General features: G+C 42.0%; 2 protein-coding genes across 2 annotated transcripts; one reads left to right on the top strand and one right to left on the bottom strand.

Annotated features, from left to right (window-relative positions):
* Positions 1 to 30942: 30942 nt before the first annotated feature.
* LOC311135230 (integrin alpha-11-like) lies at positions 30943 to 135197 on the top strand. The gene is made up of 30 exons (XM_084169169.1): positions 30943 to 31026; positions 50571 to 50682; positions 70433 to 70542; positions 70972 to 71063; positions 71168 to 71282; positions 71389 to 71516; positions 72532 to 72680; positions 72944 to 73088; positions 73358 to 73523; positions 73817 to 73887; positions 106457 to 106601; positions 108247 to 108395; positions 109307 to 109450; positions 112953 to 113156; positions 113301 to 113431; positions 113543 to 113706; positions 120008 to 120150; positions 120405 to 120515; positions 122869 to 122954; positions 123258 to 123462; positions 123721 to 123819; positions 125632 to 125708; positions 129346 to 129429; positions 129529 to 129619; positions 129810 to 129923; positions 130480 to 130563; positions 131591 to 131701; positions 132561 to 132656; positions 133660 to 133773; positions 134199 to 135197. The coding sequence occupies exons 1-30, from the start codon at positions 30978 to 30980 to the stop codon at positions 134277 to 134279; spliced, it is 3570 nt and encodes a 1189-aa protein (XP_084025295.1). The 5' UTR covers positions 30943 to 30977; the 3' UTR covers positions 134280 to 135197.
* Positions 135198 to 135875: 678 nt separating this feature from the next.
* Positions 135876 to 140250, bottom strand: fem1b (fem-1 homolog b). The gene is made up of 2 exons (XM_084169170.1): positions 139510 to 140250; positions 135876 to 139352 (listed from the first exon to the last, which is right to left on the bottom strand). Exons 1-2 carry the CDS (start codon positions 139755 to 139757, stop codon positions 137717 to 137719), a joined length of 1884 nt encoding a protein of 627 aa, XP_084025296.1. The 5' UTR covers positions 139758 to 140250; the 3' UTR covers positions 135876 to 137716.
* Positions 140251 to 144179: the final 3929 nt, after the last annotated feature.

Here is a 144179-nt window from a genome sequence, read left to right as displayed (position 1 = left end):
TTCTTACTTGCTGAGGGAGTGTGACAATTAAAAGTTTGTACTGTAACCCTACTGTAGTCCACGTGGAGGCTCTGGTATCAACAAGCTCTCACGGTCTCACTGCAGGATTAGACATTACCCACATTTCTACAAATGTCAAAGTTGCTCCAAACATCAAATCTCAAAGTGTTTTTGACACCCTGTGTTGACTCCGTTTCTCCAAACGAAGTTAAAGCAGAAATCCAAAAGTTGTGGGCGCCTATGCCACCCCACTTCTTGTGTAGTGTTTTCACTTTGAACGAAAACAAGGCAGTTGAGCCATGAGCCGACTTGGGCTGTCCTTCTGGACTAAGTGTGTCTTCACGCTAATCCCGCCTACTCGAATGACCCTGCTGCCCCTGAGCTGGAGAGGAAGTGAAAGTCACTTGCAACCTAATGTTACAGCCGCCAGAAACAAACAGAGCAGACGAAGCTAACAAGCATAATTCTCGGTTCTTGGATCTGAATCAACTCGACCCCAAAAGGGAAAAAATAAGCAAGAAAATGACTGGTCACGACCAATCCAGAAACCGGATAAACATTGGAATACATTTTGAAAGGTGGAAGAGTGACACCGAAATTGCCACCGTTCTCATGGACTGGTAACGTTAGGTAAGTGTTGGGTTGCGTTTTTAGCCTGCTAGCTATGTCAGCTGCTAACCTACAGCAATGGCTAGCTAGTATGCTAACTATTCTAGCTAACTAACTGGCTGAATAAGTTGACGACGGACTCGCTCAAGCTGTCGGGACTAACACACAACGTTAGACACGGACACGAACGATCTGCTTGGCGTGTTGACACACTGGTAGTTTGTTGTGGCCGAGTATTGGTGCTAAACCGTGTTGTTGGAGTCCGGCATGCTAGCTGGCTGTGGCGTCTTATGACTAGGTGCCCTGGACGATTTTCATGGAAGAATACTGTACCTAGTTAGCTAGCTGAATAAACTAAGTTAGTCTATTCCTAGAAAACATTGAACCGCTGTAGTTTACAACAATTATAGTTTCTGAGGTGGAAGTTGGGAGAGTTATATTTGGGTTTTGTGGTGAGGGAGGCCCCGCTCTCTCCTTTCCCAGATGTTTAGTTCATTTCATTCCGATCTCCTTTGCATTATTGTAGCCATTTTCTGCAGCCTGTCAACTATGCCTCTGCCTATCCCTGTTCTCTCCTCTCCGCACAGGCTATACAAACGCCTCACACCGCGTGGCTGCTGCCTCTCTAACCTGGTGGTCCCTGCACGCACCACCCACGTGGAGTTTCAGGTCTCAGGCAGCCTCTGGAACTGCCGTTCTGCTGCCAACAAGGCAGAGTTCATCTCAGCCTATGCTACCCTCCAGTCCCTCGACTTCTTGGCGCTGACGGAAACATGGATTACCACTGAAAACACTGCTACTCCTACTGCTCTCTCCTCGTCTGACCATGTGTTCTCGCATACCCCGAGAGCATCTGGTCAGCGGGGTGGTGGCACAGGAATCCTCATCTCTCCCAAATGGACATTCTCTATTTTTCCCCTGACCCATCTGTCTATCTCCTCATTTGAATTCCATGCTGTCACAGTCACTAGCCCATTTAAGCTTAATATCCTTGTCATCTATCGCCCTCCAGGTTCCCTTGGAGAGTTCATCAATGAGCTTGACGCCTTGATAAGTTCCTTTCCTGAGGATGGCTCACCCCTCACAGTTCTGGGGGACTTCAACCTCCCTACGTCTACCTTTGACTGATTTCTCTCTGCCTCCTTCTTTCCACTCCTCTCCTCTTTTGACCTCACCCTCTCACCATCCCCCCCCCTACTCACAAGGCAGGCAATACGCTTGACCTCATCTTTACTAGATGCTGTTCTTCTACTAATCTCACTGCAACTCCCCTCCATGTCTCCGACCACTACTTTGTATCCTTTTCTCTCTCGCTCTCCTCCAACACTACTCACTCTGCCCCTACTCAGATGGTAATGTGCCGTCGCAACCTTCGCTCTCTCTCTCCCGCTACTCTCTCCTCTTCCATCCTATTATCTCTTCCCTCTGCTCAATCCTTCTCCCTCCAATCTCCTGATTCTGCCTCCTCAACCCTCCTCTCCTCCCTTTCTGCATCCTTTGACTCTCTATGTCCCCTATCCTCCCGGCCGGCTCGGTCCTCCCCTCCAGCTCCGTGGCTCGATGATTCATTGCGAGCTCACAGAACAGGGCTCCGGGCAGCCGAGCGGAAATGGAGGAAAACTAGACTCCCTGCGGACCTGGCATCTTTTCACTCCCTCCTCTCTACATTTTCTTCATCTGTTTCTGCTGCTAAGGCCACTTTCTACCACTCTAAATTCCAAGCATCTGCCTCTAACCCTAGGAAGCTCTTTGCCACCTTCTCCTCCCTGCTGAATCCTCCTCCCCCTCCCCCCCTCCTCCCTCTCTGTGGATGACTTCGTCAACCATTTTGAAAAGAAGGTTGACGACATCCGATCCTCGTTTGTTAAGTCAAATGACACTGCTGGTCCTGCTCACACTGCCCTAACCTATGCTTTGACTTCTTTCTCCCCTCTCTCTCCAGATAAAATCTTGCAACTTCTGACGGCCGGCCGCCCAACAACCTGCCCGCTTGACCCTATCCCCTCCTCTCTTCTCCAGACCATCTCCGGTGACCTTCTCCCTTACCTCACCTCGCTGATCAACTCATCCTTGACCGCTGGCTATGTCCCTTCCATCTTCAAGAGAGTGAGAGTTGCACCCCTTCTCAAAAAACCAACACTTGATCCCTCTGATGTCAACAACTACAGACCAGTATCCCTTCTTTCTTTTCTCTCCAAAACTATTGAGCGTGCCGTCTTTAGCCAACTCTCTTGCTATCTCTCTCAGAATGACCTTCTTGATCCAAACCAGTCAGGTTTCAAGACTGGTCATTCAACTGAGACTGCTCTTCTCTGTGTCACGGAGGCTCTCCGCACTGCTAAAGCTAACTCTCTCTCCTCTGCTCTTGTCCTTCTAGACCTATCTGCTGCCTTTGATACTGTGAACCATCAGATCCTCCTCTCCACCCTCTCCGAGCTGGGCATCTCCGGCGCGGCTCACTCTTGGATTGCGTCCTACCTGACCGGTCGCTCCTACCAAGTGGCGTGGCGAGAAGCTGTCTCCGCACCACGTGCTCTCACCACTGGTGTCCCCCAGGGCTCAGTTCTAGGCCCTCTCCTATTCTCGCTATACACCAAGTCACTTGGCTCTGTCATATCCTCACATGGCCTCTCCTATCATTGCTACGCAGATGACACACAACTAATCTTCTCCTTTCCCCCTTCTGATAACCAGGTGGCGAATCGCATCTCTGCATGTCTGGCAGACATATCAGTATGGATGACGGATCACCACCTCAAGCTGAACCTTGGCAAGACGGAGCTGCTCTTCCTCCCGGGGAAGGACTGCCCGTTCCATGATCTCGCCATCACGGTTGACAACTCCGTTGTGTCCTCCTCCCAGAGTGTGAAGAGCCTTGGCGTGACCCTGGACAACACCCTGTCGTTCTCCGCTAACATCAAGGCGGTGACCCGATCCTGTAGGTTCATGCTCTACAACATTCGGAGAGTACGACCCTGCCTTACACAGGAAGCGGCACAGGTCCTAATCCAGGCACTTGTCATCTCCCGTCTGGATTACTGCAACTCGCTGTTGGCTGGGCTCCCTGCCTGTGCCATTAAACCCCTACAACTCATTCAGAATGCCGCAGCCCGTCTGGTGTTCAACCTTCCCAAGTTCTCTCACGTCACCCCGCTCCTCCGCACACTCCACTGGCTTCCAGTTGAAGCTCGCATCTGCTGCAAGACCATGGTGCTTGCCTACGGAGCTGTGAGGGGAACGGCACCTCCGTACCTTCAGGCTCTGATTAGTCCCTACACCCAAACGAGGGCATTGCGTTCATCCACCTCTGGCCTGCTGGCTCCCCTACCTCTGCTGAAGCACAGTTCCCGCTCAGCCCAGTCAAAACTGTTCGCTGCTCTGGCACCCCAATGGTGGAACAAGCTCCCTCACGACGCCAGGACAGCGGAGTCACTCACCACCTTCCGGAGACATTTGAAACCCCACCTCTTTAAGGAACACCTGGGATAGGATAAAGTAATCCTTCTACCCCCCCTTACCCCACCCCAAAGAAAGAAAGAAAGAAAAAAAACATATTGTAAAGTGGTTATTCCACTGGCTATAAGGTGAATGCACCAATTTGTAAGTCACTCTGGATAAGAGCATCTGCTAAATGACGTAAATGTAAAATGTAAATGTTCAATGTTCAAGCTAGTTAACAAGGCTACTTAGCCAGCTAGCTAGCTAGCTAACATGTTCTGTATACTGACTCTTTTGTACTTAAATTAATCTAACAATAGAATAATGTCGCTACACTGCATAAACCCCACAAGATGCCCAATGCCTTAATTTCACCTAACAAATGTTAGCTATCTAAAGCTAGATATGCAGATTGTTGACATGATTGTGTTTAGTTTGTAGATGATAATGATAACTAGCTAGGTGGTCGACAGCATTTTCGGCAAAAATGCATCAAGTTATAAAGTTCAGTACAGTAAGATAACACAAACATGTATTTCTCAGGGAGATACTGGTGGACACAGTCTGATTTTGAGGGAACCTGAACCTGTACAAGTTGTGGTTGTGTAAACCCCAACACTGAAAGAGAGGTAAGAAATGCTGTATGCATTTTCTGTAATGATTTGATTCAATATTTATTTTGTTGGCAATCGACCAAAATAGTTAGCTATGTTTGCCTGGTCAGCACATTGCCTGCCTATATACAGCATTGATTCCTACCTAGTGTGAACTACCCACCAGAACGACTGAATTAATATCCAGTGTGGTCAGTCAAGTAAACAATGGCTCATCTGCATGACATACAGTGCATTCGGAAAGTATTCAGACCCCTTGACTTTGTCCACATTTTGTTACGTTATAGCCTTATCTAAAATTGATTAAATAGTTTTTTTCCTCATCAATCTACACACAATACCCCATAATGACAAAGCAAAAACAGGTTTTTAGAAATGTTTGCAAATGTATAAAAAATTTCAAAAACTGATTTATTACATTTACATAAGTATTCAGACCCTTTACTCAGTACTTTGTTGAAGCACCTTTGGCAGCAATTACAGCCTCAAGTCTTCTTGGGTATGACGCTACGATCTTGGCACACCTGTTTTTGGGGAGTTTCTCCCATTCTTCTCTGCAGATCCTCTCAAGTTCTGTCAGGTTGGATGGGGAGCGTCCCTGCACAGCTATTTGTAGGTCTCTCCAGAGATGTTCAATCTGGTTAAAGTCTGGGCTCTGGCTGGGCCACTCAATGACATTCAGAGGCTTGTTCCGAAGCCACTCCTGTGTTGTCTTGGCTGTGTGCTTAAGGTCGTTGTCCTGTTGGAAGGTGAACCTTCGCCCCAGTCTAGGTCCTGAGCACTCTGGAGCAGGTTTTCATCAAGGATCTCTCGGTACTATGCTCCGTTCATCATTCCCTCGATCCTGACTAGTCTCCCAGTCCCTGCCGCTGAAAAACATCCCCACAGCATGATGCTGCCACCACCATGCTTCACCGTAGGGATGGTGCCAGGTTTCTCCAGACGTGATGCTTGGCATTCAGGCCAAATAGTTCAATCTTGGTTTCATCAGACCAGAGAATCTTGTTTCTCATGGTGGAGTCCTTTTGGTGCCTTTTGGCAAACTCCAAACGGGCTGTCGTGTGCCATAAAGGCCTGATTGGTGGAGTGCTGCAGAGATGGTTGTCCTTCTGGAAGGTTCTCCCATCTCCACAGAGTAACTCTGGAGCTCTGTTAGAGTGACCATTGGGCTTTTGGTCACCTCCCTGACCAAGGCTCTTCTCCCCCGATTGCTCAGTTTGGCCGGGTGGCCAGCTCTAGGAAGAGTCTTGGTGGTTCCAAACTTCTTCCATTTAAGAATGATGGAGGCCACTGTGTTCTTGGGGACATTCAATGCTGCACAATTTTTTTGGGTACCCTACCCCAGATCAGTGCCTTGACACAATCCTGTCTCAGAGCTCTATGGACAATTCCTTCGACCTCATGGCTTGGTTTCTGCTCTGACATGCACTATCAACTGTGGGACCTTTTATAGACAGGTGTGTGCCTTTTCAAATCATATCCATTCAATTGAATTTACCACAGGTGGACTACAATCAAGTTGTAGAAACATCTGAAGGATGAATAATGGAAACAGGATGCACCTGAGCTCAATTTCAAGTCTCAAAGCAAAGGGTCTTAATAATTATGCAAATAAGGTATTTCTGTTCGTACATTTTAATACATTTGTAAAAACCTGTTTTCGCTTTGTCATTATGGGGTATTGTGTGTAGATTAATGAGGATTTGTATTTATTTAATCCATTTTAGAATAAGGCTGTAACGTAACAAAATGTGGAAAAGGGAAGTGGTCTGAATACTTTCCAAATGCACTGTATTGGTGGACTATGGGCCATCAAGTCATTGGATGGTTACCTTAGCATGTTACAGCAGCCCAACACATATTCCATCCATATTATGGTATCAAAATCAACGTTTATTTGTCATATGCACAGCATACAGTGGGGTGTATACGGAAATATGACATTGCATTGTACTGTGTACTATTGAAGTAACAATTCATTTTATGTTTTCCCACACAGTGCCAACAACCCCCAAAGACTCAGACTCATCCGTCCTGTCCCACTACCAACCAAGCAAGAGTTTGTCCAGGAACATCAGTGCAAAGGGCTTGGAAGGAAACTTTTGTTCATACAGAATGGCAAACATTACGCTTGTTACAAGTATTTTGAAAATACAAATGAATATACAATTACATTGAGTTAGAATCAATACTATAAAAACTTGGTTTGGAAAGGCCATTAACACTTCTGCTAATAAGTGATTTCAATACATTTCAGTTATATAAATTTTTTCTCCCATCAGCATCAACACTGCTGGAGTAACAGAACAATGGATGACTTGGACTACTTGCTACACCCGCAATAACATCTGCTAAACACGTATGTGACAAATAAAATGTGATTTGATGAAAAGACTGACTACAAATCTCTGTTATGAAAAATCCACATAATTCACAAATAAAAACTTTACAAGGTAAAAGTGACTGTTTTCAACAAAAAAAGAGACAATTACAATGACAACTGAACACTTGTAGAAATGAAATAAAACACACATACAAGGCAGGACATATATAGCTAGCTACCAGCTCCCAGGAAAAAAAAGCCTACATGGTGCCACAGCGGATCACGGAAGGCCAGTACTCACCACACACAGCAGCTTGGAATGACGACCACGTTGCCAGGTCCCACACCTCCAGGCCACAAACTGTTATGAGCTGCTCCTGATTCCCATCTTTCACTCCCTACTAGGAGGTAATCTGAGCCGGTATGACTGCAGTGCATCCTTACAGCCCTGCTACAGAGGTTAAATGATCAATGGCTGATGCGCGTGTTCATTCTATCTTGTGAATTGAATTAATGAGAAATAGAGTTGATTTGGTTGGTTTCTGGTGTAGCATGTAGAACGTCACATTGACACTGCTGATGGTGACGCATATAGTGTAGCTGAAGGGTTAGGATGTTCGTCATGATCTATGGCTGACTGTTTCTTCCATCCAACAGGTCCAAGCTATCCTGTGCATTTAAGGTTGACATTGGGAAAACATTAAACAAATTGTTACTTCAATTGTATATGGTACAATGCATTGTCATATTCCCGTATACATCAGCCTGTATCCTATGCACATGCCAAATAAACATTGATTTTGATTTGATAACATAATATTGATGGAATGTGAGTACATTATAGTGAGAACGTACACACCGTTTATGAATTCAACCACCTCATCTTCTTCAATGCTCTCCAGAGTTGTGAATCACCATCAATGCTCTGTTGACTACAGCTTAATTGGTGGGAAAACATTACCACCAAATAAGTCAGTGTCACAACACTGTCCTTTATATCAAATCAAATCAAATTTTATTTGTCATATGCGAATACAACAGGTGTAGACCTTACAGTGAAATGCGTACTTACAAGCCCTTAACCAACAATGCAGTTTTAAGATAAAAAGATAAGTGTTAGGTAAAAAATTGATAAGTAAAAATGGAAAAATAACAAACAATTAAAGAGCAGCAGTAAAATAACTGTAGCGAGGCTATGTACAGGGGTTACTGGTACAGAGTCAATGTGCGGGGGCACAGGTTAGTCGAGATAATTGAGGTAAGACAATGCAAATAGTCCAGGTAGAACATTTGATTAGCTGTTCAGAAGTCTTATGGATTGGGAGTAGAAGCTGTTAAGAAGCCTTTTGGACCTAGACATGGTGCTCCGGTACCGCTTGCCGTGTCGTAGCAGAGAGAACAGTCTATGACTAGGGTGGCTGGAGTCTTTGGAAATGTTTAGGGCCTTCCTCTGACACCGCCTGGTATAGGTCCTGGATGGAAGGAAGCTTGGCCCAAGTGATGTACTGGGCCGTACGCACTACCCTCTGTAGTGCCTTGAGGTCGGAGGTTGAGCAGTTGCCATACCAGGCGGTGATGCAACCAGTCAGGATGCTCTCGATGGTGCAGCTGTAAAACTTTTTGAGGATCTGAGGACCCATGCCAAATCTTTTCAGTCTCCTGAGGGGGAATAGATAATGGCGCCGGAGGGGATGGCTGCCGTTTTACAGGCTCCTAACCAACTGTGCTATTTTGTTAGCTATTTCGCGTTGTTTGTAACTTATTTTTTAACTTATTGTGTACATAATGTTGCTGCTACCGTCTCTTATGACCGAAAATAACTTGTGGACATCAGAACAGTGATTACTCACCTCGCACTGGACAAAGATTTTTTCTATAACGAGTCTGACGCAAAGTATATACTGCTTTCTCCGGAACAGGCCCAAATCCCAGTCATTTGCGTGAAGAAAAGACAGAGAAAAAGAGGGCGGAGGTCAGGCTGCCTTCTGAGAATTCATAGGCGAGTGAGTAAACTTCCACTACCATCCATTCTATTGGCCAACGTGCAATCATTGGAAAACAAAATGGATGATCTACAATCAAGAATATCCTACCAACGGGACATTAAAAACTGTAATATCTTATGTTTCACTGAGTCGTGTCTGAACGACGACACTGATAATATAGAGCTGGTGGGACTTTCCATGCATCGGCAGGACAGAGAAGCTACGTCTGGTAAGACGAGGGGCAGGATTTGTGTCTATTTGTCAATAACACCTGGTGCGCGGTGTCTAATATTAAAGAAGTCTCGATAAGTCTCATGATAAGCTGTAGACCACACTATTTACCAAGACAGTTTTCATCTATATTTTCGTAGCTGTCTATTTACCACCACAAACCGATGCTGGCACTAAGACCGCACTCAACGAGCTGTATAAGGCCATAAGCAAACAAGAAAATTCTCATCCAGAAGCGGCGCCATGTCAGCCATTTGCCAAGCTGATCTAGCACCTTTGATCCTCACCAAGGAAAGAGTCATGACAGCATGCGCGGACCAACTGGCAAGTGTCTTCACTGACATTTTCAATCTCTCCCTGACCGAGTCTGTAATACCTAGGGAGAGGTTGAAACTGTCAGTGAAGACACTTGCCAGTTGGTCCGCGAATGCTTTGAGTACACGTCCTGGTAATCCGTCTGGCCCTGCGGCCTTGTGAATGTTGACCTGTTTAAAGATCTTACTCACATCCACTACAAAGAGCGTGATCACACAGTCATCCGGAACAGCTGATGCTCTCATGCATGCTTCAGTGTTGCTTGCCTCGAAGCGAGCATAGAAGTAATTTAGCTCGTCTGGTAGGCTCGTGTCACTGGGCAGCTCGCGGCTGTAATAGTTTGCAAGCCCTGCCACATTCAACGAGCGTCGGAGCCGGTGTAGTACGATTCAATCTTAGTCCTGTATTGACGCTTTGCCTGTTTGATGGTTCGTCGGAAGGCATAGCGGGATTTCTTATAAGCGCCCGGGTTAGAGTCCCGCTCCTTTAAAACGGCAGCTCTACCCTTTAGCTCAGTGCGGATGTTGCCTGTAATCCATGGCTTCTGGTTGGGGTATGTACGTACGGTCACTGTGGGGATGATGTCATCATTGCACTTATTGATGAAGCCAGTGACTGATGTGGTGTACTCCTCAATGCCATTGTAAGAATCCCGGAACATATTCTAGTCTGTGCTAGCAAAACAGTCCTGTAGCTTAGCATCTGCATCATCTGACCACTTCAGTTTTGAGCGAGTCACTGGTACTTCCTGCTTTAGTTTTTGCTTGTAAGCAGGAATCAGGAGGATAGAATTATGATCAAATGAGGGCGAGGGAGAGCTTTGTACGCGTCTCTGTGTGTGGAGTAAAGGCGGTCTAGAGTTTTTTTTCCCTCTGGTTGCACATTTAACATGCTGGTAGAAATTAGGTAAAACAGATTTAAGTTTGCCTGCATTAAGTCCCCGGCCACTAGGAGCGCCGCCTCTGGATGAGCATTTTCTTGTTTGCTTATGGCCTTATACAGCTCGTTGAGTGTGGTCTTAGTGCCAGCATCGGTTTGTGGTGGTAAATAGACAGCTACGAAAATATAGATGAAAACTCTCTTGGTAAATAGTGTGGTCTACAGCTTATCATGAGATACTCTACCTCAGGCGAGCAAAACCTAGAGACTTCCTTAATATTCGATTTTGTGCACCAGCTGTTATTTACAAATATACACAGACCGCCACCCTTTGTCTTACCGGAGGCAGCTGTTCTATCTTGCCGATGCACCGAAAACCCCGCCAGCTGTATGTTATCCATGTCGTTGTTCAGCCACGACTCGGTGAAACATAAGATACTACAGTTTTTAATGTCCTGTTGGTAGGATATTCTCATCCATTTTATTATCCAATGATTGTACATTGGCTAATAGGACTTGTTTGTGTGGCACCCCGACGTAGGTCGGGGTGCCTTGAAAGGATCGGACGGCGAGTGAGTAATCTGCCTCTACCATCAGTCCTATTAGCCAATGTACAATCATTGGATAATAAAATGGATAATACTACACAATTCTATAGTAAGCACTACACATTCGAGGGATACTACAGTGTGTTGTAGTATTTTACAGTACACTACAACATTATATAGTAAGTCCTACACATGATCGAGAATTCTATAGTAAGTAGTATAGTATTCTATAGTAAACTGTAGTATTCTTTATGTGTGCCTCTTTCTCTCTCTCTCTCTATCTCCCTCTCTCACTCTCTATTTCCTCCCAACTGTCACTTTTACTCTGCTGACCTGGAAAAAGCCCCCAGTCTCTGTGATAAAGTGCAGCACGGTATTGCACGTGGCAGCAGTTAGGAATGATCTCTTGTTAATGTGAAATCAACGAAAAAACTCCAATGTATCTGGATATTGCCTTTGCTTCTGGCTTCTCCCACAAAAATATTATATTAGTAATAAAGAGCTTTTCCTTCTGCTCTAGGCATACATATTGGCATTTAAAAAAGCCAAAACCATAGATAATTTTTTACCAGACATTGTTCTGCAGGTTTTCATAAATGTATTAATTAAACTCAGAACACATTTATATTACAATACAGATGAAAATCCTCATATTCTTTTGGTTTTCTTGGATTGACTCTCGAAAGGAAAGCATTTCCAGTATGTGCCATTGCCGATTGATTGTTTAGCACAACATCAGTGAAGACAACATCTATATCAACATCTCTCCTGCCTTGGGCCTGATATATCTGCATACGTCACACAACCTCCTCAGGCTCAGACACTAGGCCTCCTTGGTAGTATGCAAAGGCTTATTGTGAAGAAGCCCTGGAGATTCACAGAGCCCACTGAAAATTGATCCAGGAAATAGAGCCACAATAGGTGTGGTCCAAACTGGCTTACCATACAACAACCAAAAATAGGCATACATTTTAAGCTCTTGCTATAAAAACCGAATTATGATAATTTTTCATATAGCCATATTCAGATCAATGAGGAATTAAACATGATCAATATATTATTTGATATACCTATCAGTAGTCCCCCTCCCACACATACATGCCTTGTGAAAGTATTCACCCCCTTGGCATTTTTCCTATTTTGTTGACTTACAACCTGCAATTAAAATTGATTTTTGGGGGGTTTGTATCATTTGATTTACACAACATGCCTACCACTTTGAAGATGCAAAATACATTTTTTTGTGAAACGAACAAGAAATAAGACAAAAAAACTGAACTTGAGCGTGCATAACTATTCACCCCCCCCCCCCAAAGTAAATACTTTGTAGAGCCACCTTTTGCAGCAATTACAGCTGCAAGTCTTTTGGGGTATGTCTCTATAAGCTTGGCACATCTAGCCACTGGGATTTTCGCCCATTCTTCAAGGCAAAACTGCTCCAGCTCCTTCAAGTTGGATGGGTTCCGCTGGTGTACAGCAATCTTTAAGTCATACCACAGATTCTCAATTGGATTGAGGTCTGGGCTTTGACTAGGCCATTCCAAGACATTTAAATGTTTCCCCTTAAACCACTCGAGTGTTGCTTTAGCACTATGCTTAGGGTCATTGTCCTGCTGGAAGGTGAACCTCTGTCTCAGTCTCAAATCTCTGGAAGACTGAAACAGGTTTCCCTCAAGAATTTCCCTGTATTTAGTGCCATCCATCATTCCTTCAATTCTGACCATTTTCCCAGTCCCTGCCGATGAAAAACATCCCCACAGCATGATGCTGCCACCACCATGCTTCACTGTGGGGATGGTGTTCTCGGGTGATGAGAGGTGTTGGGTTTGCGCCAGACATTTTCCTTGATGGTCAAAAAGCTCAATTTTAGTCTCATCTGACCAGAGTACCTTCTTCCATATGTTTGGGGAGACTCCCACATGCCTTTTGGCGAACACCAAACGTGTTTGCTTATTATTTTCTTTAAGCAATGGCTTTTTTCTGGCCACTCTTCCGTAAAGCCCAGTTCGGTGGAGTGTACGTCTTAAAGTGGTCCTATGGACAGATACTCCAATCTCCGCTGTGGAGCTTTGCAGCTCCTTCAGGGTTATCTTTGGTCTCTTTGTTGCCTCTCTGATTAATGCCCTCCTTGTCTGGGCTGTGAGTTTTGGTGGGAGGCCCTCTCTTGGCAGGTTTGTTGTGGTGCCATATTCTTTCAATTTCTTTTATAATGGATTTAATGGTGCTCCGTGGGATGTTCAAAGTTTCTGATATTTTTTTTATAACCCAACCCTGATCTGTACTTCTCCACAACTTTGTCCCTGACCTGTTTGGAGAGCTCCGTGGTCTTCATGGTGCCGCTTGCTTGGTGGCGCCCCTTGCTTAGTGGTGTTGCAGACTCTGGGGCCTTTCAGAACAGGTGTATATATGCTGAGATCATGTGACACTTAGATTGCACACGTGGACTTTATTTGACTAATTAAGTGACTTCTGAAGGTAATTGGTTGCACCAGATCTTATTTAGGGGCTTCATAGCAAAGGGGGTGAATACATATGCACGCAACACTTTTCCGTGATTTATTTTTTAGAATTTTTTGAAACAAGTAATTTTTTTCATTTCACTTCACCAATTTGGACTATTTTGTGTATGTCCATTACATGAAATCCAAATAAAAATCAATTTAAATTACAGGTTGTAATGCAACAAAATAGGAACAACACCAAGGGGGATGAATACTTTTGCAAGGCACTGTACACATTTAAACCTCTTGATAGTGATCTTCCGTATGCATGTGTGAACCAGGAACACCATCCTCCATTATAATATTCTACCTGAGTTTAGCCCAGCCCAGTTCAGTTCAGACAAAGTCCTTTATATTGCGTAATGTAAAGAAAGACTTTGGTTCAGAATGGAGCATGTTACTCATACACATCAGGTCTGGCATCTGAGGTAGTCACACTTCTAGAGGAAGCTCTTATCAGAAGCAGCTGTGATGGAAGGATTTTTGGACTTAGGTTACTCACACTGCAGACCAATTCAAGTCCTTATGCCAGGATTAATGACTATCCGGAGTGTCTGGATTCCTATATTACTTTTAGCTCTGCGTTATACTTCTTCATTATCAATGTAAATGAGTAGGACATAGGGTTGGGGTCAGTTTAATTTGAACATTTCCCATTCATTTCTGAGGATGTTTTGATTTATGAATTTTAAAAAAAACATTCACCTGCTGAATGGACTTAGATTAAATGGAGTGTCCCATGCACTGGGAGTTAGTTTATTAAACTCTCAAATGCTCTTGTTGTATTTCAATGAGTCTCTGGAAGTGTTATGAATATGATGTCTGCTGTTAGAAAATTAGCTCTTTCTGTAGTGTAATGGGTTGAGACGAGGAGGAACTCTATTGAGTCTGCTGCTCTGTGTTCAATCTTCACCCACTCTTAGCCAAGAACAGCTGCAATCTGGTTCCTTAGAGATGAAGTTAAATGGTGTGTGATCAAATCCAGCCTTGCTACAGTCAGACCATCAATAGCTTATTAACCTATACACTGATTTTTCTTGTAGTTAGATCTTTCCCCAAGTCTTTGTTTGGGTTCTTATACAGCTTGAGGTGGCACTTTTGCAGTCAGATTCCAATCCACTCTAAGGCTAGGGGCTCGCCTACCAACCTAGCCCATCACTAGGCCAGCATATCTCCCCACTCTTAAATCATGGAGCTTCAGCAGTGATCAGGCTTTCCTGGCTAAACGTACCCAGGCCAGGACGCCAGCTGTTTGGCAGGGCATGAGACCCAGCTAGCCAGCATTACTAAATGTCCTATTTCAGAGCATTTGGTTCACGTTACCACTGCTTTTCTCTGTCCTGGGACTTTGTTTTTCAGAGGGGATAATGAATAATGCCTTATTTGGATGGCTATGATGGTCATTAAATGTATTTATAGTTTATACTTGGAATATTTGTCATGTTGTGGTGGGTACTATTATGACCTCAGCTCAATTAGCAAGATGTTACTGTCCAATGCTTTGGTTGGTTTTTGTCTTGGCTGTTATGTTTTCACCGACTCTGGGAAGTAGCTTTCCTCAAGGTGCAAAAGCTATTATGTGTCTTCTCTGACTTTTAAGTTACAGCTTGATGTACAGTAGGTCCAAAAACAATGACAGGCAAATACATCAGTGTGGCTGTCTGTTACGAAATCCAATGGTTGGAGTAAAGGACTCAATTTTTCCATGACAAGGCATCCTATTTCTAGTATTTCACCATCTTGTCAACTGGCCCTTTTTAATGACACTGTTATTCAGAAGTTTGTATGCACATGTGTGATATGCCATATGAAATGCAGCTGTTTAGTCATTTAGTGGCAGTTAGTCAGGATTCAGCCTCATCCATATGGATATTGCCTGATCTCACTCTCTCTGGCCCCAGAGCCAGGTGTCTGCGAAGGAAGACATAACTCTGTGTGTGTTCAGGCTGAGCTCATTCCTCCATTCTTCCAATACTAACTCTCACTTCCTCCCTGGGCTTTTGGCAAGGCATTACGCATGACCAATTGGCATCCCCCAAAAATAAGAAGTTGAACATTTATCACTTGATGAACCTTGTGAAATTCCATAAATAGTTAGCCTTGGCCCACTCCATCATGGGTCAGGTATGTGCCATAGAATAATTTGTTAAAGGTTGGACAGCCCTACATGAAAAAATACTATAGGTTACTACGGTATAAATACTGTAGTATTACTATATTTCTATACTATGACTTTGACTACAGCGCCTTGCAAAAGTATTCATCCCCCTTGGTGTTGTTCCTATTTTGTTGCATTACAACCTGTAATTTAAGTTGATTTTTATTTGGATTTCATGTAATGGACATACACAAAATAGTCCAAATTGGTGAAGTGAAATGAAAAAAATAACTTGTTTCAAAACATTCTAAAAAATAAATAACCGAAAAGTGGTGCGTGCATATGTATTCACCCCCTTTGCTATGAAGCCCCTAAATAAGATCTGGTGCAACCAATTACCTTAAGAAGTCACATAATTAGTTAAATAAAGTCCACCTGTGTGCAATCTAAGTGTCACATGATCTGTCACATGGTCTCAGTATATATACACACCTGTTCTGAAAGGCCCCAGAATCTGCAACCCCACTAAGCAAGGGGCACCATCAAGCAAGCGGCACCATGAAGACCAAGGAGCTCTCCAAACAGGTCAGGGACAAAGTTGTGGAGAAGTACAGATCAGGGTTGGATTATAAAAAAATATCAGAAACTTTGAACATCTCACAGAGTACCATTAAATCCATTATTTAAAAATGTAAAGAATTTGTCACCACAACAAACCTGCCAAGAGAGGGCCGCCCAGCAAAACTCATGGTCCAGGCAAGGAGGGCATTAATCAGAGGCAACAAAGAGACCAAAGATAACCCTGAAGGAGCTGCAAAGCTCCACAGCGGCGATTGGAGTATCTGTCCATAGGACCACTTTAAGCCATACACTCCACAGAGCTGGGCTTTACAGAAGAGTGGCCAGAAAAAAGCCATTGCTTAAAGAAAAAAATAAGCAAACACGTTTGGTGTTCGCCAAAAGGCATGTGGGAGACTCCCCAAACATATGGAAGAAGGTACTCTGGTCAGATGAGACTAAAATTGAGCTTTTTGGCCATCAAGGAAAACGCTATGTCTGGCGCAAACCCAACACCTCTCATCACACCGAGAACACAATCCCCACAGTGAAGCATGGTGGTGGCAGGGACTGGGAAACTGGTCAGAATTGAAGGAGTGATGGATGCCGCTAAATACAGGGAAATTCTTGAGGGAAACCTGTTTCAGTCTTCCAGAGATTCGAGACTGAGACAGAGGTTCACCTTCCAGCAGGACAATGACCCTAAGTATTCTGCTAAAGCAACACGCGAGTGGTTTAAGAGGAAACATTTAAATGTCTTGGAATGGCCTAGTCAAAGCCCAGACCTCAATCCAATTGAGAATCTGTGGTATGACTGAAAGATTGCTGTACACCAGCAGAACCCATCCAACTTGAAGGAGCTGGAGCAGTGGCTAGATGTGCCAAGCTTATAGAGACATACCCCAAGAGATTTGCAGCTGTAATTGCTGCAAAAGGTGGCTCTACAAAGTATTTACTTTGGGGGGGTGAATAGTTATGCACGCTCAAGTTTTCTGTTTTTTTGTCTTATTTCTTGTTTGTTTCACAATAAAACATATTTTGCATCTTCAAAGTGATAGGCATGTTGTGTAAATCAAATGACACAAACCCCCCAAAAATCAATTTTAATTCCAGGTTGTAAGGCAACAAAATAGGGAAAATGCCAAGGGGTTGAATACTTTCACAAGCCGCTGTACATGCTGGCAGTGAATTCAAAGCCATTCAATGGCTAGCCATACTATAAACAACATTTTACCAGGTTCTCGTGAAGCAATTGTAAGGACAGTCCACCACAATATACCAGAGAGTTTCCTGATTTGCACAGGGTTGTCTGTGTTCAATTTCATTGTGTATTTAAAACACAGTTTGAGATCATTGTGAGGGGATTTTGCCAGTGGTTTGAGGGTTGAATTGTTCTTGTCTGAGGTTGCAACAGTAACCAAGTGGGGCAATTCTCTCAATTCTTCATCTTGTGTGGAATGTTTTCACTGACTCGGTCTCTGCAATATCCACATGGTAACTGTAATCTGCATTGTAAGTATCAAGTTGATATTTTCAAATACAGATTTTAAGTGCATAGAGGTCATTTGTAAATTATATTTTGTGTTTCAGATGCAGCCTTCTAATGACTCCCATACCACAAACTGCTTTAATTTGAGGGTATTTTCATCCATATCGGGTGATCAATTTAGAAATTATAACCCTTTTTGTACATAGTCCCCAGATTTTAGGGGACCAAAGGTATTTGGACAAATTCACTTATGTGTAACAAAGTAGTCAAAATTGTAATATTTGGTCCCATATCAAATCAAATCAAATCAAATTTTATTGGTCACATGCGCCGAATACAACAGGTGCAGACATTACAGTGAAATGCTTACTTACAGCCCTTAACCAACAGTGCATTTATTTTTATCAAAAAAAGTGTTGAGAAAAAAAAGAGCAGAAGTAAAATAAAATAACAGTAGGGAGGCTATATACACAGGGGGGTACCGGTGCAGAGTCAATGTGCGGGGGCACCGGCTAGTTGAGGTAGTTGAAGTAATATGTACATGTGGGTAGAGTTAAAGTGACTATGCATAAATAATTAACAGAGTAGCAGCAGCGTAAAAAGGATGGGGTGGGGGGGCAGTGCAAATAGTCTGGGTAGCCATGATTAGCTGTTCAGGAGTCTTATGGCTTGGGGGTAGAAGCTGTTGAGAAGTCTTTTGGACCTAGACTTGGCACTCCGGTACCGCTTGCCGTGCGGTAGCAGAGAGAACAGTCTATGACTAGGGTGGCTGGAGTCTTTGACAATTTTGAGGGCCTTCCTCTGACACCGCCTGGTATAGAGGTCCTGGATGGCAGGAAGCTTGGCCCCAGTGATGTACTGGGCCGTACGCACTACCCTCTGTAGTGCCTTGCGGTCGGAGGCCAAGCAGTTGCCATACCAGGCGGTGATGCAACCAGTCAGGATGCTCTCGATGGTGCAGCTGTATAATTTTTTGAGGATCTGAGGACCCATGCCAAATCTTTTCAGTCTCCTGAGGGGGAATAGGCTTTGTCGTGCCCTCTTCACGACTGTATTGGTGTGTTTGGACCATGATAGTTCGTTGGTGATGTGGACACCAAGGAACTTGAAGCTCTCAACCTGTTCCACTACAGCCCCGTCGATGAGAATGGGGGCGTGCTCAGTCCTCTTTTTTTTCCTGTAGTCCACAATCATCTCCTTTGTCTTGGTCACGTTGAGGGAGAGGTTGTTGTCCTGGCACCACACGGCCAGGTCTCTGTCCTCCTCCCTATAGGCTGTCTCATCGTTGTCGGTGATCAGGCCTACCACTATTGTGTCGTCGGCAAACTTAATGATGGTGTTGGAGTCGTGCCTGGCCATGCAGTCATGGGTGAACAGAGAGTACAGGAGGGGACTGAGCACGCACCCCTGAGGGGCCCCCGTGTTGAGGATCAGTGTGGCAGATGTGTTGTTACCTACCCTTACCACCTGGGGGCGGCCCGTCAGGAAGTCCAGGATCCAGTTGCAGAGGGAGGTGTTTAGTCCCAGGATCCTTAGCTTAGTGATGAGCTTAGAGGGCACTATGGTGTTGAATGCTGAGCTGTAGTCAATGAATAGCATTCTCACGTAGGTGTTCCTCTTGTCCAGGTGGGAAAGGGCAGTGTGGAGTGCAATAGAGATTGCATCATCTGTGGATCTGTTGGGGCGGTATGCAAATTGGAGTGGGTCTAGGGTTTCTGGGATAATGCTGTTGATGTGAGCCATGACCAGCCTTTCAAAGCACTTCATGGCTACAGACGTCAGTGCTACGGGGCGGTAGTCATTTAGGCAGGTTATCTTAGAGTCCTTGGGCACGGGGACTATGGTGGTCTGCTTGAAACATGTTGGTATTGCAGACTCAGTCAGGGACATGTTGAAAATGTCAGTGAAGACACTTGCCAGTTGGTCAGCACATGCTCAGAGTACACGTCCTGGTAATCCGTCTGGCCCTGCGGCCTTGTGAATATTGACCTGCTTAAAAGTCTTACTCACATCGGCTACGGAGAGCGTGATCACATAGTCATCCGGAGCAGCTGGTGCTCTCATGCATGCTTCAGTGTTGCTTGCCTCGAAGCGAGCATAGAAGTGGTTTAGCTCGTCTGGTAGGCTTGTGTCACTGGGCAGCTCGCGGCTGTGCTTCCCTTTGTAGTCTGTAATAGTTGTCAAGCCCTGCCACATCCGACGAGCGTCAGAGCCAGTGTAGTATGATTCAATCTTAGTCCTGTATTGACTCTTTGCCTGTTTGATGGTTCGTCGGAGGGCATAGCGGAATTTCTTATAAGCGTCCGTGTTAGAGTCCCGTTCCTTGAAAGCGGCAGCTCTACCCTTTAGCTCAGTGCGGATGTTTCCTGTAATCCATGGCTTCTGGTTGGGGTATGTACGTACGGTCACTGTGGGGACGACATCATCGATGCACTTATTGATAAAGCCAGTGACTGATGTGGTGTACTCCTCAATGCTGTCTGAAGAATCCCGGAACATGTTCCAGTCTGTGCTAGCAAAACAGTCCTGTAGCTTAGCATCTGCGTCATCTGACCACTTTTTTATTAACCGAGTCACTGGTGCTTCCTGCTTTAGTTTTTGCTTATAAGCAGGAATCAGGAGGATAGAGTTATGGTCAGATTTGCCAAATGGAGGGCGAGGGAGAGCTTTGTACGCGTCTCTGTGTGTGGAGTAAAGGTGGTCTAGAGTTTTTTTTCCTCTGGTTGCACATTTAACATGCTGGTAGAAATGAGGTAGAACGGATTTAAGTTTCCCTGCATTAAAGTCCCCGGCCACTAGGAGCGCTGCATCTCGATGAGCATTTTCCTGTTGATTTATGGCCTTGTACAACTCATTCAGTGCAATCTTAATGCCAGCATTGGTTTGTGGTGGTAAATAGACAGCTATGAAAAATATAGATGAAAACTCTCTTGGTAAATAGTGTGGTCTACAGCTTATCATAAGATCCTATATTGCTAGTACGCAATGATTACATCAAGCTTGTGATCTACAAACTTGGTGGATGCATTTGCTGATTGTTTTGATTGTGTTTCAGATGATTTTGTGCCCAATAGAAATTAATGGTAAATAATGTATTGTGTAATTTTGGAGTCACTTTTATTGTTAATAAGAATAGAATATGTTTCTAAACACTTCTACATTAATGATGTGGACGCTACCATGATTACAGATAGTCCTGAATGAATCGTGAATAATGATGAGTGAGAAAGTTACAGTCGCACAAATATCATACCCCCAAAAATGCTAACCTCTCACAATTACAATAACAGGGGAGACCAGCATTGTTGGGGGGGGGGGGGGGTATAATATTTATGCCTCTGTAACTTTCTCACTCATCATTATTCACGATTGATTCAGGATTATCCGTAATCATGGTAGCGTCCACATCATTAATGTATAAGTGTTTAGAAACATATTCTTAAACACAACCAAAATAAACAGAAAATGCATCCAACAAGTCACAAGCTTGATGTAGTCATTGTGTGCTATGAATATGGGACCAATAACTTTTTACTACTTTAATACACATAGAAGTGAATTTGTCCCAATACTTTTGGTCCCCTAAAATGTGGGGACTATGTACATAAAGTGCTTTAATTTCTAAACCCGATATGGATTAAAATACACTCAAATTAAAGCTGACAGTCTGCACTTTAACCTCATAGTCATTGTATTATTTAAAATCCGAAGTGCTGGAGTAAAGAGCCAAAAATAAAAATAGAATTGTCACTGTCCCAATACCTTTGGAGCTCAATGTATGTTCACATAAGGCTTAAACATACTGTATATGTAGATACATGTACACACATGTTAAAATATATGTCAATATACAATTTTTCCATATGGGTTGACTGTATTGTTTATGCAGACTTTCCTGTGTGGCATATAGCCTACTGGTTAAGAGCTTTGGGCCACTAACCGAAAGGTTGCTGGTTCGACTCCCCGAGCCGACAAGGTGGAAAATCTGTTGGTGCCTTTGAGCAAGGCACTTAACCCCAATTGCTCTGGATAAGAGTGTCGACTAAAATGTAGTGTTTTTGTGCATAGATACTATAGTGTTTACTGTAGTGTTTTTGCAGACATTACTGTAGTATACTGTAGTATTTACTGTAGTGTTTTGGTTTTATTATCTTTGTCATAGAAGTGGGGGCTTTGGGCTTCCCTTGAAAATGTTGTCCAAGGTTGCAACAGTAACCAAGAGGGGCAGGGCTTAGCGAAGGGTCAATTCTTCATGCTGTGTGGAATGTTTTCACTGACTCCGTCTCTGCATTATCCATAGGGTAACTGTCAACTTGTGAGTCTGAAAATGGACACTGGAGGTGAAGGAATCTGCATTGTAAGTATCAATTTTATATTCAAATACATTATTTTCAAATACAGATTTTAAATGCACAGAGGTAATTTGTACATTATATTGAGGAAACCTACTGAACAAATACTAATTCCATAAACTGTAAGTAGGTAGGACTGGGGGCTGAACGGATAGGTTCAGTGCTTATACTGTTTTCTATAACCTGTAGGTAACACAATATATACTCTATAATTGGCATTTAGGTTTCTCACTCCTGGGTGGCACAAATTATGATATGGTGGAGGGGAATGGGTGGGTATATGCAGATTAAATATTAGCATATCAATACAGTGTGTAGTATAGTATTCTACAGTATACTACAGTTTACTTCAGTGTAGTACATAATTATATAATAAGTACTGTAGTGTTCTATAGTAAAGTATAGTATTATTTCATGTGGGTATGAGGGTGTTAACCATGATTTATTTTCATAAATAAAATGATCTTATTCATGGGAATGATTGCCAACTTTCCACCATGATACCTCAGATCTTTTCAGTGGCTACATATTTACATTACAACACATTGTGTACATGATTGTCATTGCACAGTAGAGTAATATTAATAAATAAATGGTATTATTTACAACGTTATCATAGTAAACATACATTTATTTCTAGGCCTACCATAGTATGCACCACGGTATACTACGGTAAACTATAGTACATACTATTGGTAACACTTTACATTAAGCTGCCCCTATTACTATGTAACTAACACAATAATAACTGTTAACAAGATCGTAGTTACATAGGTTTTTACAATGTAATTACATGGTAATAGGGTTGTTATTACACAATTTGAAAGAGGAATGTGCAATTACACATTCACCTGCTGAAGGTTATTCCACATGTGTAATTACTGATGTTATTACACATGTTCTTGTTCCACCATGTAACTAATGTTTTGTAATTACACGTTTGAAAGTCACCTATGAATTACCATGTTAATAACTCCAACCAAAACCTGACCTTGTTACACGTAACTACAAGGTTCCACTACTATCGAATCGACATGTAATACCAGGGTTGATAAATAGGCTAGGACCTGGTAACAATAATTGTAACAAGACACACATTGTCATTAACTACTGGTTATTTTCAATTAGTTTATTTCTATATTATGGCCTGGCTCAAAGGCTATACCGAATCAAGTGTAATGTAAGAACAATGTACAAAGGATAAACTTGTAATTATCATGTACCTACCCAGGAGGAGGCAACTTATTGTGAAGTGAAACCCAGTAGGGTATAATCTTTATTATTACTATGTAGTTACAATGTAGCAACCTTTGCAGACAATAGGCTAACCAGGAGAACATTAGGAGACAGGACAACATTAGGTTGAACCTTTTTAGTTGCATTGTACTTACAATGTAACAATCTTTAACAACCAAATCTGTTTTAGAACACCTACTCATTCAAGGGTTTTTCTTAATTCTTTTTACTATTTTCTACATTGTAGAATAATAGTGAAGACATCAAAACTATGAAATAACACATGGAATCATGTAGTAACCAAAAAAGTGTTAAACAATCAAAATATATTTGAGATTCTTCAAATAGCCACCCTTCGCCTTGATGACAGCTTTGCACACTATTGGCATTCTCTCAACCAGATTCATGAGGTAGTCACCTGGAATGCATTTCAATGAACAGGTGTGCCTTCTTAAAAGTTAATTCGTGGAATTTCTTTCCTTCTTAATGCGTTTGAGCCAATCAGTTGTGTTGTGACAAGGTAGGGGGAGGGGTATACAGAAGATAGCCCTATTTGGTAAAAGACCAAGTCCATATTATGGCAAGAACAGCTCAAATAAGCAAAGAGAAACGACAGTCCATCATTACTTTAAGACATGAAGGTCAGTCAATCTGGAACATTTCAAGAACTTTGAAAGTTTCTTCAAGTGCAGTCGTAAAAACCATCAAGCGCTATGATGAAACTGGCTCTCATTAGGACCGCCACAGGAATGGAAGACCCAGAGTTACCTCTGCTGCAGAGGATAAGTTCATTAGAGTTACCAGCCTCCGAAATTGCAGCCCAAATAAATGCTTCACAGAGTTCAAGTAACAGACACATCTCAACATCAACTGTTCAGAGGAGACTGTGTGAATCAGGCCTTCATGGTCGAATTGCTGCAAAGAAACCACCACTAAAGGACACCAATAATAAGAAGAGACTTGCTTGGGCCAAGAAACACGAGCAATAGACATTAGACCGGTAGAAATGTGTCCTTTGGTCTGGAGTCCAAATTTGAGATTTTTGGTTCCAACCACCGTGTCTTTGTGAGACGCGGTGTGGGTGAACGGATGATCTCCGCATGTGTAGTTCCCACCGTAAAGCATGGAGGAGGTGGTGTTATGGTGTGGGGGTGCTTTGCTGGTGACACTGTCTGTGATTTATTTAGAATTCAAGGCACACTTAACCAGCATGGCTACCACAGCATTCTGCAGCGATACGCCATCCCATCTGGTTTAGACTTAGTGGGACTATCATTTGTTTTTCAACAGGACAATGACCCAACACACCTCCAGGCTGTGTAAGGGCTATTTGACCAAGAAGGAGAGTGATGGAGTGCTGCATCAGATGACCTGGCCTCCACAATCACCCGACCTCAACCCAATTGAGATGGTTTGGGATGAGTTGGACCTCAGATTGAAGGAAAAGAAGCCAACAAGTGCTCAGCATATGTGGGAACTCCTTCAAGACTGTTGGAAAAGCATTTCAGGTGAAGCTGGTTGAGAGAATGCCAAGAGTGTGCAAAGCTGTCATCCCCTCTGGCGCCATTGTGGTTTTAATTGGGTTGACGTAGTTCATTATTTTCCATAGAACGCTTAGCCCCTCGTTGATTGTCCCTTTATGTAGTTATATAGTAATATGGGCAACTGAATGTAAAGTGTTATCCCAAATTCTATAGTAAGTGCTATTATGTAATGACTGAAACGTGCTACATATAGTCAGTACTACATGACCGAGGGATACTACAGTGTGGAGTATAGTATTCTACAGTATACTACAAAATTCTGTAGTAAGCACTACACAATCGAGGGATACTACAGTGTGTAGTAGGGGTGTGCCCATCTCGTCCTACTCATATTCATATCCGTTTTATCAAACTTGATACTTGTAATCGACTATGCTTGTGATCGGAAAACCCAGAAGTGTGCTTTAAATGCTGGTAAAGCCTCTACCTCAAGTATGCATTACTGCGCTATCACTCAGAGCACATCTCAGAGCGCATCGTTATATTCCTTCACTCATTCACACACATTGTTCAATGGTAAATTACCCTGACAGATGAAAATGCTCATTATTTACTTACTTAGTCCTATTCAATTATCAACTAAATAGGCTAATAAGTAGTATAATGCATGGCTGACTAATACTGCCTGCATTTATTCCAGACACAGACTTAGATGAAGGTAGGCAACTTCGCTTGCCACGTATATTTTGTTTCACTTTCGAGAGGAGTAAAACGTTTCTCTCCTGACACTTATGCCACAACATTTGTACAATCAAAATAAATAATCTACATTTGTCATTTTATTTTCTAATTATCTGTTGCTCTGTAAACATGCCTGGGCAAGAATAAATAATAATAGATAGCAAGCATGGGCTTGGATCACGACGTAACGACAGTCTGCAAAGGAATAATTAAATGGACAGACAAAGTAGCCTACTAAACAACGCCAAGTAGACAGACAAAAACAAACATATGGCCTCAGCATAGTCGACAGGAAATAACTAGATTCAACAACAATGATTAGCTACAGATGTAGGATCTTAATTTGAGTCAGTTTGCAGCAACAGGAAATGTGAATTATTATGTGGATTATAATTAATGGACATTTTTTTTGTAGGGGTTGATAAATCTTTTGTTAGGGCAAATCAAGTCTGATATTTTAAAGTAGAAATTACAAACTTTAGAAGCTTTTTTAAACCTCGAATATACTATAAGTTTGCATTTCCTGCTGTGCAGGAAGATTCACAGCAACAAAATAGTGATCAAATTAAGATCCTACATCTGTACGGATTCTGATTCATACACAATGTTTGGAGAAGGGGAGACTAGCTAGTCCTTGTTGTTCAATCTAGTTATTTCCAGTGAGTGAAACAGAACCGCGCGTGTGTCTGTCTGGGGAAATGAGAGTAGAGGGAGAGCGGCTTGTACAGACAATGTGGAAGGTATTAATAATTCCACCAGACAGACAGATAGATAGATAGTAGTTGGGACACATCTAGCTGAAAACCAAGGTAATTCTAGAGAGACAGAGTTAAGTTACGTTAATATCGGGTAAAGATGAGTGTATTGTGATTAGTTTGACCTTTCGGTCAATTTAAAGACTATGTTATTGTCTGTCATAGCCCACATGTTTCAGTTTAATCATATTTTGTGGTATGCTCCACTCCCATTTGGCATGTAGATTTGCATTTCCACTGGTATTTCCAAGAGAACGACACCGTTTCCACTGTTTTCATTTTCTAAATCAGACGAGTTGTGAAATGGACCTTTTGTCTGAGCAGTAAGATGATTTCAAGCCAGATCATGTTGTCATAATTTGTAGATGTTGATGATAGCACTCAAATGACATCATTACGAATCAGGCATGAGATAGCCCTGGTTTCTATCTGTAAAACCAGTTCAGTGTTGCTGGCCTGCTTTCAACACTGAGGTTAGCTAGGACAACACTCAGAGCATATTGAATATAACTTAGAAGCTAATTCCCCATTTGTCCATGAAGTAGAATATATGACTTGTCTATTAGTGAATAGTGTGCATTTCTTATTTAGATCTGTTTTTCAAGATGGAGAATATTATGTGGTCCCACGAATCAGTGTTCTGAAAGTCAGTCAGAATGAAAAGTGACAATAATTTGAGTTGTGCTGTGTCTGAGACCAATCCATTTACACTATACGGCTTCCCCCAAAAAGATGCCCAGTGACAACTAGAGATGTCATGTCTGACAAGCAGGTCAGTAGGCCTATCTAAAAACGCATCTCTAAAGACTGTGTTCTGTATAAGCGTGACATTCTCTCTCCCTAGAAATAGAATTACTAGACAGACATTCCCATCCAAGTCAACATTCTGTGATTGGTGGGCCTGGGCCATAGAAATATAATTGAGTCATTCTACTTCTAAGGTTCTCCCCCCTCCCAACATGGCCCTGGTCCTCTGCCATCACACAGAGGAACCAAGACCTGGGTTAATAATCAACCTTTCTTTGATTTACTCCAGCGTGTAGTGCGATAAGTCATCAAACCTCCTCCTGCCTCTATTCAAATTTGTGCTCTTTTTTCCCCCAAGCAGTTTAATGCCAGAGACACGGCATTGGTGATAATAGGTCTGTTTGTGATGAGCGATGTCAGCTCATGTTTTGGTAATGTGGGTTGGTGTTTTGAAGTCATACTTGTAGACTAGACGTCTATGAATCCGACGAATCAGAGAAGATTACTTAGCAGAATGTCTTTCAGTCAGTGTGGAGAATATTTACAGCTTTGTCACAACAAATTGCCAGTCTAGTTGTTTGCACCAAAGAACCATAAACATCTCAATTTTGCCATCATTTATGTGACTGGTCCCCTTTATTAGCCTACATTTAAATGGATTCTGGTCCACAAAGTCTCACAGTGTTTCTGATGGTCTCAATTTCCACTGTGGATTTTGGAGAGCTTTTGTAATGAATGTGATTTTTTTTCCAATAGCCCTTGAAGGTCTCGTTATTAATGCTGGTAAGACGGACCAACATTTTTGAAAAATCTTGCTTTTATCAGTGCTGGTCTCCCTCTGGCAGAAAACAGCGCTAGCTTCAATACTTCTTTCCTGGATGGTGCTGTATCGTAAATACCTAAACTTCAGAGCATTGGACAGTAGAGTGCTACTTCCCCCCAACATCTGGACTGTATTAACCGGCATTTAATTCAGTCCAGTTTGAGGTCACGGAAACAGAGGGAGGAATTCACACCAGGACCAACCCTATGACGGTGCATCCGCATTAATGGTAGTAAAAGAACAAAGGTGCCACGGTGCCATAAAATCTCCTTTAAGACCACAGACCTCTGTCTTCATTTGGCACCTATTGTCTGAGCTATTTTTAAAGGATGGTGTCGTAGAATGTGTACACATGCAGTGTGTGTGTCTCAGTGCATATCTTTCTGTGTGAGTGACCTGTGTCCCAGTCTGTGTAACTTATGTTTGTATACAGTAAGAGTGTGTATGAGTCTGTATGTACACTACCGGTCAAAAGTTTTAGAACACCTACTCATTCAAGGGTTTTTCTTTATTTTTACAATATAGAAAATAGTAAAAATAAAGAAAAACCCTTGAATGAGTAGGTGTTGTCAAACTTTTGACCTGTAGTGTATCTGAGAGTGAATGTGTGTGTGTGTGTGCGTGTGTGCGTGCATGTTGATTACAGTTTTTCTGAATTGCTAAAACACTAAACCCCATTCTCTGAACCAAATGCTCAGTGGCCTAAACCCATTTGTCGAATCAATCACTCTTTTTGCAAAACTCTATACACATTCTCACTCACTAAAACACATTTCGCACTGTGATGCATGTTAAACACGGGCGGTAAAAGTTAAACATAACTACAACACAGTTGTCATCGTTTACACACAACGACTCCAAATTGTTCACACTTGTTTCTAATGATGTGATCAAACCAATTGTACAGAATATAAGCCAGTTCAGAGTGCACAGGTGGCACAGGTGCGTTGAATGTTGATACCAACAATGGATGGAAACAATCTGAGAGGCAGAGGAGGAAGAGTACGTGTAAGAGGTGGTGGACAAGGAGGAAGAGGACGAGGATGAGGAAGAGCAAGAGCAAGAACAGTAATTTCAGAAGAAATTCGAGCAACTGTGATAGACCATGTTGTTGTTCATGGAATGACAATGAGGGAAGCAGGACAAAGAGTACAACCCAATTTGAGCAGATTCTCTGTGGCCACCATAATCAGGACATTCAGAGAAGAGAACAGGTCATTGTTTCTTTTTATTTTGGTCATTGAAAGTTTACTGTATACATTTGATTCAGTACATCACTTTGTCAATAGAAAGGGGACTGGGGGAAAAAATTATAATATTCTTACCATACAATATTTTACGTATAGAAGTAATGTCCATTACTATTTTTACTGTATGTATACGTTTGTAAGTGCATTTTCCCTTTTTGTAGAATTGCAAGACTACCACATGAGGGTGGAATGCCTGCTATGTTCTCCCAACAGCAAGAGGCTCTCATTGTTGATATGGTCCTTCAAAGCAATGCCATCCGACTGTGTGACATACAGCAAAGAGTTGTTGAACACAATGTCAACTTTGAAAGAATCAACAGTGTCAGCCTTTCTACCATTGACCGTGTCCTCCAGCGCAACAGGGTACACATGAAGCAAGTGTACAGAGTACCCTTTGAGCGCAACTCAGAAAGGGTCAAAGATCTACGATTTCAGTATGTGCAAGTAAGTGTACACTCAGACACTTTCAGCGCTGATGCTTACAGTACAATGCTATGCTACTAGCCCAATGTTGCTGTAAACTGCACTATATGTATGTAAATCAGGAGTGCATACAAATGCACTATTGCAGAAGTCTGTCTTTCTGTATCACTTACTAAACTACTTATTTATCTATTTTTATATAGAGAGAGTGTTTGAATTGGATTCCATAGAAAGGACCCATGAATACATTTTTGTAGATGAAGCAGGGTTCAATCTGGCGAAGAGGAGAAGGAGAGGCAGGAACATAATTGGTCAACGTGCCATTGTGGAAGTCCCTGGCCAGCGTGGTGGCAATGTCACCCTTTGTGCAGCCATAAGTAATCGTGGGTTTCTCCACCATCATGCAACCCTGGGGCCATATAACACTGAACATCTTCTTACATTTCTGGGTGGTCTTCGGGATGTTTTGTTTGAGCGTGAGCAGCAGGATCATCAGCAGGCAGTGCATCCTGTCTATGTCGTGGTTTGGGACAATGTCAGCTTTCTCCATGGTGTCCGGATACGTGAGTGGTTCAACATCAACCAGCAATTCATTAATGTTTGCCTTCCACCATACAGCCCTTTCCTCAACCCAATAGAATAGTTTTTCTCTGCGTGGCGGTGGAAGGTCTATGACCGAAACTCATATACCAGGGAAAATCTCTTACAGGCAATGGAATTGGCCTGTGGTGACATAGGTGTGGAGTGTTGTCAAGGCTGGATCCGGCACACCAGAGGGTTTTTCCCCCGTTGCCTGGCAAGGGACAACGTTGCCTGTGATGTGGACGAAGTCCTCTGGCCAGAACCAGCACAAAGACATGATGCTGAGGCAGAATGAATCTCTCATTGACTTTGATTTCGCAGTTGCACAACATTTTTGAGTGTACTGTAATGTGCTTTTCATTTAGAGTTTTCTTTGTTCTTTGGGCTTTTGCAGTTGGACCACTGTATTTTTATGCAAGTGCTGAATATACAGACATTCAATACTGTATTACTTGCAGTACTTACAGTATACAATATATTCACTGTACTAAGTTGTGATTACTATATACAATAAAACAAAACATCTGTAACTACATGCCCTGGACGCTGTGTTCTCCATTTTTTGATGTAGTGTCTAATGAACGCTCTGTAGTGTTTATATATTGACTGGCTGTGTGTATGATCTGAAAGCATTGTTTGATTTTGAGCACAGATTAAATGGTTTTGAGGCGATTGTTTGATTTTGCCAGAAGAGTCAGTGGTTTTGTGAATGTAGTTTGAAGACTTGGTTTTGTGTTTAAAGTTTTGAGAAAATGGGTGAAGGTTTCAAGAAATGTGTCTTAGCAATCGAGAAAAACTGTAATGAGTAAGCGTCGAGTCCTGACTGTATATGCACTGTATGTGCACCTCTCAGCTGTGCCTCAGTCAACCAGAGCCAGCCCCCTCCTACCTCCCTCAGATATAGTGAGGCTGAATTGCAGTGGAGTCAATAAGAGCAGGAGCCTTGAAACGAGAGCACGGGATCAGCCCCCCAAACATACACACCCTTTCACACAAATGGAATACTACTGCATCCTGCTGCTGTGGACCTGTGCCCTCCTGCCAGGTTAGTGTGTGAGTGTGTGAGTGAGTAAAGTGAGTGACTGAGTGAGAGTATAAGTGAGTGACTGAGTGAGTGTGTGAGTGTGTAAGTGAGTGACTGAGTGAGTGTGTGAGTGAAAGGTGAAAATAAGGGATCGATGGAAAGTTTGTGTGTGTTACAGAATGACAACAAATGTGAGAGAGTTCGTTTTTATTCTGATTGGGACTGTAAGAGTTTCGAGCATGTTTGTACGAGTGTGTGTGAATTCTGGAGTCAGGATAAGAGAGAGGAGCATGTGGAAGTGGTGTGTGCGTGCAATGTGATTTTTTATTTCAGTGAGCGAAGGTGAGATGAATGTCTCTGGACTAGTTTAAGTCGATCCTTTTATTAGACAGACGAGCAGAGTTGGCATGAGTTTCTCATTATTTTGTATCCATTTGGAAAGTTAATGACTAGTACAGCTAGAGGCAATAAAGAAGAGTGTGTGAGGAGGTGTGTCCACCTGCTCCTCGTCTCTAGAGGCACAGAGAGTGTGAGATGAGCCAACAGCATGATGCACGAATCTGGCATGGCCTCATACTTTGTCCAAACTGTTGCTCTTCTGAGACCCTCTGTGTGTCGGCCTCCTCTTTAAGCCTCCCTCTGGGATGATGCAAGGAGGAATGATGCTATCTGCTCTCAGTGCAGCTCTCAGAGTTTCCACTCGTTGTAAATATCTGATTAGCCTGATTGGGGGTCAGTCAGTACTGTAGCTCAACTGCAACTCAACCTAGGCTACATTTGAGTCATTAGTGAGCCTTTACATTTCCAAAACATTTGTGTTTTTTGATTGCTTATGATTGCTTATGGGTACCTTCATGTGTGTGTAAAATATGACTGTTTTCAGATTTTCGGCTCCTGTATATTTGACTATGATATGTGGTTGTCTCACCTTTGACGCACCCGCGCGTCACACGGTGACGTCATTTTGAATATTGAATAGCTCCCCGTGTTTAGTAGGATCCCCATTAGCTTCTGCACATGCAGCAGCTACTCTTCTTCGTGTCCACATAAAAGGTTCAAAGGCTAGAGACTTACCATTTCTTCCTCAATACCCTCTTTCCGCCTAAATAAAGCTTGCGCCTATTCCATAAAATGGGGCTTGTGAAAGCAGTGGTTTTCTACACATGAGAGGATCTGGAAAATAACATTGTCAAGATGAGACTCGTCCGGGAAAAGTGAAACAGATACAGATGGCTAAAGTCAGAGTAGGAAAGGGTGTTACGTATGCAGAGGCAGTGAGAAGGGTGGAGGGTAGAGAAGGGACAATGTTCTCATTTCAGCGTGTTGACCCCAGAAACTGTGTGTTGAAAAATCCAGGTTCTTGGCCTTCATCACGATTGTTGTGAATTGTGCTGCGCAAGTAGAACACAGATCACAGAAAATGGGCATTGTTGTGTAAGCGGCTGAACGTTTTCTGGGAGTTCGAGAAATATCTGCCGAGGATCTACAGAAAATATTGGAATAAGTGCTGCCCTCCCAGGCCCGTGGGCCGAAGAGGGACTAATATAGATCTTATGGGTAGTGGGACAGGGATGGGTATTGTAGTATATGTACAGTTGAAGTCAGAAGTTTACATACACTTAGGTTGGAGTCATTAAAACTCGTTTTTCAACCTCTCCACAAATGTATTGTTAACAAACTATAGTTTTGGCAAGTCGGTTAGGACATCTACTTTGTGCATGACACAAGTAATCTTTTCAACAATTGTTTACAGACAGATTACTATTACTATTAATCACTTATAATTCACTGTATCACAATTCCAGTGGGTCAGAAGTTTACATACACTAAGTTGACGGTGCCTTTAAACAGCTTGGAAAATTCCAGAAAATGATGTCATGGCTTTAGAAGCTTCTGATAGGCTAATTGACATCATTTGAGTCAATTGGTGGTGTACCGGTGGATGTATTTAAAGGCCTACCTTCAAACTCAGTGCCTCTTTGCTTGACATCACGTGAAAATCAAAAGAAATCAGCCAAGACCTCAGAAAAAAAATGGTATACCTCCACAAGTCTGGTTCATCCTTGTGGGCAATTTCCAAATACCTGAAGGTACCACGTTCATCTATACAAACAATAGTACGCAAGTATAAACACCATGGAACCACGCAGCCGTCATACCGCTCAGGAAGGAGATGCGTTCTGTCTCCTAGAGATGAACGTACTTTGGTGCGAAAAGTGCAAATCAATCCCAGAACAACAGAAAAGGACCTTGTGAAGATGCTGGAGGAAACAGGTACAAAAGTATCTATATCCACAGTAAAACAAGTCCTATATATCGACATAACCTGAAAGGCCACTCAGCAAGGAAGAAGCCACTGCTCCAAAACCACCATAAAAAAGCCAGACTACGGTTTGCAACTGCACATGGGGACAAAGATCATACTTTTTGGAGAAATATCCTCTGGTCTGATGAAACAAAAATAGAACTGTTTGGCCATAATAACCATCGTTATGTTTGCAAGCCGAAGAACACCATCCCAACCATGAACCACGGGGGGGGGGGGGGGGGGGGGGGCAGCATCATGCTGTGGGGGTGCTTTGCTGCAGGAGGGACTGGTGCACTTCACAAAATAGATGGCATCATGAGGAAGGAAAATTATGTGGATATATTGAAGCAGCATCTCAAGACATCAGTCAGGAAGTTAAAGCTTGGTCGCAAATGGGTGTTCCAAATGGACAATGACCCCAAGCATACTTCCAAAGTTGTGGCAAAATGGCCTAAGGACAACAAAGTCAAGGTATTGGATTGGCCATCACAAAGCCCTGACCTCAATCCTATTTGTGGGCAGAACTGAAAAAGCGTGTGCGAGCAAGGAGGGCTACAAACCTGACTCAGTTACACCAGCTCTGTCAGGAGGAATAGACCAAAATTCACCCAACTTATTGTGGGAAGCTTGTGGAAGGCTACCCGAAACGTTTGACCCAAGTTAAACAATGTATAGGCAATGCTACCAAATACTAATTGAGTGTATGTAAACTTCTGACCCACTGGGAATGTGATGAAAGAAATAAAAGCTGAAATAAATCATTCTCTCTACTATTATTCTGACATTTCACATTCTTAAAATAAAGTGGTGATTCTAACTGACCTAAGACAGGGAATTTTTACTAGGATTAAATGTCAGGAATTGTGAAAAACTGAGTTTAAATGTATTTGGCTAAGGTGTATGTAAACTTCCGACTTCAACTGTACGTTTCTGCCCGTCCTGCCACACCCTGGTCAGTAGATCATAATAATAATAATATTCCATTTAGCAGATGCTTTTTATCCAAAGCGACTTACAGTCATGCGTGCATACATTTTTGTGTATGGGTGGTCCCGGGGATCGAACCCACTACCTTGGCGTTACAAGCGCCATGCTCTACCAGCTGAGCTACAGAGGACCACATGGATTGGTTATTATTATCTGCCAAGAGCATACAGAAGAGAGTACGATAAGCGCTGCCAATAAGTGTTGTCTGATCCATTTAGAAAGGCTGATCAATCCCCCTCTGAACCCACTCCTGCTAGAAGGTAATGCACCTGCATGACTGAAGAATACACCTGTTTTAGAAACTGTTTCCAATAGTGGTGTAAAGTACTTAAGTAAAAATACTTTGAAGTACAACTTAAGTCATTTGTTGTGGTATCTGTACTTTACTTTACTGTTTTTTTTTTTTGACAACTTACTTTTACTTCACTACATTCCTAAAGAAAAGTATGTACTTTTTACTGCATTCATTTTCCCTGACACCCAAAAGTACACGTTACATTTTGAATGCTTAGCAGGACAGGAAAATAGTCTAATTCACACACTTATCAACAGAACATCCCTGGTCATCCCTACTGCCTCTGATCTGGCGGACTCACTAAACACATGCTTCGTTTGTAAATTATGTCTGAGTGTTGGATTGAGCCCCTGGCTATCTGTAAATAAAATAAAAAACTAGAAAATGTGTCCATCTGCTTTGCTTAATATAAGGAATTTTAAATGATTTAAATGTGTACTTTTACTTTTGATACTTAAGTATATTTTAGCAATTACATTTACTTTTGATACTTAAGTATATTTAAATCCAAATACTTTTAGACTTTTACTCAAGTAGTATTTACTGGGTGAATTACACTTTTACTTGAGTCATTTTTTATTTAGGTATCTTTACTTTTACTTAAGTAGGACAATTGGGTACTTTTTCCACCACTGGCTCTTTACAGCTATGAATTCTGTATGCTACTGAGGTGTAAGCCCAGCTACTGCACTCCCTCTATTGGTAGGAATTAGATTTTCCTTGGTCTTTATCACAATGGTGCCCATGATTCCAAACCCTGCTTATACTGTACTAAGGACGCCAGATTTGGCTTGTGTATCAGAAAGAAATATGAAGAAAAAGTAACTTCACAGAAAGGGCATAGCCTGATTCAGATTAAACAAACCCCCAGACTTTGTCTTTCCTTGAGTCTGTGTCAATAGAGCTCTGAAACCCATGTGCATTCTCAGGGTCAGTGACTGCCAGTCCCCTTTCCCCCAGTAGTGAACCCCATTCATGAGACCAGGGCCCAGTTTTCAAAACGTTTTATCTGGATCAGAATGATCCGGATTCTGTAATCCTCTTTTTTACTATCCAGGATCAATCGATGTGGCTGATTTTGAGCCGGTTTTTCCGAAAATGATAATATGCCATTTAGCAGACGCTTTTATCCAAAGCGACTTACAGTCGTGCGTGCATACATTTTTGTGTATGGGTGGTCCCGGGGATCAAACCCACTACCTTGGCGTTACAAGCGCCGTGCACTACCAGCTGAGCTACAGAGGACCATGATCTGATGGGATCATTGTGATCCAGATGCCACAATATCAAGATCACAGGGCTTTGAACAGGTCTACACCTTGCCATCTACTGAACATGTTGTGGTACTACTTCTACACTGTCATAGGAAAACAGAGATGAGTAAACTACATGAATAAAGGTACCGTGATTAAAAATAACTAAACCTGCATATCACTTATAAGTAAGTAGATGCATTTCTCAATATAACAACTGACCACATACCTATACTCCGGTAAATGTATTATAATGAACCTTTGTTTTTCAGATGTAGGAAAGTTTTTAAATTATATTTCTTGGTTGTAGTGTCTTTCACCTTTCTAAATCCACCCTGAATCCACACTTCCAGTGGGATCAAGATAATCCTGATTTTCGACATCAAAACTATCCTAATCACTACCTTTTCAGTTTTGAAAAACGCAAAAACTACGTACAATCCTGATTTAAAGGTCAGATTAGGGCTGTGGCTTTCATGACATTTTGTCAGCCAGCAACTGTCATGCAATTGACTGCCGGTTTCATGGTAATTAACATAAACACGATTAGCATCTCCGGGCTTCCACGCATACAAGTTGCTGATGCACACCTTTGGAACATCTATGCCTACATTTTAAGAAGTCAAACAGAGCAGCTATATTGAGTTGTTATTTGTAGGCTAACTGTAGGACGATGAGAAGCGCAGTAGTGTTATGGCTAGCCTCAATTAGCCTAGTTAGCTACACTATATATACAAAAGTCTGTGGACACCCCTTCAAATTAGTGGATTCGGCTATTTCAGCCACACCCGTTGCTGACAGGTGTATAAAATCCAGCACACAGCCATGCAATCTCCATAGACAAACATTGGCAGTAGGATGGCCTTACTGAGGAGCTCAGTGATAGGATGCCACCTTTGCAACAAGTCGGTTCATCAAATTTCTGCCCTGCTAGAGCTGCCCCGGTGAAGTGGAAACGTCTAGTAGCAACAATGGCTCAGCCACGAAGTGGTAGGCCACACAAGCTCACAGAATGGGACCGCCTAGTGCTGAAGCGCGTAGTAAAATCATCTGTCCTCAGTTGCAACACTCACTACCGAGTTCCAAACTGCCTCTGGAAGCAACGTCAGCACAATAACTCTTTGTCTGAAGCTTAATGAAATGGGTTTCCATGGCCGAGCAGCCACACACAAGCCTAATATCACCATGCGCAATGCCAAGCGTTGGCTGGAGTGGTGTAAAGGTTGCCACCATTGGACTCTGAATCACGCTTCACCATCTGACAGTCCGACGGACGAATCTGGGTTTGGCGGATGCCAGGAGAACACTACCTGCCCCAATGCATAGTGACAACCTTAAAGTTTGGTGGAGGAGGAATAATGTCCTGGGGCTGTTTTTCATGGTTCGGGCTAGGCCCCTTAGTTCCAGTGAAGGGAAATCTTAATGCTACAGCATACAATTACATTCTAGGCGATTCTGTGCTTCCAACTTTGTGGCAACAGTTTGGGGAAGGCCCTTTCCTGTTTCAGCATGAAAATGCCCCCATGCACAAAGCGAGGTCCATACAGAAATGGTTTATCAAGATCGGTGTGGAAGAACTTGCCTGGCCTGCACAGAGCCCTGACCTCAACCCCATCGAACACTTTTGGGATGAATTGGAACGCTGACTGCGAGCCAGGACTAATCGCCCACATTAGTGCCTGACCTCACTAATGCTCTTGTGGCTGAATGGAAGCAAGTCCCCGCAGCAATGTTCCAACATCTAGTGGAAAGCCTTCCCAGAAGAGTGGAGGAATCAAATGTTTCAGTTTTGAAAAACCCAATTCTAACATTTAATCCTATCCGATTGCCAAAATCCGATCAGATAACTTTGCAAAAGGAGACCGGCATCTAAAGAATTCCTTTGTGCAGTGCACACCTTCTGTCCTGATGGTGACGACCATATCTAATTGATAACTGCAGTTAGTTTACCGGTTGTTGGAATGAGTGGTGGTGCGCAAAAAAATATATCCTGTGATTAATTACATCCATTTGGCTGCTAGGCATTTTAGGGCACCCCTGTCTGCGGGAACACATGCAGGAAAATCGATTCTGAATGGGAGGAAAAGGACATTGTTCTGGACGAAGCGCAGTCAGCCTTTTGGAGTGTCTATAGTACACTAATTGAGTAATTTCAACCATTTTGGTGTAAATCAGATGTCAGGCATCAACCTTAGCCGCCTTCAACACACTACAATCTGCATGTGAGTAAATAAAAATGTAATCAATGTATTACTGCCAATTATAAACTGGGTGGTTCGAGCCCTGAATGCTGATTGGCTGTCAGCCGTGGTATACCACGGGTATGACAAAACATGTATATTTACTGCTTTAATTACGTTGGTAACCAGTTTATAATACCAATAAGGCACCTCTGGGTTTGTGGTATATGGCCAATATACCACGGTTAAGGGCAGGCAGTCTGCGTTATGTCGTGCATAAGAAAAGCCCTTAGCCGTGGTATATTGGTGATATACCACACCTCCTCATGCCTTATTGCTTAAGCATAACACCCCCTGCCCAGTGCCTGATTACACATGTACAGTTGAAGTCGGAAGTTTACATACACTTAGGTTGGAGTCATTAAAACTTGTTTTTCAACCACTCCACAAATATCTTGTTAACAAACTATAGTTTTGGCAAGTCGGTTAGGACATCTACTTTGTGTATGACACAAGTCATTTTTCCAACAATTGTTTACAGACAGATTATTTCACTTCACTGTATCACAATTCCAGTGGGTCAGAAGTTTACATACACTAAGTTGACTGTGCCTTTAAACAGCTTGGAAAATTCCAGAAAATGATGTCATGGCTTTAGAAGCTTTTGATAGGCTAATTGACATCATTTGAGTCAATTGGAGGTGTAACTGTGGATGTATTTCAAGGCCTACCTTCAAACTCAGTGCCTCTTTGCTTGTCATCATGGGAAAATCAAAAGAAATCAGCCAAGACCTCAGAAAAAAATGGTATACCTACACAAGTCTGGTTCATCCTTGGGAGCAATTTCCAAATGCCTGAAGGTACCACGTTCATCTGTACAAACAATAGTACGCAAGTATAAACACCATGGAACCACGCAGCCGTCATACCGCTCAGGAAGGAGACTCATTCTGTCTCCTAGAGATTAACATACTTTGGTGCGAAAAGTGCAAATCAATCCCAGAACAACAGTAAAGGACCTTGTGAAGATGCTGGAGGAAACAGGTCCAAAAGTATCTATAGCCACAGTAAAACGAGTCCTATATCGAAATAACCTGAAAGGCTGCTCAGCAAAACCACCATAAAAAGGCCAGACTACGGTTTGCAACTGCACATGGGGACAAAGATTGTACTTTTTGGAGAAATGTCCTCTGGTCTGATGAAACAAAAATAGAACTGTTTGGCCATAATGACCATCGTTATGTTTGGAGAAAAAAGGGGGATGTTTGCAAGCCGAAGAACACCATCCCAACCGTGAACCACGTGGGTGGTAGCATCATGCTGTGGTGGTGCTTTGCTGCAGGAGGGACTGGTGCACTTCACAAAATAGATGGCATCATGAGGAAGGAAAATTATATTATATATTGAAGCAACATCTCAAGACATGGAAGTTAAAGCTTGGTCGGAAATGGGTCTTCCAAATGGACATGACCCCAAGCATACTTCCAAAGTTGTGGCAAAATGGCTTAAGGACAACAAAGTCAAGGTATTGGAGTGGCCATCACAAAGCCCTGACCTCAATCCTATAAAAAATGTGTGGGCAGAACTGAAAAAGCGTGTGCGAGCAAGGAGGCTTACAAACCTGACTCAGTTACACAAGCTCTGTCAGGAGGTATGGGCCAAAATTCACCCAACTTATTGTGGGAAGCTTGTTGAAGGCTTCCCGAAACGTTTAACTCAAGTTCAACAATTTAAAGGCAATGCTACCAAATACTGATTGAGTGTATGTAAACTTCTGACCCACTAGGAATGTGATTAAATAAATAGAAGCTGAAATAAATCCTTCTCTCTACTATTATTCTGACATTTCACATTCTTAAAATAAAGTGGTGATCCTAACTGACCTAAGACTGGGAATTTTTACTAGGATTAAATGTCAGGAATTGTGAAAAACAGAGTTTAAATGTATTTGGCTAAGGTGTATGTAAACTGGTTTATTTATGTGGGCAGGATTGTGGGATCACTTTCTGTCTTCTGATATTACTGAGAGGAATATTAAGAATATGCCCCATCATTCTTTCTCTCTCTCTCTGCCAACCATTGATATACTATTTGTCATGAAACAAAACAACTGGGAACAGATGTCAGTTCAATGTCTAGTTTTGATTTACATTTGGTTGAGTTGTCAACTAACGTGAATTCAACAGGTAATCCAGCAAAAATGTCACCCTGTCATTGGATTTAGGCTACAAGTTGGGTAAAAAAAAAAATGAAATTAAGTTGATGACTTGTTGCAAATCCAATCAGTTTTCCAAGTTGATTGAACGTCATCACATTGATTTTTGGGGGTTGAAATTACGTAGAAGCAACGTTGATTCAACCAGTTTTTGCCCAGTGAGATGTGTCTTGTGAAAATACTACTGAAAAATAATGATTTCCTTCCACCCGGGGCTGTATAATATTCCATATTACAAAAGTAATATTACAAAGCACACCTGCCATTCAAATGTCTTCAAATCATTGCATCACATTGTGGCACTGAAGAACAACTAGAAAAGTATGGAATTATCAGAATGAAAAATGACAGACAATTTCAAAGATGGCCTCTGAAAAATTCTTTAAAATGTATAAACACTTCTCAGAGCCAGAGAGGATCATCCAAGTGTCTGACTGTTAAAATAAGTAGAAACACTGCCTTGCTTTGAAAAGTGTGGGAGTCGAGCCATGACTTTGAGACTTTCTCAGGTCCAATGTCTGGTCTGGTCTGGATCTTACTGAGGTTTCCCCACTGTGCCAAGTCCCAGAGACAGCTCAGATAAATCTAGTTCCTTCACAAACAGAAGCAAATTCCACTTAGCCGTTACCAAACTAATAGAACCTCAGGGCACGGACTAACTACAAATCATCTTGTTTTCCCCAATGTTTATTTTCCCAGGCAGCCAAACTGATCAGAACTTCCTTTGTTGGCACCCATGCAAGGCAGTCTCACAGCTCACTGTGTTTTTAAACACACTGGTCATTTGTACAGCTGGGTGGGTAGAGTGAGGAATCTCACTATATACTATATCAGGGGGCAGATGTCTGTATCTCTTCTCGTTTTAAGGGACCCATATCTCACAAGTAAATGTTCCTAGCTGAACTTGGCTACAGCCCCTCTGCTGCCAACCATTCATACCAGGGGCAAGAAAACTTCCGATCTGTCCCTCTGCATACTAATTTCTTATGCTTGTTATTGCATACTACATTATTCTAATTACTTGTTGTTCTTGATTGATCTTTAACTATCATTGATCTTGATATTTGAACTGCATTAGTAAGGGAGCTTTAGTTTAAGTTAGCATTTTGTTGCATCGTTTACACCTGTTGTAACTGGTGTACGCGATTAATAAACTTTGATTGGATTTGTGTGCTAAAGGCTCACTTCCGAGAAATCTTCACGTTCCCATTTTAGGTGTTGAAATGCTCAGCTGTCACACTGTGAAGCAACGAGGGCCAAAAGGTGATATGTTCCTCTAAGCTTGATGAATTCAGCACAACACCCTGAGTTCTGAATATGCAAAATATATTTTTCATGTTGATCCTGACAGAGGAGAAGGAGCTCTGCGTCTGATTAAGCATGATGACATTTAAAGCTATTTTTCTCTCTCCCTCCCTCCCTCTCTTTCTCTCCCTCCTTTTAGAGTTCCCTACAGCCCTCAATTTCTGTCACTCCACTGAGTGATCGTTTTTTTCCTTCTATAAATTCAGACAGCAAGAGGACAACATTGCCCAACTCAGTGCCACGTGCCTTTTCAGCAATTACTGTTGTTTGTACATTCTATTATGTGCTCTCGTTATGAACCTACTCTGTTTTATATAGATTTCCAAGTGTTGCCAATTACTCTGGTCCAAGTAGTCTCACTGGACCAGTCCTCAACACCGTATTCTCGTTCGTGCAATAAGGAGATCCACGTAAGGAGTGAAGTTGGAGAGGGGGATTTAAAGGAAGTCAGATTAATTTGACCCCCTTTCTGTTTCCTCCAAGAGGACGTTCTTCTCATCTGCTACATCTATTTCTACTGTTCACCATTTCCTGCAGTAGAAACTAAACTTAAAAGACCATGTCACGTCATTTAAATACTTTTTAGATGGACTTGGCATGTTTGGCTACATCAAGAAAAAGCGTTTCCCTCCCGTTTCTCTCTTTCAAGTAACCTTTCCTGATAAACATTTAAATTGAAACCAGAGGGAGCTGCTCCTGTCCCAATTTGTGGTGTGTGCTTGTCCAGAGCTGAGAGAGAACATAGTGGATGGAGGAGAGGAGGAGAAGCAATCTCTCCACTGAAGGGTCTGTTCTTTGATCAACTTTCACAGGGGTTTTGTCCTCCAGTGTATTCTCTCCCACTCTCTTTAATGACTATGGGTATGCGTGCCTCTTGGCTGATCATTACATTTACATTTACATTTTAGTCATTTAGCAGACACTCTTATCCAGAGTGACTTACAGTTAGTGAGTGCATACATTTTTTATACTGGCCCCCCGTGGGAAACGAACCCACAACCCTGGCGTTGCAAGCGCCATGCTCTGGCATGCCCTGGCATTACCACATGTTAATCGGGAGTCCACTGATTACCAGAGGTCAGGTCTAATCCTGTCACAAATACACAAATCTAAAGTATAACATACAGGATGTTACATGTACTACAAGGTGCCTCTACCATCGAATCCACATGTCATACCAGGGTTGATAAATAGGCTGAGACCAGGCACACCCTTGTCATTAAACACCAGTCATTTTCAATTAGTTTATTTCTATGTTATGACCTGGCTCAAAGGCTATACCGAATCAAGTATAATAAATAAGTACAATGTAGTTACATAGGATATACTTGGAATTATCATGTAACTACCCAGGAGCAAGCAACTTAATGTAAAGTGAAATCCAGCTGGGTGTAACCTTTATAATTACTTTGTAGTTACAATGTAACAACCTTTGCAGACAATAGACTAACCAGGAGAAATTAGAAGACAGGAGACCATTAGGCTGAACCATTTTAGTTGCATTATATTTGCCATCTTAGAGCAACAGCAATGAGAAAACAGTCGGTGGTTGCAGAGCCGCCGGAAAACGTACAGCATTTGCTCCAGTACTTTTCAAACTGTTGTGGGGCCGCCAGGACACAGGGCCGAGTTTGGGAAATCCTGGCCTAGCTAGATAGCTATCTAACATTATCTAGATAGGTTTATGCAGTCATGCAGCCAACAAATAACGTTAATAATTTAGACTCACTGAATAAATGTGTTTGGCACTGGATAAAGAAGATGAAACGATCTGCTGCTGCTACCCAAGGCCAAGGGATAGGTTAGTCAGCAAGTTTGTTAGTCCAGTAATGTTGCCATGTTATTTTATTTCCACTGCTGTTGATTATTCACAAATGTTTGTGGCGCAAATTTCACTGTCATTAAAGTAAAAAACCTACAAATTCCACCACAGAGCAGTCTACACAGACAATATGTTTGTCCAACCATAGCAAATGGATGGCTAATGCAGAAAGAGCAAATTGGTGGATTCTAGCATCACCATAACTTTCACAAATACAGAGACAGTCAGCCATCATGGCATCAGTATTTTTTGACTAGCTAGTGCATAGTGACACCTACTGATATGAACTGGTAATGTAGGTTTGATTAGAATAGAGTGCAATAGAATGAGTGACACTCAATCAAATCTACTTAATGAAAAGGGGGATATTATTATTAATGAAAATCTTGAAAGTAGTTGTTTTAATTATTGAATATATATGGCATTCAGTTCCTACAGTGGGCGCCAGGGAACCAACCTCTGATGGGCCAGATGGAGACCAGGACAACAACACAAGGTTAGTGGTTTTATGAATTACACATAAAAACAACTTTGTTTCAAAGTCTACTGTGTATACTTTAGTGTCAAATGTAATCCTGCCTTGTTACAAATTCTACTGTGTATAGTGTTAAATGTAACCATGCCTTACATAAAGGTTACAGAATGAATAATTGCAGAAGATCACTGTAATCAGATGAAAAAAGAATAGGTTTTATGATATACAATTAAAATAATTTTCCACATTGAAAATGTGTCTTTTTAATTTTTCAAATTCCACTGCTTAACATTGTGTGTATAGAGTGAAATTAATGTTTAAAGACATTAACCAATCTTTGCATAACGCTCAGCCCTGCTATAGTAATTCACTGAACTACAGAGTATGTTGTCCATTGAAGTTGTTGTCTCTGGCTCTTTTGATACCAGATTCAGAATGAATAATAACAAGGTTTGTGGTAGTTTGAAAGGGTTTGAACCAGGAGTGTTTCCAATTCACATAACCCGAAAAACAGAAAAAAAAACAGCCCTATAGTCATAGCACAGATGAAAAGGGAAGCTATCTATAATTATAATATTTTGTCATAGCCTATGAATAGGACCCAGAGTTTTACCCGACCAGGTCGTGAGATCAGGAAAAACTCCAGGTCCCAGAAAAGACACGTATGAAATTTGCCACACCACTTTTGAACCTGTGATGCAACCTCTGAATTCATGGGATGTTTGCAAAGAGTTATGGGATATTAGAATCCTGTTGTCTTAGGTTGTGTTCCCCTGCTGAGACGTTGCATGCATCAACCAATGGTTGCATGCATTGACTGTGTCATCATATAACAAATGATGTGGTGAGCTGATACGTAAAATACCTATCCAGGGGTTGTAAGATCTGGCAGGCATCAGCAATGCACAGCAATGCACGGGCAGAGGAACTTTGCCCTTAAAATTCCCTTAAAACTACTTTCAACATTTTCATTGAAAATTATATTTGAGTCATTTAGCAGATGCTCTTATCCAGAGCGACTTAAAGGAGCAATTAGGGTTAAGTGCCTTGATCAAGGGCACATTGACAGATTTTTCACCTAGTTGACTCTGAGATTCAATCCAGCAACTTTTCAGTTACTGGCACAATGCTCTTAACTGCTAGGCTACCTGCCGCCCCCACCAAAATTGATAGACTTCAAATTGACCACAAGAAGCCCAAACAGATATAACATTTTACTAAAACATAATAATGTCAAACCTTTCTTACATTTTGCATACAATCACATATATCTCTCTATTATGCGTGGGAATACTTTGGAACAGATTTCCAAACTTAAAATCACATGGAGCTGATTTACTGTTGTTTTTACAGTCTTTTATATCCAAAAATGTTTGCTCAGAAAACTTGAGGAGCCAAATAAAATCACTGGTCCGCATGCCGCCAGTTGGGGAACCCTGCTCTATTCTAACCAAACCTGCATTACCAGTTCATATCAGTAGGTGTCACAATGCACTAGCTAGTCGAAAAAGTCTGATGCCATGATGACTGCCTGTCTCTGTGTTTGTGAAAGTTATGGTGGTGCTAGAATCCATAAATTCTCTCTTGATGCATTAGCCATCTATCTGTTATGGTTGGCCAAATGTGTTCATATTGTCTGTGTAGACTGCTCTGTGGCAGACATTTCTGTTTTTTTACTTTAAAGACTGAAATTTGTGCCACAAACATTTGTGAATAATCACCAGCAGTGGAAATAAAATAATATGCCAACATTACTGGACTAACAAACTGGGTGACTAACCTTTTCAGGAATTTCAGTATCCCTTGGCCTTAGGTAGCAGCAGCAGATCATTTATTTAGTGAGTCTAAATTATTAGCGTTAGGTGCTAGCAGCATGATTGCATCAACCTAGCTCGCTAAGGTTAGTTAGCTAGTTTTCTAGCTAGGCTACTAAAGCTAATGTTAGCAGTTTCATTAGCTAGCTAAGATTGGATCAAAGATGCTGTCAAGAGGTCAATGGAACTCGACCAAAACAATGGAAATGCCATGGAAACACGTGGGGGAAAGATTCTGAAATGTGGTCCTCTGTAGCTCAGCTGGTAGAGCACGGCGCTTGTAACGCCAAGGTAGTGGGTTCGATCCCCGGGACCACCCATACACAAAAATGTATGCACGCACGACTGTAAGTCGCTTTGGATAAAAGCGTCTGCTAAATGGCATATTATTATATTATTACTATTCCACGGGGGAAATATCCCGAATCATCTCATTGCACCCCCGCAAAATTAGCCTACGTTTAGGCTATTGTTTATATGTGTATTTCACTCTATGCGAAAACAGCCAAATACAGTATATCCAAATCGGACTTCAGTAACCACATTTTGGGCCTGTTACAATACATCAACCATGATGGATTTGACGAATATCCACTTTGTTAGATCAGATTTGTTGAATGTGCGCCAATCCGGCATCCTTCTTCCATCCCCCACGGTCTGTGTTCCATGGACCTCTTTACTGCATCTATTAATCTAGCTAGTTTTAGAGGACGACTAAACAGCTTTTATTAATTGCTTTTATTAACAAATACCTTGTTTCCATGAAAATGTATGTTCGCTCTCTCGTGAGGCATGCAACCAGGTAGGCAGGAGAAGAGGATGATCGAAGAAAGAAACCAAGTGCAGAATCAAACAATGAGGTCCTGGTGCAACCAAACGTAGTTGTTGAGAGGTGTGGTTGATGAGGGTCTGTAGACTGTAGCTAGTAGACCACTGTGACTGACAAGTGAATCCAGGGACAGGGTGCCCTTGAAATGCCAGGGACAGGATTGTATTCACTACACAAAACAAAGGCAAACAGGCTGAAATTGGGTGAGGTACTATATCAATTTTTCCAATAAGAAACGGCTGCTTTTTTTCAGTTGCAAAACTTTTTTCAATGTTTTTCTATAACATTAACTAATGAATATGTCTAGAAAACGCATTCAGTGCTGCTTTTTTGAAAGATTGAAAAGTACGGGGGCAAGTGCTGTCTCGCCACACGTTTTCCTGCGGCTCTGCATGAATTTGTTTATTTTCAAACAGTGCTGCACGGAATCATTACATTGTCTTAAACTGTATTTTTTCGACCTAGTCTGCAGCCAAAATGGAAGCCACATGCTATTGTTGTCTCAATTTGATGTATTTATAAAGGTTTGTTATGTGCAAAAGTGCAATGTAAGTCTCAAAATAGTGAAATAACATTGTTAACTAAATGTTTCATATGTTTTATGATGATATTTTAATGTTTATTGACCGAGTTGAAAAACATGTTGACATTGCCAGTGCTTAGCTAGCTGCTAGCTACTGTAGCTAGCTAGCCTTACCACCCTGTGTTAGTACATTTTACTAACTTAAATAGATATTGCTTTGAGTCAGAAATGGGGAATTGAATTAAATGTTTGAATCAGGGCTGTGACATTTTTAATGCGCAGACCCTTTTAAGTGCAACACACAACACGCTCTGAGCCCGTGCCATGTGCAGTCAGTGTGCACTCGATCTTGGTAGCGCTGTTTGTCTCTATTGTGGTGCGTTATGCGCACAGCTTTGAGCAACACTTTTTAAAGAAAACTTACAGAAAGTTAAACCATAAACACATTCCCAGGCGTTTGTTTTTGTTAACAGCAAAAACATAATTTGTATAGAAGTAGCTAGTTATGCTAACATGGCTGAATGCCTCTGGATTCAACTAACTGATTTTAATCAGAACATGACATCCATTGCATTTAGCTAGCTACTGTTTTTGTTGTACTTCTCAGGTCAAACGTTTTAAGCAAAAGATCCCAATGGTAGTAGTAGCAGCTTGCAACTAGTTCATGTTGAAGTACATGGATAAGTAGCCTAGGCTAGATGTAACAGCGGTATTATATTTTACATGAACTCAGACCTGGCTGATCTGTTGTTATTGTCTTCTGTGGAATTCAGAACATTGTTGGACAAGTTTAAAAGCGCTTTGTTCTTTGTATCCATAGAGACAGTTATTTTTTCCTATAGTCAACCCTCCAATCAGAAATTGGGAGAACACTAGATTAGAATGCCTGAAGATTTAACATTACGTGTGTATACAGTGGGGAAAAAAAGTATTTAGTCAGCCACCAATTGTGCAAGTTCTCCCGCTTAAAAAGATGAAAGAGGCCTGTAATTTTCATCATTGGTACACGTCAACTATGACAGACAAAATGAGAAAAAAAATTCCAGAAAATCACATTGTAGGATTTTTAATGAATTTTTTGGCAAATTATGGTGGAAAATAAGTATTTGGTCAATAACAAAAGTTTCTCAATACTTTGTTATATACCCTTTGTTGGCAATGACACAGGTCAAACGTTTTCTGTAAGTCTTCACAAGGTTTTCACACACTGTTGCTCGTATTTTGGCCCATTCCTCCATGCAGATCTCCTCTAGAGCAGTGATGTTTTGGGGCTGTCGCTGGGCAACACGGACTTTCAACTCCCTCCAAAGATTTTCTATGGGGTTGAGATCTGGAGACTGGCTAGGCCACTCCAGGAGCTTGAAATGCTTCTTACGAAGCCACTCCTTCGTTGCCCGGGCGGTGTGTTTGGGATCATTGTCATGCTGAAAGACCCAGCCACGTTTCATCATCAATGCCCTTGCTGATAGAAGGAGGTTTTCACTCAAAATCTCACGATACATGGCCCCATTCATTTTTTCCTTTACACGGATCAGTCGTCCTGGTCCCTTTGCAGAAAAACAGCCCCAAAGCATGATGTTTCCACCCCTATGCTTCACAGTAGGTATGGTGTTCTTTGGATGCAACTCAGCATTCTTTGTCCTCCAAACACGACGAGTTGAGTTTTTACCAAAAAGTTATATTTTGGTTTCATCTGACCATATGACATTATCCCAATCCTCTTCTGAATCATCCAAATGCACTCTAGCAAACTTCAGACGGGCCTGGACATGTACTGGCTTAAGCAGGAGGACACGTCTTGTACTGCATGATTTGAGTCCCTTGCGGCGTAGTGTGTTACTGATGGTAGGCTTTGTTACTTTGGTCCCAGCTCTCTGCAGGTCATTCACTAGGTCCCCCCGTGTGGTTCTGGGATTTTTGCTCACCGTTCTTGTGATCATTTTGACCCCACGGGGTGAGATCTTGCGTGGAGCCCCAGATCGAGGGAGATTGTCAGTGGTCTTGTATGTCTTCCATTTCCTAATAATTGCTCCCATAGTTGATTTCTTCAAACCAAGCTGCTTACCTATTGCAGATTCAGTCTTCCCAGCCTGGTGCAGATCTACAATTTTGTTTCTGGTGTCCTTTGACAGCTCTTTGGTCTTGGCCATAGTGGAGTTTGGAGTGTGACTGTTTGAGGTTGTGGACAGGTGTCTTTTATACTGATAACAAGTTCAAATAGGTGCCATTAATACAGGTAACGAGTGGAGGACAGAGGAGCCTCTTAAAGAAGAAGTTACAGGTCTGTGAGAACCAGAAATCTTGCTTGTTTGTAGGTGACCAAATACTTATTTTCCACCATAATTTGCAAATAAATTCATTACAAATCCTACAATGTGATTTTCTGGATATTTTTTTCTCAATTTGTCTGTCATAGTTGACGTGTACCTATGATGAAAATTACAGGCCTCTCTCATCTTTTTAAGTGGGAGAACTTGCACAATTGGTGGCTGACTAAATACTTTTTTCCCCACTGTATGTGTGTGTTTATGCGTGCGCACAATTGTTAAACTTCAAGAACATAATAGCTGTATGTTAGTGACTTTTGTGTTGTTTATGGTGAAAATGCCATTAAAAACATTCTGATACAGATTATTTTGTGTTTTCCCCCCATGATTATCAAAACATAATATTGCTATAACTCAGTACACTGCTTTGTAAATGGAAAATGGTTTATTTAGGGTCAAATTTTTACAAATTCTAAATTTGCGATTAACTAATGCCATTAAATCGATTAATTATTTTAATCGTTTGACAACCGTAGTTTGAATATGAATCTTTGTCAAATCCATTAAAGAAAAGTCAAACTGAAGGATTTTCTTGTCTCCTTATTTCTCCTGGTTAGCCTATTGTCTGCAAAGGTTGTTACATTTCAACTACATAATAATTATAAAGGTTATACCCTACTGGGTTTCACTTTACATTAAGTTGGGTAGGTACATGATAATTACAAGTATATCCTTTGTAACTACATTGTTCTTACATTACACTTGATTCAGTATAGCCTTTGAGCCAGGCCATAATATAGAAATAAACGAATTGAAATAACCAGTAGTTAATGACAATGTGTGCCTTGATTCAATTATTGTTACCAGGTCCTAGCCTATTTATCAACCCTGGTATTACATGTCGATTCGATAGTAGTGGCACCTTGTAGTTACGTGTAACAAGGTCAGAATTTGGTTGGAGTTATTAACATGGTAATTCACAGGTGACTTTCAAGCGTGTAATTACAAAACATTAGTTAAATGGTGGAAGAAGAAAATGTTTCATAACATCAGTAGTTACACATGTGGACTAACCTTCAGCAAGTGGATGTGTAATTACTAATGTCTTGTTCCAATTGTTTAATAACTGATAGCTGCACAACCTTATTACCGTGTAATTACATGGTAACATCTATGTAACTACCATGGTAAGCCCGTTGAGTGTGAGATGCAGCACAATAGTGGTGCAATTACACTAATTCAGTGTACTTAATCTTTTCAATGCTTATACAATGTTCTGTGTGTTTTTCTAGGCCTTCGGCACTGCTTCAATTTCGACACAAAGAAGTACAAGATCATTGAAGGCTCCAAGGAGGCCCAGTTTGGGTACACAGTGCAGCAGCATGAGGCAGGAGGACAGAAGTGGTAAGACACACTCTTTCTCTTTTCTCTCTCTCACATTTCCACTCTAAATCACTATCACTTCCTCCCCACTTAGTCTTCCAATCATTGTAAAAAAAGAAGAAAATGTTGATTTTCATCTCACCCAAAGCTTTGGACAAGTTCGGAAACCATTTCTGTGAGGCTTTCAACAACGTTATTACTCTTCCCAGCAAGCAAAATGAAGTTGAAAGGATGTCTACAAGATTTATTTTCCAGGCGTTGAAGTTATGTTCATTTTAGGTTCTGAATGAAAGGTGAAAATATGTATTTTCCTGATGTTTAAAATACGTATTTTGAGGTCCGCCCCAAACAAGAAAAAAAGTGAACCAGACCACATCTTCAACAGCACAGTACAGCACAGTTCAGTTCAGCACAGTAGAGTACAGTACAGAGTTTTATTCAGTAGAGTACCGTTAAGTACAGTAGAGTACGGTACAATACAGTAAAGTTTAATTCAGAAGAGTACAGTAGTTTAATTCAGTAGAGTAGACTACATCAGAGTAAACAATACTTTACTTTTCGTTACTGTAATGTACTGTACTCTGCTGTTCTCCACCGTACTGTACATTTTAGTCATTTAGCAGACACTCTTATCCAGAGCGAGTTAGTGAGTGCATACATTTTTCATACTGGCCCCCCCGTGGTAATCGAACCCACAACCCTGACGTTGCAAGCGCCGTGCTCTACCAACTGAGCTACAGGAGGCCTGTAAAGTGCTGTACTGTGATGTTCAAACTTGTGAAACATAGACGTCTATGATTGGTTCAGATTTGGTCATGTTACGGTCGTTGAGAGACGGGTCAGACCAAGGTGCAGCGTGGTATGCGTACATGTTTATTAAGACGAATAAACACTTGACAAAATAACAAAACAACAAAAACGTGAAGTCCTATGGGCTATACACACAACAAGCCTAACAGGAACACAAACATGATCCCACAACTAAGGTAGGCAACATGGCTTCCTAAGTATGATCCCCAATCAGAGACAACGAGCGACAGCTGCCTCTGATTGGGAATCACACCAGGCCAAACATAGAAATATAAAACTAGATCTAAACATAGATATTTAATCACATAGATCTCAACAGAAACTCACACCCTGACCCAACCAACAAAAGACAACCGGCCTCTCAAGGCCAGGGCGTGACAGGTCAGGACAGGACCAAATCTGAACCTATCACAGACGTCTATGTTTGCGCCAAAACAAGGCCGGACAGGACCAAATCTGAACCAAATATCGACGTTGAAATCAAGGCCGGTCCAGACTGCAGCAAAAAAAGTCTGTCTTTGCCTAGTGCTTTCATACCTCTTCCAGGAAACATAGTGCTGTCCTCTCAATGCGTGTCAACGAATTAGAAAGTATTCATACCCCTTGACTTATTCCACATGTTGTTGTGTTACAGCCTGAATTCAAAATGGATTAAATATGTTTTTCTCTCACCCATCTACAGTACCCCATAATTACAATGTGAAAACAGGTTTTTTATTGAAAAGGAAATACAGAACATCTCATTTACATAAGTATTCACAACCCTGAGTCAATACATGTTAGAATCACCTTTGACAGTGATTGCTGCTGTGAGTCTTTCTGGGTAAGTCTCTAAGAGCTTTGCACACCTGGATTGTACAATATTTGCACATTTATTCTTTTTAGAATTCTTCAAGCTCTGTCAAGTTGTTGATCATTGCTAGACAGCCATTTTCAAGACTTGCCATAAAATTTGAAGCCGATTTGAGTCAAAACTTTAACTAGGCCACTCAGGAACATTCAATGTTGTCTTGGTAAACAACTCCAGTCTATATTTGGCCTTGTGTTTTAGGTTATTATCCTGCTGAAAGGTGAATTTATCCCCCCAGTGTCTGTTGGAAAGCAGACTGAACCAGGTTTTCCTCTAGGGAATTTAGCCTGTGCTTAGCTCTATTCTGTTTCTGTTCATCCTAAAAAAAACTCCCTAGTCCTTGCCGATAACAAGCATATCCTAACATGATGTAGCCACCTCCATGCTTGAAAATATAAAGAGTGGTATTCAGTGATGTGTTGTGTTAGATTTACCCCATATTTTCTGCAGTTTTATTTTAGTTCCTTATTGTACAGGCTTCCTTCTTTTTACTCTGTCATATAGGTTAGTATTGTGGAGTAACTACAATGTTGTTGATCCACCCTCAGTTTTCTCCACAGCCATTAAACTCTGCAACTGTTTTAAAGTCACCATTGGCCTCATGTTGAAATCCCTGAGCGGTTTACTTCCTCTCTGGCAACTGAGTTAGGAAGGACGCCTGTATCTTTGTAGTGACTGGGTGTATTGATACACCATCCAAAGTGTAATTAATAACTTCACCATGCTCAAAGGGATATTCAATGTCTGATTTGTATTTTTTATTTTTACCCATCTACCAATAAGTGCCCTTCTTTGCGAGGCATTGGCAAACCTCTCTGGCGTTTGTGGTTGAATCTGTGTTTGAAATTCACTGCTTGACTGAGGGACCTTACAGATGATTGTATGTGTGGGGAAACGAGATGAGTTCATCATTCAAAAATCATGTTAAATACTATTATTGCACCCAGAGTAAGTACCTGCAACGTATTATGTGACTTGTTAAGCAAATTTGCCATAACAAAAGGGGTTGAATACTTATTGAGTGAAAACATTTAAGCTTTTCATTTTTAATTAATTTAAAAAAAATGTCTAAAAACATAATTCCACTTTGACAGTATGTGCTATTGTGTGTAGGCCAGTGAAACAAAATCTCAATTTAATCCATTTCAAATTCAGGCTGTAACACAAAATGTGGAAAAAGTCAAGGGGTGTGAATACTTTCTGAAAGTACTGTATTTGGATGAAAGAAGAGTACCCCTGGACATCAACAGGGTGTGCAAATGCAAATTAATTACTTAAAAATCATACAATGTGATTTTCTGGATTTTTGTTTTAGATTCCGTCTCTCACAGTTGAAGTGTACCTATGATAAAAATTACAGACCTCTACATGCTTTGTAAGTAGGAAAACCTGCAAAATCGGCACTGTATCAAATACTTGTTCTCCCCACTGTATCTGTCAGATAGGATAATTTCTGATGGTGTCAAGTCTAGTTTCCTGGATATTACAAAAGGTGTACCGCAGGGGTTGGTACTGGGACCTGTTCTCTTTACTATTTATATAAATAATATTGGTCTATCTGTTAAAATTTGCCCCAACTGTTGACCAGGCTATGTTACAGTTGCAATGTGACTTTGTTGTCTTACAGAAAGCCCAGGAATTTTAGAAAAATTTGACTTAATGTGGGCAAGACTAAATATATGTCGTTCTCTAATTCACGCAAAAACAATTCAGATGAGCTACATATTTATTAATTGGATGGTTCTCCCATCGATCGGGTTCACGCCTATAAATATATGAGCATTTGGATTGACAAAGACATAATGTTTAAAAAACATATGGATGACCTAGTTAAAAATCTAAGATTTAAAGTGGGCTTCTTTTTTAGAAATAGATCTTGCCTCTCCCTAAATATCAGGAAGCAGATTCTACAGTCAACTTTCCTGCCAGTTCTTGACTATGGTGACACCATTTACCAGATTGCAGCAGCAACTACTCTTAAACCTTTGGATGCCTTCTACCATAGTGCCCTTTTTCTTTATCACAGGTGACAGTTTTAATACTTACCACTGCATCCTGTATCAAAAGGTTGGCTGGTCCTCGTTAAAGTCCCGTAGATCACTTCATTATTGCCTTTTTGTTTACAAAGCTCTACTACACAAGCTTCCAAGTTACCTAACTTCGTTGCTAACGTATAAAAGAATGAGCTACCAATCCGGCTCGCAGGATTGGTTAACTCTTGAGGTCCCTCTGGTCTCGACCAATTTAGGTAAATCCTCCTTTAGTTTTAGTAACCCCCATTGTTGGAATAACCTACAAAATCCCTTGCATCTTCCCTGGTGTCGCTAGGGCAGTTTAGGACTATAATTTTGAATACATTTATTGAGGATTAAAGTGGTTTCGATTGATTGTAGTGGTTTATTTGTTGAAATTGTGGTGTTGAGGTTGTGCCTTGTGGTTATTTTTCTTCTTCTTGTTTTATTTGTAATGTAATTTTTTTCTTCCTGTTTGTTAGAAAATGTTTGTACTCAGGGGACCATTGGGAATGAGACCCTGGTCTCAATTGGACTACCCTGAATAAATAAAAGTTTAAAAATAAAACAAATAAAAAATCGTAAGTGTAACATCTCTCCCGTACATTGGAGATTATTTATGGTCATCTTTCGTAAAAATTATATTTTCATATTGTAAAACTGGAAATGTGCAATCCATATGCCTCTAGCTAGCTTTTCCGTGCTTCATCATACACAATGTGCACGTGCACATGTATGGAGGCACACACACACGCACACGCACATCCACCCACCCACACACACCATCAATGGGTCTCTATGGCACAGGGTGTTTTGCCAACCTGGACACAAGGAAAAGATGTCACATATTTTTTATTATTATTTATTTATTTTCCTTTCTGAGGGTAGATCAACTTTAATATTGCAGATAGATTATAACTTCTATCAATGTAATGGTCTGCATCATTTCCAATCCCCCATATGTATTTTTTTCTCGCATATATATATATATATATATATATATATATATATATATATATATATATATATATATATATATATATATATATATATATATATATATACACATACATAGATGTCACATAGTTAAAGTAAATCTGTCTCCCTCTATTTAGTATGATACGTTACGTTTTGAATGGTATATACAGTGCCTTCGGAAAGTATTCAGACCCCTTGACTTTTTTCACATTTTGTTACGTTACAGCCTTATTCTTAAATTGATTAAATTGTTTTTTTCCCCTCTTTAATCTACACACAAAACCCCATAATGACAAAGCAAAAACAGGTTTTTTGAAATATCACAAAGCAAAAACGGAAATATCACATTTACAAAATACCCTTTACTCAGTACTTTGTTGAAGCACCTTTGGCAGCGATTACAGCATTGAGTCTTCTTTGGTATGACGCTACAAACTTGGCACACCTGTATTTGGGGAGTTTCTCCCATTCTTCTCTGCAGATCCTCTCAAGCTCTGTCAGGTTGGATGGGGAGCATCACAGCACAGCTATTTTCAGGTCTCTCCAGAGATGTTAGATCGGGTTCAAGTCCGGGCTCTGGCTGGGCCACTCAAGGACATTCAGAGACTTGTCCCGAAGCCACTCCTGCGTTGTCTTGGCTGTGTGCTTAGGGTCGTTGTCCTGTTAGATGGTGAACATGTGCTCCAGTCTGAGGTCCTGAGCGCTCCGGAGCAGGTTTTCATCAAGGATCTCTCTGTACTTTGCTCCGTTCATCTTTCCCTCGATACTGACTAGTCTCCCTGTCCCTGCCGCTGAAAAACATCCCCACAGCATGATGCTGCCACCACCATGCTTCACCGTAGGGATGGTGCCAGGTTTCCTCCAGACGTGACGCTTGGCATTCAGACAAAAGAGTTCAATCTTGGTTTCATCAGACCAGAGAACCTTGTTTCTCAAGGTCTGAGAGTCTTTAGGTACCTTTTGGCAAACTACAAGCTGGCTGTCATGTACCTTTTACTGAGGAGTGGCTTTCGTCTGGCCACTCTACCATAAAGGCCTGATTGGTGGCGTGTTGCAGAGATGGTTGTCCTTCTGGAAGGTTCTCGCATCTCCACAGAGGAACTCTGGAGCTCTGTCAGAGTGACAATAGGGTTCTTGGTCACCTCCCTGACCAAGGCCCTTCTCCCCTGATTGCTCAGTTTGGCCGGGTGGCCAGCTCTGGAAAGAGTCTTGGTGGTTACAAACTTCTTCCATTTAAGAATGCCACTGTGTTCTTGGGGACCTTCAATGCTGCAGAAATGTTTTGTCTCAGAGCTCTATGGACAATTCCTTTGACCTCAAGGCTTGGTTTTTACTCTGACATGCACTGTCAACTGTGGGACCTTATATAGACAGGTGTGGGCCTTTCCAAATCATATCCAATCAATTGAATTTACCACAGGTGAACTCCAATCAAGTTGTAGAAACATCAAGGATGATCAATGGAAACAGAATGCACCTGAGCTCAATTTCGAGTCTCATAGCATACTTATGTATTTCTGTTTTTATTTTATTTTTATAAAAAAGCCAGAGCCCTGACTTTAATCTCTGGAGAGACCTGAAAATAGCTGTGCCGCAACGCTCCCCATCCAACCTGACAGAGCTTGAGAGGATCTGCAGAGGAGAATGGGATAAACTCCCCAAATACAGGTGTGCCAAAATTCTAGCCTCATACCCAAGAAGACTTGAGGCTGTAATCGCTGCCGAAGCTGCTTCAACAAAGTACTGAGTAAAGGGTCTGAATACTTATGTAAATGTTATAAATGACGATGCCGCAGGTGAAGACGCCGGATGTGGAGGTCGTGGGCTGGCGTGGTTACACGTGGTCTGCAGTTTTGAGGCCAGTTGGACGTACTACCAAATTCTCTAATTAACATTATTTAATTAACATTATATTCTCTGGCAACAGCTCTGGTGGACATTTCTGCAGTCAGCATGTCAAAGGCACGCTCCCTCAAAACTTGAGGCATCTGTACCATTGTGTTGTGTGACAAAACTGCACATTGTAGAGTGTATTTTTATTGTCCCCAGCACAAGGTGCACCTGTGTAATGATCATGCTGTTTAAACAGCTTCTTGATATGCCACACCTGTCAGGTGGATGGATTATCTTGGCAATTGAAAAAATTTCCCTAACAGGGCTGTAAACAATTTTGTCCTCAAAATGAAATAAGTAAGCTTTTTGTGTGTATTGGAAATCTCAGGGATCTTTTATTTCAGCTCATGAAATATGTGACCAACACTTTACATGTTGTGTTTCTATTTTTGTTCAGTGTATGTTACGTCTTTGAGGCCAGGCTGAATTTCCTTTTAGTATGGGTCCTTGGCACCTCTTGATGTCTGCTGTCAGGGAGTTACGGCCCAGTACATCACTGGGGCAAAGCTTCCTGCCATCCAGGACCTCTATACCAGGCGGTGTCAGAGGAAGGCCCTCAAAATTGTCAAAGACTCCAGCCACCCTAGTCATAGACTGTTCTCTCTGCTACCGCACGGCAAGCGGTACCGGAGTGCCAAGTCTAGGTCCAAAAGACTTCTCAACAGCTTCTACCCCCAAGCCATAAGACTCCTGAACAGCTAATCATGGCTATCCGGACTATTTGCACTGCCCCCCCACCCCATCCTTTTTACGCTGCTGCTACTCTATTAAGTATTTATGCATAGTCACTTTAACTCTACCCACATGTACATATTACCTCAACTACCTCAACTAGCCGGTGCCCCCGCACATTGACTATGCAACGGTACCCCCCTGTATATATAGCCTCCCTACTATCACTTTATTTTACTTCTGCTCTTTTTTTCTCAACACTTTTTTTGTTGTTGTTTTATTCTTACTTTTTTTGTTTAAAATAAATGCACTGTTGGTTAAGGGCTGTACGTAAGCATTTCGCTGTAACGTCTGCACCTGTTGTATTCGGCGCATGTGACCAATACAATTTGATTTGATTTGATTTGATTTATAAGTCTAGCCTGACAACATATCACATCTCTCATCTTTATGGCTCTCAACTGCAGCTACTCTCCATGGGAATGGACCTCATGTCCTTTACCGAAGATAAGTGAGCTTTTGGAAAGGAGCATGATTTAAAACCATCTCCAGCTGGTTGTTTTTGTTCAACTATTATTGTGATCAATTGTCATTTGTAAACCTAACAGTTTAAAAGCTGCGTTTTGTCAGGGGTCTTGGATGAGAGGCTTTGATCGTCAAGACGGCCGAGATTGAGTAATGTTCCAGGTCCTCTTCCTGTTTTCAGACTGGAAGTCTTTCAGCCATGAGGAATATCTTGCGGTTCTTCCAGGATTGTAAAATATGTTGCCCTATGAAGTCAGAGGTAAATAAGTGGAAAGTATTTGTGTTTGTCTACCAACCTGTTTGGAAGCATCCCCAGGCTTTTGATGACTCTGGAAAGCATGTGTTGTGGTCGTTTATTCCCAAGCCCCCTTCTGTGCATCCCATCACTGGCCGATTAGTAGGGAGAGAAAAACAAACTACTCAGTGATACGGGAAGGGGTTGCTACTTCACAACCAGAGCCTGGGATGTATTTATTAGTCGGACTCCGTTGCAGAACGTTTCGTCTGTTGCAAAACGTTTTGCAACAGAAACCGTTTACTCCAAACGGAAAACGTTTTGCAATGAAAACAAGAGTTTCTATTGGACAAATTCCAGTAGGTCCCTCCCTGTTTTGTTTCGCTTGATCTATTTGCTTCCGTTTGGTTCCTAGATGACATGTTTTGCAAAACGTTTTGCAACAGACAAATGTTTTGCAACGGAATCCGACTAATGAATACACCCCACGCTCTGGTTGTGAAATAACAACCCCTTCCCGTATCACTGATCAGTAAACGGTAAACGTTTTCGTTGCAAAATGTTTTGCAACAAACTAAATGTTTTGCAACTGAATCTGACTAATGAATACACCCATGGTTTTCAATTGGAGCCTGGGGACATTGTATAGGCACTTCGTGACATGCAAAAAGTATGTGGAGTCAACTAGTGCATATTTCTCTTAGACAGGCATGACATTTATGTTTAATGCTTTGAAATGTATTTGGCCCTCGATAAACGGCCCAGGGGAACATATGCAAACTTGTTTCCTCAATATTTACCTATGGTGAATTTACACCAAGCATCACATTAAAAGTTAATGGCCTCTCTGGCTTTTATATATGAATAGTTGCCATTCAAATGTGAGGGTGTTGTATATCACAGCCAAATACCATTAGCTAAATAACGCTCTCCTGGTAATCTGCGTATCCTGCTGACTGACATTTGGGCTGTCAGCTCTCACATTCTCTGCTACCTCAGACGAGAAGCCAAAGGCAGCAGAGCGTTGTGTGATGGGGTCAGACGCCTTTGACCTTTGAGTCAAAGGGAAGGTCACGCTGAGAGGTGGCAGATGTTTGCAGCGCTGCGTGAATCTGTTTGTTTAATCTGTTTGTTCCTTTGATCTCTGTGTTTGATTTTGGTGTGTGGTTTAGTGGGTGGATTGCAAACTACGGGCAGAACTTAATGCGTAGCTACGCGTTAGCTCTGGATTTCTTTAAACTGTGCCAATGGGAGATCGCATGTACCGGCGTGTTAAAACAAACTTGTTTGCAACCAAAACCTCACAAGAATAAACCAGCAGAGGGGTATACTACAAAGCAAGATCAACAGCTTGCCTGAATATTCTGAAATAACTTTAGAATTTTTAGAAAGAAACTTGAAATGGGCATGGTCTAATTTACTCAACAACCAAACACATATACAGTGCATTAAGAAAGTATTCAGGCCCCTTGACATTTTCCACATTTTGTTACATTACAGCCTTATTCGAAAATTGACTAAATATTTTTTTCTCACTCATCAATCTACACACAATACCCCATAATGACAAAGTGAATACAGCTTTTTAGAAATACCTTACTTACATAAGAATTCAGACCCTTCGCTATGAGACTCAAAATTGAGCTCAGGTGCATCCTGTTTCCATTGATCATCCTTGAGATGTTTCTACAACTTGATTGGAGTCCACCTGTGGTAAATTCAATTGATTAGACAAGATTTGGAAAGGCACACACCTGTCTATATAAGGTCCCACAGTTGACAGTGAATGTCAGAGCAAAAACTAAGCCATGAGGTCGAAGGAATTGTCTGTAGAGCTCCGAGACAGGATTGTGTCGAGGCACAGATCTGGGTAAGGGTACCAAAAAATGTCTGCAGCATTGAAGGTCCCCAAGAACACAGTGGCCTCCATCATTCTTAAATGGAAGAAGTTTGGAACCACCAAGACTCTTCCTAGAGCTGGCCACCCGGCCAAACCGAGCAATCGGGGAAGAAGGGCCTTGGTCAGTGGCGCAGTGGTCTAAGGCGCCGCATCGCAGTGCTAACTGTGCCACTAGAGATCCTGGTTCGAATCCAGGCTCTGTCGCAGCCGGCCGCGACCGGGAGACTCATGGGCGGCGCACAATTGGCACAGCGTCGTCCAGGGTAGGGGAGGGAATGGCCGGCAGGGATGTAGCTCAGTTGATAGAGCATGGCGTTTGCAATGCCAGGGATGTGGGTTCGATTCCCACGGGGGGCCAGTATAAAATAAAAAATTAAATAAAATAAAAATATGTATTCACTAAACTGTAAGTCGCTCTGGATAAGAGCGTCTGCTAAATAACTAAAATGTAATGTAAATGTCAGGGAGGTGATCAAGAACACGATGGTCACTCTGACAGAGCTCCAGAGTTCCTCTGTGGAAGTGGGAGAACCTTCCAGAAGGACAACCATCTCTGCAGCACTCCATCAATCAGGCCTTTTTGGTAGAGTGGCCAGACGGAAGCCACTCCTCATAAAAGGCACATGACAGCCCGCTTGTAGTTTGCCAAAAGGCACCTAAAGACACTCAGACCATGAGAAACAAGATTATCTAGTCTGATGAAACCAAGATTGAACTCTTTGGCCTGATTGCCAAACGTCACGTCTGGAGGAAACCTGGCACCATCCCTATGGTGAAGCATGGTGGTGGCATTATCATGCTGTGGGGATGTTTTTCAGCGGCAGAGACTGGGTGTCTGGCCAGGATCCTGGGAAAGATGAACGGAGCAAAGTACAGAGAGATCCTTGATGAATATCTTCTTCAGAGCGCTCAGGACCTCAGACTGGGGCGAAGGTTAACCTTCCAACATGACAACGACTCTAAGCACACGGCCAAGACAATGCAGGAGTGGCTTCGGGACAAGTCTCTGAATGTCCTTGAGTGGCCCAGCCAGAGCCCGGACATGAACCCGATCGAACATCTCTGGAGAGACCTGAAAATAGCTGTACAGCGACGCTCCCCATCCAACCTGACTTGACTGAGCTTGAGAGGATCTGCAGAGAAGAATGGGAGAAGGTGTGCCAAGCTTGTAGCCAAGCTTGTAGCGTCATACCCAAGAAGACTCGAGGCTGTAATCACTGCCAAAGATGCTTCAACAAAGTACTGAGTAAAGGGTCTGAATACTTATGTAAATGTGAAATTTAATCTTTAATATATGTGCAAATAAATTCCAAAAATCTGTTCTTGCTTTGTCATTATGTGGTATTGTGTGTAAATTGATCAGGGGGAAAAAAAAACAATTTAATCCATTTTAGAATAAGGCTGTAACTTAACAAAATGCGGAAAAAGTCAAGGGGTCTGAATACCTTCCGAATGCACTGTATCTATATTTAGCTTTCTTAATGAACCAAACCAGAAAATCAATGGTTATTTCTGGTTGTTTGTCAAAGTTACCTGGCTAATTCATTGATCCTACTTTGTAGTAAACCCGTCAGTTGAGCTCATGTTGTTATCATCTCAAACGAGTCTGATACCAGACAGCTGCTTCTAGGTTCTCTACTCCCGCCCTCAAAGAAATATTGACCTATCAGGAACATAACAAATTGCAAGGCTGGTAATCAATCTAAAATACTTTTTGTAACTATATAGGATTATGGTTCCTTCAAACAGTTGATCTTAAATGACAACATAATTAGTATGCAATTTGTGTCATTTGAAATAACTTGACGAGACTACAAATAAATTCAAATGGATACCCCTTTGCCTCCAGAGCAGCCTGAATTCTTCGGGGCATGGATTGGAAATGTTCCACAGGGATGTTGGTGCATGCTGACGTGATGGCATCACGCAGTTGATGCAGATTGGATGGCGGTACACCACCGCCACCAACCTGTACCAATGACACCAGGCAGGATGGGTCCATGGACTCATGCTGCTTATGCCAAATCCTGACTCTGCCATCAACATGACTCAACAGGAACCGGGGTTCATCGGACCAGGTGATGTTTTTCCACTCCTCAATTGTCCAGTGTTGGTGATCACGTGCCCACTGGAGCCACTTCTTCTTGTTTTTAGCTGATAGGTGTCCAACCCGGTGTGGTTGTCTGCTGCAATAGCCCATCCGTGACAAGGATCGAAGAGTTGTGCGTTCCGAGCTGCCGTTCTGCACACCACTGTTGTACTGCTCCGTTATGTGTCTGTTTGTGGCCCGCCTGTTAGCTTGCACAATTCTTGCCACTCTCCTTCGACCTGTTTTTGCCCACATGACTGCTGCTGACTGGATGTTTTTTTGTTTGTCGCACCATTCTCGGGAAACCCTAGACACTGTCGTGTGTGAAAAGCCCACGAGGCCAGCCGTTTCTGAGATACTGGATCCGGCGTGCCTGACATCTACAATCATACCACGCTCAAAGTCACTTAGGTCACTCGTTTACTGGCCGGTGAGTGTAGATTATAATCTAGCCCCTATATTAAATCAGTCTCGACTGGCTTGATTTAGTTACACATTTTAGATGTGGACAGTTCAGGGTTATTTTCTATTCCCGTCTTAATAAGAAATTACCATACTGTAATACTGTAATGGATTACATACTGTTAATGGATGACATAAATTGGAAATGCAAAACTAAGTACACCAACATAGGTTTTCCATTCATAAAATGGGTTAGTGTAAATTGCCTCGGTAAACTAGGAAATACCGTAAAACTTCAATTAAACGCTGAGTCTCCAATAGCCGCCTGTTCCTTTTAATAGCCGGCAACAGCAAAATAAACACCTGTTTCAAATAAACGCTGCGTCTGAATGAATTGTTTACGAGGTTACCATGAATTACCATGAATTGTTTACTAGGTTTAATGCATGATTTGTTACATTGCTTGCCAGTTAGCTAGCAGTTCTCAGCTGCTAACAGCAGAGTGTGTCAACACACTTCATTACTCTTCTGCAATAAAATCTTGTACACCCAAGTACTTCTCTGCAGCTGCCAGAACAACATCTACAGTGGCTTGTGAAAGTATTCACCCCCTTGGCATTTTTCCTGTAATTAAAATGGATTTTTGGGGGGTTTGTATCATTTGATTTACACAACATGCCCACCACTTTGAAGATGCACAATATTTTCTATTTTGAAGCAAACAAGGAATAAGACAAAAAAACAGAAAACTTGACAGTGCATAACTCTCATAACTCCCCTTTTGTAGCAATTACAGCTGCAAGTCTCTTGGGGTATGTCTCTATAAGCTTGGCACATCTAGCCACTGGGAAATTCTGCCGATTCTTCAAGCCAAATCTGCTCCAGCTCCTTCAAGTTGGATGGGTTCCGCTGGTGTACAGCAATCTTTAAGTCATACCACAGATTCTCAATTGGAGGTCTGGGCTTTGACTAGGCCATTCCAATACATTTAAATGTTTCCCCTTAAACCACTCGAGTGTTGCTTTAGCAGTATGCTTAGGGTCATTGTTCTGCTGGAAGGTGAACCTCTGTCCCAGTCTCAAATCTCTGGAAGACTGAAACAGGTTTCCCTTAAGAATTTCCCTGTATTTAGCGCCATCCATCATTCCTTCAATTCTGAACAGTTTCCCAGTCCCTGCCGATGAAAAACATCCCCACAGCATGATGCTGCCACCACCATGCTTCACTGTGGGGATGGTGTTCTCGGGGTGATGAGAGGTGTTGGGTTTGCACCAGACATAGCATTTTCCTTGATGGCCAAAAAGCTCAATTTTAGTCTCATCTGACCAGAGTACCTTCTTCCATATGTTTGGGGAGCCTCCCACATGCCTTTTGGCGAACACCAAATGTGTTTGCTTATTTTATTCTTAAAGCAATGGCTTTTTTTCTGGCCACTCTTCCGTAAAGCCCAGCTCTGTGGAGTGTATGGCTTAAAGTGGTCCTATGGACAGATACCCCAATCTCCGTCGTGGAGCTTTGCAGCTCCTTCAGGGTTATCTTTGGTCTCTTTGTTGCCTCTCTGATTAATGCCCTCCTTCCCTGCTCCGTGAGTTTTGGTGGGCGGCCCTCTCTTGGCAGGTTTGTTGTGGTGCCATATTCTTTCAATTTTTTAATAATGGATTTAATGGTGCTCTGTGGGATGTTCAACGTTTCTGATATTTGTTTATAATCCAACCTTGATCTGTACTTCTCCACAACTTTGTCCCTGACCTGTTTGGAGAGCTCCTTGCTTGGTGGTGTTGCAGACTCTGGGGCCTTTCAGAACAGGTGTATATATACTGAGATCATGTGACACTTAAATTGCACACAGGTGGACTTTATTTCACTAATTATGTGACTTCTGAAGGTAATTGGTTGCACCAGATCTTATTTAGGGGATTCATAGCAAAGGGGGGGAATAGATATGCACGCACCACTTTTCTGTTATTTATTTTTTAGAATTTTTTGAAACAAGTTATTTTTTTCATTTCACTTCACCAATTTGGACTATTTTGTGTATGTCCATTACATGAAATCCAAATAAAAATCAATTTAAATTACAGGTTGTAATGCAAAAAAAATTGGAAAAACGCCAAAGGGGATGAATACTTTTGTAAGGCACTGTATTTTCTGTGATTTACATTCCATTTCTGCGGTACAATTGTTATCCATGGCTATGAATGCTAAGAAACCAACCTTACTGAAGCACGTTATTCCTATCACTCTCTATTGGCCTCGGCCTACTCACAGGCATCCTCTTAGGATCCCTCGCCCTGGACACATCATCTGCTTAGTCTGCTCAATGATTAGGTTTAATTTATACCGAAGATAATACCCTGTAGAGGGCGATTTCTTTTTGACAGACTTTGGCAGCAATCAGGACATCAATTAACACCGACATCAGGTTTAGGTAGCGGTACAACGGTGGCCAATGATGGTTGCAATTGACATCAGCTGTGCGGGTGATTTTAGCGCGTTTTGATAGTTTAACGAGAGATTACCTTGTGTTAAGCTGCGTTCGTAACCAAGTGGGAGGTGGGAATTTACCAGTTGTGAAGTCGTTAATACCAGTTGGATGCATTCACGTGCTTTGAACTCGTTGAGAAACGTTGATTAGCTAATAGCCAACAACCTGCGTAAACCAGCAACTAAAAGTACAGCTATCATGCTTGTAAACAAATTATAGTGTTCAAAAACAATATTAATACCACAGAGCTGTGAACTACTCACACTGTGTGAGTGGAACGTATGGGGGGAATACGGATTCACTACTGTAGCCTGAGGTTTGGGATGTGGTTTTCCATTACTCCCCAGCCCATTTGATCTGAATGTGAAATAAATTAGCTGATTGCGGGTTAGGGCTTCTTTGGTATGGCAACAAACTCCAACGTGGTTCAGGCATTTCCCAGCACCATTTCGCCCAAGGCCCCATGCTGTTACGTTTACATCCATTTAGCACTATTACCCTCTCCTTTTGACACTCTCATGGCTCGGTTCTGACTTTAATAACAGGCTCACCACTGATCGTTTTAGCAGCTCCTCTGGAAATTGTCTGGAATGCCAGTAGATAAGGCCTTCTTGTCTCTGGCTGTCATAGGTTTAATTGCCACTGTAGTGTGGACTCCAGGAGACTCCATCTTATGTTTGTAATAACGGTAATATTGCCCCGTGTAGCTCAGTTGGAAGAGCATGGCGCTTGCAATGCCAGGGTTGTGGGTTCGATTCCCACGGGGGGCCAGTATGAAAATGTATGCACTCACTAACTGATAGTCGCTCTCTAGAAGAGCGTCTGCTAAATGACTAAAATGTTAAATAGTAAAAGCCTAAAGTTGACAGGGAAAATGGCCTCCATGCTTCTCACAGAATAATTAATACTTTACCCCGCTGTCTATTCTCTCTTGTTGACATAGAAAATATCTGTCATCATCCATTGCTGTTTTTGTCATTCCAGGCTCTATTACAATTTGTCTTTCTTTGATTCCTCGCATCCTATCTCCTTGCGTCAGTCCAAAGTCTAAGAAGTTTAAGAAGAAGGCGAGGAGAGAGGATGTGAGGATTTAAGGAAAGATTAATTGAGAAAGAGTCTCGGACACCCTAACCTGCTAAAAAAAAAAACATAGACCAGCACAGGCTGGTGCAGCATAGGTGCTGGTTTTGCTGGTGACCAGCCTTCGCTGTGTTTTCGTGGTGACTTCATTATGTTTTCGTGGTGCCTTCGGTGTGTTTTCGTGGTGACCAGCCTTTGCTGTGTTTTCGTGGTGACCAGACTTCGCTGTGTTTTGCTGATGACCAGCCTACGCTGTGTTTTCGTGGTGACTTCATTATGTTTTCGTGGTGCCTTCGGTGTGTTTTCGTGGTGACCAGCCTTTGCTGTGTTTTCGTGGTGACCAGACTTCGCTGTGTTTTGCTGATGACCAGCCTACGCTGTGTTTTTGCTGGTTACCAGTCTTAGCTGGGTTTTGGACACTGGTGAACAGCTTTGGTCACCAGCAAAACCAGCATCAAGGCACATCATGCTGGCTTGCAAATTCCTATCGGAATCCAGCCAGAGTGGGGATATCCAACAATTGGAACTTTTCTTCACCCACAATATGCATTCAGAATGACTGCCAGGGTTAGAAGAAGAATACATTAGACTACCCAAACCATCTAAAGTGGAACAACCATTTCAGCAACGGGTGCAATATGCCCAACTAACAGATTGGATTAGTTTAGAAAAATGTATGTTATTTATCTTTGTGTAGTTTAAGATTCATTAATCAATCAATTCAACAACACAACAAACAAAAATGATATTGAAACAAGCAATTATACAAATCAACTGCAATAGAGCATGCTAGGAAAAGGATAATAATGGGCATGTAGAGTGTGGAATCATCCACATACATAGCAATTCTAGCTTCGTGTAAGACCAGTAGCAAATCATTTGTAAAAATAAAGAATAGTAACGGCCCAAGGCAACTGCCCTGAGGGACACCGCACTGTACATATCTGATGTTAGAGAAGCTTCCATTGAAGAACACTCTCTGGGTTCTATTGGATAAATAACTCTCCAACCATGTGATGGCAGGTGATGTAAAGCCATAGCAAGTGAGTTTTTTCAATAACAATGTATGATCAATAACATCTAAGACTGCACTGAAATCTAACAATACAGCTCCAACTATCATCTTATTATCCATTTCTTTTAACCATGCATCAGTCATCTGAGTCAGTGCAGTACAAGTAGAGTGCCATTCTCTATATGCATGCTCAAAGTCAGTACTTAACTTGGTCAAACACAAACAGGCAGCAAACTAATTGAGCGGGTGTTAGAGCCAGCAAAGGGTGCTTTACTATTTTTAGGCAGTGGAATTACTTTAGCTTCCTTCCACACCTGTAGACACACACTCCTTTAGGGTTTGGTTAAAGATAGGGGTGGCAACACAGTCTGCTACCATTCTCCATAGTTTCCCATCAAGGTATACATGGTGACTTATCATTAACTAACTTGACCAAATTCACACTAACTTGACCAATTTCAAAACAGCAATCCTTCTCTTTCATTATTAGATATTTTATGCAAAAATATGATGGTTCACGGTTCAGTGTTGTCATTTCCCTTCTGAGTTATTCCATTTTAATAGTCATTGAAATTATTGGCAATATCGAAAGGTTTTGTTATAAATGACCCACCAACTTCAATGAACTGAGATTAATTGGGTTTTCTGCCCACGATATCATTTAAGGTACTCCAAAGTATTTTTCCATTGTGTTTTATGTCATTTATCTTTGTTTGGTAATATAATGTATTATTCTTTTTGTTAAATTAAGTCACAACATTTCTCAATCTACATTTTTCAATTCATCATCAATCCAGGGGGCTCCAACAGATCTCACAGTTACTTTCTTAACAAGTGCATGCTTGTCAACAATTGGCATAAATAATTGTACAAATACTTCCAGTGCTGCATCTGGATTCACTTCCTCATACACATCTGACCTACATACATTTTTTACATTTTCAACAGAATAATCCTGAGAAAACATTTTTTATGATCTCTTATAAATTACTTTAGTCCCAACCTTTGGCACTTCCACTTCCCTTGTTATTGGCACTATGTTATGGTCACTACTGCCAATGGAAACTGATATTGCTTTGGAGCAAAGCTCTGCAGCATTAGCGAAGATATGATCAATACAAGTGGATGTCACAGATCCAACACTATTGGTATGCACACTAGTTGGTTGAGTGGGTATTATAACAGGCATTAGTCACAGTTAGAAGCTTCCTCTTGAGAGGACAGCTAGTTGCTAACCAGTCAATGTTCAGGTCACCCAGGAAAATAGACCTCTCTGTTAACATCACCTACATTATCAAGCATTGCACACATATTATCCAAATACTGACTGTTAGCACTTGGTGGCCTATAGCAGCACCCCAAGAGAAGAAGATTTAGATGAGGAAGCTGAACTTGCAACCACAACACTTCAACAACATTTGACATGAGATCATCTCTAAGCTTTACAGGAATATGGCTCTGAACCTACTGTATACAGCAACACCTCCCCATAGGCATTCCTGTCTTTTCTGTAGATGTTAAATCCCTGTATTGCTACTGCTGTATCATCAAAGGAATCTTGTCATTAAACCTCAGGAACTTGATCACTATCGACCTGAGTCTGTCACCTGGGCTGGTTACATGTTTTCCACCTCAATCTTCGTATTATCCATCGGCAGCTTTTCAGTGACAATTTTTCTTACTTTCTCCTCAGACTCGGCCCAGTTCTCATGTGAAGACTCTGGTATGCCATCCACAACAATATTATTCCTCCTGGATTGTCCCTCTAGTCTGTTTTCCCAGTCATTGTTAATAATTATTCACAGACAGTGCTGATATCATCTCGAGAGGACTTGTTGTCATCTTGCTGCAAGTCTATTTTAGGACATCCACCTCTCCCTGGGAGAACTGCAAACTCTTAAGGTCCTGGACCTCTCTGGTCAGATGGTCCATACTTTTGTTAGTTGAGTCCATCAGTATTAGGACAAAGCTCTTGAAGCAATTTTCCTGTTGTTGTAACAACTGCTTGTAGAACCCCTTTTGTTTGTTTAAAAGATCCTTCACCTGTGATAGAGAAACACTGTCCTTTGGCTTTGGATGCCATGGTAGTAATGTAGGCTAACACTTGGTACTCCACGCAGTTCCAGACAAGGCAGGTCGCAGGGCAGGCAGATTTAAACAGCTACAAGCCTGGGACAATTCACGGTCTCAGCCACAAGGGTTCAACCTGTCAATGAAACCTTGCTAACTTGATAGCTAGTTATCAGCTAAGCTAGCTGATACGCCAATCAGCTCTTCAAACTGTATGGTCTGTTTTTGTTCCAGTACATTCCAATACACGGTGTCACATTACATTCTAATGAGCCATCTTAGAATTGCTGGGAAAGCATTACCAGCTAGACCAAAGCATGACCAGCTAGACCAGCTAGACCATGCTGGACCAGCATGGACCAGCTTGATCACCAGCATACCAGCATCACCAGCACAAGCTGGTATGTATCCAAAACACAGTGAAGGGTGGTCACCAGTGTCCTACACACAGCGAAGGCTGGTCACCAGTGTCCAAAACACTGCAAAGGCTGGTCACCAGTGTCCAAAACAGTGCGAAGGCTGGTTACCAGTGTCCGAACACAGTGAAGGCTGGTCACCAGCCAAACCAGCATAACCAGCTAGACCATGCTAGTCAAAGCAGCTCGACCAGCATCCGGCCAGCACTGACCAGCATAGAGCAGTAAGGAAATTTGAAATTTATGCTGGGCTATGCTGTTTTTTTCAGCAGGGTATTCTCTCTTTTTGACATAGAAATTAAGATCAGTTCTCATCCTTTGCTGTTTTTTTCATTCCAGGCTACTCGTTGGAGCTCCCTTTGAAACCAGTGGCCAATACCAGACAGGCGATATATACAAATGCCCGATGGACACCAGTGCCAACACCAACTGCACTAGACTCAACCTAGGTATGACTGAATGAGATAGATAGATAGATTCCATACTGAACTTTTCTCCCCCAAATCACAGCACACCTTCGCATACTTCACAGAATATGATTCCCTCCAGAAGCTGGCTCTCCGACCAGGTGTTTCGTTGGATGAGAAACACCTGGCAGCACCGTGTGGTGTAGATTGAGATCTCACATTGTTGACTTAAGTCCAACTCATGCAGAGGAAACTGTACACCCTGATATGCCCAGTGGGAGTTATGCATGATGGACAGTTACAGTATGAATTCCCCATATAGGCCTCCCGATGATGCATTAAACATAGTATCATAGCATCAGCTTGACTTTGTGATTTCATTGATATTTTTGAATTTGTCTAATGTTGTTGTTCATTCAATGCAATTTTTTAAATTTTATTTCTCTGTCTGCTTTCATTCGTTCCTTCAAGGAAAGGTATCCCTGAACAATGTGTCAGAGCGCAAGGATAAGATGAGGCTGGGCATGACACTGACCTCCAACCCTAAGGACAACAGCTTTGTGGTGGGTGTCAATTAATGTTGACTGTTGAAAATATTGAATTGAGATTTACTGTGGTCTGTGCTAAACCAAATTGAAGGTGGTTCATCAATGGCTTTGTGTTCCAGACATGTGGTCCTCTGTGGTCGTACGAATGTGGGAGCTCCTACTACAGCACAGGAATCTGCTCCAGGGTTAACGAAAGCTTCAAGTTCTCCAAAACCATCTCGCCGGCCTTCCAGAGTAAAGAAATCTACGTCTCACACACATTCACTCACATACACCTCATAAGACCATGGCTTCCCGGAGTTACTGACTGTTACTGACTGTTTCCCATTGCTTCTTCCAGGGTGCGAGACCTACATGGACATAATGATTGTTCTGGACGGGTCCAACTCCATCTACCCCTGGTACGAGGTGCGGGACTTCCTCATCAACATTCTACAGAAGTTCTACATTGGGCCAGGTCAGATCCAGGTGTGTTATCTGAAATTCTGATCTGATTCTGATAGGCAGTATGTGTATACACCTGAATGGGTATTATTCGGTGCTTCATGCAGTGTGCCAGTGAGTGTATAGTCGGGTCCAAAATTATTGGCACCCTTGGTAAAGATGAGCAAAAAAGACTATAAAATAAATAATACAAATACTGAGCTATATTTTATTGTATTGTATGCAACAACAAAAAATGGTCAGAGAAAGAGATTTTGTTTAACAATTAATTTCAATACTTCAGCACTCTCAATACGGCACTGAGCCTCTTAGATAACACATCTGCATTTTTGCCAAACACCTGGTTGCCTCTGCCAGGAGGCTGAAACCCCAAAGCACACATCAAAATCCACAAAGAAGTGGTTAATTGACCACAAAATCTACGTATTTGCAGTGGCCATCTTAGTCTCCAATTGAACCCCATTGAAAACCTGTGATTTGAATTGATGAGGGTCTGTAAGCACAGACAAAGGATATCAAGGATCTGGAAAGATTCTGTTCAGAGGAATGGTCTAAGATCCCTCCCAATGTGTTCCCCAATCTCATAAAACATTTTAGAAAAAGGCTCAGTGTCGTTATCCTCGCAAGGGAAGGGCACTGGAGAATTGAAAACAGGGGTGCCAATAAACAGGGCCCCCTATCTTTTTTGTATATATTTCTATTACTTGTTAAACAAAATCTCTTTCTCTGAGAAATGTTATTAGTATAAAATAATAGAATTTCCAAAATAATTTGCATACAATATAGCTCAGCATTTGTATTATTTATTTAATGTAGTCTTTTTTTATCATCTTTATAAAGGATGCCAAAAATGGTGGACCTGACTGTATGTGTGGGAGCCAGTATCTCTACATTCTATGTGGAAGTTGTACCCACAGGCACAGATCTAGGATAATCTTTATCTTCCTCAAATCCTAACCTTAACCATCAATGGGGAAAATACGTCGCTGACTTTAGATCAGCACCCAGGGGCAAGTGAATCATAATCCTATCTCTACAGGTAGGAGTGGTGCAGTATGGGTCGAGGGTGGTCCATGAGTTCACCCTGAATGACTTTCGCTCCGTGGAGGAGGTGGTAGAAGCAGCCAAGACCATCAACCAACGAGGAGGGGAGGAGACACGCACAGCCCTGGGCATCAATGTGGCACGGTATGGTGAGCTGGTCCACACTGGCCATAACCCTTATCCTAATCCCAAGTTTCTCAGTATCATTTTCCATAGTATTGCCTTCCGAACAGGGAGCAAAATAAAGCACTTTGTTGCTGAATTGTTGCTGATTTGGTTGTGCAGTGTGTTGAGGTAAAGGCTAAATTGCTAATACTGTTTATCCATAATGATTGAATGGCTAACTACCCGGTAGTTACTCATAAGGGTTAATGAGTTGGCTGAGAAAACACTGTATTCGCTCAAAGGACGGAGGGATTTAAACGGGGAGGTCGGAAAGGGGCTAAAAAAGTGATGCTCGTGATCACGGACGGTGAATCCCACGACAGCCCTGACCTGCAGAAGGCCATGGAGGACAGCAAGGCGGACAACATCACCACGTATGCCATCGCTGTGAGTCAGTCTGTCCCTTTTTATATTCCCCTGGAACACAGTAATCCCATCCTCTGTTCCTTCTACCACATACTGGCCTATCACTTACATGTTATATCGTTTCCATATCCTGTGCTTGAATTGATGTTACTATATGATATTTCTTGTGCATCTGCCTACTCTTCTATCAATTTTCTATAGTATTTCCAGATCATGTGCCTAGTATTCTTTTGACGTTCTATGGTATTTCCAGATCCTCTGTTTGGTAATGACATTGAATGTACCACCAGGTATTGGGCTACTACAATCGGCGTGGGATAAACCCAGAGGCCTTCTTGAAAGAGATCAAGTATATCGCCAGTGATCCTGACGACAAACACTTCTTCAACGTGACTGATGAGTCGGCGCTAAAGGACATAGTGGACGCCCTGGGAGAGAGGATCTTCAGTCTAGAGGGTATTCTCCTTTAAGGAGCCTTTGGTTTCACTGATCAAGTGTTCAAGGGATTGTAATCTCAGAAACAGAACCCAGAAATAAATCTTGCATGTATTAGCTAGCTAGCTCCGTTTACTTCTGGGGGTGGACGTGGCTGAATTTGAACAGCGTTTAACGTCTCTAGAGATTGATGGAATTGTGAAGTTTGTAATGGTGGTACTAGAGAACAGTTCTGGAGGACTCCATTGTAGCAGACTGTGATGATTATTATAATGAAGTGTGTAGACTAACTGTCTCTTCACTGTTTTCCACAGGAATGAACCCCAACGGGACAGGGTTCGGTCTGCAGATGTCTCAGGCAGGCTTCTCATCACACATAGTGGAGGTGAGTCTCTGAAATAAGTCACCACATGAGTCTAACCTGGGATCTGATTTTATACTCACTAACTGACTCTCATTCTCACACTTTATTGGAATAGACAAGTGGTTTGACAGGTTCTTCATTCCAAAAAAGATGGGTGTGTAAAGGGCTGTTACGGTGACCGTATTAACACCACACCTGCGGTAACGAGTCATGACCTCGGTCAAGTTCCACGTGACTGTTGAGTCACGGTAACTAGGCTATCAATTACACAGCAAACTATCAGCATACTGTATATTTAGCGATCTAGCTAATGCATTTTGAGTTTCCACTTCCTCAGATGGTGAATTAGCCAAATACATACACTACCGGTCAAAGGTTTTAGAACACCTACTCGTTCAAGGGTTTTCTTTATTTTTACTATGTTTTACATTGTAGAATAATAGTGAAGACATCAAAATTATGAAATAATACATATGGAATCATGTAGTAACCAAAAAATTGTTAAACAAATCAAAATATATTTTATATTTGAGATTCTTCAAATAGCCACCCTTTGCCTTGATGACCGCTTTGCACACTCTTGGCATTCTCTCAACCAGCTTCACCTGGAATGCTTTTCCAACAGTCTTGAAGGAGTTCCCACATATGCTGAGCACTTGTTGGCTGCTTTTCCTTCACTCTGCGGTCCGACTCATCCCAAACCATCTCAATTTGGTTGAGGTCGGGGGATTGTGGAGGCCAGGTCATCTGATGGAGCACTCCATCACTCTCCTTCTTGGTAAAATAGCCCTTACAAAGCCTGGAGGTGTGTTGCGTCATTGTCCTGTTGAAAAACAAATGATAGTCCCACTAAGCCCAAACCAGATGGGATGGCGTATCGCTGCAGAATGCTGTGGTAGCCTTGCTGGTTAAGTGTGACTTGAATTCTAAATAAATCACAGACAGTGTCACCAGCAAAGCAACCCACAATATAACACCTCCTCCTCCATGCTTTACAGTGGGAAATACACATGTGGAGATCATCCGTTCACCCACACCGCGTCTCACAAAGATCTCCAATTTGGACTCCAGACCTAAGGACAAATTTCCACCGGTCTAATGTCCATTGCTCGTGTTTCTTGGCCCAAGCAATTCTCTTCTTATTATTGGTGTCCTTTAGTAGTGGTTTCTTTGCAGCAATTCGACCATAAAGGCCTGATGCACACAGTCTCCTCTGAACAGTTGATGTTGAGATGTGTCTGTTACTTGAACTCTGTGAAGCATTTATTTTGGCTGCAATTTCTGAGGCTGGTAACTCTAATGAACTTATCCTCTGCAGCAGAGGTTACTCTGGGTCTTCCATTCCTGTGGTGGTCCTCAGGAGAGCCGGTTTCATCATGGCGCTTGATGGTTTTTGCGACTGCACTTGAAGAAACGTTCAAAGTTCTTGAAATGTTCCGTATTGACTGACCTTCATGTCTTAAAGTAATGATGGACTGTCGTTTCTCTTTGCTTATTTGAGCTGTTCTTGCCATAACATGGACTTGGTCTTTTGCCAAATAGGGCTATCTTCTGTATACCCCTCCTACCTTGTCACAACACAACTGATTGGCTCAAACCCATTAAGAAGGAAAGAAATTCCACAAATTAACTTTTAAGAAGGCACACCTGTTAATTGAAATGCATTCCAAGTGACTACCTCATGAAGCTGGTTGAGAGAATGCCAAAAGTGTGTAAAGCTGTCATCAAGGCAAGGGGTGGCTATTTGAAGAATCTCAAATATAACATATATTTTGAATTGTTTAACACTTTTTTGGGTTACTACATGATTCCATATGTGTTATTTCATAGTTTTGATGTCTTCACTATTATTCTACAATGTAGAAAATAGTAAAAATAAAGAAAAACCCTTGAATGAGTAGGTGTTCTAAAACTTTGGACCGGTAGTGTATTTTATATATTTTACCAATAAGATGTACCTTTTGTTCGTGCGTGCAAATGCGAGTGCATATGTCATTTCAACTGAACATTGTGGTTCCATTAAGGAAGAATAAAATAAAATAAATTGGTCACATACACATGGTTAGCAGATGTTATTGCGAGTGTAGCGAAATGCTTGTGCTTCTAGTTCCGACAGTGCAGCAATATCTAGCAAGTAATATCTAACAGTTCCACAACAAAAACCTAATACACACAAATCTAAGTAAAGGAATGGAATAAGAATATATAAATATATGGATGAGAAAACAAATAAATCTTATTCATACTGAATTGTCGGGAGCTGGTAATTCTTCTAACACATTTATAACGTTCGTATTTTATCAACACTGTCGAGTACAAGGCTAAAATATCGTTCAGATTAATATAATAATTTAATGTGATGTATAATGACATAGGGTAAAGAAAACTACATTTACCATAGCACCTTCTTGAACTGACCTATATTTTCCTGCATTCTTTAGCACTGAGTGGACCCAGGTATTTGTTTAGTTAGAACGCAGGTGAAATCTATTAAAACACAGATTTTGATAGGAGTTAGAGGTCCCGTTATGAAATGGATCCAGAGCTTCCCACCCGTACCTGATATACACTATACAGTGCATTCGGAAAGTATTCAGACCTTGACTTTTTCCACATTTTGTTACATTACAACCTTATTCTAAAATGGATTAAATTGTTAATGATATGGTAATACAAAATGTAAGTTTACACACTCCCAGGAATGTCATATATGATGGTTCATTAGCTTATACACTAACTTTCACACATCTAGATGGCCGGGCGGGGTGGGTGTGGAGCCAGAGACAGCAGGGGTTCAAACTGTAGAACCCAGTTCCTACATTTGAATACAAAACTATGCTACATTTTATCTCTGGGACCCTTAGGATGACGAATCAGAGCAAGATTACTGAATGTAAGTACATTATTTACCTTCAGAGGTGAATGTATCAAACCAGTTGCCGTGATACGTTTTTTGTTGTTGTGCACTCTCCTGAAACAATTGCATGGTATTTTTTCACTGTAGTTGCTACTGTAAATTGGACAGTGCGGTTAGATCAACAAGAATTTAAGCTATGTCTATGTCCTGGAACCAGTCATGCTAATCACATTAGCGCACGTTAGCTCAACCGTCCCGTATACGGGACAACGATCCCGTAGAGGTTAAAGAAGGATTTTTAAGCCTTGAGTCAATTGAGACATTGATTTTGTATGTGTGCCATTCACCGGGTGAATGGACAAGTGCCTTTGAAACGGGGTATGGTAGTAGGTGCCAGGAGCACCGGTTTGTGTCAAGAACTGCAACTCTGCCAGGTTTTTCACGCTCAACAGTTTCCTGTGTGTATCAAGAATTGTCCACCACCCAAAGGACATCTAGCGAACTTAACACAACTGTTCATAATGTTTTGTGCACTCAGTGTACATAGTATGTATTCAGTTGATCAGCCCCCCTTCTGTCGATTTAAACACCAGAATAACAAATTCTAAATGAACGAATGATAACAAACCAAAATCAACATCTATCAGTGAGCTGTTTACTTTGTAAAGCATATCAACAACCACAGTCTGTAGTTCTTCTTAAAAGCTTAAAGAAGCTGTTGAGGTTGAGGACAATGGTGTAAAAAAATGCAATAGTGCAAGTCCTTTTCTGTAAGATTTCTTACTTGCTGAGGGAGTGTGACAATGAAAAGTTTGTACTGTAACCCTACTGTAGTCCACATGGAGGCTCTGGTATCAACAAGCTCTCACGGTCTCACTGCAGGATTAGACATTACCCACATTTCTCCAAATTTCAAAGTTGCTCCAAACATCAAATCTCAAAGTGTTTTTGACACCCTGTGTTGACTCCACCTGCTCAGCATCGTTCCGTTTCTCCAAACGAAGTTAAAGCAGAAATCCACAAGTTGTGGGCGCCTATGCCACCCCACTTCTTGTGTAGTGTTTTCACTTTGAACGAAAACACTTGGGCTGTCCTTCTGGGCAAAGTGTGTCTTCGCACTAATCCCGCCTACTCGAATGACCCTGCTGCCCCGGAGCTGGAGAGGAAGTGAAAGTCACTTGCAACCTAATGTTACAGCCGCCAGAAACAAACAGAGCAGACGAAGCTAACAAGCATCATTCTCGGTTCTTGGATCTGAATCAACTCGACCCCAATAGAGAAAGAAACAAGAAAAAGACTGGTCACGACCAATCCAGAAACCGGATAAACATTGGAATTAATTTTGAAAGGTGGAAGAGTGACTCCGAAATTGCCACTGTTCTCATGGACTGGTAACGTTAGGTAAGTGTTGGGTTGCGTTTTTTGCCTGCTAGCTATGTCAGCTGCTAACCTTAATGTGTTCAATGTTCAAGCTATTTAACAAGGCTACTTAGCTAGCTAGCTAGCTAACATCTTCTGTATACTGACTGTTTTGTACTTAAATTAATCTAACAATAGAATAATGTCGCTACACTGCATAAACCCCACAAATGTTAGCTATCTAAAGCTAGATATGCAGATTGTTGACATGATTGTGTTTAGTTTGTAGATGATAATGCTAGCTAGGTGGTCGACAGAATTTTCGGCCCAGGACCACCCCCAAAAATGCATCAAGTTATAAAGTTCAGTACAGTAAGATCACACAAACATGTATTTCTCAGGGAGATACTGGTGGACACAGTTTGGTTTTGAGGGAACCTGAACCTGTACAAGTTGTGGTTGTGTAAATCACAACACTGAAAGAGAGGTATGAAATGCTGTATGCATTTTCTGTAATGCTTTGATTCAATAATTATTTTGTTGGCAATCGACCAAAATAGTTAGCTACAGTGGGGAGAACACGTATTTGATACACTGCCAATTTTGCAGGTTTTCCTACTTACAAAGCATGTAGAGGTCTGTAATTTTTATCATAGGTACACTTCAACTGTGAGAGACGGAATATAAAACAGAAATCCAGAAAATCACATTGTATGATTTTTTAAGTAATACATTTGCATTTTATTGCATGACATAAGTATTTGATCACCTACCAACCTGTAAGAGTTCCGGCACTCACAGACCTGTTAGTTTTTCTTTAAGAAACCCTCCTGTTCTCCACTCATTACCTGTATTAACTGCACCTGTTTGAACTCGTTACCTGTATAAAAGACACCTGTCCACACACTCAATCAAACAGACTCCAACCTCTCCACAATGGCCAAGACCAGAGAGCTGTGTAAGGACATCAGGGATAAAATTGTAGACCTGCACAAGGCTGGTGTGGGCTGCAGGACAATAGGCAAGCAGCTTGGTGAGAAGGCAACAACTGTTGGTGCAATTATTAGAAAATGGAAGAAGTTCAAGATGACGGTCAATCACCCTCGGTCTGGGGCTCCATGCAAGATCTCACCTCGTGGGGCATCAATGATCATGAGGAAGGTGAGGAATCAGCCCAGAACTACACGGCAGGACCTGGTCAATGACCTGAAGAGAGCTGGGACCACAGTCTCAAAGAAAACCATTAGTAACACACTACGCCGTCATGGATTAAAATCCTGCAGCGCACGCAAGGTCCCCCTGCTCAAGCCAGCACATGTCCAGGCCCGTCTGAAGTTTGCCAATGACCATCTGGATGATCCAGAGGAGGAATGGGAGAAGGTCATGTGGTCTGATGAGACAAAAATTGAGCTTTTTGGTCTAAACTCCACTCGCCGTTTTTGGAGGAAGAAGAAGGATGAGTACAACCCCAAGAACACCATCCCAACCATGAAGTATGGAGGTGGAAACATCATTCTTTGGGGATGCTTTTCTGCAAAGGGGACAGGACGACTGCACCGTATTGAGAGGAGGATGGATGGGGCCATGTATAGTGAGATCTTGGCCAACAACCTCCTTCCCTCAGTAAGAGCATTGAAGATGGGTCGTGGCTGGGTCTTCCAGCATGACAACGACCCAAAACACACAGCCAGGGCAACTAAGGAGTGGCTTCGTAAGAAGCATCTCAAGGTCCTGGAGAGGCTTAGCCAGTCTCCAGACCTGAAACTTTGGAGGGAGCTGAAAGTCCGTATCGCCCAGCGACAGCCCCGAAACCTGAAGGATCTGGAGAAGGTCTGTATGGAGGAGTGGGCCAAAATCCCTGCTGCAGTGTTTGCAAACCTGGTCAAGACCTACAGGAAACGTATGATCTCTGTAATTGCAAACAAGGGTTTCTCTACCAAATATTAAGTTCGGCTTTTCTGATGTATCAAATACTTATGTCATGCAATAAAATGCAAATTAATTACTTAAAAATCATACAATGTGATTTTCTGGATTTTTGTTTTAGATTCCGTCTCTCACTGTTGAAGTGTACCTATGATAAAAATTACAGACCTCTACATGCTTTGTAAGTAGGAAAACCTGCAAAATCGGCAGTGTATCAAATACTTGTTCTCCCCACTGTATGTTTGCCTGGTCAGCACATTGCCTGCCTATATACAGCATTGATTCCTACCTAGTGTGAACTCCCCACCAGAATGACTGAATGAATATCCAGTGTAGTCAGTCAAGTAAACAATGGCTCATCTGCATGACATACAGTTCATTCGGAAAGTATTCAGACCCCTTGACTTTCTCCACATTTTGTTACGTTACAGCCTTATTCTAAAATGGATTAACTCGTTTTTTTCCTCATCAATCTACACACAATACCCCATAATGACAAAGCAAAAACAGGTTTTTAGAAAGTTTTGCAAAACAGAAATATCACATTTAAATAAGTATTCAGCCCCATTACTCCTTTGGCAGCGTTTACAGCCTCAAGTATTCTTGGGTATGAAGCTACAAGCTTGGCACTCCTGTATTTGGGGAGTTTCTCCCATTCTTCTCTGCAGATCCTCTGAAGCTCTGTCAAGTTGGATGGGGAGCGTCGCTGCACAGCTATTTTCAGGTCTCTCCAGAGATGTTAGATCAGGTTCAAGTCTGTGCTCTGGCTGGGCCACTCAAGGTAAATCAGAGACTTGTCCCAAAGCCACTCTTGTTTGTCTTGGCTGTGTGCTTAGGGTTGTTGTCCTGTTAGAAGGTAAACCTTCAGCCAGTCTGAGCGCTCTGGAGCAGGTTTTCATCAAGGATCTCTCTGTACTTTGCTCTGTTCATATTTTCCTTGATCCTGACTAGTCTGCCAGTCCCTGTTGCTGAAAAACATCCCCACAGCATGATGCTGCCACCACCATGCTTCACCGTAGGGATGGTGCCGTGTTTTTTTTTTCAGACGTGACGATTGGCATTCAGGCCAAAGAGTTAAATCTTGGTTTCATCAGACCAGAGAATCTTGTTTCTCATGGTCTGAGAGTCCTTTAGGTGCCTTTTGGCAAACTCCAAGCGGGCTGTCATTTGCCTTTTACTGAGGAGTGGCTTCCGTCTGGCCACTCTACCATGAAGGCCTGATTGCTAGAGTGCTGCAGAGATGGTTGTCCTTCTGGAAGGTTCTTCCATCTCCACAGAGGAACTCTGGAGCTCTGTCAGTGACCATCGGGTTCTTGGTCTCCTCCCTGACCAAGGCCCTTCTCCCCCGATTTATCGGTTTGGCCGGGCGGCCAGCTCTAGGAAAACTCTTGGTGGTTCCAAAGTTGTTCCATTTAAGAATGATGGAGGCCACTGTGTTCTTGTGGACCTTTAATGCTCAGTCATCATAGCCACTTCATTGCTTGACGACTTTTGACGTGAAAAATGAGTGCTGCGAAAATGAGAGTGGACTCAGAATGTCGTGTGTTTAAAGAAGAATGGACAGCAAAATACTTTTTTTACTAATATTGGCCATAAGGCCAAGATATGCCAATAAAGTGTTGCTGTTTTTAAGGAACTGAGAGGGGAGATAGATATGTTCCTTGATACGTTTGGTAAAGCTGACGACTTCTCAGAGTTGAAAGACACAGACTGGCTGGGCAACTGTGTTTTCGGTGTGGACAAATTGGGGCATCTGAACGATCTAAATGTGAAACTGCAACGTGAAAGCATTCAATGTCAAACTTATGTTGTTCTCCAGACAAATGAGCAGCCGGTCTCTCGCTCATTTTCCGACACTGGCCGCACTGAACGTGCCCACATCGCAGTGCCGCACTGAGACATACAGTAGCACTTTGAACGACCTGCATACTGAGTTTTCCCGCCGCTTCTCAGACTTCACCAAGATTGAGACTGAGCTGGAGCTTGTATCATGCCCCCTGTCTTTCGACAGTGAGAAAGCACCACCAGACACACAATTGGAGCTCATCGACATCCAATGTGACAGTGCTTTGAAGGAGAAGTACAGAACAGCAACAATAGAACAGTTCTATGGCTCATTGAATGAAACAAACATTAAAAAGCACGCCCAAAGGATGTTTGTTTTATTCGGGTCCACATGTGTGTGTGAACAAACGTTCTCAGTCATGAATTACAACAAATCCTGTCACAGGTCAAATTTAACAAATTACCACTTGTCAGCTGTTCTGAGAATCTCTACATCGAAGATGACACCAGACTTTGATGCCCTTGCCAAGAGAGACCCATTGTTCACATTAAGACTCAACTAACCGTGACTGGGGTAGATGCTCTTACCATATGTTTCACTCAAATTTTAGAATAGTTTTCTTTTACACATCTGCTGTTACATTTTGCATGTCTCTAGTCATATAAAATATATATATTTTTAAGTTAGCATATTGTGACTGTAAGTTTGATTGTACTTTGCAAGGGTAGAGATGCAGGATCTGTGTGTGTGTTTGACTGTGTCTGTGATGTTATAAATTATTTCAATTTTGTGAATGATTTGTGAAAAATGTGTTCACATAAAACAAGTGTAGAATTGTTCTGCAAGCATATGTACACCTACAGTACACTAGTAGTTGCGTGTCAATGTGAAAATGAATAAAGGCTTCACATGTTTTGTCCCGCATATAGCATGTGGCCCTTCACTTGAACTCGCCCTTGAGCCAAAAGGTTTGCCCATCCCTGCTCTACGTCATCTCAAGGGAGGGGTTCGGTATGAAATACACTCCCTTCTAGATATGCTGAGTGGTACCACCAAAGACAGTACAGTATGAAGATACGCTAAAACTGCTTCTCCATTGGAAATCCTTGATCACACTTGTAGGCGATGTCATGGCGACATTGGCTAGCTAAGCTCATGCATAGAAACAAGTCATCGTGTCTAACGAACTGTGCATGTGCAGGCCGTCACATCAAAGGCACTCTTTCGATATAAAGTTCTTTTTGACAACAATGAAAACGTGTCAGTTTGTCACTTTCATGAGGTTGCAGTAATAACATGTGGCTCGAATCAAGGTTTTGCCTTTAGATTTCGAGAAAATGAACAACTAAAGAATAATTTCTCACTTCTCTCATTGACTTGTCAAACCCCAAACCCTGGACTAGTCTGTTTGGTCTGTTTTGCAAGCGTTCCCGGAAGTCTCGCGATGTTGCACCTTTGGGTTTGGAAACTCTGTGGTACCACCTCAAGGCTTACTATAAAATCAGGTGACAGCGCGCCTTATTTGGCAATGGTCTTGGTAAGTGGAGTGTGCCAATATATTTTGCTTCCGTGACTAGACTACTGACGTTACACAAAATTTTAAAGGCAGTAAGGCACATTTCCGCATATGAGCAATCGTTTTTGCGTACCGTTTCAAACACATCTATGTGCTTTTACGAATAAAAAAAGCATGTAGGCTATGAGGATTATACGTTCATATTCGTAGCTACAGCCAAACACGAAATAGTTGAGAGTGGTGGTCAGGTGAATTTCTTATTTTTTCCCCAACCACTATTATTGTCCTCTAAGACAGTTCAAATCAAATCAAATTTTATTTGTCACATGTGCCGAATACAACAGGTGTAGACCTTACAGTGAAATGCTTCCTTACAAGCCCTTAACCAACAATGCAGTTTTAAGAAAAATAAATGTTACGTAAAAAATAGATAAATAAAAATAAGAAAACAATTACAGTAGCGAGGCTACAGTGGGGAGAACAAGTATTTGATACACTGCTGATTTTGCAGGTTTTCCTACTTACAAAGCATGTAGAGGTCTGTAATTTTTATCATAGGTACACTTCAACTGTGAGAGACGGAATCTAAAACAAAAATCGAGAAAATCACATTGTATGATTTTTAAGTAATTAATTTGCATTTTATTGCATGACATAAGTATTTGATCACCTACCAACCAGTAAGAATTCCGGCTCTCACAGACCTGTTCGTTTTTATTTAAGAAGCCCTCCTGTTCTCCACTCATTACCTGTATTAACTGCACCTGTTTGAAGTCGTTACCTGTATAAAAGACACCTGTCCACACACTCAATCAAACAGACTCCAACCTCTCCACAATGGCCAAGACCAGAGAGCTGTGTAAGGACATCAGGGATAAAATTGTAGACCTGCACAAGGCTGGGATGGCCTACAGGACAATAGGCAAGCAGCTTGGTGAGAAGGCAACAACTGTTGGCGCAATTATTCGAAAATGGAAGAAGTTCAAGATGACGGTCAATCACCCTCGGTCTGGGGCTCCATGCAAGATCTCACCTCGTGAGGCATCAATGATCATGAGGAAGGTGAGGATCAGCCCAGAACTACACGGCAGGACCTGGTCAATGACCTGAAGAGAGCTGGGACCACAATCTCAAAGAAGAGTCACCCTGCTCAAGCCAGCGCATGTCCAGGCCCGTCTGAAGTTTGCCAATGACCATCTGGATGATCCAGAGGAGGAATGGGAGAAGGTCATGTGGTCTGATGAGACAAAAAAAAAATAGAGCTTTTTGGTCTAAACTCCACTCGCCGTGTTTGGAGGAAGAAGAAGGATGAGTACAACCCCAAGAACACCATCCCAACCGTGAAGCATGGAGGTGGAAACATCATTCTTTGGGGATGCTTTTCTGCAAAGGGGACAGGACGACTGCACCGTATTGAGGGGAGGCTGGATGGGGCCATGTATCGCGAGATCTTGGCCAACAACCTCCTTCCCTCAGTAAGAGCATTGAAGATGGGTCGTGGCTGGGTCTTCCAGCATGACAACAACCCGAAACACACAGCCAGGGCAACAAAGGAGTGGCTCCGTAAGAAGCATCTCAAGGTCCTGGAGAGGCTTAGCCAGTCTCCAGACCTGAAACTTTAGAAAATCTTTGGAGGGAGCTGAAAGTCCGTATTGCCCAGCGACAGCCCCGAAACCTGAAGGATCTGGAGAAGGTCTGTATGGAGGAGTGGGCCAAAATCCCTGCTGCAGTGTGTGCAAACCTGGTCAAGACCTACAGGAAACGTATGATCTCTGTAATTGCAAACAAAGGTTTCTGTACCAAATATTAAGTTATGCTTTTCTGATGTATCAAATACTTATGTCATGCAATAAAATGCAAATTAATTATTTAAAAATCATACAATGTGATTTTCTGGATTTTTGTTTTAAATTCCGTCTCTCACAGTTGAAGTGTACCTATGATAAAAATTACAGACCTCTACATGCTTTGTAAGTAGGAAAACCTGCAAAATCAGCAGTGTATCAAATACTTGTTCTCCCCACTGTATGTACAGGGGGTACATTTGGGTAGAGGTAAAAAGACTATGCATAGATAATAAATGGAGAGTAGCAGCAGCATAAAAAGAGAATGCAAATATTTGGGTAGCCATTTGATTAGCTGTTCAGGAGTCTTATGGCTTGGGGGTAGAAGCTGTTAAGAAGCCTTTTGGACCTAGTCTTGGCACTCCGGCACCGCTTGCCGTGCGGTAGCAGAGAGAACAGTCTATGACTAGGGTGGCTGGAGTCATTGGCAATTTTTAGGGTCTTCCTCTGACACCGCCTGGTATAGAGGTCCTGGATGACAGGAAGCTTGGCCCCAGTGATGTACTGGGCCATGTCTTGCGGTCGGAGGCCGAGCAGTTGTCATACCAGGTGGTGATGCAACCAGTCAGGATGCTCTCGATGGTTCAGCTGTAGAACTTTTTGAGGATCTGAGGACCCATGCCAAATCTTTCTAGTCTCCTGAGGGGAAATAGGCTTTGTTGTGCCCTCTTCACGACTGTCTTGGTGTGTTTGGACCATGATAGTTTGTTGGTGATGTTGACACCAAAGAACTTGAAGCTCTCAACCTGCTCCACTACAGCCCCGTCAATGAGAATGGGGGCGTGCTCGGTCCTCCTTTTCATCTCCTTTGTCTTGATCAGACCCGTCCCCAGTGATGAGCTTTGAGGGCAGTATGGTGTTAAACGCTGAGCTGTAGTCAATGAATAGCATTCTCACATAGGTGTTCCTTTTGTCCACGTGGGAAAGGGCAGTGTGGAGCGCAATAGAGATTGCATCATCTGTGGATCTGTTGGGGCGGTATGCAAATTGGAGTGGGTCTAAGGTTTCTGGGATAATGGAGTTGATGTGAGCTATGACCAGCCTGCCGAAGCACTTCATGGCTACAGACGTGAGTGCTACGGGTCGGTAGTCGTTTAGGCAGGTTACCTTGGTGTTCTTGGGCACAGGGACTATGGTGGTCTGCTTGAAACATGTTGGTATTACAGACTCAGTCAGGGACAGGTTGACAATGTCAGTGAAAACACTTGCCAGTTGGTCAGCGCATGCTCGGAGTACAAGTCCTGGTAATCCGTCTGGCCCTGCGGCCTTGTGAATATTGACCTGTTTAAAGGTCTTACTCACATTGGCTACGAAGAGCGTGATCACACAGTCGTCCAGAACAGCTGATGCTCTCATGCATACTTTAGTGTTGCTTGCCTCGAAGCGAGCATAGAAGTAATTTATCTCGTCTGGTAGGCTCATGTCACTGGGCAGCTTGCGGCTGTGCTTCCCTTTGTAGTCTGTAATAGTTTGCAAGCCCACCCACATCCGACGAGTGTTGGAGCCGGTGTAGTACGATTCAATCTTAGTCCTGTATTGACGCTTTGCCTGTTTGATGGTTCGCCGGAGGGCATAGCGGGATTTCTTCTAAGCGTCCGGGTTAGAGTCCCGCTCTTTGAAAGCGGCAGCTCTACCCTTTAGCTCAGTGCGGATGCTTCCTGTAATCCATGGCTTCTGGTTGGGGTATGTACATACGGTCACTGTGGGGACGACATCATCGATTCACTTATTGATGAAGCCAGTGACTGATGTGGTGTACTCCTCAATGCCATCGGAAAAATCCCGGAACATATTCCAGTCTGTGCTAGCAAAATAGTGCTGTAGCTTAGCATCTGCGTCACCTGACCACTTCTGTATTGAGCGAGTCACTGGTACTTCCTGCTTTAGTTTTTGCTTGTAAGCAGGAATCAGGAGGATAGAATTATGGGAGAGGTTTGTACGCGTCTCCGTGTGTGGAGTAAAGGTGGTCTAGAGTTTTTTTTCTTCTGATTGCACATTAACATGCTGGTAGAAATGAGGTAAAACGGATTTAAGTTTCCCTGCATTAATGTCCCCGGCCACTAGGAGCGCCTCCTCTGGATGAGCATTTTCTTGTTTGCTTAGCCCTCATACAGCTCGTTGAGTACGGTCTTAGTGCCAGCATCGGTTTGTGGTGGTCAATAGACAGCTACGAAAAATATAGATGAAAACTCTCTTGGTAAATAGTGTGGTCTACAGCTTATCATGAGATACTCTACCTCAGGCGAGCAAAACCTTGAGACTTCCTTAATTTTAGATTTCGTGCACCAACTGTTATTTACAGATTTACACAGTTGGCTCATAGTTCAATGGTTGTGATTTCTAATCCCACATGGGGTAGATATAATTTTTATTTGTCAAATCCTTTATTTACAATATTTATCCCGTGCCAACACACTTCTAATTCTGAAAAGTGAATGCATAACTGTGAGAGTGGTTTTTATACAGTACCCAAGACCAGTCTGTGAGTTAATTTGACCTTTGGAAAAAGAGCTACTGCGTAAATACTGCAATGCCATTTGGAATGAATTGAGCCCCTAATCTTCATTTTCAAGGTGATGATTGCACTTTTCTTCCCAACACAATACCGCAATAAATCTGAATCCATTTTCTTGTGCCCCATGGGGATTTCGGCGCCTTACCACTCTGAGCTAACTGTCCAGGAGCCTAATTTATAAACTGTGTGTATATACAAAATATACCCCAAAACAAGAATGTGCCAGTTTTCACGCAAAAGTTGGCATTCATAAAAACTGAATCTGAAAATATGCAATACTTTGCCGTTAATGAGAAGAGAGAAAATCTATTTAGTTTATCTTTCCATTTTAAAAATAATTAGAAATAGGCATCTATTTCCTAGGCTATTATTTATTTCATAGCTACAATAAATTACCATGCGCATCTTTCATTTAATTGGGCTTATTAGATTTTCAATTATTAGCATAAGAATGCATAAGAAAAGGAAGCTTGGTTTATCTCAACTGGTTATGGCATGGAGCAGCTCACAGAAGAATGACATCGGTAGCCGGTAGGGTAGGAAAGACGTTTCAATTTATGATATCTACCAGTAAATGCTAACTAAGGCAATAGGAAAACTTATTAAAAAACATAGGAAAGCATAAGATCTTTCACACAGGGTGCCTTTCCTTCGCTTGGCGGGCCGTTTGGGTACTTTTTGGCAAACTTAGTGTATACCCACTTCTCCAGGCACCACTACACCACTGCATAGGGGCGATGGAAAGACAACAGTCACACACAGCATGATGTTAAAGGATAAGCAGTGCATAAACTCGGACATAATAAGCCAGTAGGTCCCAATCATAAGAATGCAAAAACACAACCATTAAGCATTTCCCAAATGAAATGTACTACTACTTCCATTGAAAAAAACATTTCACATTTAGCACACAAAGTAACCGGTGACCTAAAGTTTCAAGTGGAACTGACAGCGTTTTAACTACTTTGCAGATATGAAATAAACAGACAATCATAATATCAGTCAAATGCAGTTCAATTCATGATCAATATAATTCACCAATACATATCTTGGTAGTCCAAAAAATATTGCTATCAGGTTGTAAATCACAGCAATCCTGGTACATTGTTTGCTACCTCCATTCGGGATGCACTGTTTCTATTTCAATGACTCAATATTCTGGACAGAATGTAACTAATGCTGGGAATGTCAATACAATCAAACTAGCAGCAATCACAAGTCAGTCATAACATGGCTAATAGGCTAGCGTATCTATTTATGTAGCAAGCTAAAAAAACACAGAGTCTAATGTTAGCTAGATAGATAGCAAGCTAGCTAGCTAGCTAGCTGCTAGGAGGATGTCATCCCATTGGAGGAGTGGGTGAGTGACTGACTTTTTCCTTTCATATCATTTTTCGGTGGCTATACACAACTAGAGATGCAGGTGTCATTTGGTTAGCTAGCAAGAACTTGAACGACTGTTATCCAGTTAGCATATCTCTTGCGTTGAAACTCTTGTGGCTATCTACTCCGATTTCAGAGCACTCGTCTGAGTGTGCCAGAGTGCAGAACAAAAGTTAGCGAGGGTGCTTGGTTGGGACAAGCATGCATTGGCAGGCAAGCTGCAGAAGGACGAGGATGCTACAATTCCCCATCGTTTATCAGTGAAATTTTGACGGCCAACTAAAATCAAAAGTTTGAGAGGGTTTATCTAATGTTCCTTCGTTAGATTTTAGCTCATCTTGCTCTGGCTAGCATTAGTTGTTGATCTTGTTGTTGTTAATGTGCATAACTGAGGGAGAGAGAGTCTACCTTTCATGGTTGTTTGATCAATAGGACTGTAAAGTTCCCAAATGTAAGAGGACTCCTGTGGTGTTTACATATTTGCAGAAATCCATTCAGGTGTATTTTGTGAGTTTTGGCGAATGCGTTCTAATGATCTAAAGTTGAGCTGTTGCAACTGCCTGTAAACACACAGTAAGGTTCAAAGTGAATGATGGCAGGCCCGTGTGGCAAATGGCTTGTTTGTATAAAGGCCTACTGTAGCTCTGATTGGCTATAGCACACCGGTCTGTGTAGACTCTGGTCCTGGACAAGACAGATGTTTTTATTCGGTTTTATTTACTGCAGTGTCTATTAATTGTCCAAACACATGGCTGCTTTACCACTTTATATTGCTATAGAATTTTCACAAATGCCTTTGTATACGTAATTCCCAAACATTCTAAGAATTTATGAAAACGTGAAAATGACCATATCTAAGTGGTCGCTTGTCAGAAAAAGTTTTTCAAAAGTGTCATATTCTTCCTGGGGGTGTATATAAACAGATTTGAATAAGATTTAATGTTGTTAAAATGCTGTCATTTCACTTTAAATGCACAATGTTTCACACACAAGTTATTTTCGAAGAAATGGCTAACAACAGCAAGCTTGCTGCAATGAAAAACACAGTTCCACTCACCAGATTATGATTATTTGAAACTTCATTTCTTGTTGAAAGTTATTCTTGAAAAGGGAGAAGCTAACAAATTAGCAACAACATCCTCTTTGATAATACCTGCTGCAGCCGCAGAAAACTAGCCAACAACAAAAGTTAGCTAGCTAGACCGTTGGAAAACTGCTGCTCGCTAATGCACCTGTTGGCCTTCAAGAAGGCAGAAGTTTCCATAGGTTTTTGTAAAAACGGTCCCACCCATTAAGTCAAAATGTGATTGGTTGATTCCACTGTCACTCCAAAATGTTGCCCTAATACAGTTGAATGGCAGATGCCTTTATCTAGCTTCTGATGGCCTAGCCAATGGCTGACTTAGCCAGCTATATTTATCTCCCCAGAGACCAGCAAAGAAAAATCCTGATTGGATATTTTTTTTTCTCTTCAGTGCTAACCCTTTCCTTTCCAACAAAAACTGAAGACATTAAATCAGAAAGTCATAAAAATAATAATATAATTATCATTATTATGATATTATGAAAAACATTATTTTATAAATCCTTAGGCCTTCTCTGAAGCGACCCAGTGTTATTGGGTTAGTAAAAATGTGTAGTGGCTCTATTTTCCCTCAGCTTGCATTTTTGCACTATTTTTGCACTATTTTTGCACTAAAGAATCCATATGTTGTTCTGAAGTATGAACACAGAAATATTGGACATTTTGAACTCTTATTATGGTGGGGATTTAACAAAATGGCAATCATGGTCTTGATTTGGACTCGCATTTTTCTGGTCTCGGTCTTGACTCGGTCTCGGAACCGTTGTCCCCCACCCGGTCTCGGTCTTGACTTGGTCTCACCACCCCTCCTGTCTTGGTCTTCACTCGGACTCGATTTGCTACGGACTTGGTCTTGAATCGGTCTCGCTTTAGGTGGTCTCAAACACAACACTGGCCTACACACAATACCACATAATGTCAAAGTGGAATTATGTTTTTTTTTTATTTATTTTTTTTTTTATTAAAGATTAAAAGTTGAAATGTCTTGAGTCAATAAGTATTCAACCCCTTTGTTATGGCAAGATTAAATACGTTTAGGAGTAAACATTTGCTTAACAAGTCACATAATAAGTTGCATGGACTCTGTGTGCAATAATATTGTTCAACATGATTTTTGAATGACTACCTCATCTCTGTACTCCACACATACAATTATCTGTAAGGTCCCTCAGTTGAGCAGTGAATTTAAAACACAGATTCAACCACAAAGACCAAGGAGGTTTTCCAATGCCTCACAAAGAAGGGCACCTATTAGTAGATGGGTAAAAAAAAAATAAGCTGACATTGAACATTCCTTTGAGCATGGTGAAGTTATTAATTACACTTTGGATGGTGTATCACTGCAAAGATACAGGCGTCCTTCCTAACTCAGTTGCCGGAAATCGCTCAGGGATTTCACAATGAGGCCAAACAGGACTTTAAAACAGTTACAGAGTTTAATGGCTGTGATAGGATAAAACTGAGGATGGATCAACAACATTGTAGTTACTCCACAATACTAACCTAAATGACAGAGTGAAAAGAAGGAAGCCTGTACAGAATAAATAATATTCCAAAACATGCATCCTGTTTGCAACAAGGCACTAAAGTAATACTGCAGAACATTTATTTTGAATTTTGTAATTTTGTAAAGAATAATGGGCAAATGTTGCACAATCCAGATGTGGAAAGCTCTTAGAGATTAATCCAGAAAGACTCACAGCTGTAATCACTGCCAAAGGTGCTTCTACAAAGCAGTGACTCAGGGGTGTGAATACTTATGTAAATTAAATATTTCTGTATTTCATTTTCAATACATTTGCAAACATTTCTAAAAACATGTTTTCACTTTGGCTGTATGGGGTATTGTGTGTAGATGGGTGAGAATGTGTTTTTGTATCCATTTTGAATTCAGGCTGTAACACAACAAAATGTGGAATAATTCAAGGGGTATGAATACTTTCTTAAAGCACTCTATTAAAAAAAATATTTCTATTTTTCTGCATATCTAAGCATACCTCTTGGGTTGTCTGTATCCTCCTGACTTGTGGTTCTTTTTTTAACTATCTAAATATGCTTTTCTGTATCTCTGCTAAAATCTGGGTAAAATATTGAAAGGAATATGAGTCTTATTCAGTACATTTAGTTATTGCTTTGAAAATGATTTGAATAGGCCTACAACATCTATTCTATTTTCCCCTTATATAAGTGTTCTGTTGTTCTGACATATGCAACATTGCAGTTGCATTCATGACAAGTAGCCATGGCTCAAAATGAAGGGCGTTGTTATAAAAAAATATAAGTCTGTGACCAGTGGCGGCTCCTGAAAAAATTCTCAGGGGGGGCAATTTTTCTGATGATTTAGGTGACCTACACACATTTAAAAAAATATATGTCCAGCAACAACATGAAGACAGGGGCAGCATATAAGTCAATACCAGAAGCATTTATTGACTGATCTCAAAAGTGTTGGCTTACCAGGGTTGGTGGAGCCCTCAGTTTCATCTTTGCCTTGCAAAGCTAACTCAAACACTCCGCAAAACTTCACACACTGGATTAGCCGGCTGAGGATGTGGTGGTTCTTGCTAATGTTGTAGTAAATATATTTGTTATAGTGAATATGGAATATGATATGTTGAGTAAAATGTTGTGCTAAGATCTATTTAGGTCAGGAGCTGGTTATAAGTTCTGTTCCTATCCAATAACAATGGACAAAAGGGTCCTATCTTGTCAGCCTTGTCAGCAGGTGGCCAAGGACAACACCCACGCCATAGGCCTCTCAGTTCTTCCAACTCACGAGTTCTTGCTCTGAGGAAACACACACACACACACACACACAAACACACACACACACACATCATCACTGTTAAACACACACACACACACACACACACACACACACACACACACACACACACACACACACACACACACACACATCATCATCACTGTTAAACACACACACACACACACACACACAAAAATCCCCTCTCTTAGGCTGAACATTTGAAGACAGAGAACCCGACTCAGAGCCAATGCAACAGTGACACTAGCCTGGAGGGGACCTCGCCCAACTCATCAGGACCAATCAGAAGATCAGAACTACTAGATTCAACCTACTTCATTTATTGCATAAAATGTCTGCACACAATGTTTCGGGGCTCTCTTCAGATAATAATAATAATAATAATAATAATAATAATATGCCATTTAGCAGACGCTTTTATCCAAAGCGACTTACAGTCATGCGTGCATACATTTTTGTGTATGGGTGGTCCTGGGGATCGAACCCACTACCTTGGCGTTACAAGCGCCGTGCTCTACCAGCTGAGCTACAGAAAGTGGATACTCATGGATGCGCATCGCAATTGTAAAATGTCAACACAATTGGAGACACCACGTCATTTTTGGAGACATGTTATTGACAGTAAACTATTGTAGATGCGACTGCTAACTAAATAAAACATTTTAGCTGGCTAGCTAATCATCTTAGCTAAATGTGGGGCAAACAATTCAGTTATTTACCGTTAATTTGAGGGATTGGGGTGAAAGAAATCGAGTTACATAGTGATACTTTACGATATACTGTATTGACAATATCGCAATATTTTAGCGCTAGTTGGCTGTACCTGCACCAAAACACCATTATTGTTCCTTCATAGCTTGTTCTCAATCTTTTCACATTGGGAGCCAATTTGTTTTCAGCACTTTTATTTCCATGACTGATCAAAACTCGTTCTCATGGCTTTCTGATCCCTCTGCAACAGACATATGGTGCGCAATAAAATCACAGTATCGAATCGCAATACGTATAGAATCATGAGACTCGCAATGCATATATCTTATCGTGAGGTTCCTGGCAATTCCCAGCCCAAGTTCATTTGCCACAACAAATCTCTTCGCTAGCAAACACGATGTCTTCTCCAAAACGGCAATGTGTCTCCAGCAATGTTTACTTTTTTGACGTTCTATGGCATCTCCACTTTCCAAGCATATATGACCACATGTAATATTTTGGTAAGTGATGCAAATAGTGAACTATGTATGGCCAGGATGTAAAATATATGTAGCTGCAGCAATTTCTCTTATCTGATATGGTAAGTAATTGGGCTTAATGTATAGCTCCCTAAGAGTTTGACGAACTGGTCCGTGCACGCGATTCCAGATATCTTTACCTCTGAATAAACTGCCTTTATTATACCATATCCACCCTGTCCAAAGTCTCTACTTGGTCTCAGTTCTCCAGTAAACTTGTGATTATCAACACTAACCTCATCGTTGTGGCGGCGGACAGCTAGCCTGTATCCCTCATCCAGTTGAGTGGCAATGTTATTTTTTCGTTCGTACCAATTTTTGGAAAATCCTCGGGTGTAGGACTTTCCGCCTTTAGTAGAAACCTGTTGAATTATTAAATTTGGTCTGGGAGGTCCTAATTGTTTCGTTGCCAATTTATCTTGATTTGTTCGCCGACAAAAAGGAACTTCTTTCAAAGAGACAATCGAGTTGCACTGCCATTTTGACAGTAATAGTGAATTGATTGATGAGGCTACCCGCTCTTTTCTTAGTTACGTTCATGGTTATGTTACGTATGACGAAAGCGCGTAAGTGCAAGCCCTCAGAAACCCATAGAGATTGTATTGAAAGCTCTGATATTTGAAAAAAATAGATTTTACATGGGAGTCTATGACAGACTTCTGGGCGATTTTCAACCTGACTGAAATCGCCCCAAAAGGGGGGGGGGGGGGGGGCATTTGAAGCACGACTTTAGCCTGATTGGACATTTAGTGGCAGATCAGACCAGACGTCTAGATTACAACACTGATAACTACTGTTGCCGTGATATAATTGATTAGAAAAAAAATCCCTTCCTTTTCCCGTTTGGCAGTGCGTCGCCCATATCGCCCTATTGAACACACCGCCCCTGTCTGTGACGGTTCATAACAGACTCTGGGACAGTTCTGGGATGATAAATCCAAAGTTCATACATCCACTGTAAATCCCATAATTTCTAAACACAACGAGACTGATTGAACAGATCAGAAAGTTTAGCTTAAAATGTTGATAAACTATTATTTATTTATTCAGATTATAAGCAGCAATGCGCACATGACAATATGCGCAAATGTTCTAAAATGCAAGTAGTGGGAAAACACTGTTGCTCACCGGACATGTCAATAGTTTCATATGACAGAAATGGAAATAAATATCCTTAAAAAACGTAGAAAGAGAGGAGATCTAAATATGACTAGGATTGTGCTGCTACTGAAAGAAAGTTGATATGAAAACCAAGAGAACAGAAAATAAATGATGGTTTCAATGGCATAAAAGCTATGAGGAAGTGTTTTGGCTAGGCTACTTTGAAGCAATGTAAGAAATGCATAATTAGGCCTATATGAAGTAAAACGTCCAGCTTTCAAACAATTTATGGTTTCAAAATGCTGACCGATTGCAAGGTGGCGATGTGCAGTACACAACAGGCACTGGCCTTTCTCTCTGCTATTGTTAACATTTGATCTGAACAAGTATGTTGACAGAATCAAGCCTTAAAGGGCAATTCCGCCACTTTTCAACCTCATATTCATAATCTCCAGCACCAAACCAGTTTCTATATATATAAAAAAAACAGCAAGTTTCTATGATCTGTGGTTAAAAGGATAAGAAAGGTCCTGAAAAAAGGTCTCTGTGACATCACAGGGTAGGATTAAAAGTAAAAAACTGTGATTTTCAAAACCTGCAACGAGTTTCTACAGTGCCTTGCAAAAGTATTCATCCCCCTTGGCATTTTTCCTATTTTGTTGCATTACAACCTGTAATTTAAATTGATTTTTATTTCAATTTCATGTAATGGACATACAATTTTTTTTTAAATTGGTGAAGTGAAATGTAAAAAATAACTTGTTTCAAAAAATTCAAAAAAATAGATAATGGAAAAGTGGTGCGTGCATATGTATTCACCCCCTTTGCTATGAAGCCCCTAAATAAGATCCGGTTCAACCAATTACCTTCAGAAGTCACATAATTAGTTAGATTGCACACAGGTGGACTTTATTCAAGTGTCACATGATCTGTCACATGATCTCAGTATATATACACCTGTTCTGAAAGGCCCCAGAGTCTGATACACCACTAAGTAAGGGGCACCACCAAGCAAGCGGCATCATGAAGACCAAGGAGCTCTCCAAACAGGTCAGGGACAAAGTTGTGGAGAAGTACAGATCAGGGTTGGGTTATAAACAAATATCCGAAACTTTGAACATCCCACGGAGCACCATTAAATCCATTATTAAAAAATGGAAAGAATATGGCACCACAACAAACCTGCCTAGACAGGGCCGCCCACCAAAACTCACGGACCAGGCAAGGAGGGCATTAATCAGAGAGGCAACAAAGAGACCAAAGATAACCCTGAAGGAGCTACAAAGCTCCACAGCGGAGATTGGAGTATCTGTCCATATAGGACCACTTTAAGCCGTACACTCCACCGAGCTGGGCTTTACGGAAGAGTGGCCAGAAAATAAGCAAACACGTTGAGTGTTCGCCAAAAGGCATGTGGGAGACTCTCCATACATATGGAAGAAGGTACTCTGGTCAGATGAGACTAAAATTGAGATTTTTGGCCATCAAGGAAAACGCTATGTCTGGCGCAAACCCAACACCTCTCATCACCCCGAGAACACCATCCCCACAGTGAAGCATGGTGGTGGCAGCATCATGCTGTGGGGATGTTTTTAATCGACAAGGACTGGGAAACTGGTCAGAATTGAAGGAATGATGGATGGCGCTAAATACAGGGAAATTCTTGAGGGAAACGTGTTTCAGTCTTCTAGAGATTTGAGACTGGGACGGAGGTTCACCTTCCAGCAGAACAATGACCCTAAGCATACTGCTAAAGCAACACTCGAGTGGTTTAAGGGGAAACATTTAAATGTCTTGGAATGGCCTAATCAAAGCCCAGACCTCAATCTGATTGAGAATCTGTGGTATGACTTAAAGATTGCTGTACACCAGCGGAACCCATCCAACTTGAAGGAGCTGGAGCAGTTTTGCCTTGAAGAATGGGCAACAATGCCAGTGGCTAGATGTGCCAAGCTTATAGAGACATACCCCAAGAGACTTGCTGCTGTAATTGCTGCAAAAGGTGGCTCTACAAAGTATTGACTTTGGGGGGTGAAGAGTTATGCAAGTTTTAAGTTTTTTTGTCTTATTTCTTGTTTGTTTCACAATAAAAAATATTTTGCATCTTCAAAGTGTAAATCAAATCATACAAACCTCCAAAAAATCCATTTTAATTCCAAGTTGTAAGGCAACAAAATAGGAAAAATGCCAAGGTGGGTGAAAACTTTTGCAAGCCACTGTAGCTAAAGGGAGGTTATTTTCTTGCTCCCAACGTCACTGCGAATCTCATAGTGTTTGAAAATCACTGTTTTTACAATGTTGTATCTTTTGATGATGTCATCGGGTAGAAGTTTTTAACTTTATCTTTTTTTCTACAAAACTTAGGAATGCGCCGTTTTCATATATGTTGACACTAGGGATGTTCGAATATCCGAACAGACGTTAGTATTCGAATATTTGCGAGAGTATGAATTTTTGAAAAACATTTATCATTTTAACAATGAATAGGCTTTGTCTAAATTCAATTATATGTGTGACATTGCTACACACAAGGATATACCATGACATTTGAAATTCTTAACTCAATAACACAACAAACTTTTGAATATAGTTTTTATGACTTGCACCCCATAAAAATACATACTTTATTAGCCTACAAGGGTTTCATGCATTTTTGTTGTTATTGTCGGCCAATGAAAGTGGTACTGTCTTCGGTCAGTGCCTCCATGTGTAGCAAGCAATGTGGGAGAACTCTAATCAGTGCAAAATGGAATGAAAATTACAGAATTCAGTTAGTTAAATGAGAAGGAGTAGGCTACAATGAAGAGCAACCATCTCTCTCTCTCTCTCTCTCTCTCTCTCTCTCTCTCTCTCTCTCTCTCTCTCTCTCTCTCTCTCTCTCTCTCTCCCTCCAGTGTAAAACTCACCGGGCCCCTGCCCATAGTACTGTTGCAAGCAAGCGGCACCCAAATCACGCAGGCTGCGCAGCAAGCCAGTTCCTACGTTTTTTTCTTTTTTGACTATCCGGATATCCGAAAAAATGTCATGATAATATTCTAATAGTGAAATTATTTCAAATGCCCATCCCTAGTTGACACTGGTATTGTGCTGGAGATAATGAAAAGTCCCTTTTTTTGCGCACTGTCGGGACCACCATTGGACTGGGTTCAGCAGGAAGCAACGTTTTGGAACGTTCAGATAGAAATATGCTATGTAGAACAAACATGCATCTCTGACATGTAGAATAAGGAATCACATCAGCTCTATTTGTGGTATTTCTATCTGCAACGTTCAAGAACGTTTTCGTACTAAACATGGCCCAGGTATAAATTGCAAGTTGGGCCATGTGGAGGGCGCATTGCAATGAGTTGTGTCCGGGGCTGTTGGAACCGAATCTGTTGTATTTATACACAGCTTTAAAGATCTCTTGGGAAGACTACATTAACCAGGTGGGAGCTATACGTTGGTGATGGATGATGAGTGGGAGATGATGAATGTGAGCTACCTCTAAGGAGCTGAGACTGAGAGTGTTGTATAAATATTATTGTTTAAACCTCTACGGGATTGGTGTCCCATATACGGGACGGTTGAGCTAACGTGCGCTAATGTGATTAGCATGTCTGTTGTAAGTAACAGCTAACTTTCCAGGACATAGACATGTCTTATATGGGCAGAAAGCTTAAATACTTGTTAATCTAACTGCACTGTCCATTTTACAGTAGCTATTACAGTGAAATAATGCCATGCTATTGTTTGAGGAGAGTGCACAACAACAAAAAACGTATCACGGCAACTGGTTTGATACATACACCTCTGAAGGTAAATAATGTACTTACATTCAGTAATCTTGCTCTGATTTGTCATCCTAAAATGTAGCATAGTTTTGTTTGATAAAATCCATTTTTATATTAAAATGTATGAACTGGGTTCTACAGATTGAACCCCTGCTGTCTCTGGCTCCACACCCACCACGCCCAGCCATCTAGATGTGTGAAAGTTAGTGTATAAGCTAATGATCCATCATGTATGACATTCCTGGGAGTGTGTAAGCTTACATTTTGTATTACCATATCATTTTTGTATGTTCTCTATAGTTATGTACTTGAAAATGTATCAATTGACCAATTCGGCACATTTGGGCAGACTTGATACAAAATAGTCCAGTATTGCAATGCTTCACTGGATCAATCTGAAACTTTGCACACACACTGCTGCCATCTGATGGCCAAAACCTAAATTGCGCCTAAACTGCAGTATTATATTGTGGACTTTTTTTATATTGTGGCCTATATTTTTAAAGCATGTTTTTTTGTTTGTATTATCTTTTACCAGATCTAATGTGTTATATTCTCCTACATTAATTTCACATTTCCACAAACTTCAAAGTGTTTCCTTTCAAATGGTATCAAGAATATGCATATCCTTGCTTTAGGTCCTGAGCTACAGGCAGTTAGATTTGGGGATGTCATTTTAGGCAAAAATTGAAAAAAAGGGTCAGATCCTTAAGAGGTTAATTTGCATGGAGCACGGCACTGTGGATACTGGAGAAAGCATTAACCGTCTCTGGGGGAAATTATATATTCATAAAATGCATTGTTGGATTCTAGGCACAGGGGCAATTTGAGATGATAACGTTGTGGAAAGTATTTTTGTTGGTGGGGGTACTTTAAGAGGAAAACAGGCAAGAGAGTACAGATGGTTTAGTTGAATGCAGAGCTTGCCAGCTAAACACATACACGCACACACACACACACACACACACACACACACACACACACACACACACACACACACACACACACACACACAGAGACATTAATACACACATCATACACATTAACACACATACACACAGATACACACTCATTAACAAGCTCACACAACACACCAGATATTTTGAGATTGTCCTAGCAATGCCTTTGTGAAGGACTTTATTTGCTCATAGTTGAAATCCTAATATCTTTAGCTGAATTAATTTAATATAGTACAAGTCAAAATAATATGGAACATTTAGTTCAGGTCATTGTTTATTGAGTTGGCTGACATTGCCGCACTACTGACATGAGTAATATTGGGTCTTGCCTCTTGCATACCAAACCCCAGTCTTCAGGGATCTCTCCAGGTATCAGTGTTATGTGTCATCTCACCTTTGTTTGTTTCCTCAATCCTCATTTGTCTTAATACATTTCCTGTCTCTACGTTGGCCATTTAAATGCTGTTCCCTCATATCAGGGCATGAAAGGATACCGTCCATTGTCGCAACTTGGGGCTGTGTCTGAAAACAGTACCCCACCTGTTTCATTTTGTTTGTTGTCAGTGACTCTTTGTTAGTTCCCCCTTCTGTTTGAGCTACATTTTTGGTTTTCTTGCTGGGGAACGTAACACTGTCAAATCCGTTCTTCCTCCGCCCTGGATTCTCTCCTTCAATGCGCTTTGAGAAGAATTGAGGAAACAAGGACGGAGGAAATAAGGATGTAACCTTTTAAAAAACAGTCGCCTGCAACCCACCTTGAACCTCATATGGCAACTTCCTCCAACCACTTTTCCACACTGGTATGGCCAACACTTTTTTCACACTTGGTCCCTTTCAGCCAATGTTTGTGAACTCAGTGCGGTTCTCTTAATATTGTGTCCAGTGTGAACACTCCAAAGGAACTCAGACCCCTCAAAAGAGCCCCCGAAGCAAACCAAACTGAGACCATCTCAAGAGGTGGTCTGAGTTCGGTTCCCTTGAATTCCTGGGTCCGGTTCCCTTTTTTTAGGTTTTCTTGTCATTATCCCCTCACCACACACTAGAATACTGCAACACCGTTTCACCTGCCATAACCCCTCACATTTGTGCCACAAAAGAGAGAAGATGATGATGCGCAGGTTCGCAGAAAAAAACGTGTGCTGTTCTTGGATATTGATTAGCGATTGTCAAGGATGCACAGAAATTCCAAAATATGTGTGGAGTTTGTAGTTCAGATTATTTGTTTTCAATATGTGATCCATAAAGAGAGCTTCATAAGCTGTTTATTCGCTTGTGGGGTTTGAATAGTGTGAGAAGACGACAACATATTTGATGAGAATCACAACATAAGGTACAAAATCAATGCTAGCTCTTAAAGGGGCAGTAGCCTAGATTGGGTGTACAATTTTCAATTACAGCATTATTTAATCGGCAGCTATTCTTCTGCTATTTATTCTGTTACAAATAATATTTACATGTTAACAGTATCTTCTGATTGCAATGTTTATGTCTCATCATTTAACTAAATGTAATCTATTAGCTTCCAAAATGTAATTAGGTATATACAGTGCCTTTGGAAAGTATTCAGACCCCTTGACTTTTTCCAGATTTTGTTACGTTACAGCCTTCTTCTAAAATCCTACACACACAATACCCCATAATGACAAAGTGAAAACAGGTTGTTAGAAATTTTTGCACATTTATTAAAAACAGAAATACCTTACTTACATAAGTATTCAGACCCTTTGCTCTGAGACTCGAAATTGAGCTCAGGTGCATCCTGTTTCCATTGATCATTCTTGAGATGTTTCTACAACTTGATTGGAGTCCACCTGTGGTAAATTCAATTGATTGGACATGATTTGGAAAGGCACACAACTGTCTATATAAGGTCCCACAGTTGACAGTGCATGTCTGAGCAAAAACCAAGCCATGAGGTCAAAGGAATTGTCCGTAGAGCTCCGAGACAGGATTGTGTTGAGGCACAGATCTGGGGAAGGGTACCAAAACATTTCTGCAGCATTGAAGGTCCCCAAGAACATAGTGGCCTCCATCATTCTTAAATGGAAGAAGTTTGGACCCACCAAGACTCTTCCTAGAGCTGGCCGCCCGGCCAAACTGAGCAATCGGGGGAGAAGGGCCTTGGTCAGGGAGGTGACCAAGAACCTGATGGTCACTCTGACAGAGCTCTAGATTTCCTCTGTGGAGATGGGAGAACCTTCCAGAAGGACAACCATCTCTTCAGCACTCCACCAATCAGGCCTTTATGGTAGAGTGGCCAGACGGAAACCACTCCTCAGTAAAACGCACATGACAGCCCGCTTGGAGTTTGCCAAAAGGCATGTAAAGACTGTCAGACCATGAGAAACAAGATTCTCTGGTCTGATGAAACAAGATTGAACTCTTTGGCCTGAACACCAAGCATCACTTTTGGAGGAAACCTGGCACCATCCCTACAGTGAAGCATGGCGGTGGCAACATCATGTTGTGGGGATGTTTTTCAGAGGCAGCGACTGGGAGACTAGTCAGGATCGAGGCAAAGATTAACGGAGTAAAGTACAGAGAGATCCTTGATGAAAACCTGCTCCAGAGCGCTCAGGACCTCAGACTGGGGTGAAGGTTCACCTTCCAACAGGACAAAGACCCTAAGCACACAGCCAAGACAACACAGGAGTGGCTTCGGGACAAGTCTCTGAATGTCCTTGAGTGGCCCAGCCAGAGCCCGGACTTGAACCCGATCAAACATCTCTGGAGAGACCTGAAAATAGTTGTACAGCAATGCTCCCCATCCAACCTGACAGAGCTTGAGAGGATCTGCAGAGAAGAATGGGAGAAACTCCTCAAATACAGGTGTGCCGAGCTTGTAGCGTCATACCCAAGAAGACTCAAGGCTGTAATCGCTGCCAAAGGTGCTTCAACAAAGTACTGAGTAAAGGGTCCTAATACTTACAGTGGGGAAAAACAGTCTTTAGTCAGCCACCAATTGTGCAAGTTCTCCCACTTAAAAAGATGAGAGAGGCCTGTAATTTTCATCATAGGTACACGTCAACTATGACAGACAAAATGAGATCCAGAAAATCACATTGTAGGATTTTTTATGAATTTATTTGCAAATTGTGGTGGAAAATAAGTATTTGGTCAATAACAAAAGTTACTCAATACTTTGTTATATACCCTTTGTTGGCAATGACACAGGTTAAACGTTTTCTGTAAGTCTTCACAAGGTTTTCACACACTGTTGCTGGTATTTTGGCCCATTCCTCCATGCAGATCTCCTCTAGAGCAGTGATGTTTTGGGGCTGTCGCTGGGCAACACGGACTTTCAACTCCCTCCAAAGATTTTCTATGAGGTTGAGATCTGGAGACTGGCTAGGCCACTCCAGGACCTTGAAATGCTTCTTACGAAGCCACTTCTTCAATGCCCTTGCTGATGGAAGGAGGTTTTCACTCAAAATCTCACGATACATGGCCCCATTCATTCTTTCCTTTACACGGATCAGTCGTCCTGGTCCCTTTGCAGAAAAACAGCCCCAAAGCATGATGTTTCCACCCCCATGCTTCACAGTAGGTATGGTGTTCTTTGGATGCAACTCAGCATTCTTTGTCCTCCAAACAAGACGAGTTGAGTTTTTACCAAAAAGTTATATTTTGGTTTCATCTGACCATATGACATTCTCCCAATCCTCTTCTGGATCATCCAAATGCACTCTAGCAATCTTCAGACGGGCCTGGACATGTACTGGCTTAAGCAGGAGGACACGTCTGGCACTGCAGGATTTGAGTCCCTGGCGGCGTAGTGTGTTACTGATGGTAGGCTTTGTTACTTTGGTCCCAGCTCTCTGCAGGTCATTCACTAGGTCCCCCCGTGTGGTTCTGGGATTTTTGCTCACCGTTCTTGTGATCATTTTGACCCCACGGGGTGAGATCTTGCGTGGAGCCCCAGATCGAGGGAGATTATCAGTGGTCTTGTATGTCTTCCATTTCCTAATAATTGCTCCCACAGTTGATTTCTTCAAACCAAGCTGCTTACCTATTGCAGATTCAGTCTTCCCAGCCTGGTGCAGGTCTACAATTTTGTTTCTGGTGTCCTTTGACAGCTCTTTGGTCTTTGCCATAGTGGAGTTTGGAGTGTGACTGTTTGAGGTTGTGGACAGGTGTCTTTTATACTGATAACAAGTTCAAACAGGTGCCATTAATACAGGTAACGAGTGGAGGACAGAGGAGCCTCTTAAAGAAGAAGTTACAGGTCTGTGAGAGCCAGAAATCTTGCTTGTTTGTAGGTGACCAAATACTTATTTTCCACCATAATTTGCAAATAAATTCATAAAAAATCCTACAATGTGATGTTCTGGAATTTTTTTTCTCAATTTGTCTGTCATAGTTGACGTGTACCTATGATGAAAATTACAGGCCTCTCTCATCTTTTTAAGTGGGAGAACTTGCACAATTGGTGGTTGACTAAATACTTTTTTTCCCCACTGTATGTAAATGTAATAGTTCCGTTTTTTGTAATTAATATATTAGCAAGCATTTCTCAAATCCAGTTTTTTCTTCGTCATTATGGGGTATTGTGTGCAGATTGATGAGGGAAAAAAACAATTTAATCAATTTTAGAATAAGGCAGTAACCTAACAAAATGTGGAGCGAGTCAAGGGTACTGAATACTTTCACAACAGCCCCGCTGCTGTCTTGATTTAGCCATGACTCTAGCGTTCGCTGAAATCTGTCCGTGGGTGTCAGTATTTAAAGCTCTCCGATAACACATTCTGATGGAATTGCTTGTCCTGCACTTTGTAAAAACCCAGAGTGCATTGAGTGAATGTTGGAAAAAGATCTTGGTTCCTTTTTAAACATAGCAATGTGAATGCGAAGAGGACTCAGACCACAAAATAGGTGAAGTGAACTGGCAAAAGAGTTGAGTCCTCATTCAAAAGCAAGTGCAGTGTGAATACAAAGAGAACTGAGTTATTTTGCTTCTTTTTTTTACCCCAGAGTTCACTTTAAAGAGGACTGAGATTGGTTATTTTAAAGAGGACTATATGTGAAAACACCCTTAAAGGATATCACAGCAGGGACATTAAACTTACTCTGTGTCTGTCTGTACTTGCTAAATAGCAAATAAACTATTAGCTAATTCCCAAATCCTTAAAATCATAAGTCATGGATAATACTGTATCCATCCCAATGGGAGACTTACTTTACTCCGTAACAGTTGCCATGGCAGCCAGTCAAACTGTCCACGTCGACAGCCTATGACTATGAGTGAGGGAATACTTGGCCGTGGCGTATCTTCACAACAGCCCCGCTGCTGTCTTGATTTAGTCATGACTTTAGCGTTGGCTGAAATCTGTCCGTGGGTGTCAGTATTTCAACTTTTATTAGTAAATTCACATGGGCTGTGTATGCAGCACTATACAACCCTGTAGAACACGGTTTCTCTTGAACACCTTCTTTCTCTCTTCCAAAGGATAAGGATTAGCTGTTGATTTGTCCCAAAATGACAAATTGTTTGAACTGATTGGGGTTATTAAGAAAGTGGCTCTGGTAGTTTAGGAGATGATCAGAAGATTACATCTGAGGTCAGCGCTGAATCACTTGTGTGTATTCAGTTTGTGTTGGTTCTTCTGGTTCCTTATCTAATGAATCAGAACACGTTGTTATAGTACAGTACCTGCAGTCTGCTGAGTATAGTTTGATGGTCAATGCTAACCTGGTCCCAGATCTGTTTATGCTTTCTTGCCAACTCCTATGATCATTTTCAAGCCATGTGACCATTGGAGACAGCAAGACACCACAAACAGATCTGGGATCAGGCGAACTTGAAGCATAGTGACAGTGGTGACAGCATCACCGGTGTCTGAAACAATAATACAACACAGTATGCGAGTTTGGCAGGGCTCAGTGAACATTCCCATGCATCATGCAGCCTAATGGAGCACTGCACACACTGCCAGGGATTTTGTCATTGATCATGATCCCTACTTTTACTCGCCCTGAGAGATGTGTAACTCACGGTTGAATGACTTTCACCTCTGGACGTGAGTGTGTGATGTGTGTATAGTCTATAGTGCATTCACAACTGTGTGTGACGGTGTGTATAGTTCATTCAACACCACCTGTGTGTGTATGTGTGTTTGTGAAATGTGCTCACGTGTTTTTATTGTGGAAGTTTAGCAATGATGGTGATGCATTCATGCTGGAAAATGTAACTAAGCTGTTCGTTTCTTTATTGCCCGCTGCTCTTGTTCTAGGGTTGTAAAATCCATTAGAGTAAAACAGGGAGTGGAAAATTACCAAAGAATAAATGAACTCACTGAAAGGATTGGACTTACTGAAAATACAAAATGTTCAACCCATTTTTCTCATAAAAGACATATCTGTCCACCGTCATCACTCTCTGCTTTGGTACCTTTTTGTACGGTGGCCAAAAAGGTACATTGACCTAATGAGAGATGTGTACTTGGCGAGTGATGTGAAAATGCTTGTTCCTGTAGGATGGCATATTGGTGGGGGCCGTGGGGGCCTACGATTGGAACGGAGCTGTTCTGAAAGAGACACGTCATGGGAAGGTAGTCCCACCCAAGTCCTCCTATCTGGAAGAGTTCCCAGAAGAACTGAAGAACCATGGGGCCTACTTGGGTGAGTGAACTGGATGGGCAGGTAGAATTGTGTAGGTGGATGGATAGATGGATAGATGGATGGATGCATAGACTAATAAATAAATAGATGAATGGGTGTGTGGAGAGATGAATAAATAGATGGATGGATAGGGGATGGATGAATAGTATGTCTAGCATTGCATGCAGTACTGTATTGTTGTGTGTTTTATTTTACTTTTTTGACAATAGAAAAACATATAGACAAAAACAATAGACAACTTAACATTTACATACATACACTACCGTTCAAAGGTTTGGGGTCACTTAGAAATGTCCTTGTTTTCGAAAGAAAAGCAATTTTTTTGTCCATTAAAATAACATCAAATTGATCAGAAATACAGTGTAGACATTGTTAATGTTGTAAATGGCTATTGTAGCTGGAAACGGCTGATTTTTAATGGAATATCTACATAGGCGTACAGAGGCCAGTCCTGTGTTCCAATGGCACGTTGTGTTTGCTAATCCAAAAGCCATATCTCAGACTGGCCAATAAAAAAAAAAGATTAAGATGGGCAGTCTGAGATATGGCTTTTTCTTTGCAACTCTGCCTAGAAGGTCAGCATCCCGGAGTCGCCTCTTCACTGTTGACGTTGAGACTGGTGTTTTGCGGGTATTATTTAATGAAGCTGCCAGTTGAGGACCTGTGTGGTGCCTGTTTCTCAAACTAGACACTCTAATGTATTTGTCCTCTTGCTTAGTTGTGCACCGTAGCCTCCCACTCCTCTTTCTATTCTGGTTAGAGCCAGTTTGTGCTGTTCTGTGAAGGGAGTAGTACACAGCGTTGTACGAGATCTTCAATTTCTTGGCAATTTCTCACATGGAATAGCCTTCATTTCTCTTTTTGAGCCTGTAATCGAACCCACAATTGCTGATGCTCCAGATACTCAACTAGTCTCAAGAAGGCCAGTTTTATTGCTTCTTTAATCAGCACAACAGTTTTCAGCTGTGCTAACATAATTGCAAAAGGGTTTTCTAACGATCAATTAGCCTTTTAAAATGATAAACTTGGATTAGCAAACACAACGTGCCATTGGAACACAGGACTGATGGTTGCTGATAATGGGTCTCTGTACGCCTATGTAGATATTCCATAAAAAATCAGCCGTTTCCAGCTACAATAGCCATTTACAACATTAACAATGTCTACACTGTATTTCTGATCAATTTGATGTTATTTTAATGGACAAAAAAATTGCTTTTCTTTCGAAAACAAGGACATTTCTAAGTGACCCCAGACTTTGGAACGGTGGTGTACATTTCAACAAACATTAATGACATCACACTTGCTCTGACCCACAAGTTCCTCACCTATCCTGCCCGTCTCACAATAACATTTTCTCTAATTTCTCATCCTTTAAATATCTCCTGTGCTTGTAATATTTTATGCCATATGGCTTCAAATTGTACTATTTTGTTTCACTCTGTAGCCCACATCTTTTCAATATTTAGATAATAATGCATTTGAACCATCCACTGTCTTAACGATGGAGGGTCATTTGATTTCCAGTTTTTAAGCAAACGTTTTTTCAAAATGGTTATCACACTGCACCCTCATAACTGCACCCTCCGCCCATAACTTTTGGACAGTGCCTTCAGAAAGTGTATCCTTGTGTCCAATCTCCCAGGTTACACAGTAAACTCAGTGGTGTCGGCCAAAGGCAGGCAGCTCTATGTTGCTGGAGCCCCCCGCTTCAACCACACTGGCAAAGTCATCATCTTTACCCTGAGAAACAATGGCAACCTCACCATCCTACACTCACTCAAGGGCCAGCAGGTGAGACACACAGAGATAGATGATTAATACAAGTGGGCCAAGGACTGAACCTTGGGGGAAACCATTACAGGCAGGTGCTTGAGTTCATTTGCCTAAGTTTAAAAACAAACACACACCAACACGACACACCGACACTGACAGTGACACCCACACACACATACACCGACACACACGCACACACTGACACACACACACACACTGGCTCTACGTGTCGAGCTTGTGTGCACACATGTGTGACACATGGGAGTCTTCATTACATTATGGTCTAGACTCGGCTGCCCGGTCCAGATGGCCTTCGTCTCACTGGCCCATGTGCTTCTCATCTGTATGCATCCAATCAAAACAGGGTTTGCTACTGAGCACATACACATCGCCCCGGGCAACAGGCTCCCAGTAAACAAGGGCTAACCACTGTGTCAGACCAGACTGTTGTTTGGGAGATGGAGGGAGGGAGGGAGAGGGGTAGAGGGGTAGAGTCCTAGAGTCGGTGCTGCGCATTCCTGAGGGGATATTAGAAATGCAGTACTCCTCTAGGATTAACTGCGGCTGCTGTGGTGTTTTCTGTGGTAGCCTGAGGCCACTGGGGCCAGATTTACAGTAAGCTTGTGCGGCAGGGATGTGTTAGGTGGTGCATCCTGTCTCAGATGCCTCCCCTTCCCTCTTACACTCCTTCCTGTCTGGTGGGGTCTGTGGGCTAAAAATAAGATTAGGGGAATTAAATGGACTTGATATGAATGGGGTTTTCCCCTCACTGGATGCTATTGGCAGTAATTGTACTGTGTTAATTTAACACTTTTCAAATTGTGATATGGTTCGGGTTAAATGTGAACATAGATATAAATGAGTCACTGTTATGCACATTTGAGTAGAGTATAAATGGCTTGACTCTTTGTCATATGGTGTGTCTGTAGATTGGGTCATACTACGGGAGTGAGCTAGCTCCTCTGGACATCGATGGGGACGGTGTGACGGACTTCCTCCTGGTGGCAGCACCCATGTTCTTCAGTAAGGGCTGGGAGAGGGGCAAGGTCTACATCTACAGGGTGACTCAGCAGGTGAGAACCAGGAGAAGTGAATTGGAGTGTACATGTACACTATACACTACCGTTCAAAAGTTTGGGGTCACTTAGAAATGTCCTTGTTTTCGAAAGAAAAGCAATTTTTTTGTCCATTAAAATAACATCAACTTGATCAGAAATACAGTGTAGACATTGTTAATGTTGTAAATGGCTATTGTAGCTGGAAACGGCTGATTTCTAATGGAATGTCTACATAGGCGTACAGAGACCCATTATCAGCAACCATCAGTCCTGTGTTCCAATGGCACGTTGTGTTTGCTAATCCAAGTTTATCATTTTAAAAGGCTAATTGATCGTTAGAAAACCCTTTTGCAATTATGTTAGCACAGCTGAAAACTGTTGTGCTGATTAAAGAAGCAATAAAACTGGCCTTCTTGAGACTAGTTGAGTATCTGGAGCATCAGCAATTGTGGGTTCGATTACAGGCTCAAAATAGCCAGAAACAAAGAACTTTCTTCTGAAACTCATCAGTCTATTCTTGTTCTGAGAAATGAAGACTATCCATGCGAGAAATTGCCAAGAAACTGAAGATCTCGTGCAACGCTGTGTACTACTCCCTTCACAGAACAGCGCAAACTGGCTCTAACGAGAATAGAAAGAGGAGTGGGAGGCCCCGGTGCACAACTAAGCAAGAGGACAAATACATTAGAGTGTCTAGTTTGAGAAACAGGCAGCACACAGGTCCTCAACTGGCAGCTTCATTAAATAGTACCCACAAAACACCAGTCTCAACGTCAACAGTGAAGAGGCGACTCCGGGATGCTGACCTTCTAGGCAGAGTTGCAAAGAAAAAGCCACATCTCAGACTGCCCATCTTAATCTTTTCTTTTTATTGGCCAGTCTGAGATATGGCTTTTGAATTAGCAAACACAACGTGCCATTGGAACACAGGACTGGCCTCTGTAAGCCTATGTAGATATTCCATAAAAAATCAGCCGTTTCCAGCTACAATAGCCATTTACAACATTAACAATGTCTAAACTGAATTTCGGATCAATTTGATGTTATTTTAACGGACAAAAAAATGGCTTTTCTTTTGAAAACAAGGACTTTTCTAAGTGACACTAAACTTTTGAACGGTAGTGTATATATAAAAGTATGTGGACACCCCTTCAAATTAGTGGATTTGGCTATTTCAGCCACACCCGTTGCTGACAGGTGAATAAAATCGACCACACAGCCATGCAATCTCCATAGACAAGCAATGGCAGTAGAATGGCCTTACTGAACAGCTCAGTGACTTTCAACGTGGCACCGTCATAGGATGCTACCTTTCCAACAAGTCAGTTGGTCAAATCTCTGCCCTGCTAGAGCTGCCCTGGTCAACTGTAAGTGCTGTTATTGTGAAGTGGAGACGTCTAGGAGCAACACGACTCAGCCACGAAGTGGTAGGCCACACAAGCTCACAGAACGGGACTGCTGAGTGCTGAAGTGCGTAGCGTGTAAAGATTGTCTGTCCTTGGTTGCGACACTCACTAACGAGTTGCAAACTGCCTCTGGAAGCAACGTCAGCACAATAACTGTTAGTCGGGAGCTTCATGAAATGGTTTTTCATGGCCGAGCAGCCGCACACAAGCCTAAGATCAGCATGCACAATGCCAAGTGTCGGCTGGAGTGATGTAAAGCTCGCCGCCATTGGATTCTGGAGCAGTAGAAACGCGTTCTCTGGAATGATGAATCATGCTTCTCCATTTGGCAGTCCAACCGACAAATCTGGGTTTGGCGGATGCCAGGAGAACGCTACCTGCCCCAATGCATAGTGCCAACTGTAAAGTTTGGTGGAGGAGGAATAATGGTCTGGGACTGTTTTTCATGGTTTAGGCTAGGCCCCTTAGTACCATACTTTTGGTCATGTAGTGTATGTACACTACCGGTCAAAAGTTTTAGAACACCTACTCACTCATTCAAGGGTTTTTCTTTATTTTTACTATTTTCTACATTGTAGAATAATACTGAAGACATCAAAACTATGAAATAACACATATGGAATCATGTAGTAACCTAAAAAGTGTTAAACAAATCAAAATATATTTTAAATTTGAGATTCTTCAAATAGCTACCCTTTGGCTTGATAACAGAAATGTACACTCTTGGCATTCTCTCAACCAGCTTCACCTGGAATGCTATTCCTACAGTCATGATGGAGTTCCCACATATGCTGAGCACTTGTTGGCTGCTTTTCCTTCACTCTGCGGTCCGACTCATCCCAAACCATCTCAATTTGGTTGAGGTCGGGGTATTGTGGAGGCCAGGACATCTGATGCAGCACTCCATCACTCTCCTTCTTGTTAAAATAGCCCTTACACGGCCTGGAGGTGTGTTTAGGGTCATTGTCCTGTTGAAAAACAAATGCAGAGATAATCCGTTCACCCACACCGCATCTCACAAAGACACAGCTGTTGGAACCAAAAATCTCAAATTTGGACTCCAGACCAAAGGACAAATTTCCACCGGTCTAATGTCCATTGCTCGTGTTTCTTGGCCCAAGCAAGTCTCTTCTTCTTATTGGTGTCCTATAGTAGTGGTTTCTTTGCAGCAATTCGACAATGAAGACCTGATTCACAGAGTCTCTTCTTTACAGTTGAAGTTGAGATGTGTCTGTTACTTGAACTCTGTGAAGCATTTATTTGGGCTGTAATTTCTGAAGCTGGTAACTCTAATGAACTTATCTTCTGCAGCAGAGGTAACTCTGGATCTTCCATTCCTGTGGCGGTCCTCATGAGAGCCAGTTTCATCATAGCGCTTGATGGTTTTTGCGACTGCACTTGAAGAAACTTTCAAAGTTCTTGAAATGTTCCATATTGACTGACCTTCATGTCTTAAAGTAATGATGGACTGTCATTTCTCTTTGCTTATTTGAGCTGTTCTTGCCATAATATGGACTTTTACCAAATAGGGCTATCTTCTGTATACCCCCCCTACCTTGTCACAACACAACTGATTGGCTCAAATGCATTAAGAAGGAAATAAATTCCACAAATTAACTTTTAAGAAGGCACACCTGTTAATTGAAATGCATTCCAGGTGACTACCTCATGAAGCTTGTTGAGAGAATGCCAAGAGTGTGTAAAGCTGTCATCAAGGCAAAAGGTGGCTATTTGAAGAATCTCAAATATAAAATATATTTTGATTTTTTTAACACTTTTTTGGTTACTACATGATTCCATATGTGTTATTTCATAGTTTTGATGTCTTCACTATAATTCTACAATGTATAAAATAGTAAAAATAAAGAAAAGCCCTTGAATGAGTAGGTGTTCAAAACCTTTGACCAGTAGTGTATGTCAATAGGTTATTTTGGCCATGGACAAATGTGAGTAAATGTGAGAACATGTATGGTACTGTATGTCTCTGAAAATTGTCATGTCTGTTTTACTGTATTCGTGTGTAAGTGTTGTGTATGTGTGTTAAGTCATCACTGACCCAGGCTCACATGACCTCTCTCTCTCTTTTTCTCATTCTCTTTCTCTCTCTACAGAGCCATTTCATTTTGGAAGGGACCCTTGAAGTCCCCGACCAGTCCCAGAACTCTCGTTTTGGTGGAGCGATGGCCCCCATCCCTGATATGAATGGTGACTCGTACAGTGAGGTTGTGGTGGGAGCTCCTCTAGAGGACGACCACCAGGGGGCCATCTACCTGTTCTACGGCCAGCTCAGTGGCATACAACACAAATACAGACAGGTGAGCTCAGTGGCATACAACCCCTAGTAATGCAGTGGATTATTCAGAACCAATACTAAAAGTGTTTTTGCTGTCTCACAAACTGCGTTTTTCCCCTCCCTCCCTCCCTCCCTCCCTCCCTCCCTCCCTCCCTCTCTCTCTTAGAGAATTGGAGCAGCATGCTTCTCTGCTGGTCTGCAGTATTTTGGCCGTAGTGTTCATGGGATGATGGATGTCAATGAAGACGGGTTGGTGGACTTGGCTGTGGGCGCGTTGGGTGCAGCAGTACTGATCTGGTTAGTGACACACACTCACCCCAACACACTCCCATACTATTGCAGTCCCATCATGCTCACGCACACACACACACACTGGTAATGGCCCTCCTGCCCCTTGTCTTCCCTCAGGTCTCGCAGTGTGGTGCGCATCCAAGCCAAAGCCACTTTTGAACCTGAAAAAATCAACACCTTCAACAAGGACTGCCGCAGGGGAGGCAAGGACGTCACCTGCATGTCTGCCATCGTGTGTCTCAGTCTGGATGCCAGGACTCAGATGCAGAGCCATGGAGTGGGTGTGTTTGGTCTATTTGGGCATTATTACTGAATTAAAAGTGTTGGAATGAGTGTGTGCGTGGCGTGTTAGTGTGTGCATGTGGTTTCATGTAGATTTTGGTTGGGAATCCTAACTCTTGGTTCATTGTGCTTTCTGCCTAGTTTCTGGCTGCTTATTGCAGTAAAGATTTGGGGGCACAAAGAGACCAACAAAACCTCAAGTACCACAGAGCAGAGCTGTTTACATAAAGATTCCCTTGTTCTCTCTCCATTACACTATGGGATGTTTTATGTGACTTTGTGAGAGAATGGGTACTAGTGAAACTTTAATCAGTCATCTGAGTTACCACTCCTCTCAAATCAAAATGCCATAATAAAAACAAAAATATGGTTAGCATTTTATACAGTGCAGCACTTCTTACTTTTACGTTGTACGTGTAAAACTCACCCCATCGTCCCACCAATGTGTGGCTCCAACTACACATTTGCTATCACCGTGGAGGGTGAGGAGTGATTGTGGCAATATGTAGCTGAGGAACCCACCCCCGTTTACACTCCTATTTCAATAGATGCCATGGGATCTGAGAATTGTAAGAATCAGGACTTTGGTTTAATCATGTCACAGTCCATTAGAACAGTGGGATTCACAGGTAATATGGCTTAATGCACACGTACACACGTGTGAGTAGGCTACGGTATAAGATTTATGGGTTTCTTGACTGAAGGCCTCAATAGACTGGTTACTTTCTAAAGCAGTGAAGAGTTACATGCTGGAAGCTGCTGCCCACCTGCACTTTGACCTTTTCATCTCAGCCGCACCCTGGTGTATATCACTTTATATTCATCCATTTGCTCAGAATAAGTGGACAGCAAAATAGGACAGGGACAGTATGTTATATGCATTGCTTCCCTTGAACTTCTTAGGGACAGTTACTTGGGTGGGGGGGCAGGTCCAAAATAGGGGAGAGTTATTGAAGTTTTTTTTTTTGCTTTGGGGAGGGTTGTGTGATTTTTTTTTATTGGGCACATGGGAGGGTAGCGCATTTTCCCCCTGGTTTACATTCCCCATTTAGCAGGTTTTACTATATAATTTCTTCCATATAGGCACATTTCTGCTTGCATGCGACTCCACTATCAATGTGTTTTGGTAGTTCCCTTATGCACTACGCTTTCTGCCACACTTACTATACAGTCAACTCTATCCTGCCCTCTATCCATAGTGACAATAGTGGTAGGTGGATTGTTTTTCCAGATCTGCAGTAGGTTAACTAGCAATCATACCACACATAAAATCATTCAAATCTGCACCAATTTTCTATTTAAATCCACAAGAACATAAAGCAATAGCTGATAGGCAGCAGAGAGGCCAGGTGTCTCGTTGCACATGAAATAACAATAAAGACATGCAGCTCAAAAAGCTCTCCTATTGCTCTTGTTTAGGCCATATAGATTTAATTTACTGTATAATGGATTCCCCTCCTCACATTTCTCAAAACAGTACAAAAAAAATAGAATAGTGATTCATTTAATTAATATGAATCAATATTTTTTTTAATGATTATTTTTGACTAATTGAATGATGTGCTTCACCATTGTAGTAGTTGAGGCTCTGTTAAATTGCGGTGAATCAAATCATGGCCATCAAAATAATAATTTGTGAATCGCAAACAGTAAAAGTACATTTTCTTTGCTTTAGCCTTCCTTTCGAATTGTGTCCCTGCAAAACTCACTTTAAATTGATTTGGACATTCAATTTATGGGACATTGTAACTCAATAGATGCTAGTAGTCAGCCTGAAGTAAACACTTCTAAAGGTAAGACACATAAGAAAGTATTCAGACCCCTTGACTTTTTCCACATTTTGTTACGTTACAGCCTTATTCTAAAATTGATTAAATAGTTTTTTTCCCCTAATCAATCTACACACAATACCCCATAATGACAAAGCAAAAACAGGTTTTTAGAATTTTTGCAAATGTATTAAAAATAAAAAACTGAAATATCACATTTACTCAGTAGTTTGTTCAAGTCCGGGCTCTGGCTGGGCCACTCAAGGAAATTCAGAGTTGTGCTTAGGGTCGTTATCCTGTTAGAAGGGAAACATTCGCCCCAGTCTGAGGTCCTGAGCGCTCTGGAGCAGGTTTTCATCAAGGATCTCTCTGTACTTTGCTCCGTTCATCTTTCCCTCGATCCTGACTAGTCTCCAAGTCCCTGCTGCTGAAAAACATCCCCACAGCATGATGCTGTCACCACCATGCTTCACTGTAGGGATGGTGCCAGGTTTCCTTCAGACGTGACGCTTGGCATTCAGGCCAAAGAGTTCAATTTGGTTTCATCAGACCAGAGAGTCTTGTTTCTCATGATCCGAGAGTCCTTTAGGTGCCATTTGGCAAACACCAAGCGGGCTGTCATGTGCCTTTTACTGAGGAGTGGCTTCCGTCTGGCCACTCTACCATAAAGGCCTGATTGGTGGAGTGCTGCAGAGATGGTTGTCCTTCTGGAAGGTTCTCCCATCCCCACAGAGGAACTCTGGAGCTCTGTCAGAGTGACCATCGGATTCTTGGTCACCTCCCTTCTCGCCCGATTGCTTAGTTTGGCCTGTTCTAGGAAGAGTCTTGGTGGTTCCAAAATTCTTCTATTTAAGAATGATGGAGGCCACTGTGTTCTTGGGGACCTTAAATGCTGCAGACATTTTTTTAAATCCTTCCCTAGATCTGTGCCTCGACACAATCCTGTCTCTGAGCTCTACGGACACAATTCCTTCGACCTCCTTGCTTGGTTTTTGTTCTGACATGCACTGTCAACTGTGGGACCTTATATAGACAGGTGTGTGCCTTTCCAAATCATGTCCAATCAATTTAATTTACCACAGGTGGACTCCAATCAAGTTGTAGAAACATCTCAAGGATGATCAATGGAAACAGGATGCACCTGAGCTCAATTTCGAGTCTCATAGCAAAGGGGTCTGAATACTTATGTAAATAAGGTATTTCTGTTTCTTATTTTTAATACATTTGCTAAAATGTCTTAAAACCTGTTTTTGCTTCGTCATTATTGGGTATTGTGAGTAGATTGATGAGGATAAACATTTATTCAATCAATGTTAGAATAAGTCTGTAACGTAACAAAATGTGGAAAAAGTAAAGGGGTCTGAATACTTTCCGAATGCACTGTATAGCTTATTGGCTCTATAAAATCTGCGATGCATGCTGAAACAGTCATTTTCAATGTTCAAAAACCATCTCAATTAAATATTGACTGCAAAATAGGCCTACCTGACAGAATGATATCTATCAATCGGGTGCACATTTGTTTTGCATACTCTGTCAGGGGCGTCATTCACCCCAAAATTCTGAGGGAACATAAAGTACACGAGAATGTTAGCGAGTTGATCAAGAGGGAATTTTTGCATTTCTCAAACACCTGAAACAGCTTTTTCCTGCAATTTAGAGCCATAATGATTGTTGATTCTATGTAAAAAATATAAATAAAGTATATCTTTTTGCATATCTAAGCATACCTCTTGAGCTGTCTGTATCCTCCTGACTGGTAGTCTTTTTTTTTTAAGAAACAAAATATGCTTCTCTGCATCTCTGCTCAAATCTGTGTAAAAGATTAAAAGGAATGTGAGTCTTATTCAGTACATTTAGTTATTGCTTGCTTTTTTCTAAAGTCTACCAACCTTGACAGCAAGCATGCAAGCTAAAATAAACAAGCTAGCTACTCTAACTTTATTGATAGCCTGAAATGGCTTCTTGGTAGCTAGTTATGAGATATGAGTTTGAGAGATTGGGAACATAATCTCCCAACCTCAAATTGGCTAAAGCCAACTCCATAAAATTACTAGGTGACTAGTAGTATTACAGAGGAACAACAACAAAATATATATATATATTTTTTTTTTTAAAGGACAAAGTTGTGCCCCCTATGGGCATGACGCCTCTGTACTCTGCCATCACAAATGTACTGTGACTAAAACTCGGCTGGGACATGCTTTCAATGGTGCTCTCCAACACCTGACACCAATATAGAGGAGTGGGGTAGCCTGACTTGGATTCAAACCCTGGTCCCTGTGACTGTCATTCCAAAACCATTATACTGTCACAATATAATGTTTTTTCGCTGGCTCGCCTCACTTTAAAAGAAAATTAATCCATTATACAGTTCATTACATTTGCTTGGCTTTGGGGACAATACAATTATCCTATCTAGAATAGTCTATAACACCACAATGCAATGAATCTGTGCATTATTGTTTTCAAGTGAGTACAATTGAGTACAATTCTACTCTAGGCTGTAAACTGCAGTGAAAATGTAATGAAAATAATGGCGCAAAAGCCCTGTTATTTGAATATTTCATTCTATTCATTCCATTTGGATCAGTTGTGAATCTACTCTCGACAGATTATAAGGTCTAGAAAGGCGCAGTACAGGACAGTCTGGCTGTAGTTTTACTTCTGATACTGATGAGCTGTCTGTTGCCCATCATCATTCTCCCAAGTCGTTCTATATAGTGTAGCCACATAGTCCTATGCTCCCAGCAGGCCCAGTTATTCAGGAAAGCTTAACACGCACCTGTTCTGCCTCCTTTCCAATCCGAGCCACTATTCCTTGACCTCAAACCTAACGCTTCAATATTGCCAAAATATTTGTCATTTAACTTTTAAAATGTATAACACAACCGGTCACAATATTTTAATCTGATTAGGCTACTTCAAAAGTCTCCTGTAGGCTACCTGCTCACTTTCATCCACTCCACTCTAATATAATTCCAGCATCCAAACTGCGCACCGGCCAATCGATGAATAGAAAGAGACATCTGTTACAAAACACCAAAAAGTTTAATGACATTTGGAGATTGTCAAGCCAAGCCTTCGATACTGAGTAGGAAGGGTTGTATTGTTTATTTGTCGAGATTGACATACTCTACTTGATTATGATGTTGAAAACGCAAACCCTGGTGAAGCAAAGTCAGTCATCAGTATGCTGGTTGCTTATTGGTTGTTTTTTGGTGCATTAGCACAGAATCCTGTTGGTGGAAACTTTGGTGCAAATATTGTATATAATTATAAATATACCATAAACATTTTGAAAATCTGATATCCCCCTAGCCGATCATTGTCTGCAGCCAGCTCTGATAGTAGTGTAATGAGACAGGCAGGGAGAGTGAGCTTGTCCGTGGTGGTCGGCGGACCCTCAACCTTCTGACCCGTAGACTTGCGTGGCATCGACTGTGCCATAAAACCATGCTGAAGTGGTTAAGTTGATATCCATGTTTATAAACACAGGGTTGCTACAGTTATTGTTATTTGTGGTGGTAATCATTATTTTTGCATTCATTTTATGAGGGGTGCAAAAAAAAATACAGCACAAAGGGAGTGTCATGTGAAAGGGTTAGGGGTCGTTGTTGTGTCTGTGTGTAATTCCTGTCAGATGTGTGGCTCGGGTCAGTCCGTTTTATCATGAAATCCTTTTTCCTGATGTCCTAAGCCCAGGGGCTCAGGGGAACTCTTTAAAGTGCGTCACTCAGCAGAGCAGAGCCATGGAGAGGGGCTTAAAGTGTGTCGGTCTCTGTCTTCCCTTCCAGTCCTCCCTCCCTTCTCCCTCCTTCCTCTCGTCTGGTTTCTATTAGACAGAAGTGTGTATGCACGCAGGCATACACACACACACACACACACACACACACACACACACACACACACACACACACTATCTCTACACACATAGAAATGGAGCAGCGTAGCTCCTGATTTACCTCAGGGCTAGAGTTGCATACTTTCAGACCCACTTTTAGATGAAAGCAGAACCTGACAGACACAACATACTGTGCTTCCACTTTTCCCATTCAGCATTCTCCTGTTACCACGACCGCCCATGGTGAGAGGAGAAGCCGGAATGAAAAAGATGAAAAAGTCTAGTCTGTGTCCTCATATCGTTAATGCCCACAGTTGGATAGATGGAGAGGGAATATTTATTGCCTGCTACATACAGCTAGCCCTCACTGACATATCATTCGAGCCTAAATGAATCTTAAAGCAGTAGGTGTCAACATTTACTGCCTGTCAACACAGTTTAGTGGACATGAACATCATTCAGTTGTCTTCTCATGTGACCGACGGGATACGAACCTAGGTCTTCTGTGTGCAGAACATCATATTAGCCCGCTAAGCTAAGGCATTGGCTCAGGCCGAGGAGCCAATACAACTGTTGAGGTCTCAGACAAGGTTACTCTACACACAAGTGTGGTCATCGAAGTGACAGAACCACTACTGTTACACTCACACACACTCTTTATCTCTCTCTCTCTCTGAGTGTGGTCAGGTATGTGGTACAGCGTGCTGCTTGACGAGAGAAGGCACCCTCCCAGAGCATCGCTGGACCACAACGACAGACAGCAGCTGACAAGGAATCTGACACTACAACGTGGGGAGGAGTCCTGTGAACATGTCCACTTCTACGTACAGGTGAGTGAGCACAGTCTCAGGCCAAGCACCTGCAAGTAAAAGCAGTTCATGAATGATCAAGTTTTAATTCTGCATAAGCTTCTTTATTGCTGTATTCATTTCATTGTACATACATGTTCTGTATTGAAACTAGTTGTGGCAGGGAGCACACTTTTTCCCTTCTAGAAATATACATTCTAGAAGGGAAAAAGCCCCTCAAACTAAGGCAATGGGTAATTACATTTCTATAGTTGACTTCCACCTTGCTCCAACAGGAAACTACAGACTACGGCCATCCCATAGTGTTTGTGGTGAAGGCAGGTCTGCAGAGTCCAGACGAAGGCCCGGTGTTGGACCACGGCTGGCCCACTACCTTTAGGACTGAGGTGAGGAGAACCAGTAACTACACCTAGAGGTACAGTACATAGAGCTACATCACAAAGAGCTACAGCACCTACTCCCATTATCTCCACTCTATCGTTACTGTACAGCAGATGTATATGAGATAATGTCATATGTTCATATAGTACTGCATTGATTGAGTTCATGCATGTTTTGCAACTGGGAACAGATGTACTGGTTCTGATACATACTTTTGCTGAAGAGCGGACCTGTTATTTGGCTTTACACCAATATATTACACTATATTTCCTACTATCTATGCAGGACCCTGAACAGCTTCTACCCCCAAGCCATAAGACTGCTAAATAGTTAGTTAAATAGTTAACCAAACAGCTACCCGGGCTCTTGACACTTGACCCTTTTTGCACAAACTTTTTTGACTCATCACATACGCTGCTGCTATTGTTTACTATCTGTAACTTTATTCCTAGTTATATGTACATATCTACAGTTGAAGTCGGAAGTTTACATACACCTTAGCCAAATACATTTAAACTCAGTTTTTAACAATTCCTGACATTTTATCCTAGTAAAAATTCCCTGTCTTAGGTCAGTTAGGATCACCACTTTATTTTAAGAATGTGAAATGTCAGAATAATAGTAGAGAGAATGATTTATTTCAGCTTCTATTTATTTCATCACATTCCCAGTTGGTCAGAAGTTTACATACACTCAATAAGTATTTGGTAGCATTGCCTTTAAATTGTTTAACTTGAGTCAAACGTTTCAGGTAGCTTTCCACAAGCTTACCACAATAAGTTGGGTGAATTTTGGCCCATTCCTCCTGACTGGTGTAACTGAGTCAGGTTTGTAGGCCTCCTTGCTCGCACATGCTTTTTCAGTTCTGCCCACATATTTTCTATAGGATTGAGGTCAGGGCTTTGTGATGGCCACTCCAATACCTTGACTTTCTTGTCCTTAAGCCATTTTGCCACAACTTTGGAAGTATGCTTGGGGTCATTGTCCATTAGGAAGACCCATTTGCGACTAAGCTTTAACTTCCTGACTGATGTCTTGAGATGTTGCTTCAATATATCCACATAATTTTCCTTCCTCGTGATGCCATCTATTTTGTGAAGTGCACCAGTCCCTCCTGCAGCAAAGCACCCCCACAGCATGATGCTACCACCCCGTGCTTCACGGTTAAGATGGTGTTCTTCGGCTTGCAAGTATCCCCCTTTTTCCTCCAAATGGTCATTATGGCCAAACAGTTCTATTTTTGTTTCATCAGACCAGAGGACATTTCTCCAAAAAGTACGATCTTTGTCGCCATGTGCAGTTGCAAACCGTAATCTGTGTTTTTTATGACTGTTTTGGAGCAGTGGCTTCTTCCTTGCTGAGCGGCCTTTCAGGTTATGTCGATATAGGACTAGTTTTACTGTGGATATAGATACTTTTGTACCTGTTTCCTCCAGCATCTTCACAAGGTCCTTTGCTGCTGTTCTGGGATTGATTTGCACTTTTCGCACCAAAGTATGTTCATCTCTAGGAGACAGAATGCGTCTCCTTCCTGAGCGGTATGACGGCTGCATGGTCCCATGGTGTTTATATTTGCGTACTATTGTTTGTACAGATGAACGTGGTACCTTCAGGCGTTAGGAAATTGCTCCCAAGGATGAACCAGACTTGTGGAGGTCTACACATTTTCTTCTGAGGTCTTGGCTGATTTCTTTTGATTTTCCCATGATGTCAAGCAATGAGGCACTGAGTTTGAAGGTAGGCCTTGAAATACATCCACAGGTACACCTCCAATTGACTCAAATGATGTCAATTAGCCCATCAGAAGCTTCTAAAGCCATGACATCATTTTCTGGAATTTTCCAAGCTGTTTAAAGGCACAGTCAACTTAGTGTATGTAAGTTTCTGACCCACTGGAATTGTGATACAGTGAATTATAAGTGAAATAATCTGTCTGTAAACAATTGTAGGAAAAATTACTTGTGTCATGCACAAAGTAGATGTCCTAACCGACTTGCCAAAACTATAGTTTGCTAACAAGAAATTTGTGGAGTGGTTGAAAAACGAGTTTGAATGACTCCAACGTAAGTGTACGTAAACTTCCGACTTCAACTGTACTTCAATTACCTCGTACCCCTGCACATCGACTCGGTACTGGTACCCCGTGTATATAGCCAAGTTATCGTTACTCATTGTGTATCTATTATCACTTGTATTATTATGTGTTTTACTTTTCTATTATTTCTCTGTTTTCTTCCTCTCTGCATTGTTGGGAAGGGACCGCAAGTAAGCATTTCACTGTTAGTCCACACCTGTTGTTTACGAAGCATGTGACAAATAAAATTGTATTAGATTTTTTTATTTGATATCTCTCTGTAGATCCCCTTCTGGAATGGCTGCGAGGGGGATGACAGCTGTGTCCCTGACCTCATCCTGCACAGTCACACAGACCTTCTAGACCGCAGGTGACTTTTTAGCCCTCAGAAACACACACACACACAATACACACACACTTTTCTGAGATGGTGTCTGTATGTCCAAACCCAAATCATCCCTTAAGCCACTCCCCTTTACACTTCACTCTAATAGGCAAGGTGGAGTTTCCGCTATACTGTTTCCACCCATCTGATACTTTCAGACAGCAGTGGAAATGGAAAAAGTCACTCGGGGAACCCACCAATCATTGAATCATTGAATTCACCTTAAAAAGGGTCTCAGAAGGGGATTTTCCACGTGGCTTTAATGTTCATGTATGTCTATGGCCAAAGGCAGTTCTGTGGGCCAAGGGAGCGGGATGCATGGGCGCTGTGTCACCACCAGGGGGCCTCGGTGAGCTCGGAGCGAGTGGTGGAGGCGTCACGCAGGAGGCTGGTGGTGGAAGCTCGCCTGGAGAACCGAGGAGAGAACGCCTATGGCACCACGCTCAACATCTCCCACTCCCACAACCTGCTCTTCTCCAGTCTCATAGTCAAGGTAGGAGAAAACAGAGGATAACCATGGTATGGTTCTGCGAACTGTCGCTGCATAGTGAGTTCATATCATATCAGTGAGGGGAGAGGTCATACACTAATCTTTTAATTTTTCATCAGACATGTGAGTTAGATAGACCACATCATGACATCTCTTACTATGTTAAGATTACAGCATAAACAACCTATGACTGTTTGTGATCAAATTAATACATTAGGTCTTATTCAGCACTTGACTCAGCGTATCTCTGTCACCCTGCAGGACCACTCAGACATCCAGATTGAATGTCGTGCTGATGACAGGGAGAGGAACGAGAGGACCTGCAATGTCAGCTCACCCTTTATGAGGTCACTGACCCAGGTACAGTATCTGATCAGCACTGTTGCTGCCTCCTGCCTTGTCAGTTCATCACCCTCACTACATCCTCTTGCCTATACTAGAGGTTTTCAATTGGACACATTTAGTTAACATTACTAGGGCCAGCATTTTTGCTTACCACAGCATCTGACCAGGAAAAACTCAGGGACATACTAGATTTTTGCCTTGTCAGGTCACAGGGTTTGGAAGAACTCCTGGCCCTTAAAGGGATTGTTCACCCAAATTACAAAATGACACATTAGTTTCCTTACCCTGTAAGCAGTCTATGTACAAGGTATGACAGCAATCCATGCCTTGGTTTAGTTTCCCTGGCAGTGACTGGCACTGTTTCCAAATGCTAACGTTTGAGCATTTGTGGCCCGAATCCCATTCAAGTCATGGGACCGATATTAGCATTTATTTCGCACATCATGTTCAAATCATCTATAAGTGCCTTTGTTGAACTTCACAATCAATTTTAGATACTTTTGAAAGATTTGAACATCATGCGTGAAAAATGCTAATATCGGTCCCATGACTTGAATGGGATTTGTTGCCTGGCTATCCAGACTCCATGCTCCGGCCAAACGCTACGCCACACCCACAGACGTTAGTTTGTTCTCTGCAATGAGTCTGGATCTGAGAACCTCCCCGACCCTTCACCGAATGTGCACACATTCGGGCTGTCTGATTGGTCCAGAAATCGATGGGTTGGGCCAGAGCCAGAACACGTGGGTAAAGCGGCAGTTTGAAAATCTGTAATTGGCTTTCATACTCTGATTGGTTAGAGACGATCCAATCGCTTATTACTTTGTTTTGTACAATGCCCCTCGTGCCCCTCGTGACCACAAACGACTTAAATGATGGCAGTCTCAGACTAAAGTATGTAGCGAAAGACAGAGCAGCGGAAGAATTCAGTGTGAGTCGTCAGGCTATGGGATTTGTGCCACAAATGCTAAAACGTTAGCATTTGGAAACAGTGCCAGGGAAACTAAACCGAAGCATGGATTGCTGTCATACCTTGTCCATAGACTGCTTACAGGGTATGGAAACCAAAATGTAATTTAGTAAGTTAGATGAACTATCCCTTTAACATGACCAAAGACATAACTTCAGTATGCACAGCTTACCAGGTGAGGGTAATAAACAGAACCCTAAACCTGCAAAAATAAGCTACTTTATAGGTAAAGCCATCTGTACAAAAGCTTGCATTCTCAACTCAACACATGGTCATATAGTTTTGTAGTCAGAGAATTGCGGTCACCCAGTGCCTTAAATACCACTGAGCCCCATTTAGGAGATTCCTCTGTCTGTCCCTGGTTTTATTGTCCTGATATACCATGGTAAGTCAGTGAGTTACAGGTCCATTCTGTGTTCTGGCTGTGAGCAGAAACCGCACTCTTAGACATATCGTTTTTGTTCATTTTCAGTTCATTCATTTAGATTAGATTACATTGGATTAGGAAAAATGTGTTTTTCTACACTCATTATAAGATGATGTATTAAACTCCACAGTAAAGCAGCAGAGACCGTGGTGGCCCCAGTATAGGCCCTGGCCTTGAGGCACCACTTCAGAGAGGGCTGTCTGAAATACCATGGTGCAGATTTCTACTGGCTCTCCTTTGAAAAGCCTCTGTACCATATTAGGTAGAATTTGACTGGAGGCAAAAACTAAATGTAAATCACAGCTTGTTGCCCGATACCTTAACATTTCTTAGCCTGTGTAAGTCTCTCAGTTCCTGAGTTTCCAACATAAAAAAATGCATGTGGATGGTATGTGACTCATAGTAAATGTATTTTCTGCCCGTGTCCCAGGTGTCTTTCCGGCTGGAGTTTGAGTTGAGTCACTCTGTCTTCCTGGACCATGTGAGCGTTGTCCTGGAGGCTGCCAGGTGATAGACATACAGTACATATATTAATATATTCATAAACATACAGGTAACTGCCAAAATAAAGGAAACACCAACATAAAGTGTCTTAATAGGGCATTGCGCCACCACGAGCTGCCAGAACAGCTTCAATGCACCTTAGCATATATTCTATAAATGGCTGGACTATTGGAGGGATGCGATACCATTCTTCCATGAGAAATTTCATCATTTGGTGTTTTGTTGATGGTGGTGGAAAACGCTGTCTCAGATGCCACTCCAGAATCTCCCATAAGTGTTCAATTGGGTTGAGATCTGGTGACACACACACACACACACACACACACACACACACACACACACACACACACACACACACACACACACACACACACACACCCTTTAAACCCCCTATGCTCCTTTGAGACCCCTCTTTTAAAGTCACTGAGATCTCTTCTTCTAGCCTTGGTAGCCAAAATAATGGGGAACTGGGCATTTTTATATGACACTAAGCATGATGGGATGTTAATTGCTTAATTAACTCAGGAACCACGCCTGTGTGGAAGCATCTGCTTTCAATATACTTTGTATCATTTACTCAAGTGTTTCCTTTATTTTGGCAGTTACCTGTATATGTTCATATTAACCATTGCTGAGGGCCTTGTATGCTCAACTTGTCCTGCCAATCACCACATTCCATTTCAGTCCCTACCCACTGGACACAGACGTCAGTTCAACATCTAGTTTTGATTTACATTTGGTTGTCAACTAATGTGAATTCAACATGAAATCCAGCTGGTCCTCTGTAGCTCAGCTGGTAGAGCACGGCGCTTGTAACGCCAAGGTAGTGGGTTCAATCCCCGGGACCACCCATACACAAAAATGTATGCACGCATGACTGTAAGTCGCTTTGGATAAAAGCGTCTGCTAAATGGCATATTATATTATATTATTATTAAATCAACAAAACATTTCACCATGTCATTCGATTTAGGTTAAAACAGGGGTGTCAAACGTCCGGCCCGCGGGCCGGATCAGGCCCGCAAACGGGTTTAATCCGGCCCGCGAGATGATTTTGTAAAGTATAAAAATGCGCTGCAATTTTTCAATAAAATAAACTGCTGTTCCAATTGCGTCCACTGGATGGCGCAATAGCAATTGTGTTAAGCAAGCAAACTGTTTATACCGGGGCAGAGCAAGTAGGTCAAGTCTGTGTTTACTCACAGCCGAGACATCAGTGACGCTGCAGTGAAAGCTAGCTACCTCATTGCTAATGAAATCGCAGTGGCTTCAAAACCATTTAGTGAGGGTGAATTTGTAAAAACATGCATGATGAAGGCAGCGGAGATTGTGTGCCCTGAAAAGTGTCAGGCTTTTGTAAATATCAGCCTGACAAGAAACACAGTTGCAGACAGGATTTCCGATCTTTCAGTGGATTTGGACAGCCAGTTGAAGCAAAAAGTAAAGTCATTTATTGCGTTTTCGGTTGCAATTGATGAAAGCACGGACATTACAGATGTTGCACAACTGGCCATTTTCATCCGCGGAGTTGATGACACATTGACCGTCACGAGGAGTTCGTGGAGTTGGTGCCGATGACAGATACAACGACAGCAGCTGATATTTTTACCGCACTCGTCGGCGCGCTGGACAGGGTCGGAGTGGACTGGTCCCGCGCTGTCAGCCTGGCTACAGATGGTGCGCCCTCAATGATCGGGAAAAAAGCAGGCGTTGTGACAAAGTTCAGAGAGAAAGTGCAATCTGCAAATGGAGGACGTGATTTTTTGACTTTTCACTGTATTTTGCACCAGGAGGCTTTGTGTTGCAAGTCATTAAAGATGGATAACGTCATGAAGGTGGTCATCCAAACTGTTAATTTCATCCGATCCAGAAGCCTGAATCACCGTCAGTTTGACAGCCTTCTCAGAGAGAAAGACCACATCTATGGCCTGCCATACGACACTGAGGTAAGATGGTTAAGCCGAGGTGCTGAGGCGTTTCTTTGATTTACGAGAAGAAATTGAACAGTTCATGGAAGAAAAGGGCAAACCAGTGTTAGAATTCCATTCCGCAGAATGGATGCAGGACCTTGCATTTATGGTGGATGTTACAGAGCACCTGAATAACTTGAACAAACAGCTGCAAGGGCGCAACAAAGTTGTCACGCAGTATTATGACAGCATACGTTCTTTCAAGTTGAAGCTGTCATTGTGGGAGACGCAACTTGCCGGTGGTGACGCAGCTCACTTCCCCTGTCTGAAAAATGTGTGCGCGACCCAACATGTGGCGGTTCAAAGATAAAATAACGGGACTGTTACGGGAGTTTGAGCAACGCTTTCAGATTTTTGGTGAACTGGAGAAAGACTTCAACGTTTTTTGCTCGCCATTCACCGTGAATCCCTTTGATCTGCCCGTCAGCATCCAACCTGAAATAATAGACTTGCAGTGTGACTCAGATTTGAAGGGCAAATTTGCCGCAGCTGGCTTGGACACATTTAATCAGAATCTCTTGCCAGGTTACCCCAACTTGACAGCCCTCGCTGCAAAACTGTTGTGCATGTTTGGAACCACATATCTTTGTGAGGAAGTTTTCTCTGTAATGAGCATAAATAAAACAAAGCTGCGCTCAAGGCTCACGCACAAGCACTTGAATCACATCCTGAAATTGGCTGCCACTCAGGATGTGACGCCTGATATTGATGCGCTGGTGAAAGCTAAAAGATGCCAGGTATCAGGAGTCAAATAAACTATGCAACCCCACTTAAAGTGCTACATGAGACACCCTGATATAGTTCTGTGATCTGTGATATACTTCTGTGAATCACTGAGGCATTGTGTGTTTGTGTTCTTTTTCTTTAGAATTTTCAAATAAACTTGACGTGTTTTATGATTAATAGTGATGTTGTGCTTTTGGACACACTGTCCTCAGGCTCCAGCTTTATGTTTATATGTTTTTATGTTGATGTACTATTGTTTTTAATTGATTTTATTTTATTTGTATATTTAACCTATTCTTGACTCTGTGGTTCTTGCACTTGTTTGGGGATTTCATTATTGTTATCTACATTTCTGCCTGAGAATTACTATTTTGGACACACTGTCCTCAGGCTCCAGCTTTATGTTGTATGTTGATCGTATTAAAACAAAGAAAACAATCTGAAGTTGTTGTTTTTAAGTTATATATACCATGATTTTTCCGGTCCGGCCCACTTAGGAATAGATTTTCCTCCATGTGGCCCCTGAGCGAAAATGAGTTTGACACCCCTGGGTTAAAAGTTAGATTAATAAATGACGAAATTCCCTTACGTTGATGACTTTTTCAAATCCAATCAATTTTCCACGTTGATTCAATGTCATCACATATCTTTTTTTTGAATGAAGTGGAAACAACATTGATTCAGCCAGTTTTTGCCCATTGGGTAGCTAGTACCACCAGGTACCCATCCGCTACGGACTATTGGAACCGGATCTGCTATGTCTCCACAATCACCTCCTCCTAAACAATTAACGTATGTACTGTACCCAACAGGGTTGAGGTCAATTCCATTTCAATCCAGTCAATTTGGGAAGTAAACTGAAATAAATGGAATTGACCCCAACCCTGGTGTCAAACACAAACAGGGTCCAGGTGAATTATTTCATGTTGATTTGTGCTCTACAGCGACGGGGAGGAGATGAGCCCAGAGGACAACATCAACAACATATTTCATCCTCTGAAGTATGAGGCAGACCTCCTGTTCACAAGGTGGATTTCTATGAGCTGCTGAATTCAGATGATTCCACACATAAGGAGTGTTTTAAAGTGGCTATTTTGGATCATCCACTGATTTTCTCTCCACCTCAGGGACTCCACGCCTCCTCGTTTTGAGATCAACTCAGACCCCTACCGGAACAAACCCGGCAGCAGTGGTCCAACGTTTAACCTTACTTACCACGTGAGTATCTCTCAACCCTACCTTAACAAGACCCGACCTGCAACCTTTTGTCCAAGTTATACCTATGGCCAATCCACATTGTAGTATAAATACTAAATACTGACTATAATCTGTAGACTATACATTTTTTTAAACTTTTTTTTCCCATTCTCTTCAGTATCTTTATATTTTTTATCTTCTCAATGTACAGATCCAGAATCTGGGCTTCTTCCCAGTGACAGACTTGCAGTTCACTGTTGACGTGTTTGCTGTTACAAAGAGTGGTAACCATCTCTTCCAGATTGCCAATATCGACATTGACCAGGTGAGAGGATTGGTTATTATTCAATATTTTTATATTGCAGTGTCAATAGTTAATTAATCTACTGGATACAATTGCGGCCAAATATATTAGCACCCTTGCACCTTTCGTAGATATTCCCTATTTCTTCTCAAATAAGTTGACATTTAAACCAAATTGTGGTCACCACACCTTGTTATTGGATTTTCAACATTGCAAACCAATTTTAGTTTTGTAAACTTAAGTTTACAATTGTAATTTAGAAAATAAAGACAAATGGCATGGACAAAATTATTGGCACCCCGGAGCTAGTACTAGGTTGCACAGCCTTTGGCTAAGATAACTGCAGACAAACACTTCTTGTAGCCATCAATGAGCTTGCTGCATCTTTCTGCTGGCAATTTAGCCCACTCTTCAGCAGCAAACTGCTCTAATTCTTCAATGTTTGATGGGTGCCCTCGCACCAACTGCTGTTTTCAGATCTCGCCGTTGTTGCTTCTGGCTGTACTGGCTGTCCTACTGCCTGTGTCTGTGTGTAGCTATGACAGATTAAAACTCTCTCTCGCTCTCTCCTCACCAGACGGTTAGCTCTAACTGTGTCCTCCCACATCACATGACTCCAAGCCATGTTTTCCCTGAAGATCTCTCACACGTCCCACAGCTGGTAAGTATCCGTTATCTGCCTGCGTGTCTAGTGTGGTTGGGTATGTACTGAAGTACTACCCAGGCGGCACAACTGGTGCAGTCACAACAACCAGAAACTGGTTGAAATAACATTAATATGATATCCTTTCAACCAGAAACTGGTTGGAATAACATTAATATGATATCCTTTCAACCAGAAACTGGTTGGAATAACATTAATATGATATCCTTTCAACCAGAAACTGGTTGGAATAAGATTAATATGATATCCTTTCAACCAGAGACTGGTTGGAATAAGATTAATATGATATCCTTTCAACCAGAAACTGGTTGGAATAACATTAATATGATATCCTTTCAACCAGAAACTGGTTGGAATAACATTAATATGATATCCTTTCAACCAGAAACTGGTTGGATTAACATTAATATGATTTCATTACATCCAGAAACTGGTTGGAATAACATTAATATGATATCATTACAACCATAAACTGGTTGGAATAACATTAATATGATATCATTTCAACCAGAAATTGGTTGGAATAACATTCATATGATATCATTTCAACCAGAAACTGGTTGGAATAACATTCATATGATATCATTTCAACCAGGAACTGGTTGGAATAACGTTAATATGATATCATTTCAACCAGATATTGTTTGGAATAACATTAATATGATATAATTTCAACCAGAAACTGGTTGGAATAACATTCATATGATATCATTTCAACCAGGAACTGGTTGGAATAACGCTAACATGATATCATTTCAACCAGATATTGGTTGGAATAACATTAATATGATATAATTTCAACCAGAAACTGGTTGGAATAACATTAATATGATATCATTTCAACCAGGAACTGGTTGGAATAACATGAATATGATGTCATTTCAACCAGAAACTGGTTGGAATAACATGAATATGATGTCATTTCAATCTGTTTTGCATCTGGTTATGGTCCCTCTGAGTATGCAGCATCTGTGCTATTAGGACAGTATCATGTTGATGATAATCCTTGTTATGTGTTGTGCAGAATCACTCCAACAGCATGACGTTGCCAATGCAGTGCAGACTCACCCTGCCTGCATACAGGGAGGTCAAAGTGACAGTCAGGGGGCAGCTGCACCTCCAAGCTCTCCTCGCTGTGAGTTTGACATGACTTCTGACATTCACCACCCCTATTCCTCTCTTTCTCCATAACTCTTTCAAACTTTGACCATTTATAGGATGTTTGTTGGCTCAATAGCATCCAGGTTTCGAGTTTTAATGTCACGTGCACAAGTACAGTGAAATGCCTTTCTTGCACGTTCTAAACCCAACAATGCAGTAATCAATATCAATGTAGGACTAAAAATTACATGAGGCAGAACAAAAACACACAAGAAATACAAATAATAAATAAGAAGAACACAAGAAAGTAAGAAGCTATATACAGGGTCCGCTCCAATACCATATTTAACATTTGCAGGGATATTGGAGTGATAGAGGTAGACAGGGGTAAGGTGACTAGGCATCAGGACATATAATAAACAGAGTAGCAGCAGCGTAAATTATGATTGTGTGGGAGCGTGTGTGCATGTGTATAGTCAGTATAAATGTTTGTGCATGTTATGTGTATGTTGGGAGTATCAGTGTGCGTGAGTGTGTAGAGTCCTGTGAGTGTGCATAGAGACAGTGCAAAAAAAAACTCTGATAGTCCGTGCAGCCATATTGTTAGCTATTTAGCAGTCTTATGACTTGGGGATAGAAGCTGTTCAGGAGCCTTTTGGTGTCAGACTTATTGCTCCAGTACCGCTTAATGTGCGGCTGTCGCGCCTTCTTTACGACTGTGCGCGTGTGGACCATTTTAAGATGTGATCTGGACCCCGAGGCAAAAGTTTTGAATAGCCCCTTTAATGTAAAGAACTGTCAATTCCTGTTGTTCTTTAATGTCACTTGTTTATGACGGAGTTATTTGATCATTGCAATGATAGTTATTTTATTGTTAAACTCTTTCCTGCTAGGTGAGGTTTAAAACTCTGGAGTTGGTGACAGCAGCCTCCATTGAACTGAGTCCGTCCAGTCCCATGTTTCTGCATGAGGAGAGGCCAACACGACACGTAAGACCCCAGCAACGTCCAACTCACACTTCATATATTTCATAACACTTCATGACAGCCTGAAGGAATGGGCTGGTTTGAGTGTACTTTATGAAGTGTACTTAGTCCCCCTGTTGAGTGCCCACACTTGTTTGGCTTGCCAGTGCAGTGAGGCCTAAGAACTAGGAGGACCAGGAGAATGTGGTGTTAGTTGCTCAGATATATGTGGTTATGGTTCCACCTTCTGGCAGAAAGTGATACGGATTACTTTGCTGTTGTAGATGCCTTTCATTTGTTACGTTACAATTTTACTACACTTCAAACCACAGGTTCAACTTGATAACTTGAACAGGTAGTTCACAGGCACAGTCATTTTCATGGTATATTTCAATCACTCGGTTGTGGTCAGTTTGTTATTTTTCTTAGATGCTAAACACACCTAATAATAATACATTTATTAAACTTCTATAGTGCTTTGAATAACAGAAATAAGGCCCGGATTCAATCCGATTGCGCTTTGTCGGCTATCCGCCATTTAAAGGTAATTTCCAATTGAGCGTTATGCAGCGTTTCCCATGAATGCAGTCTCCGTGAACGTGGGAACATTGGCTTTAAAATGTGCATGGCAGACAGCACGATGGGACTGGTTGAATCCTGGCCTAAATCTAAAAGTGCTTAAAAAAACAAGAAACAAACAAGCAATATATCATGAGTACTGATTAGCCTAGCTAGGCCAAATCTGTGAGTGCATCCTCCAAATGATGGCGCAACGGTCATGAGATCTTCAGAAAGCTCATGAATTGAGCCGAGGGAGTTGGTCAGAGAGATTGGTGATGGAGTTTGCTGGTATGACCTATACACATTATATGTACCTGTGAATCCTCATGTTTTAAGACCACCATAGAGAATGAAAAATAATTTCAGACAGTATTAAATGTATGTTTGTTGACCTTTCACTCTCCGCAAAGTCCAGCCAAACCAGATCCCCCATACATGCCTGAGTCCAGTGTAATTTCCCCTCTAGATAATCCTGGAGATGAGAAAGGAGGAAGATTACAAAATTCCCATCTGGATTATAGTGGGGAGCACGCTGGGCGGTCTGCTGCTGCTAGCCCTGCTTATCCTGGCTCTATGGAAGGTAGGAATTAATCAATGCCATCCTGCATAAATCTTCATTATAATGAAGCAATAAGGCACGAGGGGGTGTGGTATATGACCAATATACCACAGCTAAGGGCTTTTCTTATGCACGACATAACGCAGACTGCCTGGATACAGCCCTTAACCGTGGTATAGTGGCCATTTCCACAAACCCCAGAGGTGCCTTACTGCTATTATAAACTAGTTACCAACATATTTAGAATAGTACAAATACTTTGGGGGTCATACCCGTGGTATACGGTCTGGTATACCATGGCTTTCAGCCAATCAGCATCCAGGTGCCAAACTACCTGGTTTATAATCAATAATAACTCAGCCTTTCTACCAGCATGTTGGTCCCTGTAGACACCTGGTGAACGGTTTTGGTTTCACTCTTTCCCCTCTCTGTATCTGCCTTCCCAGCTGGGCTTCTTCAACAGGCAGAAACAGCGGGAGGAAGAGGAGGAGCAAGTAGCCAACGGGAAGATGCCAGAGGAGCGGTAACCATGGCAACAGTGCAGACCCGCATCAGCCCCATCACTCAGGGACCCCCAGCACACCCCAGACAAGACTGTGGGCGTGAGCTCGGTGTCCGTATTCCTCTTGGCTGAACAGCACCCGTCTTGCACTGCCGAGCCCTCTTACTCGCCGGCTTAGAACCGACAGACGCTCCCGGCCCACCTGTGTGTCTCGTAAGACTGAGGCACTTTAGCAGACTGACACCATCTGGACAAAACTCACAGAGGTCCTGGTTATCAGTCAGTCTTTAAGACCTATCATAATCACAAAGCCAAATGACAATCCATCTTTCACCAGACCAAGGACCACAGAATATTTTTCTAAGAAAGTGTGTGGTTTTCAGTGTGTGTGTGTCTGAGTATAATAGAGTGAATGGAATAATCCATCAGTAACATACAGCACAAGCTCAAAGAAAACCAGGCAGCCTGTTCGGAACATAAGATTACCTATAATGGCTGATGATTTATTGGCTTTTGCTATGGTGTTTCTCAAATATGCAACAGCAACGACCTACTCATTTATTTCGGAAGAGGAAATGTTGCAACTTAGATATTATATTATATTTGCAAATGCCATATTCTATAGCTGATGCACTTTTGTTGTATAACGATAAACTTGAATTTTGTACATATCCAACTGTGCCTTCACAACTGAATTAAGTTGTCGATGACTGTTAAAAAAAAAGGAGTGGCATTACTATATAACTACATAGTATTAACTTAATAAGGCTATTGTGCAACAATGTTGTCAGATGTATGTACACCAATATGAGGCTGCTTTGCACCGTTGCGTACAACCTGTGGATTTATATATGAACACAGATGACATGGGGTCCTAGACAGGATCTCAAGGAAGATGCAATGATGGCCATGTAGAAATCATTAAAGCATGCCATGTGGTTTATAAAGAGTTCATGAGTTTTCTGTTAACTGTAATGAAATAAGACATTTCTGTCATCTACCCTCCCTTGTCAATACCAGTGCAACTAAAAAGACAGAAAAGGGCACCTTGACCTTGATATCCATTAGAAAAGATTGACCCGTTTTGGTCAGCTTCCACATGCAATGACATGTGTGTGGTATATCAGTGGAATCATCTGTTTTAGAGAAGATTTAAGCCCACAGTTGCTCGGACTCAATCGAGAGGCCATCTGGTATGCGGGTCATTGCATGTGACATTGAACAGATTTTGGCACTATCCACTCGGATTTCAGACAGAATTGCCACATTACATTTTCCCTCTGGAGAGGACCAATGTCAATACATTTGATTGTGTGCACACTTCTAAGCAGTTTTGGTGTCATATTAAAAGGGAGATCCTACACCTCAAGAAAAAAAAAATTGGGGATAATTATACCTAAAGAAATATTAATTGAATGCAAGTAGAAAAGGAAAGTATAAGAAATATTAATATCAAGGCAAAAATGTATCACTTTACACAAAGAGTGATATAGAAATCGTTTTAGTCCCACAACTTCTGACAGAAAATGCTCCGACTTGGATGGCTTTCTTTGATCAAATAAACTTGAATCAAATGAAATCAATTGTATTAACTTTAAGGGGAATGACAAATCCAATGAGCTATTGGGAAACAGAGCTTTAATATGACACCAACTTTGTTTCTGCAGTATCTTTCATGTCTTCAATGCACGAGTATCTTTCCAAAAGACATGTAAACTGCTGAAAAAAGAAACACTGGGTTAAACTGTCTTTGGGTTCATTTGCATCCATTAGTCCAATACTCACCCCAAATACAAAATATTAAAATAGAAATATCTGATACATACATTCTCCACTCAATTATTGTTTTTAAAACAGTGTCATACAGTTAAAGCCAAATCGGATCAAATCAATAGAGCATTTAGTCTTAACACACACCGTTTTAAAGTAGAAAGCGCACTTAATGGCATGCTATGGTCACAATCGGCAGAAATCACCTTTCATTCTCAGTTTTAATCTCTGACCATCCGATTAGGAAACAGAACAAGGACGGACGGTACAATCGTTGGTTATTATGGACGAACGACATGTTGCAAGAATGAGGGAAAAGGCTATAGGCCTACATTCAACCCCGTCACAAACATTCCACAGTCCTTCCCTCCATCTCAGCATGCGTACCCACACACAAATACAAGAGACGGAAACTGGAAGACATGCTCAAACATCAATAGCAGCAGCATCCATTTAAAGGCCAGTATGTGGTCATGCTCAGCCAAAGCCATGGAGTCTCCACACACAGCCGCCAAGCTCGTTCCCTCACACTGTAGCAAAGCTCATCAGAATGGCCAACAACCCACATGCGTTGGTGACTTGGTTAAAAGGGGACATCTAGGCCTACTTATTCCAAAAGAGAAAATCTAAATAGAATCACAAGCACATCTTTACCAGTCAGTGTTTGTGTAAAATATCATTTTACATCTATTTCTGCAGATGTTTTTTCCATAAAAATATATCTTCAAACATACCCTCTTAAATAAACCTTTATTTTATATCAGTTATGAAAAGAAACAACTCCTATTATAAGTATAAAGTGCTGTCCAGCAGTTCTCTCTCTACCGTGTGGGTTGGCTCACTGTTCTTCTACAGAGAAATCCTGAAACGATCCGTTATTATAATGCAATAATACTCTATCACCAGTTGTAGTTTGGAACCAAACATAGGCAGACGATCCAACTAGACTTGAGAATCACAAGGCAAAACAATGTCAAAATATAGACATCAGTGGAACCGTGCCAATTTATAAAGAGCAATGGGTGACTGAAAAAAAGTATGACTGGCTGTTTTGCAAAGCTGTGCTTTTCTTGCTTATTCTCTATCGCCAAGACTTTAACTACTACTGTCTCATCTCCCAGCCATTGACTGACACACATTCGCTCACTCAAACACACACACACAAACAAACCACTGCCCTCCATAATCAATGCAACATAGCATACAACATCTCTGCAACAAGCAATATAATAAGGCAAAATAATCAATTGAGTGTAATGTTACTTTTCATGGTTGTGAACCCAGCTGGGAGTCTGGGACAATTGGATCCATGCAGTACAAGCTGTCAAATGGTCCTGCTGTTGTCACCATTGTGTGGATGCTTGGCAGTGCCAAGTATTCTCTTTGGAACACTCTGGGAAAGTGAAAGCACAAAGCAGGCTGACAATTTCCTCATTCTGCAAGTGACACCCACTAGTCAGAATGACAACCACAGACAGTAACACACTTCAGTATGGGTGCTGCTGCTGGTACTCACAATTCATACTTATAATAGAAAAAGGGAATCATTGTTTAAAAACCTAAATGTGTCAAACTGTTCATAATCATCATCATCACCAGCCAGCACAGTTTTGATTTGTTAGAAAATTATAACAAAAAAAATAAGAACAAGAGTTTTCTAATTGTTTAAAAAGGTCTCCATGGCCAGGTGGATCAGTGGAACTCCACAAACTCCTCCAGAGTCTTAGGGATCTGGTTGCGGTATGTGATTTGGTGCTGGCGCACGGCCCGCGACGCCAGGCACTTGAGGCTCATCTTCATCTGGGTCTTGAGCAGGATCTCCGACACACCCGTGGTGCTCTTGTCCAGCGGCGTCTTCTTTTGCTTGTTGGTCATGTCAGTGTGGGCACCCGCCTCCACCAGGCTGATGATGATGGCGTGCAGCGTCAGGAAGTCGCTGATGGGCCGGTTGTACTGCACGATGATGTGCAGCGGACTGTTGCCCTCGTGGTCCACTGCGTTCACCTGCGCGCCGCAGTCCAGCAGCAGCTTGGTTACTTGCGCGTTGGGGAAGCTGCACACGTCGTTGGTGTGGAAGTCGTCCACTGGGGTGCTGGAGCTGATGGCCAGGTGCAGGAGAGACGAGCCCTCCCGCGAGCGCGGGTCCAGCTGGATCAGGTTGTAGATCTGCTTGTTGAGAAGGGCGCGCTCCTCCTCGCCGCACACTGTCTTGGTGCTGATGCACACCAGGTAGAGGAAGGTGAACACGTTGGACTCGTAGTTGTCCATAGCCGTGTGAAGCTCGGCCTCAGGTGCTGCTTCCACCCTGGCCATGCTCCTCTGGATCTCCAGCACGCTGCAGCGCAGCACCTGCTTCACCGGCTCTGCCCCCACCGGCTCCTTCAGGTGCACCATCTGGGAGAAGACTTGGGCGAAGCGCAGCAGGTCCTTATGCGTGTTGCGGTTGCCCTTCTGGCGCAGGAGCAGCGCGTGCAGCCACAGCTTGATGCACTGGTCGAACTCCATGTTGTCGGCATACACGGCACCCCGGTAGATGATGGGGTGAGACACGTCGATGTTGTCCGAGCCCAGGATGCGCTCGCGCACCATCAGGCCCTCCATGTGCAGCGCATTGCGGTCCGTCCGGATGGCCTCCAGCTCCTGCGGGGTGCGGCACTCGCCCCTACCGCCGTAGGCCTCGATGGGCGGCAGTAGCTCCTTGGCGATGAGCGCGCCGACATCACGGTGGCGCTCCAGCATGGCCAGGTAGAGGTAGTGGTAGGTCTTGAGGATGTCATAGTTCTCCCGGTCGTTGGCGAACGAGGCACCCAGCAGCTCCAGGGCCTCGATGCGGCTGTGCGGGTCACATTCGGCGTGCGACAGCAGCAGCTCCACCACGTCCGCCTTGCAGCTCTCCGCCGCCACTTTGAGCGGCGTCATGCCGTGGCCGTTCACCACCATGGCTGCCTGGCAGCGCACCAGCTCCTTCACGATGTCCAGGTGGCCTGCCTCGGCAGCAAAGTGCAGGGCGGTGGCCCCGCAGTGGGCCTTGGCGTTGGGGTCGGCACCGTGCTCCAGCAGAAAGCCCACCACGTCTGTGTGGCCCTTGTAGGCGGCGATCATCAGGCAGGTGTTGTCGTACTTGTTGGCGATGCTGATGTTGGCCTGGTGTTCCACCAGGTATTTCACAATGTCCAGGCGCCCGTCAAAGCAGGCCGCCCTCAGGGGGGTGGAGTTGGTGACAGTGGTGTGGTTGACATTAGCCTGGTGGCACACCAACTGGCGGACCACCTCAAAGTGTCCTGCGCCAGCCGCACACCACAACGCGGTGGCCCCGTCAATGACATACCTGAAGGAGAGAGAAGAGATGGGTCAAATGAATTAACCAGCAAATGATGCATTTGACATGAAAGTCAATTAAGGTGCTTAATTTCCGACCATTGCCAGCAGAAATAAAGTGTAATCACACAATTGAATGACCAATGATTCAATTCATGAATACTAACCCATCAAATCTGACTGTGCCAGTCTGTTCAGTATCCACCCTGTAGTGATCCAGCAGCAGCCTCACAACTTTGTCGTGTCCGTTTCGAGCTGCAATGATGAGAGGAGTTGACCGTTGGCCAGCCAGGTGAGTCACGTAACTCAATAAATATCGTGTCTCGGCCTCGGAGTGGTTGAGCAGCAGGGCGGCCAGCGTCAGGACTCGGCCCTCAGCAGCCGCTTTGTATACGTACCCGGCAAGCGAGTCCATCCAAGCCCAGCACGTCTCCGGCACCTCCGCCTTCTTCGCAAGTGTCGCCCACTAGATGTACTACTCCAACGCAGCCCGCCTCCCATTAAAATACCGAAACAAGGTTATTCAGTGCTCACATGAAAAACTCAATTGAGCTTGGTTGATACAGTAATTCGTTTGACTAAAACCCATTCTTTCAAAGCATCAACCAAGCCGCATGCAAACTAGTTCGTATTGTTTGTTTGGTCTAACTTCTGTATTCGATTGTCAACTTTGTTGTCCCCTTTTCGGTGGCAGCGAGCTAGCTAATGTGTATCATCTGAAGATAGCTAGCTAGCAAGCAAGCTCACGTTCAAAACCGTGCAAGTATCAGAACTTCGTGCTGTTAAATCTCGCTTCTCTTGAATTACTCCTCTTTAAACACTTTAAAGCAGGCGAGGTCAATGAAGAATATGCTCGGCTATATTATCCCATAAATGTGAATGTTTTGAGAACAGAGCAAGGATATCACGTCTCGTCAGCAACACTACAAAAGTACTTCCGGGTCACGGAATTTCGAAATTTTTCTAAATAGAAGTCCCCCACGTAATAGAAGAAAAGTGTAATTAACCGGTATTTATTCATGATGTATGAAAAATAATTGTCAAAAAATTAACCGTGATTCATATTTGTTGATATTTAAGTGACATTTGTATTTAATTCGGGTTTTAAAACATGTTACAATGTCAAATAAATTCCCAATGCAAATCACATTACATAATGCCTGATAGAGAAAAACGATTATGTAATGGCGATGTAAAAGTGGGATGGGGAGTATTCAGTAGGGTCTGTAGAATCTATAGCCTATATGGTGTCATTTCACAGGGCTCTGAATAATATGGAGTGTTGCTGGCCTTTTACTGTTGTCAAGCCGCTTAAGATGGGGTGCCTGGGGCCTAATTTATAACCGTTGGGAAAATGTAACAGTAAATAGCTGTGTGCACCATTTCTGAAAAGACTGCGCACGCACTAAAATATTGAGATTTATAAACTTGGCACATGCTATAAATACGCATGTTTCCCCTTATAAATCAGACCTTCCGTAAAACTGTGCGCGCGTTATCGAGCGTTATATAACTCCACCTGAAAAACGCCCATCATTCATACGTTATGGTGACTATAACGCCCTTATTTGCTGTATACTTTGGAAGTATTGGAATTAGGGAAGACAGTATTTAAAGTAAATAGCAATGCATGGCGAACTTGATCAAATGTCTTTGGAGGTGTTAGCAGAATGTTTTCTTTTGCAGTGACATTTGCTGTATCTGACCGTTAGCAAATTGTTGTGAACCTGTAAACAGATCGTTTGAATGCAATAATAACATGTGGTTCTCTGTAGCTCAGCTGGTAGAGCACGGCGCTTGTAACGCCAAGGTAGTGGGTTCAATCCCCGGGACCACCCATACACAAAAATGTATGCATGCATGACTGTAAGTCGCTTTGGATGAAAGCGTCTGCTAAATGGCATATTAATAATGTCTTGCATTCACTTTTTCCCAAACCTAAATATGCTAAATTCTGAAATATTGTCTACTCAGAAAAAATAAGAAGAAACTACAAGGAGGCCTACTTAGAGTGGTAGCCTATAGAATTCAATGCAAAAGAGCAACTGTCTGTTCACCTGTTAAATTCTACTGTATGTTAGAAACCGTGCTTCCTGTCTGATGCATAGAGCAAAAACGTGAAATTATAATAGCCTATCTAATGGGCCCAATTAAATGGGAGACGCACCTGACCCTAACCTAACCCTAACCTTATTCCTAACCTTAAACACACTGCTAACCTTATTCCTAACCTTAAATAAAAGGTTGTAGCCAATCTTGACTTTGTGGCTGTGGAATCTGACTTTGTGGCTGTGGAATCTGACTTTGTGGCTGGGGAATCTGACTTTGTGGCTGTGGAATCTGACTTTGTGGCTGTGGAATCTGACTTTGTGGCTGTGGAATCTGACTTTGTGGCTGTGGAATCTGACTTTGTGGCTGTGGAATCTGACTTTGTCACTGTGGAATCTGACTTTGTGGCTGTGGAATCTGACTTTGTGGCTGTGGAATCTGACTTTGTGGATAAAGAAGCTAGCGGAACCCCCTTGAAACTGATTGAGAGCAAATGGTTGGTATGCAGATGTAACCGGTGTGAAATGGCTAGCTAGTTAGCGGTGTGCGCTAGTAGCGTTTCAATCGGTGACGTCACTCGCTCTGAGACCTTGAAGTAGTTGTTTCCCTTGTGTGGTGTCGAGAAAACGTTGCTAATTATGCTGTGAGACCAAGGAAATCCGCTGACGCTGTACTTTGATTATAAAGGTTTATTTATATCAAAGGGTTACAGCTTCAATTTACAGATATCTGCAGACATCTGGAGAATAATCGCCCAATCTCAAATATGATTATTCTGTCCTCCTTTGTTTTAACCAAGTATTTATATCCTATGCCCTATGTAATATAATATGGGTGTTTTCCCTACCGACCAATCCCAGGAGGCCACCTAACAGACTTCCTCGGCTTTAGGGTGCCCCTATAGAACTCCTCCCCAGATGCTCCCTTTAAGCTGAGTCAACATCCTCTAAAACCATTTGAAACCATTAGCAAAGTCATAAATTCCTCAGATACCACACTTTCTCTGCAAGGACCGCGGCTTTTGTGGCGCGACGGGTAACGGTGCTTCGAGGGTGATTGTTGTCAATGTGTGCAGAGGGACCCTGGTTCAAGCCCAGGTAGGGGCGAGGAGAGGGACGGAAGCAACACTGTTACACAGATGCTGCATGGACTTTTCACCGGTAAAACGTAAATAATTATTATTCACGATTGAATGCGGTAGTGTTTTTGTCTTATAGTAACGTTATACAATGCTATTATATTCGGTACTGTTATGTAGAATACTATCATTATGTGATCTTGCAGACATTGATTCAGCTTTCATCTAACTTTAATAAACGAGCACCATTCGCCTGAGTAGCCTGTTCTCTACGCGTAATGTAGAGAATATAAACGTGCAGAACGTATACACATGCGCAGGGGATCTTTAGTACAGCAAACTAAAGATCCCGGAAAAGTCAGATCCGCAGTGACAGACAATATTTTATTAATCAAATGTTTTTTGTATGTTTTCTAGTAATAAAATACCTATCACATTACAAATGTAGTAATGACAGACTGCATTTGAAACTTCACGCACAGTAAAACTTTTGTTTGACTTATTAAATAACTGTATCGATAAGAGAGGTAAAAAGGTGCTTGTGCATTGATAAGCACACCAAAGCACACCAAAGACATCATTAACGATAAGTAATCAAATAAAGATGGCACTTCTAAAAGCCTATTTCACACCACAGCCTGCTGAATTTGATAAATTACTTAGCAGCTACTCTTCCTGGGGTCCAGCAAAATTAAGAGAGTTATACAATTTTAAAAACATTACAACACATTCACAAAAGATTTCATAACACATTCACAACAGATATCACAATACACCAAGTGTGTGCCCTCAGGCCCCTACTCCACTACCACATACAGTGGGGAAAAAAAGTATTTAGTCAGCCACCAATTGTGCAAGTTCTCCCACTTAAAAAGATGAGAGAGGCCTGTCATTTTCATCATAGGTACACGTCAACTATGACAGACAAATTGAGGAAAAAAAATCCAGAAAATCACATTGTAGGATTTTTAATGAATTTATTTGCAAATTATGGTGGAAAATAAGTATTTGGTCACCTACAAACAAGCAAGATTTCTGGCTCTCACAGACCTGTAACTTCTTCTTTAAGAGGCTCCTCTGTCCTCCACTCGTTACCTGTATTAATGCCACCTGTTTGAACTTGTTATCAGTATAAAAGACACCTGTCCACAACCTCAAACAGTCACACTCCAAACTCCACTATGGTCAAGACCAAAGAGCTGTCAAAGGACACCAGAAACAAAATTGTAGACCTGCACCAGGCTGGGAAGACTGAATCTGCAATAGGTAAGCAGCTTGGTTTGAAGAAATCAACTGTGGGAGCAATTATTAGGAAATGGAAGACATACAAGACCACTGATAATCTCCCTCGATCTGGGGCTCCACGCAAGATCTCACCCCGTGGGGTCAAAATGATCACAAGAACGGTGAGCAAAAATCCCAGAACCACACAGGGGGACCTAGTGAATGACCTGCAGAGAGCTGGGACCAAAGTAACAAAGCCTACCATCAGTAACACACTACTCCGCCAGGGACTCAAATCCTGCATTGCCAGACGTGTCCCCCTGCTTAAGCCAGTACATGTCCAGGCCCGTCTGAAGTTTGCTAGAGTGCATTTGGATGATCCAGAAGAGGATTGGGAGAATGTCATATGGTCAGATGAAACCAAAATATAACTTTTTGGTAAAAACTCAACTCATCGTGTTTGGAGGACAAAGAATGCTGAGTTGC

The sequence above is a fragment of the Coregonus lavaretus genome (genome assembly GCF_964263955.1).
Source record: "Coregonus lavaretus genome assembly, chromosome: 9".
NCBI lineage: Eukaryota > Metazoa > Chordata > Actinopteri > Salmoniformes > Salmonidae > Coregonus > Coregonus lavaretus.
This window is presented reverse-complemented; position numbering and strand designations above follow the sequence as displayed.

Excerpts from the sequence above, each read along its gene's own strand:
- LOC311135230 (XM_084169169.1), top strand. The coding sequence starts at position 30,978 with ATGGAATACTACTGCATCCTGCTGCTGTGGACCTGTGCCCTCCTGCCA. Across the intron at positions 70,543-70,971 it reads CTGCACTAGACTCAACCTAG|GAAAGGTATCCCTGAACAAT; the intron begins GTATGACTGAAT and ends CGTTCCTTCAAG. Across the intron at positions 109,451-112,952 it reads TCTACAGGGTGACTCAGCAG|AGCCATTTCATTTTGGAAGG; the intron begins GTGAGAACCAGG and ends CTCTCTCTACAG.
- fem1b (XM_084169170.1), bottom strand. The coding sequence starts at position 139,757 with ATGGACTCGCTTGCCGGGTACGTATACAAAGCGGCTGCTGAGGGCCGA. Across the intron at positions 139,353-139,509 it reads GGCACAGTCAGATTTGATGG|GTATGTCATTGACGGGGCCA; the intron begins GTTAGTATTCAT and ends TCTCTCCTTCAG.